This window comes from Pipistrellus hanaki (genome assembly GCF_964339955.1).
Source record: "Pipistrellus hanaki genome assembly, chromosome: 18".
NCBI classification, from domain to species: Eukaryota; Metazoa; Chordata; class Mammalia; order Chiroptera; family Vespertilionidae; genus Pipistrellus; species Pipistrellus hanaki.
This window is the reverse complement of record NC_140520.1, coordinates 27148017-27291236: the sequence shown is the minus strand read 5'-3', so window position 1 is coordinate 27291236 and position 143220 is coordinate 27148017. Positions and strand designations below refer to the sequence as shown.

The 143220-nt window shown below is 43.1% G+C and overlaps 4 protein-coding genes across 18 annotated transcripts; 3 read left to right on the top strand and 1 right to left on the bottom strand.

The window, feature by feature from the left end:
* Positions 1-24406: 24406 nt before the first annotated feature.
* Positions 24407-29056, bottom strand: LOC311612542 (uncharacterized protein). Of its 3 annotated transcripts, none has more exons than XM_084865564.1 (2): positions 29007-29056; positions 24407-25862 (listed from the first exon to the last, which is right to left on the bottom strand). In XM_084865564.1, the coding sequence occupies exons 1-2, from the start codon at positions 29013-29015 to the stop codon at positions 24684-24686; spliced, it is 1188 nt and encodes a 395-aa protein (XP_084721690.1). In that variant the 5' UTR covers positions 29016-29056; the 3' UTR covers positions 24407-24683. The 3 variants fall into 3 exon arrangements, with proteins under 3 accessions (XP_084721690.1, XP_084721691.1, XP_084721692.1); XM_084865565.1 differs by lacking the exon at positions 29007-29056 and adding an exon at positions 28341-29000; XM_084865566.1 differs by lacking the exon at positions 29007-29056 and adding an exon at positions 28236-28333.
* A 417-nt stretch (positions 29057-29473) lies between these two features.
* RCOR3 (REST corepressor 3) lies at positions 29474-71476 on the top strand. Of its 9 annotated transcripts, XR_014793303.1 has the most exons (13): positions 29474-29874; positions 30306-30362; positions 39562-39639; positions 42422-42474; positions 44084-44245; positions 45957-46081; positions 46962-47040; positions 49971-50189; positions 52366-52443; positions 59939-59996; positions 67796-67928; positions 68162-68403; positions 68885-71476. XR_014793303.1 is itself a non-coding variant. In XM_084865546.1 (12 exons), the coding sequence occupies exons 1-11, from the start codon at positions 29694-29696 to the stop codon at positions 61414-61416; spliced, it is 1104 nt and encodes a 367-aa protein (XP_084721672.1). In that variant the 5' UTR covers positions 29474-29693; the 3' UTR covers positions 61417-61453; positions 68162-68873. The 9 variants fall into 9 exon arrangements, 6 of the variants coding, with proteins under 6 accessions (XP_084721672.1, XP_084721671.1, XP_084721673.1 ...); XR_014793302.1 differs by lacking the exon at positions 59939-59996; XM_084865546.1 differs by lacking the exons at positions 67796-67928; positions 68885-71476 and adding an exon at positions 61403-61453 and having other exon boundaries at positions 68162-68873.
* Positions 71477-78370: 6894 nt separating this feature from the next.
* TRAF5 (TNF receptor associated factor 5) lies at positions 78371-117930 on the top strand. Of its 3 annotated transcripts, none has more exons than XM_084865537.1 (11): positions 78371-78491; positions 101267-101485; positions 102891-102948; positions 105306-105407; positions 107661-107825; positions 108707-108784; positions 109120-109194; positions 110525-110617; positions 112178-112318; positions 113859-114027; positions 115211-117930. In XM_084865537.1, the coding sequence occupies exons 2-11, from the start codon at positions 101268-101270 to the stop codon at positions 115786-115788; spliced, it is 1677 nt and encodes a 558-aa protein (XP_084721663.1). In that variant the 5' UTR covers positions 78371-78491; position 101267; the 3' UTR covers positions 115789-117930. The 3 variants fall into 3 exon arrangements, with proteins under 3 accessions (XP_084721663.1, XP_084721661.1, XP_084721662.1); XM_084865535.1 differs by lacking the exon at positions 78371-78491 and adding an exon at positions 82092-82123; XM_084865536.1 differs by lacking the exon at positions 78371-78491 and adding an exon at positions 88079-88213.
* Positions 117931-119174: 1244 nt separating this feature from the next.
* On the top strand, positions 119175-138575 carry LOC311612546 (uncharacterized protein). 3 transcript variants are annotated; one of them, XR_014793304.1, is made up of 7 exons: positions 119175-120180; positions 128043-128124; positions 128252-128386; positions 130387-130454; positions 134762-134835; positions 136189-136474; positions 137470-138575. XR_014793304.1 is itself a non-coding variant. In XM_084865576.1 (6 exons), exons 2-6 carry the CDS (start codon positions 128101-128103, stop codon positions 136215-136217), a joined length of 330 nt encoding a protein of 109 aa, XP_084721702.1. In that variant the 5' UTR covers positions 119175-120180; positions 128043-128100; the 3' UTR covers positions 136218-138575. The 3 variants fall into 3 exon arrangements, 2 of the variants coding, with proteins under 2 accessions (XP_084721702.1, XP_084721701.1); XM_084865576.1 differs by having other exon boundaries at positions 136189-138575; XM_084865575.1 differs by lacking the exon at positions 119175-120180 and having other exon boundaries at positions 126853-128124; positions 136189-138575.
* Positions 138576-143220: the final 4645 nt, after the last annotated feature.

Here is a 143220-nt window from a genome sequence, read left to right as displayed (position 1 = left end):
AACCAAACATAAAGAGCCTCTACTTGATCTTGGAAATGATAGAGAGCCACTGAGGTGGCTGTCTTGACAGGATAGCCCTGCTAGAGGTTAGGAAATGACATGAATAAAGGCCACCAAGTGCTCAGACAGGGTTGGGAAGGCAGCAGGAGAAGAGTTGCAAATTACAGAGCATCTTAGATGGTTTGTGAATGGGGAAAGTTATTTTCTATGGGACATTAAAAATAAACTCATAAAACCCAAGACAGAGAGTTATGCTGTGATTGACAAAGTAATGGGGGAAGGTCCGAGATTTATTCTGATCATCAATTCATTGTTTCATATTTCTAGATTCTAGCAGAGAGGGAAAAGCTAAAATTAGCTCCTCACATATTGTCAGGATTTAAGAAATCCTGTTAGCACTAGTGCAGGGGAAAATGGGAAATGATGTGTGACTTGAATCAGCATTTCCCAGAAATGGTTCATGGAAGGACTATCTTCCTTATCAACCACAAACACCTTTTGAGGATCAACGTACACCAGGACACTCCGAGGGATCCACTCGATTTAGAGATGGCTCAACAGTGAAGAGCAAAGGAGGCAGGGGTCAGGGAAGAGGAGGAATCTCCTATTGGAATCTTCATCAGGAACAGGGCCAGGAATAGTGCCTGCTCCTGTAACGCAGACTGGAAAAGCTCGTCATTCACAGGGCATTGGACAGGTGCTCAGAAAAGTCTCGTCTCGGTAGTGGGGGATAGTTAACTCTAGACTGCATGCGAAACCCAAAAAGGTCACTAGTCAGATCAAACCATTTACAAGTAAGTTGTCTCCCTCCTAGGACATCAGGCCATTAAGCACATGTGGCTATTGATCACATGAAAGGTTGCTAGTGCCCGACGGGGGAAAGAACCAGCCAAGATTGAGGATAGAGAAGTGTGTGGAGAGGTGTAGTGGTTTATGTCAGACCTTGCTGGCCCTCGTAAAGGTTTACTCTGTCAAGGAGCAATAGAAAGCCACTGAAGGGTTTTGAAAAAAGAAGTCATGGGATTCGATTTGCTTTTTAGAAAGGTCATTTCGGCTGCAACATAGAGAAAATATTGGAATGGCCTGCTCCTGGAGGCAGTGAGACTAGTTGGCAGTAACCTGCTGGCAGTAAAAAAATTCGAGAAGTTACGAGATATTTATACCTTCATAGTAAGTGGACTGAGAGCAGGTAAATCAGGCAGAAGTTTCACTTAGGCTATTGCAAAGTTACTGGATTATTTGGGATCCCAATTTTCTCATCTTGGAGAATGACATCATGCCTGGCCCTGCACAGTCCTCCTTCCCTTTTCACAGTGACTCGGAGCCTATTGTGTGCAAGGTACTTAGGAGAGAGTAAGCTTCCAGTATTCTGAAAAGAACTTAAATTCTTAAAAATATAGCCATTTCATTTTTGTGAAGCACCTCGTTTCTAAGGAACAGAAAGCACATTAGTAACATTGCCTTATGAGCCTATCCACTCGCTGTAAAGCTGGAATAATCAACAAGCACAGTTGGTTGACACAATACCAGGGCCAAGCATCCACTGACATACTGATACACTGTCCAAAGAGAGAGTGTGCTCGCTTATGAGGATTTTCCACTCCATCAACATTGATCAACCAAATGCATCCTCCAGGCCACCTCAAAAGGTTAAGATTCATATCTGAGAGCTCCAAGGATCCAGAAATCAAGAGGGCCAGTGAATAGCTATGACTTAGAGTTTATTTGTAAAATACTTTTATATGTCTTGTCAGCCTATTATTAGAATAATCACTATTGGTATCATAGCTGGTATATATGCTTTCCCTAGATCTTTAAAATTTGGAATAATTCAATCCCAACCCTCTTGCATTAATATTATTCATAATTATCTCATCTAAAAACATAAGGCAATAGATTCACTTGTTAAAACCATCTTTAGTGGTTCTACCTAAACAATTCTAACTTCTATGCACTCATAAAAAATGATTCTGTTTTGAGACAATTCATTGTCTTTATATTTTAATTAAATATCTGGAAAATTCATAAGGAAACACACACAAAAATGAGTATCTTTTGTACATGCACACACTTACCCTTGCATACACACGCACATGTGTGTGTGTATGTGTGTGTGTGTGTGGGTGTGTGTGTGTGTAAATACACAATTCTAGAAAAAGAAATTATCTTGGGTGGAATATTTGTAATTCTGCCCCTGAAAAAGATTAAAGTTATTTGAAACCTAGAATTCAGATCAGATAGATAAGCTTTTTGATGAAGGAAGGATAATACTAGTATACCAGAAGGGATGCCTTTGAAATTCAAAGCTGACCATAGGGCTGTGAACCCATGACCACTGGGATGATCAAACAGCCGAAATTCACTGCAGTGTAGTCCTGAGGAGAGGTGGGAGGTAGATATTAGAGGGAAGGTGCTCAAATCTTACGTTAACCCAAGAGGAGCCTAAATCATATTAGATAGGAAGGGGGGACCTCCCAGTAAATCAAGTGTTCTACTTCTCATTCATACTGCATGTAAGACCTACACTTAAAGTGCTCTCACAAAACTGAATGCTAAACACCTTCTTTCAGGGCCCAGGCTTAAGATCTATAGCTCTGTCCATGTGTCTGTTCAGCTGATACTGAGCCTCTCAGTGTGCCTGTGCCCTGTACTAAGGCCAGAGACAATAAGTTAAAAGACACTTGAGGCATCTTGCGCTGAAATGCGAGAAAGTGAAGAGAAAAAAAAATTAGGTGGTGCATTTGACCAGAATACCATGGAGCATGAAGGGGTGGGAGATAGCATAGAAACAGTAGTAAAAGTAGCTATATTTGATGAGTACTTACATGCCAGGCACTGCTCTTATTGGTGGGCTGGCACGGCCATGGCACACTCAGCCCCAGGGCGCCTTATGTGCCATGCCAGCTCAGCCAGGTTCAGTATCTCTGAGTGGGGGCAGTGAAGGATTGAGAAAAGACAGACAAGAGAATGAAAGCTGGGTTCCAGTGGGATGCTGCCCTCTCAGATGGAGAGAGAGAGCACCACAGACTATAAGCCGTGTCTTTATGTTATAGCAGATTCCACGAGGCAAAGTAAGGGCATGATCAAGATGTTTACAACATTCTTGTGAGTTTTGATCGTACTCAATTACATGCACCTGAACTCTATCAAGCCCGCATCACTCAGGCACGTGAGGCCACGTGGGGCCACGAGGTCGGACCACAGGTTCACGCTTACAGCTACAGCTGTTGGCTATCACTGTGCTGGGAGGGCTCTGCCCTCCAAGCTGGGACTTGCACGTGGCCATGGGAGGAGTGTGCCCTCTCATTAGTCCGAGGCTTGAACCTGTCCAACTGCTGTAGCCGCTCTCCACACTAAATCTTCTACATGCATCAATTTGTGAAATCTTCATAACAACCTAAGAAGTAGGTACAAGTATTATCCCATTTTATCATGGAGGAAATAAAGGTACAGAAAATTTATGTTATTTGCCTAAAGTCACACTAAATTCTTCATCCAAAGTACAGGTTGCTTCTGAACAAATGTCTGGAACACCTCTAGGAAGCAATAGAGTTTAATAATAGTAATAATAATAATAACAACAATAATAATAATAAAATATTTTTTAAATATATTTTATTGATTTTTTTACAGAGAGGAAGGGAAAGGGACAGAGAGTTAGAAACATTGATCAGCTGCCTCTTGCACACCTCATACTGGGGATGTGTCCACAACCAAGGTACATGCTCTTGACTGGAATTGAACCGGGCACCTTTCAGTCCGCAGGCCGACACTTTATCCACTAAGCAAACCGGTTAAGGCAATACTAAAACATTTATTCAGTATTTGCTATGCACCTGACATTTGTTCTAAGTATTTTACTTACATTCTCATCGACTCCTCAAACGGCCCTCTTTTTTTAAGACTTTATTTTTTGATTAGTATACTTTATTTTTTAGAGCAGTTTGAGGTTCACAGAAAAATTGTGTGGAAGATACAGAAACTTCCCATATACCCTCCTCCCCTCCACCTCCCCCCTAATGCCAATTATACCCATACTGTTCCTTATTATCTTTCATTAACTTAGTACTTTTGTTACAATTGATGAGACACTCTTAATACATTATTATTAACTAAAGTCCCTAGTTTACATTAGGGTTAACTTTTTGTGGTGTACAGTTCTGTGGGTTTTAACAAACGAGTAATAACATGTATTCACCATTACAATATCAAACAGGATAGTTTCACTACCCTGTCATTTCCCTGTACTCCACTATTCACCCTTCCCTCCCTAGCCCTGAACCCCTGAGCACAGCTATTTTACTTTCTTTAATTTGCCTTTTCCACAAAGTCACATGCTTGAGATCCTATGGTTCCTGTCACTGAGCAGACGCACTGAAGGTTCTAGTATGTCCTTCAGGGCTTGATAGAGTGTTCCTTTATATTGCTGAATAACATTCCATTGTATGGACATGCCAGTTTGTTTATCCTGTTAATGGACATCTTGGTTGCTTCCCAGTTTGGGCAATTAGAAATAAAGCTTCTATAAACAACCAAGTGCAAGATTTTGTGTGAATAGAAGTTTTCAACTCACTTGCGTAAACATCTAAGAGTAAGCGTACGTGCAGGTTTGTAAGAAACTGCCTGTCTCTCAAAGTGGCTGCACCATTTTGCATTCCCGCCAGCAATGAATGAGTTCCTGTTGCTCCACTCCCCCCCACCCCTCCACCCCCCTCCCACCCAGTGCTTGGTGTTGTCAATGTTTGGGATTTTTTGCTGTTCTAATAGGTGTGCAGTGGTATGTCACTGACGTTTTGATTTGCAATTCCCTAATGACAAATGATGTTGAGCATCTTCTTGTATTTTTTGCCGTCTGTACAGATCTTTGTCCCATTTATTAACTGGGTTAAGAACCCCGTTTTCAGATGAGAGCACTGAGGCACAGAGGGCTTCAACAAATTGTCCTGGGGTTGAGCCCAGGCAGGGGGGCCCAAAGTCCACACTTCTAATCGCTAGTCTGTAATGCCTTCAGGATACAGATTTTAGAGCCAAGACCAAAACACGAGTCTCAGTGCTGCCTGGGCAATATACATGGTGTCAAACCGTGGGTAAGTTATTTAATCTCTCCAAGCCTCAGGTTCTCTGTAATAAGAGGATAACAGCTCTCATATTGTCTGAAGGAATAAAAGAGATGAAGTAGAGAAAGTGCTGAACTTGTTCTCAGAACAGAGCGGCTGCCAATAAGTGATAGCTATTATTAGTCCAGTGCCACATGCAAGAGTGAGATGCCTGTAGTAGCCATAAGAATTAGCACCTGCCTTGAAACTGAAAAAGATCAGTCTGGAGCTTCAAACTCTACAGAAATTCAGACATTTCTTGGTGAGGTTCCCATAATCAGTTGTCAGCAGACACTTCAACCTTTACATTTAATGTGTATAAATGAATAAAAGAACAATAAGTTAATTATGCTTGAAAAAAATCAAGTATTAAAATTCCTTAAAGTGCTTTGATTGTATTGTTTTAAATTTTATTTTTTGATTTGCATTTACTCATTCAACAAACTTTTTTGAGTACTTCTACTAAGGTATACCACTAGTTTAGATGCTATTAAAATGAAAATGAGACCTAGTCAGTTTGGCTCCATGGATGGAGCATCAGCCTGCGGACTGAAGGGTCCAAGGTTTGATTCCTGTCAGGGGCACATGCTTGATTGTGGGCTTGATCCTCAGTGGGGTGCGTGCAGGAGACAACCAATCAATGACTCTCTTTCATCATTGATGTTTCTATCTCTCTCCCCCACTTCCTTCCTCTTTGAAATCAATAAAAATATATTGATTTTTTTAAAAAAAGAAAGAAAATGAGACCCTCCCTTCTCCCCCATATAAGCAAACAGAGATGGAAGGGTTGGGGAGCAGCTGGGTTGGGAGAAAAATAAACTAAGATTTTTAATGAGCACTTAGTACCAATCTCATTTATATACAGTAATCTATTTACTGCTCACAACAACCCCATGACATAATTTGATCACTGAGACCTGAAACTAACACATTTCCTAAACCTATGTTAAACAGTCTGGAAGTTAGACGTACCATCCTGACCCTGTGTTAGCTAGTACTGAAAGAAAAAAAGAAAGAAAAAAAGGCAGAAATGACCTAACTACTTGCTCCTGGAAAATATTATAAAACTGTAAACCAACTTAAATAGATTAACTCTAAAGCTAACTATATGCTCACCTCACTGGGCCCACCAATCCAAAGCTAGTATGTCTCAATTTCTGCCCAATCTCAACTAGTTCTTCCCTTTGGAAATTATCCAGCCAGCCCTAAATCCTAGACTATTCTCCCCTGACTTCTCCCTTCGGAGATATTACTCAGTCTCTGTCCAGATGGTGTTCGTGCTTCCTACAGTGAAACCAACACACACAGACTTGTTCGATCAGTGGGGGGTTTCTGGTGCTCTTTTGGGGGAGTCAACAGTCAATAGCCCCATTCCTTGGTGAAGAGGTGTGCCCAAACTCATAAACCTGTTATGAGCTACTTTCTTAGCAAGCCAATTGTCAACTGCAGCCGAGACTGACTCTGAAGTTCATATTCCATCCTCTGGTGTATGCATATACGCATATGTGCTAGAGGAGATAAAGGACACATAGGTTTTTGCTGTATATTCTCACATGTTCATGAGCAAGCAACTTTAAAAGAAATGGTCGCATTAAAAATGGCTATCTATAAATGCAAGGAAAATTCAAGTAAAAAACTATTGAATGCCATCTGTTCTTCACAGTGACACAGCAAAAAAAAAAAAAAAAAAAAAAAAGTGCATAAATAAATGACTCACAGGTCATAAAAGTGTTGCCTAAATGAGTTCCATAAATAGATGCAAATAACCAAGAATTGAAGTCTAACTACTGGTTGATCATTAAAGCTTAAAATTTTGCACATGATCCTAAGAAAATTACATGAATCTTCCTCCTCTGTCAGTGTTCAATGTGCTCATAATCATAGACATTTGGGGCCTAAGCGTTGAAGGGCTATGGAAAATATAAAACATCAAAAATGCAAAAGTATTTCAGTTTCAAATTCATTAAAGATCCTGGGTCAACTTCAAAATGGACCGAGGTGAGCAGACAAGCCTTGTGGGAAACACAGGAAGTGGGGTTTGGTCAATAGTCCCAGACATTGATTAGTTCTAAAAGGAGATAAAGAACAGGCTAACATCCTAAAGGTAGAATCGCATGAAGGAAAACAGTGAACTACTTTCCAGAAATAGAAGGGTCGTTCTAGATACATGGGCCAAGGGCAGCCAGCTCAGCCAGTGGAGCTCCACAGCCAGGATGGAAAGCTGGGGTCAAGCCAGGGTGGGTACTACTACCACTAAGGAAGGTCCAGCGGGACACGGACTTGGGGATAGTATAGGAAATGTCCACAGCAGGGAGAGTTCCTCTCTACTCCTGATGGGGAGATGCACCACGATCTCACCATTATTAACACTGAAGAACTCAAATTGTACTGTTGGTGACTAAGTTGGTAACCATGAGAACAGCAGCAATAGTTAACACTGTCTCATGTAGCACTGGTTTTTGTACCAGGCAGTGTTCTAAGCCCTATACCTATACTAACTCATTTAAAGTTCACCCACGAGTACCTATGGGCTAGGCACTGTAATTATTCTAATCCTATCTAATAAAGACAGAATATGCAAATTGACTGTAACTCTGCAACAAAGATGGTGGCACCCATAGCCAATAAGGAGGAAATATGCAAATTGATGTGACAAGGCGAGAAATGGAAGGTGGATCTGGCCAGAGTGAAGGTGGTGCCGGCAGCCAGAGGAAGGAAGAGCCTATTCTTGCACTAATCTTCCTGCATCGGGCCTCTAGTTTTACATGTGCGGAAATTGAAGCACAGAGAGATGAAGTGACTTGTCGATGTCTTACAGCTAGTAAATGGCATAGCCAGATGAATGAATGAATCAATTAATTAACAGTGCAGCCCCTTGTGATACTCTGTCTTAGCAGGCAGAAACTCCCACTATTTTCTACTCTAAAATGTAAAAACATACTCTACACTCAGCAGTCTACTTCAGCCTCTGGTACCGAGTACCCAGTGTTCATTGGGGATATCATGATCAATTTGGCACTCATCATTGATCCCATCATTCCCAAAACACTCTTAATTCTCTGGTTCAACAGGATGTCCTAAAAGGTTTGACTGAGCCCTGGAATCAGTCATCTCTGGGAAACCCTGATTCTTTTTAGTATACAAGGGCTTTTTGGCAACCTGGTGTGTTCATTGCATTTGGTGAGGAGGGGAAACAGGTGCTACTTCAAGGCCATCACACACACATTCATCACACACACTTCTGTACTTATTGATTTTATTAATTTAATTTACTATATTTATTGAAATCCAGGCGTTCATATAGATGCAACCAATTCCAATCTAACACCAGAGCGTTCGTACTAGTTTTGTTCTTTTCCTTTAAACAATAAAAACCCTGACTTCCATTTTTCTGCATATTTTTTACTTTTCCCTCAATCCCCATTTGTAATCCATCTCCCTTTATTGCCGCCATCTCTCCCCGGTGTAGACGCTCTTTTTATTCTGCACAGGCTCTGAAACCTCATGCCAGGCTGCCCTGCACATGGGTGCCCTTGTCACCATGCTTGGGCTCCAACACTCCACTCCGGGGCACCCCTCCACGTGAATGTCCTCCTTAGCCAGGTGGGCTCTAACACCCACGCCACGCTGTCCCTAAACATGACAGCCGCCTCTTTCCACTGGGGCTCTGCCTCTCGCCCTGGGTCCAGACTGCAGGATTCTCTCCATGCATGATGCCCACCTTGCTCTGACTACTCATGATGTCACATCTGAGCTTTTCAGAAGACAAAGGGAAACTAATTGACATTTTTTTCAAATGCTTTTTAAGAACATGGATATAGTTCAGAAGCAAAAGAAATCACCACAAACTTTCATTTAAAACTGCTAGAAAAAGGCTTTCAGCAAATCAAAGCACTACTTGTTTGGTTTTTTTTTTAATGAAAACCATCCTAACCATGAAGAAAAAGTTTATTTCCCATGAAGATCTTATATCAACCAATAAATAAAAATATATTCATAGTATACACCTTTATGGAACTTCTCCCTAATACTTGCATGGCCTGGGGGCAAGAGTACAAACGGAGACTCACATACCAATAGAAAAAATACTTGAAAGTTATAAATCGCAATAATAAACTTTCAAATAAAATATGCTCTCATAACAACACACAAAAAAATTAAATGTATAAAATTATGTTTGTAATATGGTCAGAAAGTCAGCTAAGTATCAAGGACAATTGAATTGAATTGCTACTCGCATGTCTGGGTGTTCTCCTGATGAGCAACAAAACAAAAGCATACGCAATTAATTAATCACACTCCGTGAAATTTATTTTTCTGGCTTTTAGTCTGATGCTCGACAGCACCCAGGGAGGTCAGGGGAGGCCTAATACTGGGGTTCAGGTTCTTGTTGCTGCACAAGAAAGGGTTCGAGAACTATCGGAAAGGTTGAGTAAAGCACAGTAAATTTAGTAAAGCAAATGTATGCACTCAAGAAGTGAGAATGGGCCGAAACTGGTTTGGCTCAGTGGATAGAGCATCGGCCTTCGAACTGAAAGGTTCCAGGTTCAATTCTGATCAAGGGCATGCACCTTGGTTGCGGGCACATCCCCAGTGGGGGGGGGGTGCTTGAGGCAGCTGATCGATGTTTCTCTCTCATTGATGTTTCTAATTCTCTATCCCTCTCTTCCTCTCTGTAAAAAAATCAATAAAATTAAAAAGTGAACATGGGCAACCTAGGAGAATGAGAACCCTCTCAGGGGTATGGATCAAAGGTTTTTATTAAATGTAGGCAAGTGGGGAAGAGGTTAAGGTGGTCCCCAGCTTTTGATGCGCATCCTTTCCCTTCCTTTCCAGATGGTGGATACTTTTTTGCTCCTCCCAGAACTGTCCTGGCTTTGGGGGTGGGGAGCGTAGGCCTGGAGATGCCGCTCATGTCTCCTCTTGACCCCCTGAGCTTCTGCCATTCTGTAAGAATAGCCTGCCTCAGTGCTTGCTCATCCCAGGAAGACGGTGAGAACCACATTTGAGCAAAGCCTTCTCTGCCAACCCAGCCAAGACGCAGGTGTAGAACACAAGCAAGTGCTTATTGCTCTGTGTCACTGAGTTTGCAATTCTTTGCTACACTGCCATTCACAGGCAATGAAAAGCACTTTTTAAAAAGAATAAATTACATAGTATCATGTATGCATGCACAAACACCATATTTTTTTCTGTATTTTTTGTTGATTTTTGTTTGCTTGCTTCCTACATCTCTCCCATTCTCCTCACTATTCCCCCTCCTCCAAGACCCAGGTAACCAATGTTACTAATCTAGATTGTATCTTCCTGTACATTTCTCCATTTGCATATCATGACACTCAGCTATATAAACATATACACTGAGTGGCCAGATTATGATGAGCTCTGAACTCCTAATAATCTGGCCATTCAGTGTATATCCTATATGGTCCTATATAATAAAAGGCCAATATGCAAACTGTCCCCTTGGCCAGGAGTTCAACCAGCAGGCTGTCCAGGCAGCCGCCTACGTCCCCTCCCCCTGACCAGGCTGGCCCAACCCCACCCATGCAAGAATTCATGCACTGGGCCTCTAAAATATATATACTGAGTGGCCAGGTTATTATGCGTTATGAGATCATAATAATCTGGCCCCTCAGTGTATACAAAAGGTGATCATCACTGTTTGTTTTACACAAATGGGATAATATTACAGCTATGAGATGACATGAAAGACAAGTGAGGAGATAGAGAGAGAGGGATGCAATCCTCCCTCTGGGTCAGGAAAGAAAAGGCTTCCCCGAGGAACTAGTATTTAAGCTGAGCCATAAGAATGGTATTATGGGCCGAGTTGTTTCCCACCACAAAATGTATATGTTGGAAGTCTTAACCCTCCATACCTTAGGGTGTAACTATAGTTGGAGACAGGATCTTTATTAAAAAGACTAGGGGCCCGGTGCATGAAATTCTTGCAGTGGGGGGAGGGAGGTCCCTCAGCCCAACCTGCCCCCTCTCACATACTGGGAGCCCTCAGGGGATGTCCTACTGATGGCTTAGGCCTGCTCCCCATGGAGCACCCTGGCCTTCCTTTATGGGAGTCAACCTGCTGATCAGGGGAAGGCCCCAGCCCTATCACCCCACTGCTGCAGCCACTGCCAGTCACCACAGCCACCAAGGTGTTTTCATCAACACGAACCCCAGTCCCTTCACCAAGAAAAAATGACAACTTTCTTTAGGCATTTTTAAGATGCGTCTTTCATAGGATATGCATTTCTTTCTTTTTTATTATTATTATTATTATTATTATTATTATTATTATTATTATTTTGCCCTCACCTGAGGATATGTTTCCATTGACTTTTAGAGAATGTGAAAAAGAAAGGGAAAGACAAAGAGCAACATCAAAATGAGAGGAACACTTTGATTGGTTGCTTCCTGCATGAGCCCTGATCTGGTTCCCAGCCAGGGAGAAGCCTGCAACTTAGGTACATGCCCTTGATCAGAATTGAACCCAGACCCTGCAGTTGGCAGGCCAAGGCATTATCCACTGAGTCAAACCGGCTAGGGCAGGATATTACATTTCTTATCCAGCAGTGGACCTTTTGTTTTTTTCTCCAGAAGGGTAGTGGAAAAACCCTAGATCACCTTTGACCTTTGTGGATTCTTTAGATTACCCAAGTTACTAAGAATATTACCAGTGGCATACAGGAAGCTTAGCCAATGTGCAGCCAGAAAAGGAGTTTCCTCAGCAGTTCACACCAATTGCAGGCTGGGCCCTGCCCAGGCCTAAAGCCTCTGGCCAAAGCTTTAGGCCTGAGCAGGAGCCTTCCAGCTCCCTCTGATCACCAGCTCCATCCCTGCCCAGGCCTGCCCAGGCTGAAAGCCTCTTGGGCAGGAGCAGAGAGCCCCAGTTCCCTGCATCCATCCCAGGGGGTCTGCTCTTGCCCAGGTCTTACCTCACAATGACCTGGGAGCCAGGATGTTCCTGGGGCACAGGCACTGGGTGCCTATGTATGCAAATTAACCACCATCTTGTTTGGGTTAATTTGCATAGTCACTCTGATTGGCTATGGGCCAATTTGCATATTTGTCTGTTATTAGGTAAGATAATTAGTTAAAATGAGGTTATTGGGATGGCCCCTTTTCCACTCTAACTGGCATCCTTACATGAGGAGGCAGTTTGGACACAAACACACAGGACAATCGTGGGAAGACTCAGAGAGAACATGGCCAACTACAAGCCAAGGAAAGAGGCTTAGAAAAAATCAACCCTGTCTACCTCTGATCTCAGATTTGTAACCTGCAGAACTGTGAGAAAATAAATTTTGATTATTAAGCCAGACGGTCTGTGGTACTTTGCTCTGCAGCCCTAGCAAACTATGATGGTTGGATAGAAGTCAATCACCACTGAGACAGAGGGAAAAGAGTCCGCATGCATTGCTGGTGGGAATCATCTTTTTGAAGAGCAATTTAGCATAGTTATTAAAAATTTGTTTCTGCCGAAACCAGTTTGGCTCAGTGGATAGAGCATCAGTCTGTGGACTGAAAGGTCCCGGGTTTGATTCCGGTCAAGAGCATATACTTGGTTTCGGGCACATCCCCTGTGGGGGATGTGCAGGAGGCAGCTGATTGATGATTCTCTCTTATCGATGTTTCTGATTCTCTGTCCCTCTCTCTTCCTCTCTGTAAAAAAATCAATAAAATATATTTTTTTTAAATTTTGTTTCTAGCCCGGATAATGTGGCTCAGTGGTTGAACATCGATCTATGAACCAGGAAGTCACAGTTTGATTTCCAGTTAGGGCACATGCCTGGATTGTGGGCTCTATCCCCAGTTGGGCATGCAGGAGGCAGACATCAATGGTTCTCTCTCATCTTTGATATTTCTATCTCTCCTCCTTTCCTCTCTAAAATTAATAAAAGCATATTTAAAAAAATTATTTCCAGTTCTTTTGTCACTACAACAATGCAATTAAACACACACACACACACACACACACACACACACACACATTTATCCTCACTTACTAAATAGGGCTTTTATTTCCATAGACAAATTCCCAAGAGTGAAGTTGCGGGAGCCAGATTGTAAAAATATGCTTTTCTCGTGGGTTCCCCAGAGTCCTATTGTTCCTGTGATTACACTATAAAATTGCTGCTTTCAAAATATTTCATTTCTGAGAACTCAAGTAGTATATTAAGTATGAAAATCAGTTTAGAAAAAAAATCACTGTCAACAAAATAAAAGGTAGCGAAATTCCGTAACAGTGCAGACTGTATTCATTTTCTATTGCTGCCTAACGGATTGCCACCAACGTAGTGGCTTAAAGCCCCACACATTTATCATTTCACCCTTTCCGTGGGTCAGCATCCAGGAATGGCTTAGCTGGGTCCTCTGCAAGACGGCAATCAGGGGTTACCTGGGCTGTGTTCTCATCTGGAAGTTCACTTGGGGGGGGGGGGGGTTACCTACTTCTAAGCTCATTTGAGGGTGTCAGCAGCATTCAATTCTTTTTTTTTTAATGTATTTTATTGATTTTGTACAGAGAGGAAGGGAGAGAGATATAGAGCTAGAAACATCGATGAGAGAGTCATGGATCAGCTGCCTCTTGCACACCCCCTACTGGGGATATGCCTGCAACCAAGGTACATGCCCTTGACTGGAATCGTCCCTTCAGTCCCTAAGCCAACGCTCTATCCATTGAGCCAAACCGGTTTCGGCCAATTCTTTGTGGTTGTAAGACTGAAGGCCCGGGCTTCTCACTGGCTGGAGGCTGGAGGTCACCTACAGTTCCTTGCTGTGTAGGTTTCCTCGATGTGGCTATTTATTGATACTTCATCAAGCCAGCAAGGAGAGCCTGGAAAGCGAGCATGCTAGCAAGGCTAAGTTACATAACATAGTCAGAGGAGTGGCATCCCATCCAGCCATTACAAGCAAGTCACCTGTCCCGTGTATACTCAAGGCGAGGGGATTGTGCGAAGGTGTGACAGAGATCATGGAAGTCACCTTACAATCTGTCTGCCATACAAATGTAAAACCTTCCTTGCCTCTGAGTGAAGACATATACTCCTCCTTCCTTAGTACTCTATGAATCAGATTAAACAGTGTGTCTGAGGTCCCAAAACAAACCAGTAAAGATACCTGGTATTTCTTGGTCCCTTCCTAGACTTTCTATGGCTTGTTGTTGCTTTCATTGGTTTTGGCAAGCTCATTAGTCAACAGAGCCAAAGATCAACAGTACAACGACTGATATTTCTTTGGAGAGCCAAATTTTTTAAACTTAAACTTCTTCTAACGCCACTTCTTCAAAATAGTCTTGCCCAGGCTGTGGTATTTTGTGGAAGAGCCTACCTTAAGGGGCCAAAGAGCCGCATGTGGCTCGTGAGCCGCAGTTTGCCGACCACAGAGTTGAGACAAGACTTGGAGGTGAGTTCCCAGTGAGAGCTGAGACAATGAGAGAGTTATATGGACCAGCAGTCCCTGAAGATGCAGGGAAATGATGTGTGGAGAGGTGGGAAATAAAGTTTAAGGTCAGGTCAAGGACGAGAGAGTTCAGCGTTGATGGATGAAGACAGGGACCAGCGGCAAGGTGCATTTGACCTTGACAGTCTCCTGGAGGATGACAGGCATCTGGCTCACCCTTGGGAGTGGCATCTGCAGGCCACTCTATAGCAGCCTAGACTTTGGGCTCACAGCGTGAGCTCCTGTCACTTCCACCAACACCTGTGTCTGTTTACTCACTCACTTTATGTTCATCTCTATGGCCTTAGTCTGCCCACTTCAGAAAAATAGATTTTGGACATATAACCCACAGCTTATTGTATTCTAGACTGCTTGTCTCTAAAAATTAGTCATGCATTCCTCATGGTGCTTAAATGCCCATATAAGTAGAGTTTCTCTGCAGAATAATTGGCACAGAGGTCACTGAAGGTGGTAGACTATAGATAATTTGTGTCTAAATGTGGTAGGGATCCTCTACAGAATTTCCTTTGCTGTTTGAAATGTAAATTTATTCTGTCTAAAAAGACAAATTCAATTTTCAGTGCAAAAATAGAATTGTTTTCTAGGTAAAATTTACCTTCTTTCTGATGCTCCCTACTGTGATAACCTTTTAACCTGAGAAATATATCAAAACCTGGAAGCAGCCGAAACCGGTTTGGCTCAATGGATAGAGCATAGGCTTGGGGACTGAAGGGTCCCGGGTTCGATTCCGGTCAAGGGCATGTGCCTTGGTTGTGGGCATATCCCCAGTAGGGGGTGTGCAGGAGGCAGCTGATCAATGACTCTCTCTCATCGGTGTTTCTAACTCTCTATCTCTCTCTCTTTCTCTCTGTACAAAATCAATAAAATATATTAAAAAACAAACAAACAAACAAACAAAACAAAAAAACCTGGAAGCAGTTGGCAAACTTTAAGTTTCTGGAAGAATGCTTTTCAAAGCCAGAGTCATTCTTCTAAAAACAACAACAACAACAACAAACACCGTACTTAATTGCCTGAGTTATAAAATGTTTTTGTGAAAATTCTGCAAAAGAATTTTAATTAAAAAAAAAAAGACCTTTTTTCTTTATTCTTAATGTACGGTGCATTAAAATGCATAAGACCAGGCAATAGGTAAAGCTTTGTTCTTGAACAAACCCCTGGATGCCTACTGATCTGACACTTCAAATTACCTTAGGTTCAAGGCTAGGAGACTCTTCTTGCTTCAAAGCCCTTCGGTATCAGTCTCTTACTGACGTGTCTTGAGATAATATGATAACAAATGCAATAGGAACTAAGAAGGGAGGGGGGGTGTTTCAAAAGCAATTTCTCTTTGTAAGGATCCTAATTTTTTAAAATAAAATATTGGTTAAGACAAATTGCCAGGGCCTCATAAAACACTTGTTATTGGCCAAGAAAGTTACTCTTAAAAAAAAAAAAAAAATTTTTTTTTTAATTTCAGAAAATCCTCTTCTGACCACATTTAAAATGTATTACTACCTTCTATACCCCCAATATATCAAGATTTTAATATAAATTTACTCATCCTGGCCATCTACTACTTGTTCTTCAGAAATCCTACAGGAAGTCCTACAGAAAATCCTACAGAATCCCCCTTCTGTGGGGCCATAGCTGTGGAGCCTCTGCCCTGTCAGCTGTAGTTAATGGCCTGTGGACTTACCAGACTGGCCTCACTAAATACCAGGACTAGTTAACCCTTGTAACCCCAGGAGGAGGTTGTTGCACAAATTAGTAGGTTCTCAAATAACGTTTGTGATAGATCCTCCCTTCCCCCAACTGATGGGCGAAGTCTGATGTAACCTGCAGCCTGGAAATACCCAAGTGCCTAACCAGGTACTGTACATGGACTAGACATTGAAGCACAAATCAGAACCTGCCAAATACCCCAAGCCCTTGTCCCCAAATACCTGAGTGCCTACCTTATATGGACCATACATTAAGCCACCAATCAGCGTGTGCCGAATACCCTAAGACCCCGTTCTTTCCCATTCCTCCCCTCAAAAAAGTGCTCACCTCAGCACAGGTCCCCTTGCGAGACAGCCCAGCAGGTCTCTTTCCCGTAAAGAAGCCTGTATTCCTGGTTTTTGGCTCCCGACTGGTCTTTCATTTTGCTGAATAAATAAATGCTTTAAAGGGAAGGAGAGCTGGAACTGGTTTGGCTCAGTGGTAGAGCGTTGGTTTACCGGGTTCAATTCCAGTCAAGGGCATGTATCTTGGTTGCGGGCACATCCCCAGTAGGGGGTATGCAAGAGGCAGCTGATCGATGATTCTCTCTCATGGATGTTTCTAACTCTCTATTCCTTTCTCTTCCTCTCTGTAAAGAATCAATAAAATATATTTTTTAAAAATTTAAAAAAATAAATAAAAGGGAGGAAGAGGTGGTCATGTAACCATAATGGGATGGACTCTTCTTTTTCTTGAAGGAAAATACTTTGAAAGTATCATTGTAGTGGTCTCACCTTAACTAAGGTAAGAACCCTTTATTACACCTGAAGGCCCAAAGAGAAAATATAAAAAGGAACTAAATACTCTACAATTTAAAATGATTGACTCCAAGGAGGGTGCGTTGTGGAAGGCAGCCCATTTCAAATCCCATTTAGTCATAAAATGCCCTTCATTATTATGGCTTCAGATTTACTGTCCCAGAGAATTAATGTTTCTTTGGGGCAATACATTTTCAAATATAACATGGATCAGGATTGCATGATGGGATACGAAAGTACTGAGCTGAATTAAGTCACAGAGAAAAATGCTTATCTTTCCTTCCAATATTTAATTTATTTACTATTTAAGTTAGAAATACTGCAAGGAGATCTTATAAACAGATCGAATATATGCCAGTGTGAAAATCAAGACTTAATTCTATTTATAAATACTACTATATTAGTAAGAATTTATTGCTAAAGTTGCAAGTGATAGAAATCTACCTTGAAATAGATTAATAAGAGGAATTATTAGAAGATAATGAATTAAAGAAAAAGCCACAGGAAACAGTCAATTTCAGGGACCTCAGGCTAAAAAAAAAAAAAAAATAGAAGCTTGTTGCTATTAAGTTTCTCTCCCCTGCCCCCCACACTTCATTTCACATCTCTTAGTTTTCTATTTATCTTCATTCTCTATTATCGCAAGTTCCTCTCTACTCCTTGAGGGGAACTTCCTTTAAACTATACTAAAAAATAAAGAATAACACAGACCAGTGATTAACTGATAGAGATTTTAACACAGAGGATAAAGAAGGGTAGGGACGAGGGTAGGCTTACTTGGTCTTGAACCGGAAGTAGAACACATCTTCTGAGACTGGGAAAAAGTAAGAAGGGGATACTTACAAATAATTTTGTAGAAAAGGATGTTTGGACAGTTAAGGTATTTCATACCTGCAAGCCCTAAAGCCACAAATGTGGCCTATGCTAAATAAAATGGCATTATTCCGATAACCCAAAGTAATGGGAATAGATCAGGAGAGCAAAGAGACTCTGTGTCCAAAGGGAAGGAGGGGCTAAACATAACACAGTAGGTAACAGTCCCTTTTTAAAAATTCTCTTTAGTCCCGGGTTCGATTCCGGTCAAGGCATGAACGTTGGTTGCGGGCATATCCCCAGTAGGGAGTGTGCAAGAGGCAGCTGATCGATGATTCTCTCTCATCGGTGTTTCTAACTCTCTATCTCTCTCCCTTCCTCTCTGTACAAAATCAATAAAAATATATTTAAAAAATAAAAATTAAAAATAATAAAAATCCTCTTTATATCCTAATAAGCTGAGATTCTCCAGGAAACCTGTTTCTTTGTATTGCTATTCCTAGAAATATTTCTATTTAAATAAAGAACCATTCAGGGTGCCATCTCCTTGGCCAGTCTGGAGAAGCTCTTTGATTTTTACTTCTAATCTATACATTTAATAATTATTATCATCTTGTTACAGAAGGCTGGAGAAAAACCAAGCAACGCCCAGAGAAATGGAGTTACACTGCTTATTATGACAGTGGGCTCAGAGAAAGATTTCAAATTCTGAGCAAAGCAACAAGCAGTTTTCTTTTTATTAAAGCTTAGTAGATATCTCTCTGGAAGCGTGTGGCCTTGAGCACAATATAGTTCTATTCAGTTAAAAAAAAAAATACATCTGGCATGAGAGTATGGGAGGATCAATCCCTAGCTTACAAGGTCAGACAACTAAGTTTATCTTCCCTGTTATTCAAGCAAGCTAAAAAGCAAAGTTAATTTACAGAATAAGGGACCATCTAAAAATAGAAGAGTTGACTCACAGAACAAGGGACTATCTAAAAAGCAGAAAATTTCAAATAGCAGTTTTACAAAATAGAGTTTACTAAGCTTTAGATTAGGGGTGTCGAACTCAATCAGAGAAGGGGCCAAAATCTAAAATCCAGCCTAAATTGCGGGCCGAATGGTTTACTGAACAGTCATAAACTGACAATGTCATAAACTGACAGCGGAGTGCAGTGATGACAGCGCGGTGCGGGCCACATTGCAAGGCCTGGCGGGCTGGATTTGGCCCGCGGGCCTTGTGTTTGACACATGTGCTTTAGATCAACAGTACAGTTATACAGTTTGGTTCTACTTCTCTAAGAAGGCTCTAAATGTTGGGAAAGTTTAACTTAAAGTGTTATAGGAAGGATTAGCCTTTCAGCCTTCTTAATCTGAATAGTTACTACCGTGTTTCCCGGAAAATAAGACATCCTCCGAAAATAAGACCTACTTACAGGTTTCCTTCTGAGTGAAATATAAGGCATCCCCCCAAAAATAAGCAAAACCTCCCCCCCCCCAAGGCTAAACATGAGAGATTTGGTCCACTGATTCTGGAATAAATGGAGTCACAAGAAATTCACCAGGAAATTCAGGAATTGGATTGTTATGATGATGTTCCAGAAGATGATGACATGATTGTCATTGAATAAATGAGTAAATTCTTGATATTGTAGTATTCAGTTTGTCTGGTTTGTGTTGACAACTACCGTACTACCGTACCGTATACAAGTAATAAATTTCCTTTTTTATTTTCATTTAACAATAAATGTGTACCGTATTCTTCTTCATGGAAAAATATCCCCTGAAAATAAGACCTAGCGCATCTTTGGGAGCAAAAATTAATATAAGACACTGTCTTATTTTTGGGGAAACAGGGTACGTGCCAGTGACTGTGTTCTTTTCATTATTTATACTTGATTTTGCTTATTTCATTTAGGTTACTATCTCCAATCTTCAAGAAAATATTTCTGGAGCCCCCTAATCTCATGAGCAGCATGTTTCTGAGACATTTTCATATTGCTTTCTAGGATTATTTTCACATATTGATGTAATGTCAGTTTGCTTCCACTTCAGAAGTAAATGCATCTAATCTTACCTTCAAATATTTAGATTACCTCATAATTTGGATCCTAGAGTTCCCTATAGACTGATTTTAATATATGATTTTAATATAATTCTTTAAACATCTTTTTTTAAATATATTTTTTATTGATTTTTTACAGAGAGGAAGGGAGAGAGATAGAGAGCTAGAAACGTCGATGAGAGAGAAACATCGACCAGCCACCTCTTGCACACCCCCTACCTGGGATGTGCCCGCAACCCATGTACATGCCCTTGACCAGAATCAAACATGGCACCTTTCAGTCCGCAGACCAACTCTCTACCACTGAGCCAAATCGGTTTCGGCTCTTTAATCATCTTTTTAAATAGGAAAAATTAATTCGTGAATTCTATTTTCTAATTTGTAAAACTAAGGGGAAAGAAGTGAAATCCCAGACAAGAAAAGCTGAAGGATTTCATCACAACCAAACCACTATTGCAAGAAATGTTAAAGGGACTTCTTTAAGAAGAAAAATAATTTAAAAAATGAATAAGAAAATATCACACACATACATAAAAAAACAACAAAATCTTACTAATAAAGGGAAACACATGATAAAAACAATACTTTTTTTAAAAAAAAGAAAATAAGTGAATGAGTAAGTCTCTGTATCAAGGGCAAAGTTAAATATAAACTTTAGACTTTTTACTACCTAGACTTAAAATAAATTTAGCCAAATAAATCATTATAAATTGTAATGTTGGAGCATACAGAGAAAGGGAGTTACCAGACCTCTAAAGTTCCTTTCATCTCTTAAGATTATGATTTTCCTTAAAGATCAGGGGCTCTAAAACAAAAACAAAAGGCTCTGTAAGTATGTTTGGGCTGTCCCTACCAGACTACACAAGTGGCTCAATGCTGGCAGTCTCCTGGCCATGCTGCACAGCATCACCTGACTCTGTTTCAGAGTTAAATTTATCCTGAGACAGGCACTTCTAAAGTATCATAAAGAAACTCCTTATGAGCCTGGGTAATATGAGTAAAACCGGATTCTGTTGAGATCCTTCCTGTGTGCCTAGTGTAGTTGGTGAATCAAAGTGTTGTCAACAGTTATTGCCCTGCTTACATGTGTTTCCTTTTGTAAAATGAGGGTGACACCCCATCTTCTTTCTATATTTCCTCTTCCATTCTACTTCCCAACTTCTATCAGCTTTTAACTTTAGCTGTAACTTTACTTCTACATTTTTAATATTATCTTTAACATCATTGTCTAACTTTTCAAACATTGTCTGTTAATTCTTTGCACTTTATTTTCTCAAAACCATAATACATACACATGACAAGAGGCCAGCTGTGTGAAGCTATACATAAAAAGATAAGTCTCCCTTCCATCCCAGACTGACACTCCTAGGAGGTAAACAACTTCCATGAACCCTCTTGGAAATAGTCTGAGCATGTGTGGCAGCTATTACATATATTTTATGTGTGTGAGTGTTAGAAAGGAGACGGAGACACACTGCTATGGTTTGAATATTTGTGTTCCACCCAAATTCATATATTGAAATCCTAACCCTCAAAGGTAATGGTATTTGTAGGTGGGCTTTTGGGAGGTACTTAGGACTTTCATGAATAGGATTAGTGCCTTCTAAGAGGCTCCAAGAGATACCTAACCCCTTCCACCAGGTGAAGTTATAGGAAAAGTCTGCAACCTGGAAGAGGGCTCTCACCCAATCAAGACCTTGGGCATCCAGCCTCCAGAACTGTGAACAATAAATTTCTGCTGCTAATAAGCTACCTCGTCTGTGGTACTTTGTCATAGCAGCCTGTGCAGACTCACACACTCTCACACACACACACACAACTATTATAGAGGAATACTGTATTAACTATTTGCACATCGATTTTTCCCCTTAAAATATAAAGACTGTTCTATATTGGCATAAATAGATATGCTTCAATCTTTTTCAAAGGTCACTTATAGTTTATTGTGTGGGAGTGTGTTGGTATTAAAGACTAAAAACTAATCGTAATAGTAATGTTTAAAAAAAGATAAAAAATATTTTGATACAGAATATTTTGTGAGCAGTTTGGTGTCACAAAATGAACTGATTGCACTGAATGTTACCTTCTTCAATGCATTTCAAATTGGGAATTCCTTTGGAATTGAGTTGATGCCAGCGACCTTTCCATTGACAATGCTTAATAACTATTTGAACAAAATTTCCCTACTTCTATATTTCAGTCCTTCATGGCAGGAAAACTTCTCTTACCAACATCATTCATGACTCTTACTTGCCTAAGCACCGTACGCACCTTATCTCATCAGACTTAGCTGCTTCCCTGGCCTTTGGATTTCTCTACACCTTTGGTTTTCAGGAAGTTTGTTACACCTCTCCTAGTTTTCTTATTTTTCTATTTTTTTCTCAGTCTCTTTCATGGATTCTTTTTCCTCTTTTGGCCCTTCAATGTTTGTGTCTCTGTGCTTTTCATTCTCAGCTCATGTCTCATTTTACCCAACTGAATACTATCTCCCCACGGAGAATATATCTAGAAACTAATTCATCTTCTGCATATCTCAAATGGTAAGTCTTCAGTATTTATCTCCTGTTGTTGATACAATCATCCTACCCAGAAGGCACCAGTCTAAGACTACCCCCTTCCCTTTTCTTGTCCATATTCAACCTATCCCCAAATTTTGGTAATTACCTACTAAATGTTTAGCTCTATCCCTGCTTCTATCCTTGCTACCACTGCCATAATTCAAGCCTTATCATTTCTAGACTACTTCAACAGCCTTCTAATTGATTTCTTTGCCAAATTCAATTTCCATCTAAAATATCATTTGAGCCAAATCATTGTCTTGCTTAGATCCCTCTGGTCCTTTTCCATTACCTAGAGAGGAAATTGCTTAACCCTATGACTGCTATAAAGGGCTTTCTGCGGGTTAGCCCTTGCCTACCTCTCGTCTCATCCTGAATTGACTTCATGCCCCAGGAATACAAAACTATTTGTAGTTTCCTGACATAATTCAAGGTTCTTTATATTTTTCACACTTTTCTGAAATATTTTGTTCAATATTTTCCCTTATAACTTGAGCTTTTTATGTCCTGTTTAAGAAATATTTGACTACCCAGTTAGAGATAACGAGTAGGCATCAAGGTTTCTTATTTTTCATCTACATGGATATTCAATTGACCCAACACCATCTATTGAAACGTCCATTTTTTCCCTCCACATTTGCACAGTATCAACTTTTCCATAAAATGTTCACATAAGGATTTGTTTGGGAACCCTATTCAGTTCTATTGGTTTACCTTTTTTAAAACTTATTTTAGAGAGAGGAGGAGGGGGGAAACACCAATGTGAAAGTGAAACATGGATCACTGTCTTCCCCATTCACCTTGACTGACAGGGGATCGAGCCCACAACCTGGGCATGTGCCCTGACTGGGAATGGCGACCTTTGGGTGCATGGATGAAACAATCAACTGAGCCACACCAGGGCTCCACTGGTCTACTTCCCAATATCTGATAGTATAAATCCTCCAACTTTGTTGTTCTTCCAGATTGTCTTGGCTATTCTTGGTCTTCTGAAATGGCTATATAAATTTGAGAATCAGCTTATCAATGTACATGCGTGCATACACATGTGTATACACAGACACACACACACATACAAAATCTGCTTTGATTCTGTTAGGGATTAGACTAAATCTACAGATCAATTCGGGGAGAACTGACATTTTTATATTAGAGTCTTCTGATCTATGACCAGTTACTTGTATCTTTGCTAATTTCTCTGAACAATGTAGTTTTTAAACTACATATCTTTCGTTTAAATTTAATCCTAGGTGCAAAGGGCTGGATGCTGCCCCAAAGATGTTAAGTCCTAATATCTGGAACCTGGAAATGTTACCTTATCTGGGAAAAGAAAAAAGGTCTTTGCAGATGTGATTAAATTATAGGTCTTGAAACAAGGGATAATCCTGGATTATCCAGGTGGGCCCTAAATGCCATTAGTGTCTTTGTATGACAGAGGAAGAGGGAAATTCAACACACACACAGAGAAGATAATGTGAAGATGGGGGCAGAGATTAGAGTGATGGGGCTTCAAGCTATGGAATACCTAGAAAGGGCAGGAAACAGATTATCTCCAGAGGCTCTGGGAGAAGGTGACCCTGACTCCTAGATTTTGGACTTCTGGTCTCCAGAACTTTTGAGAGAATAAATTTGTTTTAAGCAACTGTTTGTAGTAATTATAGCAGCCATGTGATACTAGTATGCAAGGTATTTCATATTTTTTATACTAGAGACCTGGTGCACAAAATTCCCTCCTCCGGCTGGTCGAAGGCACCCGGGACCCAGGTTTCCTTCCCTTGGCCAGCTGCAGCCACAGCTGACCATGTGTGGCTGGCTTTCCCCGGGCTGCAGCCACAGCTGACCATGTGTGGACGGCTTTCCCCGGGCTGCAGCCACAGGTGACCATGTGTGGACGGCTTTCCCCAGGCTGCAGCCACAGGTGACCATGTGTGGACGGCTTTCCCCGGGCTGCAGCCACGGGCACCCAAGACCGAGGGGCGGGCAGCTTGTCCCTCTCCAGGGCCTCAGCCTGGCTGGTCCCCATTCCTCTCTCGCAAGCTCATTTGTGCCTGGCTGGCCGATTCCTCTCTTGTGAGCTCCTGTGTGCCTGGCTGGTCCCCATTCCTCTCCTCAGTGTTGAGTGTCTGAGCATTTCTGACGCGAGGGTGTGACAACCATTTGCATATTAGCTCTTTATGATATAGGATTGCTTTAAAAAATTTATTTTCTAGTTGTTTAGTGCTTGTATCCTATATAATAAAAGGCCAGGGACCATGAACGTAACAACCGGAGCGGCCCCTTGACCAGTTGCCATGAGGTGCATTGACCACCTCTCAGTCCCTCCCCCAGGGCTCGCAAGTGGCAGTGGGCAGGTTGGCGAGTGGTGGAGGGAGGAGTGATGAATGGTGGTGGTCGAAGCAAGGAGCGCTGGTGGGCAGAGTGATGGGTGGGGCGGTGAGCGCCCAGCGGCTGCAGGTGGAGCCACGAGCAATGAGCAGCTGTGGGTGGAGTGCCGCGTGGGATGGTGAGCGATGAGCGGTGGCGGGCGGGGTGGCGAGTGATGAGTGGCAGCAGGCGGAGCGATGAGCAGCGGTGGGCAGGGAGGTGAGGGACCATCCTTGGCGGCCGGAGCTACGAGTGGCAGTGGGCGGGGCGGCGAGCGGCGAGCGGCGGTGGGCGAAGTGACCAGCGGTGGCGGCGGCTGGAGTGATGACTGGGGCGACGAGTGTGGAGTGGTGGTGGGTGGTGCATCGAGCAACGAATGGCTGCGGGTGGGGCGGCGAGCCACGAGCGGCTTTGGGCCGAGGGACGCGGGGGGAGGCAGAGTGATGAGCGGCTGTGGGCCAGCTGGCGGGCAACCAGTGGCGGCGGGCGGGGTGGTGAGCGATGGCCGGCTGCGGGCAGGGCAGCGAGCCATGAGCGGCTGCAGGTGGAGTGTTGAGCGCCGAGTGAGTGGCAGCGGGCGGAGCAAAGAGCGGCGGAGGGCGGAGCGACGAACTGTGGCAAGTGGAGTCATGAGTGGCTGCAGGCTGGACCGCTGACCGGCTGCAGGCGGGGCGGCGAGCAACTTGCGGCTGCAGGCAGGGCGGCGAGCGGGGCGGCGGGCGACGAGCGGCTGCAGGCTGGGCAGGCTGGGCCGGGAGCGACGAGCTGCAGGCTGGGCGGTGAGCAACGAGCGGCTGCGGGTGAGACGACGAGGGACCAGCGGCTGCGGGTCAGCCGTGAGCGGAGGGACCAGCGGCTGCGGGTCAGCCGTGAGCGGAGGGACCAGCGGCTGCGGGTCAGCGGTGAGCGGGGCCATGAGCGGCTGTGGGCAGGGCAGCGAGCGGCCAGCAGTAGCAGGCTGGGCGGTGAGCGGCAGCAAGCGGCGGCGAGCTACTCGTGCTTGATTTCGTACGCTGGGCCTCTAGCATAAAAACATAATTGAGCTTTACACGCTGACTAAATCCAGCAACTTGCTAAATTCACTTAGTAACACTAATAGCTTATGGGTTATAATTTTACATATAGACTGTCACGATTTCTCCAAATAAAACATTTATGTATTTCTTTCCAATCCTTATACGTTTTTTTCTATGCAAGTTTGCCATCACTGAGATGTCCAGTACAATATTGAAGTATATTTTCATATATTTTGATTTTGGAACTATGAGAATGTACCGGTATTGTTTGTTCCATATTTAAAAAAAAAAAATTAAATACAGTAAGAAAATAGCCAAACAAAATAACTAACACCCTTCTAATTGACAAATGAAAGCCCTTTTCTTAAGCCCTTAACATGACTTCATCACTGGACATTGTTTATTAATCCTTTCTTAACATTTTCTTCTTCCTCGTTCAGATTCTTTTATTCCTTTAACCCAATAGACATTCCCAATATTTCTCCTTAAGTCGTATCTTTTTCTAAATTGTCCTGTTAATTATTGGCAAATCTTTTTAATATATTTTATTGATTTTTTACAGAGAGAAAGAGAGATAGTTAGAAACATCAATGAGAATCATCGATCAGCTGCCTCTTTCACACGCCCTCCTGGGGATGTGCCCACAACCCAGGTACATGCCCTTGACTGGAATTGAACCTGGGACCTTTCAGTCTGCAGGCAAAACGCTCTATCCACTGAGCCAAACTGGTTTTGGCTGGCAAATCCTTTTAAGGCCCTTTATTATTCTTTATATATCAGGCCATGTTCCCATGTTCCTTTTCTTCAGGGGCAAAATACACTTGCTTTTCTTTTTAAAAATCCTATAACCTACCCACCTCCCTCCCTGAGGTCCTTCTCTTAAGAGTGGAATGCAGTCTACCTTGCTCAGCCTTCTTTGCTGTACTAAAAAGATAAAAATAAAGGTATAATCTTTTAAGAGTTTTATTAATAATATTTTAATTATTACCCCTAATCTTTAATGTTGTGCATATAACCGTATGCAGAAATTTTCTGTGGAAAAGTGGGTGTTACAAAGTTGGGTGTCAGAAAGCTGGCTGGCCGAGAGGCCTCAGTAATTCACTCAATTCAGAGACTGGCCTTTGTGTTACAGGACCCGAGATGCTGAATCATGTTCATCAGAAGCTTGTGTGTAAAACCAAAGTACCAATGTTTTATAATTTACAGTGAAAAATATAACTGTCAAGGAAAATGGCTATTCATTTCATTTGGTCAGGACATTCTCTTCTTTCAGAAAAATCCTATGGGAATTAAAATAATATTCAGAACCGTAGTTGTTAATAAAAGAAATAGAATTAAAAGGTTTAGTCCTGCCCTAACTGTAGAGGGTCCCCTGGGAATGCACATGGATGACCTTTAATTATCATCAGCTGAACTCAAGGCTAGGCAGAGCCACGCCCTGAAAACACGTTTCCCCAAAATGCTGAAGACTGTTAACAGATTTCTTATCTTTATCCAAGTGCTTGGAATGAGGAAGGAATAGGAGCTTGACTTACCCAGGTCTTGATATGCTAAATCCCAGGAATGAGGGATTGAATAGGACCTGGGCACACCCAAAACTCCTGATTCTAAGCTTTTCAGGGAAACCTCCCTTTATTCTTTTGGAAATAAACGCTGTGTCGTCTGTGGTGGGTGTTGACTGTCTCTCTATCCGAGTGACAGCCCAGCCCCCCACCCGGGTCCTAGCTTGATGAATCTATTTCTGCCTCTTGGTCTCTTAAGGGACAGCTGATCTTTCATGGGAGTTTCTCTCTACCCCTCCCCCGCCTCTCTGAAAAAAACCAATAAAATATATATATATATATATATATATATATATATATATATATATATATTTTTTTTTTTTAAAGGTTTAGTGCCCTGGCTGGTTTGGCTCAGTGGATAGAGCCTTGGCCTTCAGACGGAAAGGTCCCAGGTTGGATTCAGGTCAAGGACATGTACCTTGGTTGCCTGCACATCCCCAGTGGGGGGGTGTGTGTGTGTGTGTGTGTGTGCGCGCGCGCAAGAGGCAGCTGATCAACGTTTCTCTCTCATTCCCTTCCTCTCTGTAAAAAAGCAATAGCTGTATGATTTAAATATTAAATGGAATTATATCAAGCTTTGATAGAGATGTAACTATCTCCACTAACAGAACCAGACAGATTTTTGTCCTGCCCAGGAGATTTTGCTCTTTACACAAGGCCTCTCTGCCAAATATTTACTTCCCAGGCTTTTCTTGGCTCACTTCCTGATTTCTTTTGAGTGAAGGCTAGCTCCGGTTGGGGGGGGGGGGGGGGGAGGGGGGAGAGAAGAGAAAGGGGGACTGGACTTATTTCTGGTTTGATCCACTCTGCACTGACCTAAAATAGCACTCTTCCAGGGCAATCTTTTTAAGTGTTTGGGAAATACCTTCCCTATGGACCCCAAGCTACCACTTTGCCTACATCTGCATACTGAATACTCACAGTTCAAATACTCAATGAGGGAAGAAAAAAACACACACAAATAAAACCATCAACAGGCCCCAACACCAGGCCAGCCTGGCAGCAAAGCCAAGGTACTCAAATTTTGGTGACCAGGAAAAAAAAAAAAAAAAAGCAGTTCCCTCTTCCTTCTGCCTAACGCAATCCAGAAAAGCATTGCGGAGCTATCTCCTGCCAGGCTGCAAGCCCGGCCAGAAGGCGGCTCCGGCCTCACCTCGGCCTCGGGCTCCGCCCTCCACCGCGCGGCCCGAGCCCTGGCCCCGGGGCCGGGCAGCACCGCGGGGCCGGCGCCAACTAGGCGAGAACCCCGTCCTCCCGTCACCACGGACAGCCCCCACTCCCGAACGAATGCAATAGCAAGAAAGGAAAGGGGAAGAAGAAAAGGTCAAAAGAGGAAAACGGGGCCAAAGGCTTTAAAAAAAGAAAAAGAAAAAAAAAAAAAACTCTTAGCAAAAGTGAGCTGCATTGCTCAGCCCTTTTGCAACTCAGCTCGGAGGCACCATCGGCCTCTTTCGGGGAGCCAGGTCCCCGGTCAGAGATCCCGAAACAAGCAAACAAATAAAAACAAAAACCACTGCGGCGTTCGCGGCCTGGTCGTCTGCTGGGCCGGAGGGGCCCGGGGACGCGGAGGTCGCCGGCTCCACTAACCGGCTCCATGGCGGGCAGCGCGCCCCAGCGCCACGCCGGCCGCCGGGCCCGGCCCCCGAGGGCCGCCGCCGCCGCCGCCGCCGGGCCCGGGAGAAGGGCGGGCTCCAGCCTGCGCCCGCCCGGCCCCCCGCAAACTCCTGGGAAAGGGGGGGGCCGCTCCCCGGACCCGGGCGCCTCGGGTCGCGCCTCCTGCCGCGCTCCTTCCGCCCGGAGAGGGAGGCCAAAGAGTCCCCTGAGGAGGCGAGGCGGCCATGGCGCCCGGGGCCCCGAGGAGGGGCGGCGATCGCCATCTCGGGGGAGCTGGGCTTCCCCGGGGCCTCCCTCCCTTCTCCCCCCCCCAACACCCCGATCCCCTCCCCGCGGCCGGAACCTCCCTGCGGGGCGGAGGGATACCGGCGGCGGCCAGGAGCGCGGCGCGGCCGAGCCGAGACCCGGGAGCGCGGGGCGGGCGGGGAGGGCGGAGGGAGGAGGGGGAGGAGGAGGAGGGGGGGAGGCGGGGCCGGGGCGGGTGGTGGTGAGGCGACTGCGCTGCCGCCGGACCGGGGCGGTGATGGCGGCTCCCTATTAACACCCTCCTCCTCCTCCTCCTCTCCCTCCCGCCCTCGCTCCGAAGCGATCCCCCTCCCCCCGTCACCCCGCCGCCTCCCTCCCCACCCCCCCGCGCCGCGCCCCCTCCCCTCGTCTACCATGCCCGGCATGATGGAGAAAGGGCCCGAGCTGCTGGGGAAGAACCACCGGGCGGCCAACGGCAGCGCCAAGAGCCCCGCGGGCGGCGGCGGCGGCGCCTCGTCCACCAACGGCGGCGGCGGCGGCGGCGGGCTGCCCTCCTCGGAGCCCGAGAGCGGCTGCAGCAGCGACGACGAGCACGGTGGTAGCCCCGAACTCCTCCCCGCCAACCCGCCCGCCGCCCCCTCCCTCCTCCCTCCCTCCCTTCCCTCCCCTCCCCCAGCCCCCTCCCTCCGCCGCGCGCTCCCGCCCCTCGGAGCCCGGGCGCTGCGGTGGCCTCGAACTCCCGCCCGGAGCCGCGCCGCAGCGCCCGCGACCCCCGCCCCCGCCCCCCACACCCCGCCCCCAGCCTCCGCCACAGCCCCGAGCGCCTGCCCGGACTCCACATCTCCCTCCCGCCACCCGCCGCCGCAGCTTTCCACATCCCCTCCACGATTTTTATATTTGATTAAGTGTCTCTTCCTCTCTTCTTTCCTGTATCTTTCTCTCTCTCTCTCTCTCTCTCTCTCTCTCTCTCTCTCTCTCTCTCTCTCTCTCTCTCTCTCTCTCTCTCTCGTCGGCATTGCTTTGCAGATGTTGGGATGAGAGTCGGAGCTGAATACCAAGCCCGGATCCCTGAATTTGATCCAGGTAGATTATTTATTTTAAATTAATTTATTTTTTTTTTGCTTATGTCTCCCCTTTTTCCTGGGAGTGGGTTAGCGGGGGGCCGGGAGGGGTGGCGGTGTCGGGGTGAGCTCTGGCCAGGGGATGGATGCGGGGCTGGGCTGGGCTGGGCAGGCGGCTGTCAGGCGCGGCGGGGCCGTGACACGCGGGGCGTGCGGGCAGATGTGTGCATGGCAAGGTGAACATGGTTTCTCCGGAGGCTGCTTGCCCGCTGGTGGCATCGCCCCCCTCACCCTCCTGAGCTCAGGGCGAGGTCGGGGGGAGCTCAGGGAGGCGGCCCCGAGGCGGATCGGGGGTCCGCGGGGCCGCGGGCCGGGGGCCGGGGGGTGGGGGGGGGAAGCCTGTGTGTGAGCATCATGCCAATGTCACCGGCCGGTGCACCCGGCCTTGGGGCGAGGCGGCGGCGGCGCCCGGGCTGCTGCCCCCGGCCCTGCCCAGGGCGAGCCTGCCCCAACCCATACACTCCAGGGATTTTCTTTTTTCTTTATTTAAAAAAAGAAAAAAAATTTTTTTCCCCTTTGGCTGGGTGGTGCAGCTTTGCTCCAGGCAGCTCGCTCTGCAGAGTGCTGGGGCCAGGGGGAGAGAGGGGTGGGGGAAGGGGCGAGGAGAAGAGCAGGAGGCACACACACACCTCGCTCGCTGGAGAGCCAGCCCCACGAGTCAGACCACAGGACAGCGGCGGCCGCCGCCAAGGAGACATTTTCTCCTCCCGGAGCCGCAGCCAGGTTCCTGCGCCCTCTGCCAGCCCGGCTCGCGGGCTCCCTGTCTACTTTTCTACAAACAGGTTCTGGCGGTCACGGGATGGCAGCCGGGACGGGGATTGGGCGAGAGTTCCGCAGATGGAGGCACCCCCGCCGGAGCCTCCTTCCCTCCCTCGGTGGAGCGTGTCTCCTTCTCCCAACCCCACCCCAGACCCTCTGCAGTTGAGGCTTTGGAGGGGCTGGGTTTGGATCTCCCCCTCACCCCCACCCCTACCCCACCCCGGCTCATAATAACGCTGCATCTGTGTTAGATGTCAGCAGGGCTTAGTTGTATTTTCTTGGGGAAATGGCCTGTTTATTTGATTGTAGGGTATATAGCTGGCAGTGCAAAATGACTTTTACCAACCTTTCAAAGAGTTGTAGGTAGCAGCTCTTACTGTTCCAAGAGAGAGAGAGTAAAATAATGGGTGAAACAATTCAAAAGAATTGTCAGTGCGGGCTATTTTTTGCAAAAGGTAAAAAGCCATACAGGAGTGTTCAGCCAGATCTGGGTTGCCCTCTAAATGACACGGCTCGTTTTTAATACATTTTACTCAAAAGCTATCCATGTGCGTACTGGTGGGCTTCAAATAAATATGAAGGTTTTGTGAAACTAATTTTCTTTGATGTAGCTAGTAGGCGAGTGGCACTTTAATTCCCGTTACTGTTTGTCTCGGGTTTTAGCTACAGTTGAGAAGGCCATGCTTTGGCTTCAGGTAGGCTGAGTTCAGTTCCCACCCAGCTCTTCCTTTTATGCTCTGAGCCAGTCACTGGGCTTCCAGCCTGTTTCCCTAGTTATAAAATGGAAGGGAAAAAAAAAAATAGTCATGTGATTCTTGCCAGGATTATATGACTGGGCAATTATTCACTAAAGATTAAATTTCATCATTAGGAATGATTTTCATACATTTATACTTTTTTTTATTTAGGGTTTTTTATTGGGACTCTGCTTTTTTGGAAATTGATAAGCTTATCTCCAAATTAGAATTCAGGCGCCAGAATTATTTCACTTAACAAACATACCTAAATACTAGTTAGGTTTGTATTTCATAGACAACTATGCACATGTTGGTTCTGGGTCTTGTTTTTAAAAGAAAGATTTTATACTGGAATAAATTCATGCATCATGGATGGCCTGATCACTTTAAAGCATTCTTTTGTTTCATAATAGACTAACTACTAGAACAAACTTAAAAATTTGAAAAATAATTTTAAAATGCAAAAGACTTTTTAAGGTGGTTTTACATGGCCATTATTTGGATTATCAATTTATCATATTTTGCTTATTTTGAACCTATGAATATTTGTGAGGGGGGAAAATAACTGAGATATTACTTTTTAAAGTTATATTTTCAATTTACTTACTGAGACTACAATGATCTACAATGATACTCTTTATTAGAATAAGTATAAATGTCACATTCTTTAGATTCACTTAATCATTTTATCCTTAATCTCCTGTAGAAAAATACTTAACCAGAGGGCACAACTAAAACCAGTTACCATTTAAACTGACGTCATTTGACTCCTAATCACAAGATCCCTAATCAACCAGTGTATAGTTGTCTATAGATGTTATAGGCAAATCTTTTCAAGCAAATGTAGCTTATCAATTATTAGACAGTTTTTAAAAGGAGATAATCACTATGGCATTCAACATAATATCACTGCTTTATATATTATTCTAAGTGTTATACTATCGTGTGAAGTTTTTATTTCACATCAATTTAATGTAATTGGGTGAGAATTTAAACATTTCCTTAGAAAAGAGAATAAAAGATTTATTAAGGATAGAAATTGAGATATGGTAGCTCCTCTCTCCCTTTTTCATGTCATTATCTTTATCCTCATAAAACACTTACTAGTAGTCCATCTTCATAGAGATTATTCACCCATAACCATCAAAGACATTTAGAAGAATTCCTTAGGTGCCAAAATTATTATGATCAGAATGTAGGAACAGTAAGGGTTTGTGTGTGGGCGGGGATACTTTCATGGGAGGAGATGATGATGATGATGATGATAGAAATTAAACACAAAGAATAAATTATTAAATAACTTTAAGAAAATATGAGAAGAATTGAGATTTAAGTTAGAATTACTGAAGTTAGGAGATTAGGAATATAGGGTGCCCCCCAAAAATGTATACATGCACTTTGGATAATTATAAAGGTAGTGTTTATTAAAATATATTTTATTCTCAAAACTGAGTTATCAGCTGTTAAAATTTGTATACATTTTTTGGGGACACCCTTTAGTTGACATTAATTAATAGGCCATTGCGAAGAATGCCTTTATAAAAATTTACTAACTAGATTTCTGATTATTTCCTTGGGTTCCTTTTCTTTTGATTCTTTAGTACAGGGGTCCTCAAACTTTTTAAAGTGGGGGCCAGATCACGGTCCCTCAGAGAGCTGGAGGGCCGGACTATATGAACTACTAATTCCTACTGTAACACCTCGGCTGCGCTCACTGCCCAAAAAACCTGGCAGGCCTGATCAGACTCCTCTGCGGGCCGCATGTGGCCCTCGGGCTGTAGTTTGAAGACCCCTGCAAGTTTAGTAGGTCTTTGCCTACTGACTATGCTTATATCACAAGGAACAGTTTTGTGTAGAGATTAAGAGTTTCACCTCTTACCATATGCCTTTTAGCTAATATGACATAGTGACCTGGGACAAACTACCTGATGTTCCAGGCCTTAGTTTTCTTATTTGTAAAAGGGAAATGATGTTAACTATAACACAAGATTAAGTAAAAATTAATGTATATAAAGAAATGTTCTTCAAAATAATTTACCAGAGTACATACATATAAGAGAATTTTGAAAAAAGAGTCACTTAATTTCAAGTTGGAATCCATCATTTGTCACTTATTTTAAACTAGAGGGCCAGTGCACAAAATTTGGGCACAGGTAGAGTCCCTAGTAGCTGCTGGCAGCCGGGGTCTCCCTTTGTTCTGTACTGACTCCTGGTGGTCAGGGCAGGTCATAGTGAGCAATCAAACTCCCAGTCAGTCAAACGCCCAAGGGGACAACTTCCATATTAAGCTTTTATATATATAGATATATAGATAGTTGAGAAATGTAATCTTCAGTTTATTGAAAATACTAACAGTTTGAAATAAAGCTTTTATATTCTTATTTTAAATATATCCAATTAACTATAAATACTAGAGTAATGCAATGGTATCTACTCTATGGAATATATGAACAGGCTCCTGACAATCTGAAAGTTTATATTGTTCCTTTTTGCCTTTGAAATTATTTCCATCCATTTTTCCCCACAGATTTTTATAATGTGTTTTTGTGCTTGAAAATGCTTTTATTGACACCTAATTTCTCTACCACCATAATATGTATTCTTGTGGAAAGGTCTTAAGTGTTAAAACTCTTTTGGCTTGAATTATTATAATTAATACATAATTGATTAAAATTATAGTAGTCATGTTCCTTGAGTAAAGGAGGGCTTTGCCAATAGCCTTTGGCACTACAGAAATTTTAAATTTTTAGGCAGTGCATTCTTTTTTTTTTCTTCTTTTTTTTTAATCCTCATCCAAGGACATGTCTTTGTTGACTTTAGAGAAAAGAGGGGGTGGGGGGGGGGAAGGAGGGAGAGGGAGAGAGAAACACCAATGTGAGAGAGAAATATCAGTCATTTGCCACCTGTATTCACCCTGACCTGGGATTGAACCCACACCCTAAGTATGTGCCCAGATTGGGAATGAAACCTGCAACCTTTTGGCATACAGGACGATGCTCCAACCAACTGAGCCACCCTGGCAGTGTACTCTTAGGAGACTTGGGATGGGTGAGATGCCTTTTTATTTTAGTGAGAGAAGGACTGTTATCAAGAAAGAGTCCAGTGGTAGGATGAGCAGATAGCTTAGACTGCAAGTGAGTTCAGGCAGATTGTCTTGGGAAAGAACATTAGGGAAGTTGAATGTCTAAATTTGATTTCCATAAAACTTATTCATGCTTTTGTACCCCTTGGAAAGCCTTGGTTTAAACCCCAGAGTAAAGTTGGTGAATTAAGTATATAATTCAGAGCCTCGTATATAAATGGTAGAACTTTAAAAAATGTTTGGAGTATCTTACTATTTTAATATTAAATCCTTTATATAGAATATTTGTTTAATGGTATATTATATTAAAAGTCATAAAGGAAATTTAAAAAGAAATAGATTTTTATTTTTGTACTTAGCTTGAAATTTGCTGTTGGTGTGGAAATCCTAGCTTATCAAAGTTAATGCAGTCATCCCTTGGTATCCAGTGAGGATTTGTTGCAGGATCCCTGAGAATACTTATATTCTTGAATGTTCAAGTCTCCATATAAAATAGCATAGTATTTGTCTATAACCTACTCATCCTCCCGTGTACTTCAAATCATCTCTAAATTACTCATACCTAATACAATATAAATGCCATGTAAATAGTTATTATACTACTAGAGGCCTGGTGCAGATTCATGCACGGGGGGTAGAGGGGGTACCTCAGCCTGGCCTGCACCCCTCCCAATCTGGGACCCTTAAGGGGATGTCTGACTGCTGGTTTAGGCCCGATCCTGTAGCAGTGCTCGAAGTGGCATGCAGCTAGGGATGAGCCCAAGCTGGGCCGGGCACCACCAGACTCGGCACTAAGCGTGCTCTTGCCACTCTCACCACTCCTTAGCACTGCTGTAGAGGCAGGAGAGGCTTCTGCCACCACCATTGCACTTGCCAGCCGTGAGCCTGGCTTCTGGCTGAACAGCACTCTCACTGTGAGAGCACAATGACCACCAGGGGGCAGCTCCTGTATTGAGCATCTGCCCCCTGGTGGTCAGTGAGCGTCATAGCGACCAGTCTTTCTGGTGGTTCCGATCATTCCATTGTAATGAGCGCTGAGGCTTTTATATATATAGATGTAGAGTAGAGGCCCAGTGCACAAAACTCATGCACTGGAAGCGGGTCCCTCAGCTGGCCTGTGCCCTCACAGTCCGGGAGCCCCACGAATGAAAACCCCAAATAGGTAGACCCTGCCTACCCGACCAGGGCTCCACAATGGAATGCCCCCACAGAGGGAGGACCCACCTACCTGCTGCAGCGCCGCCACCACCGCTGGTAGCCTGGCCTCCCTCTTTGGGGCAATCAATCACGGGGCTCTGCCATCGATCACCCCAAGGAGGTAGGCCCTGCCCACCAGCCTCAGCCTGCTGGTCAGTGGCCTGGGCCTCCTTCTTTGGGGTGATTATGGAGTCCCACCCCAATTGATTGATTGGCCAGTGTCCTGGGCCTCCCTTTGCAGGGCAGTCATGGGGCTATGGGTGGCCGGGTCCCCGACCATCACACCTGCCTCATACCCGCCTTGGCTGGTCTGGCACCAGTGGGTGTCATAGTGCAATCATCCGGAAGGTCGTCTGGAAGGACATCCAGAAGGTCGTCCAGTTGTCTGGTCTAATTAGCATATTACTCTTTTATTATTATAGATATTGTTTAGGGAGTAATGATAAAGAACTGTGTGTTCAGTATAGACACAACCATCATTAGTGGGCCTAAATAGTACGTGTCCCCAACAGCATACCATTTTTCCCCCAAATATTTTGATCCCATGGTTGGTTGAATCTGTGAATAATGTGGTACCCATGGATACAGGGGCCAACTGTACTTTTGTTTGGTAGTTGTTGGTTTTCACCAACTGGTCTTTACCAACTGTAGTTAAGAAGATCTAAAAAATACGTTTTACCAACTGTGGTTAAGAAGATCTAAAAAAAATAATTTACCAACTGTAGTTAAGATCTAAAATATTATACTTTACCAACTGTAGTTAAGAAGATCTAAAAAATTTTCAAAAGGATTAAGCTTTTAAGGGTTTCATTTAACCTTTTAAAAAAAACTTGTTCAGTAATTTTATTTTCAGAACTAATCCTTTAGTTTTATAAAATTGTAACTTGCTACTGAGGTGTTGGTTGGTTGGTTGGTTGGTTGGTTTTTTAATCACTTCAAAAGTTAGGATGTTTCTAAGGCTTGGTTATTTTGTTTGAGTCAAATTTAATTCTCAGTACTATTCATGAATATCAGACAAGTTTTGACATATAATTTTCAATATTGTTATAGATAAAAGGGAAGGGAAGGGAAGTGTTAAAATATCTTCATTAAATATCTCTTAAACAAATTTAAACTTAAAAAAAAATTTCCCCGTGAAGAATAACAGTTAAGTTTTCCCCAAAATTCTTAGCATTGTAAGATCTGACAGCAACTGGCACCCAAGCTGTGAGCCCTAACCTTCCCTCCCTTCCCCTCCCCTTCCTCCCCTTCCCCTCCCCTCCCTTCCCCTCTCTTTCCCTCCCCTTTCCTCCCCTTCAAAAAAACATATTTAAATATTAAGCATAATACACTATTGAAACTTGCCCTCAAGGGCATGTACCTTGGTTGCAGGTTCCCTGGCCCTGGTTGGGGTGCATGCAGGAGGCGACCAATCAGTCTCTCTGTCTCTCCCTCTCCCTTTCACCCTCCCTAAAAATCAATGGGAAAATATCCTCAGCTGAGGATTAACAACAACAAAAAAGACTTGAGACTTAATGCAAACCTTTGTTGCAATCTATGCTTAACTAAGTAGGATTTAAATTATCTTATAATCTTTTGTGAAAGAATCGGTGCCATTTTAAAGGATTGAAGTTTAGGATACTCATTTGAAATAGCAATAGAGTTTAAGTAATAAAGGCTTCTGACCTACTTAGATAGGATGTCTGTATTATTTCCATTGAATGACTTGGCTCTTTGCTTTTGTGCTTTTATTTTATGTGGTTAAAATTCAATATATATTTTCTTTTTTAGCAAGAGAAGATAACAAAATTTAATACATAGTATGGAAACCTTGCATGCATGAGATCAGAGACCCACATGCAGAAGAGGGTCAGAGATAGACAGAAATTGTGGCCATGAGTTGCTGGTAGCTATCAACACCTTATAAAAATCAATTATGACATGTTTATAAACAAGTCTTCGTAAAGTAGGTGGCAACAATGCTTCATTTATTGGTAGTTTGAATTACCTTGAATGTACCTACGAATTAGGAAGAAGCCAAGAAAAGATCAGACCTCATAGGCATGTACTTTGCTCTAGGATAGCTATGTCAGGCGTTCATTCATCCTACTCTTAATTTGTCTGCTGTTTATCAGTAGAGCTTGATTTTTCTGACTTTTTAGATAACAAGTTAGAAGTAAAATTAGAAACAAGCAATAATATACTCCTAGATTAGAGGTGGACTCTCAAAATACTTTAAAAAGAAATAGTATTATTAACTTTTACATTGTTTTACTTTGTTTTCTTCTTACACAGAGCACATACTTTTATAAATGTAAAATGTAATAAATGAAGTCTAAAAAGAAATAGCTGGCAGATTTCTAGCAAGGAATAAGATTAAATAAAAACTATAAAAAGCAGATACAAGTACTTAAAAATTATAGTAATCTTGGCCCATTTAGATATAGTGCAAAATAATTAACCACCTGAGGTATTCTCTATGGTTTTAAACGAGTTTTTTTTATATATATATATATATATATTTTATTGATTTTTTTACAGAGAGGAGGAGAGAGGGATAAAGAGCTAGAAACGTCGATGAGAGAGAAACATCGACCAGCTGCCTTTGCACACCCCCTACTGGGGATGTGCCCGCTACCAATGTACATGCCCTTGACCAGAATCGAACCCAGGACCTTTCGGTCCACAGACCGACGCTCTACCACTGAGCCAAACCGGTTTCGGCTGGTTTTAAAAGTTTTTAATGACTCCTAAGTAATGTATACAAGGTTAAGTCAGTTATCCTATCTAATAAAAGAGTAATATGCAAATTGGCCATCACATCAACACAAGATGGCCAGCAAGAGAGGGCAGTTGGGAGGGACCAGGCCTGCAGGAGAGGGCAATTGGGGGGGGGGGGTGTCCCAGGCCTGTCGGGGAGGGCAGTTAGGGGCAATCAGGAAAGCAGACAGGCAAGCAGTTGGGAGCCAGCAGTCCTGGATTGTGAGAGGGATGTCCGACTACCCTTTTAGGCCCAATCCTACTGGACCTAAACGGGCAGTTGGACATCCCTCGAGGGGTCCCAGATTGGAGAAGGTGCAGGCTGGGCTGAGGGACACACCACTGTGCATGAATTTTGTGCACTGGGCCTCTAGTTATCTATAAAGAAGTAGGGATGTGTAATGTACTTAAAATCTTTCTTTTTAATTTAAAGGGAGTAAGCTTCAATTTTTATGAAATTTCCTTCATCTTTATTAATAAGATATTTAATGTAAATCTGTTTTCCTTCTCTTTATTGTTCTGTACTTTGTTTTTTTGCCCTCCTTTGCAGGTACTATAATAAAATAGAAACAAACTAACCTTCATTATACTCATTTTGAATGTAAATAAAAATCCATCATATTCAAAGTAATTACTTTTTCCCCCAGGTGCTACAAAGTACACAGATAAAGACAATGGAGGAATGCTTGTATGGTCTCCATATCACACTATTCCAGATGCCAAATGTAAGTTTTCTGAACTTGAACATTTATGTCAATGGGCATCTATTAACCAATTCAAAATGCAATTTTTATTTGTTTTTGGGTCTCTTAGATTCTCATAAGAAAAAACAGTTTGTCTTTGTTTTGTTTTGTTTTGTTTTGTTTGATGGAGGTTGTTAGAATGTTTTTCCTTTTGAAAGGCAATGGGTTGATCATTCCAAGTGTGTCAGGTCCAGGAAGACAGAGGAAACCTAGGATCTGATGGCATTTTGCTGCTTACTCCTCAAGCAGGGGAGGGAGTTACTATGTAGACATCTGCCCAGGTTTTTCCTCAGTGTATGGAGATGTAAAGAAATGCCTTCCAACTTCAAAGAGCCCACTATCAGTACCATGTTAAAGAGGAAAGGGGCAAGAACTGACTCCAGCAGCCATCAATCAGGTCATCTCCGTGCTCTCCATTTCTGGACGGAGGCCTTCGGATCATTGGCCATGCACTTCTTGAATCATGGTGTGGCTTTAGACTTCAATGTGATGTAGCGGACCTGATCCTTTGCGGCACATCAGATATAGGAAACGTGCAGGTAACAAAACTCAGATCCCCATCCTTCATTTAGTTACATTGAATTTACTAAAACAAAAGAACCACTGAGCAGCTACTTCAGCAGCTCTGAAATAAGCTGGTCTTTTAAAAACATTTACTAAATCTTATAGCTGTCCCATGATGGTCTCTTTAGAAAAGTAATGATTATGTAATGGTAAGTCTGATTATACTTATTGATGCAATAAGAGAACTAAAAGTTGAAAACTGAATAATATTCTGTATACCAGATCATTCTTTCTATTTAAGCACTTTAGAATACCAGCAAAGGCCTGACTGGAAATCTAGGAATTGAATGCTCTTTAGGCATTCTCAAACAAAAACATGAAATTACATTTGGCCTGGAGCTGTATGCTGAGAAACCTGAAAGTGACTGTTGCGTTTCTTTGGTTGACTCCTCATAGGCAAAGGTTTTCATTTGTAAATTGAGTATCAGGGTGTCATTGGTTTTTGCTTTTTTAGCACTGTTTTTATACAGAGGTGCCTTTCTGAGCAAAGTATAAACAAAATTCATAAAACCAACATTTCCTGATAGAATGGTGTTCATGTAGAATATCCAACTGAAGGTCTAGGGCTATGCACTGGAATCACTTGGGGGAACTTTAAAAAAAAAAACCCACTACCAATGTCTGGTCTCTTATCTCAAACCAATTCAGTCAGAATTTTCAGAGGAGGAGCCTGGACTTACTTTTTATTTATTTATTATTATTTTTAATCTTCACCTGAGGATATGTTTTTATTGATTTTTAGAGAGATGGGGAGAGGTAGAGAGAGAGAAACATTGATTGAGAGAGAAACATCAATCAGCTGCCACCCATATGTAACCTAAGTGAGGATCAAACCAGCAACCTGAGTATATGCCCTGACCAGGAATCAAACCTATGACCCTTTGATTTCTGGGACCGACACTAACCACTTAGCACACCAGCCAGGGCCAGACTTATTTTTTAAAAGCTCCTCCACTGATTCTAATGTAGAGCCTGCCTTAAGAACCATAAGTTGATTGTATTGTTTAACCTTCTATTTATAGGACTATATGACATTTTGTTAAATTTAATCAGCATATATTTAGACCTGTCATGTGTTTAAGTATTATGAGTTCTTATAACAACATATTTATAAATTAGTCTGTATTGTACTAACCAATAATGATAACACATTCTTATAAAGTAATTAAAATGTGCTATTCTAAACACTGTACACATATTAGCTCATTTAATCCTAGGAGGAAGGTATTATTTTTATCACTATTTAAAGTGAGGAGACTAAGGTACGAAAAGGTCAAGTTTAATTGCCTAAAGTTAAAAAACTAGTAACAAGGCTGAGAATCAAGTTCAGGTAGACTAGCAGTTCTAGAATCAGAATTCTTAACCACTGCTTCTCAAAAATGTGCTTAAAGAATATATGCATATATATATATGTGTGTGTATATTCACACACACACACACATTATAATACTATAATATTAATATATATGGATCAAGGACTATAGAGACTTCACATAAAACTGAGTCTTGCTGAATGTGAAGTGGCAGACTTCAATGAGGCCTTGAAATAGCCAGTGTATCATTATTGAAGCTATTCTTATCTAAATTCTAATTGCTTGATTACATATGGAGGATGAATGAAACTGCAATATTCAAACACCTTTTGTATAGCTAGCAGAAAATGCTGGAGGACATTTTAGGGATACTAAAGTATATTTAGATATGTTGTTAACTATATATAGCTGACAAAATAGGAAGGTAAAGGCTTTGGGCCTACTCTAAATAGGAAATGGAGTCGTAAGTAGCTAAGTGACTTCAAATAAAGACTGGCAGAAAAATTAAAAAAATTATCTAATATATTATACTGTAATTAGGTTCTGTTGGCTACCCACAGGTTGATTTTTTTTTTTTTTTTGCATAAAATAATTACAGTAATTGAATGTAATAAGTATGTACTGTATGGTCATATAAGTCATATTAAGTAAAATTTTAAACCAAGTGTACTTATGATCTTACTCATAGAACTAAAAGACTTTTTTGTAATATTTCATGAAAAATAACTTTAGCTTTTTTTTTTTTATCTCTGTAATATAAATTTTTAAATTCTCTTTGTTTTTAAAAAAAGACAAATACACACACACACACACACACACACACACAAAATGTAGACCTGGGCAAATGAAGTAAATATAATTAGTTATATACCATTTTTTCATTACAGTGGATGAATATATTGCAATTGCAAAGGAGAAACATGGCTACAATGTGGAACAGGTATGTAAAGAAACATTTTAATATTAAGGCTTGCTTCAACATTTATGAAATTCAAAGAATATCTCATCATTTCTGTCCTAAAAGTTCAGCAGTTCAACCAACTTTAGAGATACCAAAAGTCCTAGCAAATGTGACCTCTCAACATTAAGGATTTTGCTTTTATAAACATTATTTGTCTCAAAGGCTTGAACATTTTTCTCTATATACCTCTGTTTGTTGCTCTATTTGAGTTATAAAATTCTCTGAAAGCCTTCATGACTACTCTGATAAATGCTTACTAAAAAGGGAAAATTTTTTTGAGTATAGGTAATTCTCTTTCACTTTTTAATCTAAAAGAACTTAAAATTAAACTTTTAGAAATATTTTAAGATTTTTCAATTATGAATGAAATAATGCATAAGGGTTTTTTTTTTTTATTTAGATAACTTAAAGGAGATATATCTAGCTTATGATTTATTTATTCCTAGTAATGAGGAGATGAAGAGCATGGGAAAATAAAAATGAAATAGAGATTCTTAAATCTCATTTCAACTAAGTATGAGATCAACCTTTATTAGAATTACTAGTAAAATAAGTGAATTGCCTCTAACCTGGATTATTAAGAGCTAACTTTATGGTCAGTTACATGGTTACATAATAAAAAATCATTTTTGTGAAATTGAAACATTATCTAAATACAATAATCTTTTTTATGAGTTTTGAAGCCTTTGATTATGTATTTTTTTAAGCCTTGACTTTCTGTTTAATATTTAAGACAGTTAATCCTTTAAAATGTGACTGCATATAGGTTCATTTCCATGTTCATTTTAAAGGAATATTACCAAAGTATAGAAATTACCTTTAAAGCTCAATATTGAAAAAGTTGTTAAGTCTCTTTAGAAATAAAATGTTATCCCTTAAATGATATCCAGTACCTTATTGAAAGATAAAGGCTTACTATTTACCAACACTAGAAGAGAAAATTGTGGAACTGTTGAAAATCGTTCATTTCAGGCTTTCCTATGATTTGCTAATAAAGTCATTGAAGTTATTAACATGCCCATACTAATTCTTTGTGTACATTATGATAATAAAGAACTTTTAAATGTATATATGATAAAAGATTGTTATAGTTGAGGTTCTCTTCTTAGAATTGTTTAGCCCATGATATATTTTTAAAAAGTTAAAACAAGTATTTCTCAAAGTATCAACTGAGCACTTCCAGTTTTACGTTAGAATCCATAGTTTTCATTCCATTACTGGTTTTTTGGATTTTTTTCAGCATAATTTTCTCTCCACATTGACAGATGAATAAATGTGGGTAAAAGTCTTGATATGAGCCTTCAAGCCTGCTTTAGTAATCATAGTCACTCTCCTCAGCTAACTGTGTTTCCTAGATTCTGCAGCAGACATGGTATGCCAGAACATTCACTGTTCTGAGGCATTGATTTAAAAGGAATAATAAGTTACGTCTGCTACTTGGGCAGCCCTGTTTAAAATCCCAAACTGTGAGTGTATCTTTAGTTGAAGTCATAGGCTTAAGATTTTAACATAATTTGTATTTAATTTTCTTAAGTGTGATGGAACGTAAGCCCATTAAAAACCAAAGGGGATTGATTTCTCTTCAAAGGCACTTGGCATGTTGTTCTGGCATAAACATAACATTGAGAAGTCCCTTGCTGATCTCCCTAATTTTACTCCCTTTCCGGATGAGTGGACAGTGGAAGATAAAGTCCTATTTGAACAAGCCTTTAGTTTTCATGGGAAGAGCTTTCACAGGATTCAACAAATGGTATGGTAATTTTGGTCTTACTGTGATTCATACCTGCATGCTATTTTATACTGATATTAAACTTCCTAATTATTAAATAGAAAACAAGTTTTCCAATCATGCTAATTTTTATCAATATTTTGAAATAGGTATATTTGCAGAGAGTCCTATTGTCTACAACCATTTTAAGACATGACAGTTATTTGCTATTTCATTGTAATAAATTAATTTTTATTATGACCTAAATATATGTGTAATGGTATTGTTTAAAAAGTTTCATTCCAGGGAAAAAAATCATTTTATTTTTAAATGTTTTATTTTTTAACATAAATATTTTATTTTCTAATTTTTTTATATGTGAACATCAATTTTTAAATATTCTGTAATTCATTGTTGTCCAAGTGCTGTTGCTTTTTTTTTTTTTTCCAAAAAAAATCACTTTTTACTTCTAGCTCTTAAGTTTTTAGTATTGTGTCAAAATAATATAAACCTGAGAAGTGCTGCATTAAACATTTTTAACCTTAGTAGATAAAAACTAGATAATGGCCGAAACCGGTTTGGCTCAGTGGATAGAGCGTCAGCCTGTGGACTGAAAGGTCCCGGGTTCGATTCCGGTCAAAGGCATGTACCTTGGTTGCGGGCACATCCCCAGTAGGGGGTGTGCAGGAGGCAGCTGATCGATGATTCTCTCTCATCGATGTTTCTAACTCTCTCTCCCTCTCTCTTCCTCTCTGTAAAAAATCAATAAAATATACTTAAAAACAACAACAACAACAAAAAAACTACTAAAAAAAAACAAAAAACTAGATAATGTTTGTAAATATATCTAAGTGTCTTCCATAATCGAAAAGAACATTTTCGATTGGGAATGTGCATTCTTGTTTGCCTGGGTGACAAATCAGTACATGATCATTTGTCAGGTTTTGCTCCAATACTTTATTTGGTAGCTAAAATCTATCTGCATTATTTTTCATTTTAAAACCTGGATTTAAAACAAAATGATTCCAAAAAATAATTGTTAGGAATTGAATAGCTTTTCTGGGACATATGCTAACTGAAAGAAGCATATTATAAAATTGTTCTACAGATCCACTAAAAAAAAAAAAAAAGACTCTTTTTTTTCTTCATATTAAGCCATCAAAGGTCACATATTGTATGGTTTCATTTATATGAAATGTTCAGAATAGGCAAATCCTTTAAGACTAGGTTAAAGAGAGAATAAGGATGACTGCTAAAGGGTATAGGATTTCTTTTCAAAGTTATGAAAATGTCATAATTTAGTGATGATTACACATACTAGCAAATATACTTAAAAACCACTGACTTGTCTACTTTGGATTGGAGATTTTTATGATATGTGAATTACATATCAATAAAAAATTCTAATTTACAGAGGGAAAAAAGAATTGAGTAATTACTTAAGGAAAACAGATATTAAATACTATCACATTGACTGTGTTGAGGACTTCTGGAGCCATTCTCACTGTGTTTGTGTCTTTCTCCTTTCCCTTAGAACAATAGGCAGGTTTATTCAACACTGTCGGTGTCATAGGTGTGGGTGGAGTACTATGACTACAACACAGTTTTTATCTTTATAATTTATAAAGATAGTCTGAAAATGTTTTATCTATGCCTTTGTTTGCTAAGTATCAAAGAATAATATCAGAAATATTCTTTTCATTGGAGTTTATGAATTAAACTTGGTGATATTAATATGATTTTTTTTTTTAAGCTTCCAGATAAGACCATTGCTAGTCTTGTAAAATATTACTATTCCTGGAAAAAAACTCGATCTAGGACAAGCTTGATGGATCGCCAGGCTCGGAAACTAGCTAATAGACATAATCAGGGTGACAGGTAGGTTGGATGCCCTTATATAGTTAATTACATTGATAGGAACACTGTATTGAATTGATTACATTTCCTAAGGCAGAAAAATTATCACAAATATTGTAAATACTTCTTACTCTTACATTCATGTTTCTGCTCTGATGGGAAGGGCTGAATGATCAAAAATCTTAGTACCGTGTTTCTCCGAAAATAAGACCTAGCGTATGGAAAGATAAAATATCCCCTGAAAATAAGACCTAGCACAACTTTGGGAGAAAAAATTAATATAAGACACTGTCTTATTTTCAGGGAAACAGGGTAGTAAGAACTCTCTTCAACTCTGAACTGTTATTCATAGCCAGTGAACATTGCAACTGAGTTATATTTGAGCTGTGTTGACTGTAATCACAAGTGCTTCTTTTAGTAGTAATATATTTAATACATATATTTAGGATCTAATAAATACATTCTCTAGAAGATGCTCTTTCCACAGTTACTTGAGTGACTCTGAAGTCCATGTTACTGTAGCTGTTTCTTTATGGCAGTATAAAATAATTTTGCTTACTGGGTTTTGTCTGTCTTCCTTATCCAACTGGAGAACTGAAATAATAAGTATTACATCAAGTTAATATGTGTTCTTTTTCCCAATATTTCTTTCTAAATATCTTCCTTATTTATTTAGGAAAGATATTTAGCTGGATATGTTAGCTAAATGATTCTGTATGCCTTAAATATTTCTAAACACTACAGAAATCTAAATTTTAAAAGCTTATCTCCTCAGGGACAACTTTTATTCTATTGGGGAATATTTAGTAAAATTATTCGCAAGTATATTACCATTTGATAAGAGCACTGGGATAGAATAAAAAGAAATAAATTAAGTTTACTAATCTCTGTCTCTTCCCAGTGATGATGATGTGGAAGAAACACATCCAATGGATGGAAATGATAGTGATTATGATCCCAAAAAAGAAGCCAAGAAAGAGGTAATGGTGATCATCAGAGTGCTTGTAAAATTATTCTACAGATGATTTAAGTAATTTTTGGTTATCATGTCTATTCAGAAGTATCAAAAACCCTGTCATGATCCCTACTCTAATCCATAGAAAGGAAATAAAATATCCTCATGTATTTTGTGTACAATTAAGCTTTTTGGTTGTTAGCACTTTTTCTTTATTTTTTTAATTTTTATTTTATTGATTTTAGGAATCAATGGTTGATTCCTCTCTGTGCCCTGACCAGAGATCCAGCCTGCAACCTTAGCCTATCAGAATGATACTCTAGTCAACTTAGCTACCCAGCCAGGACCTACCCAGTTTTTCTTGAAAACATTTCTTTGTTTTATATTATACCAACTTAGAAATGAGTAGCAGGTATACTGACAGCAGAGAAAATTGAAAGCTGCCTCAATGGAAAAGATGGAAGAATCCCTAACTAGCAAAGCACACATATTCCTCAATGTGATGATAATAATGATGAAAATCATTAAGAACAGGCTTAATTTTTATACATGCACATTTATTAAGGCAACGAATTGTATAATTGTAAAAAAAAAAGTCCTAATGTTGATGGGTCAAGGCTTATGAGGTATTAGCAGCTATGGAATAGTGAAAGTAACATTGTGTGTCCATCTATGCGAGGTGATGCATACAAATTTTGTCTTTGTTTGCCTGTGAGTTCATTCTATCTACACTAATAAAAGAGAAAGATGCAAATCGACCATACCTTCATGATGCCCACCAGCCAATCGGGAGTGTGTATGCAACTTAACCCAACAAATATGGCAAGTTAATTTGCATACACCAGCCCTGAGCAGCCGGGGACAGGACACTTGTGTTGTCGCGACAACACAGGCATTCTGCACTGCCCTGGGCCTCTGGGCAGCATGGGAAGGCAGAAAGGCAGCTCTGGGCCAGAGCGAAGGTGGTGCCAGCAGCCAGGGGAAGGAAGGCCCATTCTTGCATGAATCTTTGTGCATTGGGCCACTAGTTAGTAAATAATGTGAGAGGAGAATAAGTTAAAAAGTAAGAATACTGCAGGGTTGTAGTCCAGGACTGACAGTGCATGTCAGCAGCTTCATTCATTTCTCTGCTCTTTCACAGATGGTAGGGACATCCAGTAGGGAATGATACCGTATTATTGTCTTTAACACAGATCTGACTTTTAAAATCATACAGTATAAAGAATAATAATAAAATAAACATCAATGTGTCCATCACTGAACTTAAACAGAAGTCCTGTGCGTGTTTCCTTAATTTCACTCTCCCCTCCCTTCTCTCCAGAGGGAACCCCTATCCTGGAAAGAGAACCCTGTCCTGAAATTTATCAGTTATTCACTTCCCTATTTTAATGATTTTATCACATATGTATGTATCTCTGAGCAACTCTCATTTAGTTTTGTCCATTTCATACTTAATTTAAATAGAATCATGTTGTATGTATTCCAACTAATTACTAGCAGTGTTTTGTTGTTGTTGTTGCCCAATATGTTTTTGCAGTTCTTTTTATTGTTGAATTATAGTGTTTACTAGAGGCCTGGTGCATAGATTCATGCACCAGTGGGGTTCCTCGGCCTGGCCTGCACCCCCCTTGGGGCATGTCAGACTGCCGGTTTCGACCCAATCCCCACAGGCCAGAGGGCTCCTGTGCACTGGGTCTCTAGTGTTATTCTGTTTTAGGATACAGTAGTTTTCCCCCTTATGTACCAAGGATATGTTCTAACACCCCAGGAGATACCTGAAATCATGGCTATTACTATACCTTATATATGGTATATTTTCGCCTATGAATGCATGCCTTTTTCCTTAGTTTACTTAACTGTTGTAACTGTGGCAACAGCTCTTCCTCAGCAGTAATTCTTATATTTTTCAATCCAAACCTCTTCCTGAATCTGTGTAACCATCCTTTACTTGCAGTAAATGGCTTAGTGTCACTCCTTTTAGGGATCCCCTGCTGAAGTATTGATAAAGGTTCAGTGCTTTTGGATCAACACACCGTCAATTGGAACATAAGCTTTCTGTTTATCTTCCACCCACAAATTTAATGCCTTTTCTCTCTTAACTGAGTAGTTACCACCCATGGTGGCCATAACTTTTGCAGTTTGAGGTATTTTAGCAAAACTAGCACAAATTTCTTCTTTTTTCACAATTTCATGGATAGAAGATTGTTCCTTTTTTTTTTTTTTTTTTTTTAATATTTTGTATTGATTTCAGAGAGGTAGGGAGAAAGAGATAGAAAAAGGTTACCTTTTTTATGAGCTGTCTAATCTGCCACTTATCATAATTCCTAATTTATCCCTTTTCTTACTTTCATTTTTTATACATATACATTTTTATTGATTTCAGAGAGCAAGGAAGAAATAGAAACATCAGTGATGAGAGAGTACCACTATCGGCTGCCTCCCGCATGCCCCACCCTGGGGATTGAGCCCACAACAGAGTCATGTGCCCTGACCAAGGATCAAACCGTGACCTCCTGGTTCATAGGTTGACATCAACCACTGAGCCACACCAGCTAGGCCACTTACTTTCTTATAAAAACTTTGTACTTAATGTTAATAGCACTGTTTTTGTTTTGCCCTTTACTGCTTAGCGAAAATAAATCCCCTTTTGAACAAACAGGAATAGTTTAGAATTCAACTATTTTTTCTTTTGTTCCAAGTCCTCTGGGTGTAGAAATCAAACATTTATGTAGAAATCAAGACTACATTATGTTGCATACTCTTCCCCCCCCCCCCCCCCCAACTGGTGAGCTCTGTGTATGCGTGTGTGTGTTTGGACTCATACATAGTCATCTAATTGGTTAGAAGTGTTTTTCTAGATGTACTTATTGCATTAGATACTTCTACTAGTAACAGACAGTTTTCACCTTAGGTTCAAAATGAAACGACCTGATATTTCTATCTTTGTTCTTCTAGGGTAATACTGAACAACCTGTCCAAACTAGCAAGATTGGACTTGGAAGGAGAGAGTATCAGAGCTTACAACACCGCCATCATTCTCAGCGTTCTAAGTGCCGTCCCCCTAAGGGCATGTATTTAACCCAGGAAGATGTGGTAGCTGTTTCCTGTAGTCCCAATGCAGCCAACACTATCCTCAGGCAACTGGACATGGAGTTGATTTCTTTAAAACGCCAGGTATTTTATAAAAGTCATAGTTGTAATGATTCTGTCCATTTTGCTTATCCACTTTACCTCAGTAAACTCAAAATTCTTCATATTTTTTTTGTGACCCATTTACATAAGCTTTGTTCTTTAAAATTTACCTTGTTTCCAAATTGTAAGATACCTCTGTCTTGTCTAGGTTTGAATCCCAGAATTGCTATCTGTTAGCTTTGTGATCTTAGGAAATCTTAGAATCTCTATGCTTCAATATTTTATCTATGAAATTAGGGACAATAATCATACTTTTCCTACAGGTTGTTGGGAATGATTTGAGATGATGCATGTAGATTTTTAGCAGGGTTTGGCACATTTGAAGGAATAGTGGCTATTCTCTTCATCATCATCATCATCATCACCAGTAGTAGTAGTAGTAGTACCCCGTTTCCCCGGAAATAAGACAGTGTCTTATATTAATTTTTGCTCCCAAAGATGCGCTAGGTCTTATCTTCAGGGGATGTCTTATTTTTCCATGAAGAAGAATACGGTACACATTTATTGTTAAATGAAAATAAAGGAAATTTATTACCTGTATACGGTACGGTTAGTACGGTAGTTGTCAACACAAACCAGACAGACTGTGAATCCTACAGTATCAAGAATTTACTCATTTATTCAATGACAATCATGTCGTCATCTTCTGGAACATCATCATAACAATCCAATTCCTGAATTTCCTGGTGAATTTCTTGTGACTCCATTTCTTTCAGACCAAATCTCTCATGTTTAGCCGGGGGGGGGCGGGGCTTATTTTTGGGGGGTTGCCTTATATTTCACTCAGAAGGAAACCTGTAAGAAGGTCTTATTTTCAGAGGATGTCTTATTTTCGGGGAAACACGGTAGTGGTGGTGGTGGTGGTGGTGGTGGTGGTGGTGGTGGTGGTGGTAGTAGTAGTAGTAATAGTAGTAGTAGTAGTAGTAGTAGTACAAAAGTATCATCATCATCAGGTAGTGGTTAAGAGTCAGCATCTAGAGTCAGTGAACCTAGGTTCTAGCCCTGGTTGCACTATCTACTTCCCATGTAACTTAGGGAAGCTGCTCTACTTCTCTTAACTTCCATTTCTTCATCTTAAAATGTGGATAATAATGTGATGGTTGGGAGAAATTAAACAAGGTAATACATCATAAGTGCCTAAAACAGTGCCTAGCACATAGTAAGTACTAAGTGAATGGCTCTTTTTGGTCTCTGGACTTTCTCAGTCATCTTTTCCCTTTTTTGTTTGCTTCTGTTGTTTATCCCTTAAATCTAGTTACTTTTCTAAAGCTACTTTCTTGGTCTATACCAGCCAACCTTACATTATATGCCAGTGACTTCTGAATCTACTTCTCAAGCTGTGGCTTTCTCCCAAGCTCTGTAGCTGTATTTCCAGCTACCTGCTGTATATTTCATCTAACTCCCAAATGTTCTCTGTTGAAACATCAGAATCCTCTTTGATTCATCCCTTGTCAGTGTCACTGCCCCAACACACACAAACCAAGTGGTAACCAAATTATGTGAGTTTTATCTCTGAAATTCCCTTTCAAACATATCCCTCATTTTTAATCCCATATCTGCTGCCCTGTGCCCTTTACCCCTCTTGCATGACAATAACTGTCTTGTTGATGACTCTTAGTTTTTGATCAAAATATTAATGGTGCCCAGCCATCATGCCTCAGTGGTTGAGCGTCAACCTATGAACCAAGAGGGCATGATTTGATTTCTTGTCAGGGCACATGCTCAGGTTGCGGGCTCAATCCCCAGGTGAGGGCGTGTAGGAGGCAGCTGATCAATGATTCTCTCTCATCATTGATGTTTCTATCTCTCCCTCTCTTTCCTCTCTGAAATCAATAAAAATAAAATACATTATGGTAATGAAAAATATTGATGGATTTTAATTCCTGTATGTCAGTTATATTTGGTTAGAAGATATATTGTTAAAAGACATTCAAATACTATGATTTGTGCTCTATGTCTATTAATCTGTTAGATAGATTATGCGTATATAAGTTGATGTGTATATTAGTTGAATGAGTGGAATATTGCACCCTAAGTGTGATAAGTGTCTATCCTCCTGAAATAAAATTTAAGAGGGTTTGGTACATATCCTTTTCATTTAGTGAGTACTCACCTAAGTACATATTCTGACTTACATTTTGGGTTATTTTTATTGAAGGTTCAGAATGCTAAGCAAGTAAACAGTGCGCTTAAACAGAAAATGGAAGGGGGAATTGAAGAATTCAAACCTCCTGAGGTACGTCATTGAAGAATATATGTGACTAACCTTGTTCTTTGAGTTATCCAGTGTTCGGCTACTATTTTGGTCACATGTATTGTTAATACTTTGAAGGTTTAGGGTTTTATAATATGGATAATTTATTATGTCTATTTTGTCATAGCCTTGTGAGACTTGGCTAATAATTTAAGTTGAATAATTTTTCCTTTCTGCCTTTAGCAGTTCCTGTCAAGCAAAGTAATTAGGAAACACAGCTATACAAGTAGGCCCAGTGTGCACTAAACTAGAAGGTCATTGATGAGCAAGCCAGGCCATTTCTGGGTCTGCAGCAGTGTTTGCTCAAAGCCCTTTTCTGCTGTTGGTAGCACAGCAAGAAAAAGATCACCAAATACAGAGCTAATTTTAACAGATTTCAATTTTAATTTAAGGTATTTATCCTTTAGCCAAGATGCCCAGTTAAGAGTTTAGTATGTGAACTTACATTCTTGTACTTAATATTCCTGAGAATATGAAATGTAAAAACAATAAATAGATTGACCATTTTCTCAAATCTTGCTTGTATTTCAACTGAAATTTAATGTTTTTGCTATTTGTGATAATTATAGGCATTAAATGCCCATAAGGTTCAATCAAGTCTTTTTACAGAGCTTCTATTATAAATTCTTTTTTCTCTCTATGTTTTTTAAAGATTACTATGTCATGCTTCATATTCTGGACTTGCCTTTCTGTTTATGTACTAACCAAATAACTTTATTTGGTGCTAATGGGACATTTTCCCACTCCCCAACTAAATCACAGGTTGAAATATCTGCAGATGAGTGTGTGTGAAGGGCTGGGGAGGGGCAAAGCAAAAATGCTTCAGAACCAATGCACCCTCTGCCATCTTATTCAGTATAGCCTTTCAGAAAACAGAATCAGGAAGAAAGTTGTATTTGTTTTGAATAATCTCTTTCAAGGTTGGGAAATGGAAAAGAATGAAATATACATAGACTAATATCATTCTAAACTCAGGTAAACTGACAAACATTCTGGTGAAATTTATTTATTTAAAGATAATGTGATAGCAAAGATACTACTATAATTTTTATATTATTGCAGCAAAAATGCATATAATATAAAAATATAACTTAATAATTAAATGTAAAATTGCAACAGGTATTGAAAACATGATGGGATACCATGAAGAACTTTATGCCAATGTGTTTGAAAATATAAACAAAACTTAGAAATTCCAAAGAAAATATGTCTTACCAAAATTATCTTGAAAAGGAAGAAAACCTGAATAATTTATAAGCATTAAATAAAAAGAAAGAAAAATTTAACTTTTTTTTCTCAGAGAAAATACCAGGCCCAAACACTTTTACAGAAAAAGTCTACCAAATTTTCAAGGAAATGATCATTCTAATCTCAAACTTTCCAGGAAAGTGCAGGACCATCACGCTCATTAACATCATATAAAGTAAGATGTACAAGAGAAATAGCAGTTACAACTTTCCTATGTGCTACCTAATTTGATGCTCCCAGAAATCCAAAGAAGGAGATGAAGCAAATTCTATTCTTTTACATGAGGAAACTGGGCCTCAGAGAGGTTAACTGACTTGGTCAAGGTCACATGTCTTATAAATAGTGAACCTCTGGCTATATATCAGATTCTTAGATTCCAGTTGGAGTCTTAGATTAATAAGCTGACTCTTAGTTTTGGAGGTTTTCATGTAACAGCAAAATCATATAATAAATTCTCCCATTTAAATCCATTTATTAGGCTAGAAGTTACTAAACATTACATTTTTTTTGGTTTATTGTAAAAATAAATAAAATGAAACAACTACAGTCTTAACTCTCTACCGTTTGTACATTGAAGTTTGAATATTACTTTGAGCTTGATTTATTGAACTCATATGACTTGAAAATGCATGTATGTTTTATCATCTATAAAGTGTCCAGCATATTTATTATTCCTTTTTTTCAGGGGAGAGCAAATTGAATAGATATACATATTTCACAATACTAGATTTACAGTCATAGCAAAGACCTTGAAAAATCATTTAATCTATCACCTTAGCATTTCTAACCTAAAGAAGTTCACTAACTTTTGGAACAATAGGCTACTAAACGATGTAACTCAACTAGAAGTAAACAGTTACTAAAATGCTTTACTTATTCATTTGGTTGTATTTGTTATTTTCATCTAGGGAAAATTTTGATGAAGAACATCCATATTTCAATAAATATATATCGATCACTTATTTCATGTAAAGCACTGTGTAAGGCAATGTGGGTAGTGTGTGTTTGGGAAAAGGGGGACCCATAAAAATGAGGAAGAGATGGATTTTCTTTTTTTTCTCCTTTTCTCCATCTGTTTTAAAAAAAAACTTGCAGTCTAGAAACTGATTAGAGTTGTATGATAGATTTATAAGAGAAGTGTTAACAAGGAAAACAAGTGGTCATTATGCATTCTACCTGGGATCATCAGGGAATTCTTCCTAAAGGGGGATGTTTCAACTGAGGTTTGAAGGATAAGTAGGATTTTGTTACAAACGAAAAGGTCAGGCACAGGTACTCATAACAGTGGTTTGGTGTTGAGCAGTACATTCCAAATATACATCCAGTGGAAGAAAATAAATGCATTTTTAAAAACCAATCAACAGGTATTCTCTGAACACTTCTTATGTGCTCATTATTGTGCTAATAACTATTGAGAATTCACCAGTCCATGTAAATCAGTCTTTTCTCAAGTAATATATTGTCTACTTAGGAAGGTCCACTTGGATTCAGAGGACCAATTACCACCAGGTATGAGAGAGATAATAACAGGGGAGAGCTGAACAGGGACTTCTTTATGGTAGAGATCAGTGGGTAATGACCAGAGAATAAAAGTCCTTGTGAGAGAAGTCTACCTTTTAAATTAAGTCAGATGGAAACACCTTCTAATTTCTTCAATATAGGAAGGAAATAATGAAAATTTTTAATTTTAGGGAAGTTATCCTGTCAGGTTAACTGACAAGGTAATTTAAAACTTTGCAGCTATTAAAATCCCAAACATATGAGTGATAAAGTAAATGGTAAAGGGGCACCGGGTAAGGCCAGATATTAGTTATAGAAATGGACAGCAAGTGATAAATCCAAAGAACACTGCAAGTAGAAAGTCATGTATTTCCTTGAATGAGAGTGTTGGGGGTGATGGCATGTTTGGTTTTGTTTTGGGTGGAAGTAGGTGGAGGCAAGGAGGTTAATTAATCCAGGAAGCAAGAAATTGAGTAATGCTTTTTAAAGCTAGGAGTTCCCCCATCTGTGTATGTTTTCCTGCATGGGTTGGTGACATTCTTCCATGTGGATGTTCTATGGAATTTTTGGCCTTGCGTGGAAGGTTTGACTTGGTGACTTTTTCTAATTCTTCCCATTCAGAGATGTTACAAATCCACTTCTGACAAAAATGGGGCAGATATAAAGACAAAGTAAGTTAGCAGGGAAAGAATGCAGTAAAGATGCTGACTATAGGACTAAACTATTGTGTATTCACAACTGTAAACCTACTTTCACCCACCCTGTATTAGATTTTTTTGTTTTAATTAACATTTTATTATTTTTAAAACAATGGTATTTCAGACTTGGGTTGTGGTAGAATGTTCTCAGTGGTACCATCCAGCTAACCACAACTATCACACAGTTTCAGATTCCTAGATATCTAAATTAATCTCTACCGAAGTTTCTTGGGTTTAAAAGAGAATATAAAAATCAGTGACTTCAAAGAATCCTATGTATTTAAAAATTTTTACTCCTTTTCTCATTCAGTCTGACCCCTCTTCCATCGCTTCCATTTTGTCACACCTAGACTGTTTAATTCCTTAACAATTTCAACTCCTCCTCCCCCGCCCTGGGCCTGCATTTTTCTACTGAGGTTTCTGCTAATGACCAGTTTCCACAACTCCTTGTTTCCTTCGCGTTTTTCTGAGCCCTGGACATAGATGTCAACCTCTCTTTTTCCTTTAACTTTTGAGATGCTGTGTTCTCTTTTATTACTATCACTAGAGGCCCGGTGCACAAAATTCGTGCGTGGGGGTGTGGGGGAGTATCTCTCAGCCCAGCCTGCACCCTCTCCAATCTGGGACATCCCTCTTAGAATCCAGGACTGCTGGCTCCCAACTGCTTGCCTGCCTGATTGCCCCTAACCGCTTCTGCCTGCCAGCATGATCACCCCCTAACCACTCCCCTGCCAACCTGATCGACGCCTAACTGCTCCCCTGCTGGCTCGATTGCCCCCAAATGCCCTCCCTTGCTGGCCTGGTCACCCCTATTGCCCTCCCCTGCCAGCCTGGTCACCTCTAACTCTCCTACCCTGCAGGCCTGGTCACCCCCATCTGCCCACCCCTGCTGGCCCAGTCACCCTTAACTGCCCTCCCTTGCCAGCCTAGTTGCCCCCAACTGTCCTCCCCTGCAGGTCTGGTTCCCCCCAGCTGCCCTCTCCTGCAGGGCTGGTTCCCCCAAACTGCCCTTCCCTGTAGGCTTGGGTCCCCCCAACTGTCCTCTCCTGCCAGCCATATGTCCACATGGGGGTGGCCATCTTGTGTGTTGGAGTGATGGTCAATTTGCATATTACCTCTTTATTATATAGATGTCTCAGTTGTATTTTCCTTTCTATACATAAATACAGACATTTTCCAAGTTTTTTATCCTCAGAATTCATTTCTCTTCTCATTTGAAAATACCAATCTTATCACTCGATAATGTACATTTAAATGGCACAAATTGAAGGACAGATATTCTGCAAATAAAACATTTAGTCATAGCAAACGCAGTAAAACTGCCATTCTGCCTGAACTCCATTTATCAAGTGTATGCCCCTGAGTGAGCAGCTACGAGGCTGGGAGGTGTGAGCCCACTGTCCCGTTAGTCATTGTAACTTCCACATGCCGCCTTGGTGAATATATTCTTGAACTTAGTGAGATTGTAGTATTTAAATATGTGTTCGTATTTTTCACTCAATAATACCCTAAATTTGAGCCAAAGGCTTCATCTGGGATTTAAGTTAAAGATGAGTGGCCCAGCTCAGTGCTGGAAGAATACCTACTCTTTGGGTCGATGTGCCCATCTCCATGGCTGCTTTGTGAGAATATTTCAAAAGTAAATTTGACAAAACTTTTTAAAACTCATACACTGGCCGAAACCAGTTTGGCTCAGTGGATAGAGCGTCAGCCTGTGGACTGAAAGGTCCCAGGTTCGATTCCGGTCAAGGGCATGTACCTTGGTTGTGGGCACATCCCCAGTAGGAGGTGTGCAAGAGGCAGCTGATCGATGATTCTTTTCATCGATGTTTCTAACTCTCTATCCCTCTCTCTTCCTCTCTGTAAAAAATCAATAAAATATATTTAAAAAAAACCTCACGCTGATTTTAGAACCTCACATCTGAGTAAGAGTTGACCCCATTATTTTCCCTCATGAACATTTGAATAGATGGATCTCTGTTAGCCTCGAGTGGAACCAGAGCTCCACCTGAATATCATTTTCAGTGTATCTTAGTTAAATTCATCACCTTAGCCTTCTTCCCCGCATTTCCCAGACCAGTGTTTCTCACGACCTCTCCTGAATTCACTCCCGTTATCATCTATCCCATCCATCAACATACCGCTTGATTACTCTCTTGTTCATACAGTGCAAATGCAGAACAAAACAAAATGAAATTATAAATCTTGCAAAAGATGCAAAACTTCATGAAATCTATGAAAATAGAAGAGAATGGCTCTCATCACTTGCAACATTGTTGACAGATTGGGTAGCTAACAAAATTAAAAATTGGAGGAAAAAAAGGATGATCACCAATAGAAAAGCATTTCAAAAAAGGATAATTAGATTACCAAAAATCGAGAGCCCCTTAAAAAATTCTTGAAGTCTTCTAAGCAAAGATAACTCATTCCATGCTCATATTATGAATTTCAAAGCTGGGGGTGTTACCATTATATAGTCAGAGAAGATATGCCACAAAAAAAAAAATGAACACATAAGTTAAGGTCATTATTATATTTTTAATTTTTGTAAGATTTCATTTCATATTCACATTAAATTGCAATCAACCCTTTATTATTTTAGCCATTTACTTTGAAATATTTGGGCCTGTTTTAAATAGGTTCTAGAATCAATTATCCTTGGGTCCCAAGGACCTCCCTTATCTACCTTTGTAACATTAGATTGCATGGGGAGCATATGTTTAAATTTTCTAGTTTTTCCTCTATCATCTTTTTTATTTATTTATTTTCACTTCTTCAGCCTTAGTTAACCTTTTTCTTATCACTGCCTCTGTATGCCCTATTCCCTCTCTTTCTCTTTACCTTTTACTGTTCTTTGCTTCATTGCCAGTATCCTAACGTCGAGCACTGCCCATTGTCTGCCTGGCTTGCTTGCTCTTCCGTTTTAGCCTCATCATCTGGAATTCAGTGTTTTCTTTAGGTTTTTCCCTCCCTTTCTCTAAGTCCTGTCTTACTTTTTCTTCTCTAATAATTTTTTTTAATTTTGAATTTTTGTTTTCTTCTTTCTTCTGAGTGCTTACTGATACCACTTCACACATAGTGAGGGAGTTTGTGTGCTCTGTAGAAACTCTTATTGCGAAGACCATGAGTAAGATAAGACCTAATCACCCCTTCTCAAAGGAAGCCTTTCTGTTTTGCCCACAATGTCCCTGTATCACATGAGGGCACTATTTCTGGGTAGTATCTACTGCCAACCTCGTAGATCGGTGTACTTACTTCTGTTCTCCATTTACTGCCAGTGGTCCTTGAGAACTAACCGTGGTATACACCAGTGGAATTCGATCGGTTGTTTAATATTGCCATAATAAAAATCCTAAACTTAGGATGTTTTTTGAAATAAAAATATTGAGAGGAATACGGGAGGCCTTGGGGGAGATATTCTTAGAGTGGGTCACTTTCTGCTGCAGAAATGGTTTAGGGCTTAAGCCTGATCTCCAGTTCTGTGTTAATTTATACAACATTACTGTTTTGAGATTGTCACAGGAGAGTGCCCACAGGATAATGGCAACCTTCTCTTTAGCCTCTAAAGCACCACACAGTCATTTCATAAACAAAAATACTAAGTTATAGGTAATATCTTCTAAATGTGAAGAGAAGAAATTTTAGAAAAGGTCACAGATTCAATATAAAGACAAAGTTTCTTGAATGTTTAAAATGAGGCTAAAATTGACGTGTGCAGTGAGTGATGGGAACATTGTAGTTGGAAAATGAATAATTATTTTGGCCTGTTTATATAGGTTTTCTGACTAGAGTCTAAATGTGAATGTTGTTCATTCTCCCAAACGTGTACATTTCTCTTTCATTATCTTTTTGTGTGGGTAAAGGGTAACTCAGAATATATTTTAATTATAAAAATTAAATCTTCCAAAATCAGAGTTTTAGTAATCTGATGTCTATGATTTGGTGAAAAATTTTTTTAAAAAGTAAGTAAGCACTTTGGAAAAATGTCTATCTTCATATCCTCATTAGGAAACTTTTCTTTAATTTTGTAGTCAAATCAGAAAATTAATGCCCGTTGGACCACAGAGGAGCAGCTTCTAGCAGTGCAAGGTATATTAAAGATAAGCAGTTCTTGTTGTTAATAATTATTGAACTTGGCATGAAAGGTGACCACCGTAGTTCTTCCTTACCTTTAGAAATGGGTCGAGAAAGGGCTCTTGTGTTCACCACGAAGTCCTGGTGAACAGCGATTCCGTTTTGTCCTTGTGAATATGACATACTGAGCCTCTGTGCATTTTGAGTCCTGAACGGTGTGTAACTCATTCTCAGAACTCTAAGAAAGTGATGGTCTGATAAGCTCGCACAGTCTGTGGTCTTTGCCTCTGCTTTGGTATTCCTCAGTTGGGTTCATTCTTACCATATCAGTCATTGACAACTCGTGGTTAAGAGTTTGAATAAACTAGTATGGGTTTCTGGTTTCTTTGTATAGTAGTGTATCTATTTGATAAATATCGGGCATTGAAAATATTAATAGTGTACTTTATTGTCAGCGTATAACACTTAAGAGATGTGCCACTGAATGCTTAGAAACCTGACTTTAAAAATGTATAGATATTACAAAAGTGATATGTCAAAAAATATACATTTAGCATGTTTAATGCACTACAGTATTTATAAGAATGTTTTGTTGAATTCTATGGCAGAACATTTTTTGTATGAGAAATACTGTTGGGCACATTGGAAGCATTATAAACTTGGATTTTCTCGTGTTTGAATTACTTACAGAAGGGCAAATTCCATATTTTTGTTCAATGTTGTAGTTGATTTTTTTTTTTTTTTTCTCCCTTCAAAATAAACTATCTGGAGAACTGATAGTGTGATTTTAAGTTTGGCCTGCAATCTGTTCCTTCGTAGTTGATCCCTCTTTTGTTGAGCAGCCTAGCTATTTTATCTAGGTTCACTACTGTAAGAGAATTGAGCTCAGTGAAACATACAAGTGTGCCTTTAAAAATATTTCCAAATATTCAAACATAGAGAATATATTTAACTCAAAAATACTATGCAAGCACCATTCGGATGTGAGAATAATGTAATCAAAGATGGATTAATAGATGGCTCTGCAGTTTGGATGAGAATGAATAAGAACTACCAAGCCAGTGTGGTTTGAAATTGTCACAAGAGAGTGCCCGCAGGATAATGGCGGCCTTCTCTTTGGCCTCTAAAGCACCACACGGTCATTTCACAAATAAAATGCCTGGCCTGTGGAAGCAAGATACTGGATATGCACTGAGCAATCTGTATGGTAGAACTATGTTTCTGAATGAGTCAGAACAAAATTTAATTGATTTATAATGTTCAGTAATTGTTGTTTTAAAATTACAAACTAGCGATTTTAAAATTAGTATTTTTAATGGCTTCTTCAGATTCATTTAGAACTATGACTTGTAGCTCTAATATAGTTATTTGAGTAGGCATTGCTTTTATTGACACAAAGCCTGTGTTTCCCTCCATCGCAGTATGTAGCCTATAGAATTTAACCCTGGTTTCCAGAATTCAGTTGCTTAAAGGTTAGTATATTAATCCTATTCTCTAGTGCACATGTGTCAAACACAAGGCCCGCGGGCCAAATCCAGCCCGCCAGGCCTTGCAATGTGGCCCGCACCGCGCTGTCATCACTGCACTCCGCTGTCAGTTTATGACATTGTCAGTTTATGACTGTTCAGTAAACCATTCGGCCCGCGATTTAGGCTGGATTTTAGATTTTGGCCCCTTCTCTGATTGAGTTCGACACCCCTACTCTAGTGTAAGAAATTATCCCGGTGAGAGAATTTTCTGAAGAGAATCACTGAGAAAAATCTGGGCTAATGTTTCTCTATACTGCCCTCAGGATTTAGAACTGTTCTTACAGCACTAAGGGATAGAGTCTGTTGAATCTTATGGCTGGGTTGGATATTATGCAAAGCTGCATTCCAGGGAAGGGACAATCCGAAGATTTGCATGTATAGTGTGAACTACATGTGTGGTCATTACCTCAGCTTATAAATATTAAAGAGTAGAGCATTTCTAGATATAATCAAATATTTCCTCTCCACTGAGATATATTCATTAATATATTATTATGCATATCTAAAAAGTAACCCTAAATAAATTACACTAGTGCAGCAATTTATACAGAAATATGCATGTTCTTGGGATTTTGAAAGTACTTCATTTATATGTTAATGTCTTTTTTTATTTATTTGACTCTGGAATTTTTGTTTCCATTTTTTGTTATTGTTGTCAGTTTTGTTGTTATTATTGTTACATAAAATAAGACAATATAAAGCTATTTTCCAAGATAGTTATTTGAGGGAGAATTAAAAAGTGCCATTTTGCCTCATGTGTTCACACGTTTATATAATGTATCTTATAAACAATATAATTATATAGCAATGTCACCTGTACCTGAGTTTCAGTGTGGTTGAGGTACATAATTGCAGTTTTTATTTTAACATGGACAGTTTGCTATCAAGAAATATTTTATCTTAGCAGGCAATTGTTTTTTTTGTCTTTTTCTTTTTAATCCTTATTTCTGATAAACCTTTATATGATGTTATTATGTGGCTATTTCAAATTTACAAAGAAATCATTTATTTTTTGTTAGTAACATGTTTTAATTTACATAGGATTTGTATTTATGCATAGGTATTCGGATTTGATGCTCATTTGTTAAGTGCATTATTTTACCTTGCTCCTAGTTGACTATTACAGTGGCCTGGAGAGAGAAATACTGACTCACTGTAGTGTCATAGTGAGATTTGTCACTCTACTATTAAGTAAACTTTTGTTGTAACTTCTTTAAAGCCAACTAACTGTATTAAGATAATTTCCTAGAGCCTAAATATATATTTTCCACTTTATTTGCCATTTGTAATCTAAATACTAATGACTTAAAATACTAAATATTTGAATATATTAATATTATTTTAATATTTAAGTAAATAATAAATCTTGTACCCTTTTTTCTCCCTTATTTAGAAGAAAAAATCATGCTCAGACAAAATAGTAATGTGTGTTTATCCTTGTGTAATCTATCACTTTATTACGTTAGTTTTAGTTCTAGCTATGTTATAACATTAATACGTTCTTCAAGAGTCCTCAAGTGGGAATTTATAAATGCTGATGATTAAATCCTCTTAAATACTTGCCAAGAATGCTATATCTTCAATTTCTGTAATCTGTTTCAGCCTTAAGTATCTAAAATTTCTATTATAACAAATTAGTTAACTGTGAAGCAATTATAGTCTTCACGTATTTGTTAAAGATGAGATATCCCTGTTTTTAGTTTGTGTCATATAAATATTTTTTCTAATTTATAATGCCTTAAGAAATTAACCTAAAATCAATTTCGATATTCATATGATGGGCATTTCTTATTTAGCAATAATTAGGAAAGGCTGGTGTAGGATGAAGAGAGACAATGGGGGGAAAAGGGAGCATCTATAATGCTTTCAAGTGAAAATAAATTTTAAAAAGAATTAGGAAAGAAAATAGATTCTAGGTGTGTGATTTTTTTTCATGTAAATGGAACAATTATTAACTCTGTTAAAAAATAACAACTTATAAAGTGTAATAACATTTACTCTTTAGAGTACATAGAGGCAGAAGCATGGTATACAATATTTGCCATTTTTATTTTAGATTTCCTCTTAAATGTGCAATATTTATTTTGTAGTCATTAATGTTAAAAAAAAAATGCTCCTCAACTAGATATTTGTGCTTTTTAAAATAAACTACAAAAACTTTTCCCAGTTTTATCAAGATGTCAATTTTAATTTTTAGTTAATTTTTTTAATTGTAAGTCTTCCCTTATAGAACAAAAAATAACAGAACTATGTTCAAGAGGATTATGCTTACAGTTCAATGTTACCTTCTCTCCCTGTAGTTCATACATTCATTTTGTTTTAGGAGATATGAAGTTTAAAATCTAGAACTTGTCTTCTTTCTCATCTTATCTCCTACTTTTTATAAAAGCTAGACTCATGCCTAAAGAAGGGGCAAAAAGATGTCACTTGGTTAACACATAAGGATTCTTGTGACCTACCTAGCACATGAACAATCAAAAGGAAGTGGAAATAGAGATTCCTGCCTTTCTATCTAAAAGGCAAGCAGTGCGTTAGAGAGTTTGTTCTATTATAACAGGTATCATAAGAATCAAGATTAAAAAAAAAGTATTAATTGTCAGCCCTCTGCTGCACTTGCTTCAAATAACTAGTGATTCAAAACTCTGAACATTTTTATGGTGGATTTTAATGTGCAACTATGGAAGATGGGGATGTAAAATCAGAAGAGAAGAGCTAGACATTAGACAAGAGAATGTATGATATTGACTTTCAGTTCTGGCCCAGATACACCAGTCACTGTCCCATTGCAGTTGGTAGTTTTTCTATCATTCTTTAATACAAAGCCTTGAAGGGATTTTTAGGAGGTAGAAAGGAATGCATATTTTCAAATAGTTTGAGTTTTAAAATCTCTAACTGATAGGAAAGAACCACACCCTTGGAGTTTCTAGGTGTTACTGTGTTTTTTATTTCAAGATAACATTTTTTTAAATTGAGATTTCCTAATTATACCAAGTACATGCTCACTTTGAGAAATTTTGCTATAAGAAGCAGGAAAAAATATCCCCCAAATTCCACTACTTAGAAGTAGTTTGCCTCTGTAATGTTTTTGCTTTTCTTCGTTGTAGTCCACAAATTTTTAAATAACTTTTTAAGTATACCAAAAACAGGTTCCTGGTATACTTTCTATATAAGAAAAAAAGTCTATAATTCCATGTCCAGAATTGGGAAACACCATATTACAGCTGTTCCTGAAGTTACTATCTTACTAGCCAAAGCTCAAAAAAATATGAATGTATTTTCTTGGATAACATAGAATACCGATTGAAAAATGTGAGCTCTCATAAAATTTAATGATAAAATAGTATCCTAATGAGTTTTATTTTTATGTTAATTCCCCAAACAAAACTTTAAAAGTATTTATTAAAGTTTATAAGGTATCATCTGCAGGATAGAAGTCCAAGCTGTTTCATTTTAACTTTCAAATGGAATTTAGAAATTTGATTGAAAACAAATTTTTTTTTTTCTCTCCCTGAGAAATTTATAATTTACTTCTTCCAGGAGTCTCTCAAGTTTTATTCCACTAATCTTTGAAAACTGGCCCCTTGCCCTAAAGGTGAGAAGTTTTATTTAAAACCATGGTTCCAGTGGACCTAAGCCTTTTACATCTTCAGGGAGAGAGAGGTTTAATCACTGTATTTAATTACCTTGCTGATAAAGCAGGCAGGTGACCTTGTTAATTGCAAACTGAAGAAAGAATGGACCACCTTACCTAAGTACAAATTGGAACTAAGGGAGGTCTGATGTCATATGTGGTTAGAGTCAGTTGCTCGGCACTGCTGCTCCGGCCAGATCATCCAGGAGCCTCGCTCGGGATTTTTCTAAAGGAGCAATTAAGTCTTTAATTGGCATTTTACTAGAGTTTGCTAGTTATCAGCCACTGCCTAGAACTTAAGAATTCCACATTATAGCCATCAGCCACTGTATAGAGCTTAAGAATTCCTCCTTATAGCCAAAATAGGCTGTTGAACAGTTGGGAGTGTGAAGGTGGCAAAGAAGTCAGCTATATGTGACTCTAGTGGTTTGGGGAGGAAAAGTATTAATAGAATGAAGCCTCATCAGGAAGAGAAATTAGTCATGGTTCCTGAGCATGTCCTGTGGTGATGCTGGGGCTGGTGTGTATTCCATAGGACCATACTTCCCAACCTTTCCCATTGCGGCAAACAGAAAATTAGGAAATTTGTCACAGCACACGGGACAAACAGACAAGGCTGCAAACAGAGGACACTGTCAAGGAACTGTAGCTCACGCCCAGACCCTGTGCAGGCATCCTGCAGTCTGAGGGCCTTAATATCTGGCCCATTTGTTCTCAGGACATGATTGGGGTCCTTAGCTAGATTACAGCAGTCTGCAGTGTGGTCTGAGCCTTAACATTTTGCAAAAAATAGGTAATATAAGGCTGTCATACACGAGTTAATAATAAACACACCAAGGTGACTTGGGAAAAGTTCTTGACATTGAAAATGTCTGGGAAAACTAAAGTTCCCATAGGAAGCAGCTTTGGTTTGGTGGTCTGTAATTCTGGAAATGCAGCAATATTGTGACAAGGTAAAGTCCATTGATCAAGAGAAAATAAAGTAGAAGATCAAAAAGAATAGAGTCAGAAGAAGCAGGGACAGTTATATAAAGGCATCTATCTGGAAACAGCTTAATGGTGGGTTTTGGAATGTGTGTTGCTCAGCAAATAGGTGTTCTGAGGGCTGTAATGTCTTCAGACTTGGAGTCCTAGTTTGTCTTAATGTGATTTCTTGCTAGGAATACAGAAGACATAATCCAGATTTATTTGAGGTTTTGTTTCTAAGCTCATGTATTCAGTAAGGTTCAGGCATTTCTAGAATGTAAGTTAAATGTCTTTTATGAAATTAAGAGACTGCATTGTATTTCTGATTTGTAGTTATTTTTCAGTGCAGTGATCTCAAATGACTTGCTGTTTTCCAAAGTATATGCAATAGAGAAGTAATTCCTAATATGAAATTAGCCTTGAATTTTTATTGCCATATAAACCCTCAGTAGAACCTAGTCACCATTAGAATTTATACTCAGTATGAATTTCCAATTGGAAATTAGCTCGTGAATTTTAAGAGAATATAAATTAATTTATATTGCTAAAATATTGAGTATCATTACTACTGTGTTGTCATGCATGTGTTATCTGTCCTATTCCTTTGAGAATGGAACAAATAAGCATAATTTACATACATCAAGTTCTATATTAAAAATGGGATATGGTTATAGCTTAATAATGTCAGACTTCCCCCCAAATGCTCTAAGAGTCAAGCCTAGCTAGGTGAGTGCAGCAAGAGATACATATTTCCAAATTCTTAGTTTAAAATAAGGGCAGAGTTTAAAAATAAAAATCATGTTCCATCATGTTGGTGCTTTAAGGTCATTGGGTAATGCCAATAGGTATCAGTAAGAATATGTCTACTGTTTCTGCTGGGGTCTTAACATATCCTTATTCTCTCATCTGTGATTGTATACATATTGCTTACTTCAGTCCCCATATCTTTGGCTGCTTTCAGACTATATCATAAGCATCAGTATTTTTTCCCCCTCCATTCTCATTTCTATGATTAATGAGTTAGTATTTTTTGGTACTTTAAAAAGCCATTTTCAAATTATAAAATAAAAATTTTTGACAAGTTTATATTTTGAGCTAAGTGCATCTGTTTCAAGAATAAGTCAGTGAATTTCCTTAAGAGCAAATTATTAGCCATCTGATTATATAAAGTCATTTTTAAATTCCATAACATAATTGACTATCTCAAGTTCATAAATATTATCCTTCATAATGTAATTTAATAAAATGTCCATAATGAAAAGTTAGGTTCTCAAATGATTGAATGTACAGTCCTTAAATTGGAGGTAGTAGTGATGAGAAGCACAAGTGCTCTACCAGTATTCACTGCTGTAACCTTATCCTTACATCTAGAAGGCATAGCTAAGACCCCTTCATTGACACAGTCTTCAGAACTATTACATGAGTTGACATTCAACTAACTGAAAAAGACCTCCCCTTTTTTTGTTTATCAGATTGTGATGATTTTCTTGCTTGTTAATTCTTATCTCATTTCTACTTGTTGGTACCCTAGTGAGATAGCAAGTAATGATTAAATTTGGTATTAAGACCAAAATTATGCTTTTCTTAATGGGGGAACCCTATGACTACTCACTCATTCCATTGAGGGGATAAAAGAGATGGCTCATTACCATCCTGTCTTGTTTACAAACGGTGTTGCTCAAATTTAGGTGACTGGCTACTAGGGAAATAAATGAATATGGAATTGAGGATGGAACAAAGAATTCAATGCTTTACAATAAATGGACTGTATTTGAGAGTTCAAGAGAGGATTGGAGAAAATAACTGAGTATGTAAAAAATGGTAAGTCTCTGATTGTTCAGTTGAAGGCAAGTGGCTGGCTCGATGAAATGACATAATTGATTGTTTTCATCTGGGACCCTGATATCTTAGCCTCTATCGTAGAACTAAGAAATGAGCAGAGTTTATCAGAAAGGATTTTCATTGCTGGTATCTTGTGTGTGTGCATGATGTATAGTACACACAGCTCTCCTTATTGATCCTTCACCAGGTGTATTATTTACTTTGCCTTCCAGGTGTCCGCAAATATGGTAAAGATTTTCAAGCTATTGCAGATGTAATTGGCAACAAGACTGTTGGCCAAGTGAAGAACTTCTTTGTAAACTACAGGCGTCGGTTTAACTTAGAGGAGGTATTGCAGGAGTGGGAAGCAGAACAAGGAACCCAGGCTTCTAATGGTGATGCTTCTGCTTTAGGGGAGGAGACAAAAAGTGCTTCTAATGTGCCATCAGGGAAGAGCACTGATGAAGAAGAGGAGGTGTGTTTGTGTATGGAATTTGAGCTAATATGAGTCGAGGAATCACCATTTTGTGTGGTGGTCTGTAAGGTTAATTGGTCAGAGGACAAGCTAAATGAGCATGAAAGGTTGACAATACACTTACTCAGTGGTGCATCTCTTGTGACTCTTAAGTCATAATGACTTGCTAAGATCTGATCCTAGAAGAATGGAGAGTGTATTGTTCTTTCATAGTCATATTTTTATTCCTAGTGTTAAGCTGTTTACTAATAAAGATGCCTGTTTGGTAGCTTCATTGCTTTTTCAGTTTTTGTTTTTTTTTGTTTTGTTTTGTTTTGTTCTGTTTAAAATAAAAGAAGCTTGTGCTTCCAAAAAAAACTGGTGTTATGTTTTTGTTTTGTTTTGATTTGTTTTGTTTTTCCTGTGACAGCCCAAACTATATTGTATTAAGCTCCTTAGGAACTGTCATCTCTTACATGTATTTTTGTTTCCTCACCTCTAGGCACAGACCCCACAGGCTCCTCGGACTCTGGGTCCATCACCTCCTGCCCCACCATCCACTCCAACACCAACAGCCCCCATTGCCACTCTGAACCAGCCGCCACCACTTCTTCGCCCAACACTGCCTGCTGCCCCCGCTCTTCACCGGCAGCCTCCTCCGCTCCAGCAGCAGGCTCGGTTCATCCAGCCTCGGCCAACTCTAAATCAGCCTCCTCCGCCTCTCATTCGCCCTGCTAACTCTATGCCGCCCCGTCTAAACCCAAGACCAGTGTTGTCCACAGTCGGTGGTCAGCAACCACCCTCACTTATCGGAATTCAGACAGACTCACAATCCTCACTGCACTAAAATTAAATTGGACAGAGCTGCAGTAACTTTTCACCCACCATGTACCCATGCTCATCTGACCAACAAGAACGAGGAAAGACTAATCCTTCCTAGATCCTGAGGCTGCGGACTAAGGCAGTGGGCTAGCGTAGTGGATGTCTAGGAAATCCAAGACATTTTTTAGTTCACCAACTGAGACGTATAAGAAAAAGCCTACAGTTAGGCTCCTTTCTAGAGTGTATGTTCAGCAACATGCTCTCATAAAAGAAAAAAGAAAAAGATTATTCTATATACCAAGGGGTTTTGTTTTTGTTTTTACTGTATTTATTTTATTGAGATTTCTTTATATTCCTGCCTCTTCATAGTCAAGGCTCTTAGTATAAGAATATTGACTTAGGAATTGTGAAAACTCCTCAAGTTTCTTAAGATAAGGATGTTTGACATTTCTTTCTTTAATTTAATTTTAACATTTTCCTATGTTAGGAGTGTAAGAATGAGTAGCCTGCATTTCATATTTTGGCATATGTTCATTTAATGCATATTTAAGAAATTATAGCCACATATCCCTTTTAAAAAAAAAAAATCTTGCTTTCTTTTCTAAAGGAATATTAATATGTTCCTTTCAAAGAAAGCAATTAAATCAATTGCAAAGCAATTATATGAAATCATAAAGAATGTACTGAACCTACTAACATTTAAAATAGAGCTTGGGGTCCTAGTGCAAAGTTCTTGCTTAAAGGTCTTTGACCTGTCATCTATCAGTAATGGAATCAGAATAATAATAAATAGGAATGAGGACTTAATTTGTTAAAGTATAATGTCTTTAAGTTCCTTGAAAATGAAGTTCATTTTGATTTTTGTTTTAATGTTTCTAAATACTGTCTGCTTTTTAACTAGTAGTTGCCTACACCTAGAGATGTTAGAAGCGAATTATATTTTGTCAGTTATGTGGAGATAGTGATAATGGAAGCATTTATTACAATACCCTTTCTGCATTTAGGTTCTGAACTTAAAACTGCCCTCATACTTAATATGGTCTGCATTTAATATAAATGATGGTTTCTTGATAAATCTCTATTGTACTATTTGGATACATTTGTGTATTTCTTGCAGCCAATGTGTATGACTGGGTTTGGTTTAGGGTTAAATCATCAACATTATTTTATGAAATAAATTTAAGGATTTGTTCTGTGTTATCTAAAGATATATCCGTATATTGTCACAATTGTGCTGTTAACTTAAAATGCTGAGACCCCTTTTTATAGAGACAAAAAAAACAAACATTTCAGGTCTTCTTAATTCAACACATAATCATTACAAAGAATATTTTAAAAGTGATAGTATTTCAACAATATGTTACTAATATTTTTGATATGATGATTTCATATTGGAATCATGACTGTGCAAAGGGACAGATTGCTCAGATTGCTGTACTAGTGGAATACAAGGCTAAGTGTTTGCACATTCACATTCTCATCATATTCAGAACTACTTCACAAAGTGGTCAACCTTCAAGAGCCTAATTTATTATTTGAGGGGTCATATATTCCCAAATTATTGGGAAGATAGACCCTATCATTGGCTCTAAAGCCTTAAAGAGCTCTAGACTCAGTCCATTGATTTAGTTTTAATTTTGACATTTAGACCACTTCTTTCCATTAAGGACTAAAGTTCTGGCATAATCAAAAAGTTTTTCCAGGATGTGTGTCTGTCATTCTCATTGGATCATCTTAAGTAGTTTTGGCCCTGGACTGTAAACAGATAGAATCTAATTTAAAATACTTAATAGTCAAGAATTTATACTTATTTTTACTTTAAGAGCCATGGGACAAAAGATATCTAAAGCCTAAAGTATTTAGATTGTCTTGCATATGTGCATACTATACAGCTTTTATTGTCTTGTCTTGTCAGTAGGCCTTCAGTATGCAATATGTGGCTTATGTCAGTCAAGTTGGTCAGCACCAGCATCTGTCCAGCTGTTAAGTATATTGTGATTCATTTAAAATCTGTTTTATCCCAGCCACAGGCCAAAGTGCTGTATCTGAGGGATGTGCTGTGATTTGATTTATGTACACTAGAGCACACAGTAGAAAAATCTTAGCTTCATTAGTAATATGACACATGTATATAGTGAGATGTCTTTATTGTGTGCTTTGCATATTTTGTAAATATTTTGCACGTCATTATTTTTCTTTTTGTTTAAGCAGTGTTTGGCCTGGAAGAGTGATATGCTTGCTGCTTAATCAAAGGATTAAAGAGTTAAAGATGTCTATGTCTTCTATTTTTATATAATTTCATGTTGTATGAGGAATTTAGGACCTCTTCACTGTGAAATTCTAAATATTTTATAAAATTGCGAAATCTAGAAATCTTTAATGACCATGTTATTAATTTCAGGGTTATCATTTTTGAAAAATCACCCAAGTATTTTCTTCATTACAGAACTAAAAATAAATCACACTATTGATGCATCTGGTAATATTAATGAAAGAATATTTTTTCTATAATTCTAATTCAGTATGGATAGAGGTAAAGGTAAGTTATGATCAAAACTTTTTCTTAATCCTACAATTAAGTGAGTAGAATAAAGATGAAAGAATATAAAATTCTATCAATAGGAATAGGTGTAGGGAACAAGCAAAAAATAATTTTAAGTTAGAAATCTGTTATAAGAAGGTATCTATAAATGAATACAGAAAGAATTCAATAATGAAGTTTGAGGAACCATGCTATATAGTAAAATGTCTTTAAGAAACTACTTCATTTTCTAACAGCATTTATGGGAATACATAGACAGCTTTCTGTTAGGAAAAATAGGTCACATGTAACTCCTCCCAACTTACATTTTTGTCATAACTTTAATTGCCTTAGTGAAGGAATACCCTGCAGCAATAAATTTTAGCAACAAAAGAGTTTGGGAATAAAACAAATTGGATTCCTGCTTCCTGGTATTCAACCCTTGTGTGTGAGCAGGACTTAGTGACTTGAGTCTGACCCATGGAATACAGCCAAGGTGATGGATGTCTGTAGTTAGGTTAAAAGATTATGACTTTGGACTTGATAGATTCTCCATTGTCTTTGCTTGCGTGCCTGATGAAGCAAGCTGCAATGTTAGGTTCATGCGGCAAGGATAGGAGGCCAGCCCCTTACCAGTAACCAGCAAGGAACTCCGCGTAACAACCTGGCAGGAACTGAATCCTGCCAACAACTTCGCGCTTAGAAAACGGGGCCTTCCCCATTTGGGCCCTAAGATGACTAGAGAGCCAACACCTCAATTGCAGCCTCTGAGAGACTATGAAGCAGAGAATTCGGCTAAGCTGTGCTCAGATTTCTTAACACCACAGAAACTATGAAGTAACGAGTGTTTGAGTTAGTTTGGGGGTAATTTGTTATGCAGCAATAAAAAACTAACATACTGCCAAAACCTGTTTGGCTCAGTGGTAGAGTGTCAGTCTGCGGACTGAAAGGTCCCAGGTTCAATTCCGGTCAAGGGCATGTACATTGGTGCGGGCACATCCCTGGTAGGGGGTGTGCAAGAGACAGCTGGTCGATGTTTCTCTCTCATCGATGTTTCTAACTCTCTATCTCTCTCCCTTCCTCTCTGTAAGAAATCAATAAAATAAAATAAAACAAAAAAAAATAACATACTGTTGCTCTGGCAGGGTAGCTCAGTTGGTTAGAGTGTTGTCCCAATATGCCTGGTCAGGGCACATAACAAGAATCCAGCAATGAGTACATAAATGGAACAACAAATGGATGTTGTTCTCTTTCTCCCCTTCTCTAAATAACATATCCTCGGGGGCTGATTTTTTTTTTTTAAGCTGGAGAAACTATATTAAAGTCAGATAAAGATTTCAAAGCAAAGAATGTTATCAAGGATAAACATGGTCACTTAATAATGATAAAGGTGGCAGTTCACAAGAGAAAACCTGATAGAAGTGCAAGAAAAAACAAACAGGCCAATCTGCTATTAAAGGCTGTAATTTCAATAACCCATCTCTCAACAGCTGCCCTGACTGGTCTGGCTCAGTTGGTCGGAGCATCATCCAGGACCCCAAAAGGTCAAGGTTCAATAATAAGTTTAAATGTAAGTGGCTTTAAATGATCTAATCAGCTGAGACCGGTTTGGCTCAGTGGTAGAGTGTCAGTCTGCGGACTGAAAGGTCCCAGGTTTGATTCTGGTCAAGGGCATGTACCTTGGTTGCGGGCACATCCCCAGTGGGGGTAGTGCAGGAGGCAGCTGATCGATGATTCTCTCTCATCAATGTTTCTAACTATCCCTCTTCTTCTCTGTGAAAAATCAATAAAATATATTTAAAAAATAAATAAATGATCTAATCAATAGGCTTAGAGTAGCTGAATGGATAAGATACAAGACACTTATACATGCTGTCTTAGGGGACCCACGTCAGAAGGAAAGATACACGCAGACTAAAAGAGATATTCCATACAAATGAAAGAGAAACAAAAAAGCTGGGATAGCAACATTTATATCTGACAAAATAGACTTTGTGAGAGATAAAGAAGGACATTGCATAGAGATAAAGGAAGCAGTCCAACAAGAGGTTATAATCCTTTGCAAAGTTGGCATCTAAATATGTAAAGCAAATCTTTTTTTTTCTCATTTTTAAAAAATATATTTTATTGATTTTTTACAGAGAGGGATAGAGTTAGAAACATTGATGAGAGAGAATCATCGATTAGCTGCCTCTTGCACACCTCCTACTGGAGATGTGCCCACAACCAAGGCACATGCCCTTGACCAGAATCGAACCTGGGACCTTTCAGTCCACAGGCTGATGCTCTATCCACTGAGCCAAACTGGTTTCGGCTTTTTCTCATTTTTTTTTTTTATTAAGGTATTATATGTGTACATATCTTACCATTGCTCCCCCACACTCCCAAACACGCCCTCCCTCCCCAGAGTTTTTCGTCCATTGGTTTTGCTTATATGCATGCATACAAGTCCTTCGGTTGATCTCTTATCTCCCTTGTAAAGCAAATCTTGATGGACATAAAGGGAGAGACTGAGTAATACAGTCATAGTAGGGGATTTTCACACCCCATTGACCTCAGTGGATAGATCTTCCCGTGAGCAAGTGCGTGTGTGCATTGTGTGAGGAACCCCCTGGAACAAATACAGGGACAGCCTAGGCCTTTTCAAATGGGTGCTGGGCCCACACATAATAGATAAGAATAGAGTGACGCAAGTAGGGAAAAAAAACCACACAAAACAAACAAAAACCCACACACAGTTTTTCTTGAGCTCTTAAGCTATAAGAGCAGCTGCTGGGTGCACAGATACAGGGGATATATGTCCACACCAAAACCCGCACACCAATGTGTGCTTTCTTTATCATTGCAACATACGGAAGCAACCAAGATGTCCTTCAGTAGATGAATGAATGAATGGGTGAGTGAACTGTGGTACGTTCACAGATGTATCCTTGGAAAAAGAGTCCTTGAAAAGGAAGCCTTTTATTTAAAAAATTCCATCAGTCCTCGGGGAAGCTCACCCCGTCCCTACTCAGCACTCCCTGCCTCTCTTCTTGTGGTGCGATCAGCACACTGACACCTGGGAAAAGGTCGTTTGATGAAAGCAAAGGTGCCACATATCACTGGGTGAAGAAATTAAGTACAGAGAATCCACAGGCATTCCTTCATTCATTCATTGCTCAGTATAGGACTGTTGGTGAGCAAGTGAGCATTCTATGTCCTCGGGACCCTGAGTCTTTGCTTTTTTGCCTGACAGTGGTTTCTGCTCTATCATATTTTCCATTACATGCAAAGACTTTCCATTATCACTCGCAGTGGAAGTTAGAGGTGCAATCTAAGACCCAAGGAGAGGATACTTCCTCCTTGTCTGATCTCACTCATCTCTGAACGGCGAAGATAGGACCGTTTACCCCGCGTTACCTAGCCACTAACTGCGTGTTGATCAGTCTTGTCACGGAAGGGCGGCCTGAGGAAGAGGATGCATCCATCTGCTATTCCAGTAGGTGGCTCCCTGCTCCCTCCCTCTGCACCACTTCTTTGCCAGCCAGCGCTGCAATCTTTTACCCTCTTGATCTATCCAGCCATACAGCTGGAAGCTATGTCTTTCTGAAGTCAGGATAATCTTAGGGTGTTTAGAAGGAACATATAAATATTTAGCCCTTTTCTTCTGTGTAAAAAGTTAGTGTATAGTTCAATCCTGCCCTCATTTTAGTAGATGAATCCAGATTCAACACTGATTCTGTTTATTGCAAATAGTTGAAAAAACACAAACTGCTAACGTTTATTTCCTTCTCATTGTTATTTTATTTGAATCCACACCAACCATTTCTTTGAGGGGCAGGGTGGCATAGTGGCTAAGAGCATTAAAATCAAACTGCACGGGTTCGAATCCCACCTCTCCCAGACTGAAAAACTGGCAATTTTGAGCAAGTGGTTCCAGAGATGAGTTTTCTCATCTATAACGTAGACCTGATGATTCAATGGGTTAATATGAATAAAGCACTGAGAGCATTGCCTGGTGCATAATAAGACAATAAATCGTAGCTATAATGCGAGTATGTAATGTTTGTATTGTATGTCCTGTTCCTCTTCTTCCCATCCATCTTCGAGATCCTTCAGCAAAGGGACCATGTCTTCCCCATCGGGTTGGGCTAGGTCCCAGGGTTGGTTTTCTCTGTTCTTCCGGACACCCCGCCTAGGATTCTGCGATTTACAAGGGGACCTGGGAAGATATTCTTGACTTCCTACTATCAGCCATCTAAAATCCCTCTACTGCCGAAACTGGTTTGGCTCAGTGGATAGAGCATCAGCCTGTGGACTGAAGGGTCCGGGTTCAATTCTGGTCAAGGGCATGTACCTTGGTTGCGGGCACGTCCCCAGTAAGGGTGTGCAGGAGGCAGCTGATCGATGTTTCTCTCTCATTGATGTTTCTAGCTCTCTATCCCTCTCCCTTCCTCTCTGTAAAAAATCAATAAAAATATATTAATAAAATAAAATAAAATCCCTCTACCTTGCTACTTAGGCCCCTAGCCCTGGGGTCATGTGGTCTGTACTTACCACCTTGGTGATTCACTTTCTACTCCAGCATCTGATCCCCATCACATTTAAAGCTTAGATATTCTTCTTAAAACATATTGACTGCTTTATTCAGTTGATGGAGAAGAGGGGCAGGGAGAAACAGATGAATCACAGTCAGTGCTGGTACCGAGGGCCTTGAGCATACCTGCATATATGCATACTAGACACTCCTGTTTCTAGCCAGTGAAAGGAGATACACCTTCACCAAACACATCGCTTACAGTGTCGGGAATGGGGAGTGGGTAATGAGAAAGGAGGAGGAAGGTATACTGTGTGGGGAACAGAGAGAAATACTAAGGTTCATAGAACACCTGCTCTGTGTCAGGAGAGCAGGAATGTCATCACCTCATTTCATTCTCACAACAAGATGGTGAGGTGGCTCTGGGGTCCCGGAGCCATGCCGGCAGGCCCCACTTTGGGATGGAGTCATTAGTCTGGCTCACCAACCAAAAGGTTTGCATCTGAATGTCTGGCTCTTGTTGAAAGATAAAGACAGGCTGGCACTGAGCCTGGCTGCTCCCTGAGACCCCATAAGTGCTCTTACATGCACCAATGTTCCTTCCCTTCCCCAACATTAAAAAATAATAATATTTTTTGAAAAAAATGCAACACAAAACAATAACCTCCCTGCTGTATGTTTCCCGCCTGACTCCTCTGCGCATCAGAGCTGGCTATGTCATTGTTTCCCCCTTTTACTGACCAGTCCTGGAAGCCCAGGGCAGCTAAGTAACTTTCCCATGGCTGCCACACTGAAACCGAAGAAGCTAGCATTGAAACTGTTCCATTTCCATCCAAAGTCCATGCTCTTTATGGGCCATCCATTTCCACAGGAGGTTTATGTAAACGGCATGCATCCTTCAGAACCTCTGCTCACAAAGACATGGTGGAAAGGAGCCCTAGATCTGGGACTCTAGAGCCACCTCACTGCATTCGACTTGTGGCTCTAGCACTTGCTGAGCGCCTCACTCAGGACCTATCATACAAGCATGAAATACTTGCAGTGATAGCTATGATGTATTGTCTTGACATCATTTCATGCCACTTCTCTGGGCCTCAGAGGGCTCCTCTGTAAAATGGGATGGCCTTCACAAGGCTGACTTTGGGATCAAAAGAGGTGTTGGGAAGCTCTTGGTACGTGGCAAGCTCTCCACCGCTGAGGGGCTGCCAGGCCAGCAGCGAGGAGGAGGGCAGGCGGATACTCTCTGTGACGGTGTGGTATTTGTAGAACTGTGTGCAGTACTATTTTCACCCTGAAGGAAGGTGGGGCAGGACAACCTGAGCCAGACCTCAGACCTTGGCTAAAGGGTCAAGTGTGATTGGATTGGCCGAGCCTGGTTACCCCTGGCAGGAGGTGCCCCTGGTGTACAGCTCAAACCCACTTGAGAGAAGTCAGAGAGGCTTTTTATTTGTGGGTATTAATGGTTCTAGAGACGGTGGGTGAAAGTTCCATCTGCCCGCCCAGCCAGCGTGGTTCAGTGGCGGAGCGTTGACCTATATGAAGCTGGAGGTCAAGTTTGGATTCCGCCATGGGGCATACTCCCGGGGTTCCAGGCTCAATCCCCAGGGTGAACCAACCAATGATTCTCTCTCATCATTGATGTTCCTATCTCCCTCTCCCTCTCCCTTCCTCTCTGAAATCAATTATATATATATATTGGCCAAAACCGGTTTGGCTCAGTGGATAGAGCGTCGGCCTGCGGACTGAAAGGTCCCAGGTTCGATTCCGATCAAGGGCATGTACCTTGGTTGTGGGCACCTCCCCAGTAGGGGGTGTGCAGGAGGCAGCTGATGGATGATTCTCTCTCATCGATGTTTCTAGCTCTCTATCCCTCTCCCTTCCTCTCTGTAAAAAATCAATTAAAAAAAATATATATATATATATAATTTTAAAAGTTCTATCTGCTCTGGGTAACTCAGTGCCTCCTGCCCATCACCTTCCAGTCCAGTGCATCTGAAGGTCTGGATCCTGCACCCACCTCGCCAACTGCTCCCTGGGGCCCCGCCCTGGGCCCCGCCCCCCGTCGCCGGCCCGCCCCTCCTCCTCTTTCTCACCCTCCTCCTCCTCCTCCTCCTCCTCCTCCTCGGGGGCGGGCCCTGCGCTGGGCTTGGGGACTGAGAGCGCCCCGCCTCGCCGGCCTGGCCGGTGCCCGCTGCCCGGAGGAGCCAGCGCCTGCGGACGGCGCCGCGGAGCCCAGCGCGCCAGCCACACGTGAGTCCGGCCGGCAGGCCCGCCCGGGGCAGCTGTGGGCTGTGGGGCTTGGGTGGGGGGACTCGGGAGCGCTTTGGGCTTGTCCCGTCTACTCTGAAACCGAAAGTTTCATGCCCCCGCGCCCCGCGCCCCGCTGCTAGGGCCCCAGCGGGTCCCCGCCTGGCGCAGGGAGGCCGGCGGGTGCGGGTGCGGGTGCGGGTGCGGGTGCGGCGCGGAGGAGGGGTGTGGCGAGGACGGACACGGGTCCCGGGCAGGGGAGCTGCTCTAGAGCGCGGCTGTGGGCTGGAGGGCAAGGTTCGAGTTGGGGTGCACCCGCACCCCCGCACCCCACCCCCCTGGATCCTTCTCTGTCCCTTTAGGCGTCCCCTCCACTTTTGCACGGCTTTCCAACCTGCGCACTCCAGGGTGAAATGAAACTTTATGTTGGAATGAATGGAAACCTCGCACTTAGACAGGCACCCCTCAAAGGAAGGTGCCTGGGAGGGAAACCAGGACTCAGAAGTGCATGAGTTTCCCAGGGGCAGGCAGAGAATTGGTGCCATCCGGGTTTCCACACCACGGTGCCTCCCCCGTGCCATGGTCTGCGGGTTTTTGGCAATTCTGAGAATGTTCAATGAATAGTGGGCCCATGTTCTTTTTTATAAAGTCCTCACCTGAGGATCATTTTTCCCATTGATTTCCTTTTTCTTGCTTTTTTTTTTTTTTTTTTTTTTTTTAAATATTTGCTATTGATTTTTTAGAGAGGAAGGGAGAGGGATAGAGAGCTAGAAACATCGATGAGAGAGAAACATCGACCAGCTGCCTCCTGCACACCCCACACTGGGGATGTGCCTGCAACCAAGGTACAAGCCCTTGACCAGAATCGAACCTGGGACCTTTCAGTCCACAGGCTGACGCTCTATCCACTGACTAGGGGTGTCGAACTCAATCAGAGAAGGGGCCAAAATCTAAAATCCAGCCTAAATCGCGGGCCGAATGGTTTACTGAACAGTCATAAATTGTCAATGTCATAAACTGACAGCGGAGTGCAGTGATGACAGCGCGGTGCGGGCCACATTGCAAGGCCTGGCGGGCTGGATTTGGCCCGCGGGCCTTGTGTTTGACACATGTGCTGGTTTGGGCTCTTTTTTCTTTCTTTTTTTTTTTTTTTTTAAGAGAAAATGGAAGGGAGGAGAGGAGAGGGGAGAGAGAGTGAGAGAGAGAAGTTGCCTTCCACACACGCCAGACCGGGGCCAGGGATCCACGCTGCAACCACCGTGGTAGGTGCCCTTGACCAGAAATGTAAGCCGCCCCGCGGTTCCCAGGCCCACGCTCGCACCCAGCCGCCGGGGCTGGGACCGCGTTCCTGAGGGCTCCCGCCGCGGCAGACTTTCTCAGCTGGTTCTGCACCTCCTGCAGAGTTTCCTTATTTGGCGATTTCAGATTTACTTTCATCGCAACTCGAGTTCTCTCGCGGTGGCAGGCAGGCCTGCCCCCGGCCCGTCTGAGGTTGGTGACAGGAGGCCTGGCTCCGCGCCCCGGCCGCCCCTCTGCACCCCTGGGCTCTGACCCGTGCCTGTGAGGACAGGCATCCAGGAGCCGGCTTAATTCCGTACATAGTTGTTGTGTGGGAACTGGGGTTGGGCCAGTGGAAGAAGCTTCCTTCCGTCAGAGACATTTGCATTTTAAAAGGGCCGAGGAAGACATCACACGCCAAAAAAAAAAAAAAAGGGTTGAAGTCCTCCTGGGAACAGAACCGTGCTGGGTTTGTGTGAAAAATAATGTCAGGCCTTAGACACACTGCCAGGGCCAGGGCTGTTGGCGCAGCTGACGGTTTGGGTGAGAACCTCCCAAGGGTACTCTTAATTTGAATGCAAGAGACAGCAGTTGCTGCAGGAAATGGCTGTGAGGTAGAAGCAGAGGATGCCTCCCCTCTGTACACACGTTTTTGTTCTTGTTTGTTTTGAGCTCAGAGGGATGGTTTGGGTCTCGGATCCTGGAGGCCCTTCTCGGGCTCTCGGACCTAGGCAGGCCGGAGGCAGTCTGCCGTCTGAGCCAGCGTCCGGGAGTCCTGCTGGGGAGGGGAGGGGATGGAGGAGGCGGCTCTCAGGTCCTCTGGGCCCAGGCCTGGGGCAGTGGGGATAGGATGGTCTGTGGTTTAGTCTGTCAGCAAGCCTCACCCGGGGCACCTGGCTGGGGGAGGCAGGGCAGTGGGAAGAGTATGGCAAGGAGACGGGGTCCCCTCCACTGGGAGGACTGGCTGGCGGCTTGGGTAGTCCAGTGGCGATGGTGTGCAGAGCGATGCAGCTGGAACGGAAGCCTCTCAGTCGGTCCTGATGGGCCAGCCAGGGGCAGGGCTTGGTGACGACCTCAGCTTGTCTGGGGAGGACCCTGAAGGAAAAATGTTAATCCCTTGCTGGTGAAGCCCTTTCCTTCTTAAAGCACTTTCTCACTGCTCTTGCCCTTTTGTCCTCATTTGCCCTCCACTCGTATGAGTCAGGCCAGCGCGGGCCTCTTGTCCACTTCTTCCAGATGGAGACGGAGAGCACAGGGTGTGAGAGGCTGTTCGGCTCCCCCTGGGCCGGGCCGGGCTCTGAAAGGCGCCTGGCTCCTGTGCTCCGGGCCCCCACCCTGGTTTCTCAGGGAGCCAAGTCTGCCCACCGCTCCTCCGTCCCAGGGGGTCAGCAAGGGCTCCCTGACTCTGGCAATGCCTGTGAGGTCTGTCTCTTCACCATGGAGCAGATTCTCCTGCAGATGCCCTGGCCACCCCATGAACAGACAGCCGCACTCCGTGGTCGGCAAACTGCGGCTCTTTGGCCCCTTGAGCGTGGCTCTTCCACAAAATACCATGGCCTGGGCGAGTCTGTTTTGAAGAAGCGGCGTTAGGAGAAGCTGAAGTTTAAAAAACGTGGCTCTCCAAAGAAATCTCGGCCGCTGTACTGTTGATCGTTGGCTCCGTGGACGAACGAGTTTGCCTTCCAGCAGGGCTTGCTGGGGGCGGCTCTGTGTCCGTTCCCGTGGGTGTTCTGGAGCCAGGCGCAGAGTGGGCCTACGCTGATGTTTGCATGGTGTTCATCTGAGATGGTCTCCCCCGGGCTCCGAGCTGCCGGGCCCGGTGGCCCAGAGCATGTGCTGGGAGGGGCTCTGCGGCGGGAGGTGGAGCCGCCAGCAGGACCGGCTCAGATCCCAGAGCTCAGAACAGCACCAAGCCATTTCCAAACAACCTGTCCCACCTGCGCCCCTCACCGCCTTCCTGAAGGAGGGAGATGCGCTGCCTGCTGGGTCTTCCCTGGCTGCCAGCTGGCGCCCAGAAGCGACGTGAAAGAGGTCCTGGCATGCAGGGACCGGCCAGAGCCCTGCCCACGCCTGCTGACTCCAACCCCTGTGCGTTCCTCACAGCACGGGGGCTGCAGGAAGGCCGGATGGTGGGCAGGAGGGGTGTGTGAGGGAGCCAGAGCAGCGTCCAGAAAAGGCTGCCTGATGGTTTGTCACGGGCTGGCGGGCGGGCTCTCTGAGAGCCAGCAGCCCAGGGGGAGGGCGAGCAGCGGTAGCCCAGCCTCTAGCCCAGCCTCCGAGGAGCTTTTCCGGCCCAGGTGGCGGCTTTTCTGCGGTTTCTCTGGGGCAGGAGCTGTCCCCCCAGCAGCGTGTAGCAGGTGCGTCTGTGTGTGTGTGTGTGTGTGTTTGTGTGTGTGTGTGTGTCGGGGCCGGCGGGGAACATGCATGGGGCAGAAGCCACCCCCCCTCCCGGGGCTGGTGGGCTCCTGCCGCTGCAGAGGCCTAGGTCGGACCCGGGAGTTTGCGGCTTTGCCCAGAGGACAGATCGATTCGGAGGGTCAGGCAGTGTTTGACTCACAGGGCCCCCACAAGCTCTGTCTTGTGAGGAAGTGGCTGGACGACCGGGGGGAAAATAGAGTGAAATGACTCCTCATTCCTGACGGACGATGTCCAGTCCACGGAGCACACGCCGCGTGTGGCTGTCCGGGGCGGGCGGTGGCGCGTGGATGGCGCTGCAGCGAGAAGGGGTTCACCCGCCTACGGCTGTGGGGTCTGTGGGCCCAGGGCTTTGCACGGTTTTGTTTCTTGAACTCCTCGGGGGCGGCTGGTTAATAAGATTACGTGGGTTCCAGGTGTACAATTCTGGAATACATCGTCCGTATGTTGTATTGTGTCCACCGTCCCGAGTCAAGGCTCCTCCCCCCACCATGTACCTCCCCTTTTCATTTCAACCTCCTCCCTGCTCCTTCCCGGCCCCGTGTTCAATGACATCCCTCCTGGGTCGTGTGGGGAGGGAGCCCATCTTACTTTCTGCAGATCCTCAGCCTCGATTTTTTAAAAAATATATATTTTATTGATTTTTCACAGAGAGGAAGAGAGAGAGGATAGAGAGCCAGAAACATCGATGAGAGAGCCAAACCGGTCTCGGCCTCAGCCTCAATTTTTGTCATGTGCTCCATCAGCGTCCCCTCTCAACCATTCAGAGCATCCCTGAGTGTACCCCATAGCTTTAAAAAAAAAAAATATATATATATATATATATATATATATATATATATATATATATATATATTATTGATTTTCTACAGAGAGGAAGGGAGAGGGATAGAGAGTTAAAAACATCAATGAGAGAGAAATAATCGATCAGCTGTCTTTTGCACACCCCCTACTGGGGATGTGTCCGCAACCAAGGTACATGCCCTTGACCGGAATCGAACCCGGGACCCTTCAGTCCGCAGGCCGACGCTCTATCCACTGAGCCAAACCAGTGAGGGCCCCCTTTTTTATCTCCTGTCCTGAGCACCCACCAAGAGACAGCCCCTTCTCCACGTGGAGGCCTGACTCAGCACTCTCCTCCCTCTGACACAAGACAGTTCCTGCCATTGCGCTCTTAAAACTGACACCCACCCCCACCACCACCACACACACACACACACACGCTCTGTTAAGCATAAGGCCCCCTGTGTCCCCAGCCCCGTCCTCTCCCTCACCGACAGCTTCTGGAGTTGCAGCCAGCCTTGCACCTGTGAGTGCACCTGCCGCGCGGCTGGGGTCTGGCTTCCAGGCCGGGTAATCCTCCGCCGCCAGCCTGCTCCGCAGCTGCTGCCCATCTCCCTGGAGGGTGCCACGCTGTCCCCACCACCATGCCCTTCCGTGACCTCGAGCTTCTCCTCCTCCTCCTCCCGCCCCTGCAAGTGCCCACGGGGGGGCTGGGTCCTCCGCTGGCTCGCTTTCCCCTGGGCTCCTCTCCCCGGAGCTCCCTCTGCTCTGAAGGAAAGCAAAGGAGGAGCAAGCCCCTCACCCAGCTCCTTCTGGGCCACTCTGATGTGTGAGACACAGAGTCTTTCCCGGGATGGTTGAGGACCCTGTAGGTTCTTGTCCCAAGCCACCACGTCCCCTGTGTTCTCCCTGGCCAGAGATGGCGCTGCCCTCACTCACCCCAGCCTGTTCCCCTCGGCCCATCCTGATCCGTCTATCCCCAGGGCCGCTCCCCGAGCTCAGGTTCGCCCCACTTCTTCCCTGAGCTGCCTTCATTGTGCATTCACCCCCCTTCCTGCCCCTCCAGGTTCTCTCCCACGGCTGCAGAGGGGCCTCCTTCAGGCACAGCCTAATCGAGGCCTACTGCCTTCATGCCTGGCATCCTGGAAATAGCGTGGACTTCAGACTCTGGCAGGCCTGGGCTCGGTTCTGGGTTTGTGACTTGCTGGTTGTAGTTGTATGGTCTGAGCAAGCTGCCCAACCTTGGTGAACTTCTGTATTCCCACTGCTAAACAGAGGTGGTAATGCCACCCACGGGGGGTTGCTGGAAGGATGAAATGAGTACACACACACACACACACACACACTCTCTCTCTCTCTCTCTCTCTCTCACACACACACACACACACACACACACTCTCTCTCTCTCTCTCTCTCTCTCTCTCACACACACACACACACACACACACACACTCTCTCTCTCTCTCTCTCTCTCTCACACACACACACACACACACACACTCTCTCTCTCTCTCTCTCTCACACACACACACACACACACACACACACACTCTCTCTCTCTCTCTCTCTCTCTCTCTCTCACACACACACACACACACACACACACACACACACAGTCTCGTGTCTGGAGGCTATTTGGCAAAGTTGGCTTTCTTCTTCCTTGTGTGTGATAGCAATAGGGGATCATGGGGCCTCTGGGGAGGTGGAAAATGTATGTCTAGCCTAAAGGCATTCACATTTAAGTTAAAAACAGACAAGCCAGAGAACTGCCCCCTGCCAGGGTAGACCATCCTGTCACTAGCCTATTGTTGCCACTTGGCAATCTCTGGAGCAGCCCAGCCGCAGGAGCCAGGGTCGGTGAGCTTATAGCATTTGGCCGGGCCCTGCCAAGGCATTCGGGTTGAGTTCATTAAAACCTGTTAACCGGGGAGTTCCCTTTTTAAATGTCTGACCAAATATAGCAGGCTAATTTTTAAGATGATGACCTTTGCCCTCAAATGATGTTATAGATAACAAATGGCCCTTGGGCGGGAAAAAAGCTTCTCCACCCCAGCTTTAGTGGGATCCAACTGTGAAGTCAGAGCAGGATAAGGAGTGAGGCTGACTGGATGCGAGGCTGCTGGCCAGCACCCTTTCTGTTCCCTCTTACTAAGGGGCTGTTCTCCGAGGGCCCTTTGATGCTGGAGGATGGAGGCAGGGGGCGGGCAGAGCTAAGCAGGCCACAGAAGCCCCTCTCCTGCCTTTATGATATTGGGAATCTGAGGAAGAGGCTGGGCAGAGGCCTGTGGTGCGACCTCGGAAAACTTACCAGGCTTCCCCAGGTTAAAGGAAAGATAACTGGAGCTTATGTCTAAGCAGCTGCAGAATAAAAGAGGCGATTAAACAGGTGTGTGGGGTTGTTCCTAAGGCGTGAAGAGGGGTGGACAGGAGGGATAGGATGGGGATATGGGACTGTGGGCAAAGGCATTTCAAAAAGATAAAGGATAAGTCAAGTAATGGCCTTCAACAAAAGGAAAGTGGATTATTGTGGAGCAGATTAGTTTCCTTCTGTTGAGGAATACTGTGGGATGCTACTTCAACCTTCAAATGGCACTCCCCCGACCTTTCTTGGAAGTGCAATGCCAGAGATTAGCTGTGGACAGCCAGATAGACGCTAAATGCTTTCAGTCCTTCCTTGGTACTAGCAGTTCCGTGGGTGTGGCTTCACATCACTGACTCTCGCTCTTTCTCACAAGTGTGACCTCTCCAGCTCCCATCTCTGCCGTGCCATCACCGTGGTGGTCAGTGTGCTCAGCACCCACTCTGTTCAGGTCTCATTGCAAAGCGGTGGGGCCTCCACCGCTGGCTTATCTGCTCTGAGCTTTCTCCACATCATTTCTTCTGCCCAGAATGCCTCCTGATTTAATTTCCAAATTAAAAAAAAAAAAACAAAAACAAAATAAACCCTCAAAACTCATGTCTTCTTAAGAAAGCTTCTGTGTTGGGGGTCCCCAAGACCATGCTCTGGTTTGATGATTGGCCGGGAGGACTCGCAGGGTTCAGCATCTGGTCCTACCACGATGATTTATTCCAGTGAAAAGATTCAAAGCTCTCTAGGCAAAGGGAAAAGGCACACGAGGCAAAGGCTAGAGGGAACGGGGCAGGAACGTCCAAGAATGTCCCCAGGGAAGTCACACAGGACATGCTGAACTCCTCCAGCCATGGGCTGTGACAACCTGTGTGACCGTGTGGTCAACCTGGGAAGCTCATTAGAGACTCAGTGCCCAGGGTGCTTATCGAGGACTGATCGTGTAGGCACTCTCTGCCCAATTCCCAGACTTCCAAAAGAAAGCCTGGTGCTCAGCATAAACCACATTGTTTGCAGACAGTGTAGGTACAGGGAGCCCCCGTATCCGTTAGGAAAACCTTCCCCAAATCCCCCTCCTCAGACATCAGCCAGGGGCCATCCTTGTGAGAAGACACCTCTCAGGCTAGCAGTCTTGGGCCTGCTGTGTCAACTACTGCACCATCCCACCTGTCAGAGCCTGGCTGTGGTTGTGTTGTAGAGAGCATCACCCCAGAGAAGGAGCCAGAAGACATGGGGTCCAGCTCAGCATGGTTACCTACGGTCAGGCGAACCCCTCCAATTCCATTCTCCTCCGTCACTTAGGAAGGCATCGTCACTTGTTTGTAGACCTTAAGGGTGTTTGTAGACTATGAGGACCAAGAAAGATGATGACATGGTGCCCGCCCTCTTGGTTGAGCACCCCCTGAGTCCAAGGTGAGTGTGTGAGCCCCGTGGGGGGGGGGGGGGGCAGAGGGGACATGCAATGTAGTGGTTTTGATGGGACACAAGCCTGAGATTGCGTCCTTACCAGCACTTACCAGCCCTGTTACCTCAAACACATTATATAATTCCCCCGAGCTTCAGGACCTGGTGCGTAAAGCATGAATGGGAATAATGAAACTAGTGCCCATGCCTCATTGGTTTGCTGTGCAGAGTGAGGGGAACAACCCATGTAAAGCTCCTAGCACGTGGTAGGCGGTTATTAATTCACTGAGATATCTGAGTGCTTGCTCTGTGCCAGCACCTGGAAAAAGAGAGACACAGTTCCCTCCTATTTGCTGGCGCAGACTAAGATGGAAACGGTCGTTACATAAAAAATGAATTGTAGGCTGGCTGGTGTGGCTTGGTGGTTGAGCATCAACCCATGAACCAGGAGGTCACAGTTCGATTCCTGGTCAGGGCCCATGCCCGGGTTCTAGGCTCAGTCCCCAGTGTGGGGCATGCAGGAGGCAGCCAATGGATGGTTCTCTCTCATCATCGATGTTTCTATCTCTCCCTCCCTCTCCTTTCCTCTCTCTGAAATCAATTAAAATTATTTTTAGCCGAAACCGGTTTGGCTCAGTGGATAGAGTGTTGGCCTGGGTACTGAAAGGTCCCAGGTTCGATTCTGGTCGAGGGCATGTACCTTGGTTGCGGGCACATCCCCAGTAGGGGGTGTGCAAGAAGCAGCTGATCGATGATTCTCTCTCATCAATGTTTCTAACTCTCTATCCCTTTCTCTTCCTCTCTGTAAAAAAACAATAAAATATCTTTAAAAAATATTTTTTAAAAATTAGTTGTAGATACACAAACACACACACACACACACACACACTCACCAGAGTTGGAGGAAAACCTCTTTATCCACGCAATCACCCATCTCATTAAAAAAAAAAAAAAAGTAAAAATAAAAATAAAATTTAAAAAAATGAGTTGTAATCATAAGTGCTACAAAGAAGTTCAAGGTGACAAAGGGCACGTGATGAGGGAAATGGACCTGAGGGGCACAAGAGGCTTAGCCGAGTACATGTGCTTCAGCTGCGCTTGGATGAGTCTAGCTCAGCGCGAAGGGGGAAGACGGAGGAGAGGAAGTTTGCAGCCGAGACAGCAGCTGGAGCAAAGGGAGACCAGCCTGAGGACGCAGGCTGTGAGGAGGGAAGTATCTGCACTCATTTGAGGAACAGCAGCCAGACCAGAGAGGCGGGGGAGCTAGGGGTGGGCGGGAGACAGCTCACGGATGACGCTGGCGATGTGGGCAGGTTAGGGAATTGGAACTGTAAGAGCAATGGGAGACTGCGCGCGTGACAATAGCTCGGCATTTTCAAAAGCTAAATCAAGCTGCTGTGTGGAGAATGCCACGGAGGAGCACATGGGGGCAGGAAGAGGAGGAGGGATCCACCATAGGAAGAGAGACCAGTTACAGAAGGCTGTTGCCGTGGCCCAGGTGAGAGGGGATGTGGCTTGAATTGAAGGGGGAGGGGGGCGATGTGGAGAAGTCGGTGAGATGTGTCCATCGGGTACCTTCAGGGGAGCTCTGACTGATTGATGGGATGTGGGGGGAGAAGAGGGAAGGCATCACCGAGAACGATGCTCATTGTCTGAGGACAAAGCAAGACAAAGGGTTGGTCTTCAAGAGCAAGCTCTGGAGAGACAGCAACTGAGGAGAGGCAATGGGTTCCGTGTTGGTATGTTGGCTTGGGAGTCAGAGGGAGACACCGGTGGGCAGTAGGTCTAGATGCAGAGGAGGGAAACAACTGGGAGTTGCTGGTTCATGCGTGGTCTTTCCTGCCAGGACACTGTGGTTCCAGGAAGCTAGAGGGAGAGAGAATATTAAAGTGTGTTTTGTGGGGGGGGGTTGGGAGACCGAAGGAAAGGGGGGTGTCTGCAATGACAGATGTTGCGCAGAAGCCAGGGAGAAGTGACCCTGGATGGCATTAGGGACCCAGGAGTCACTGGGACCTGGGTGAGAGCAGTTTGGGTGCCTGGATGGGTGTCAGCCAGGCCAGAGCGGGCTGAGGATTGGATAGAAGAAGGGCCTGTGGAGATGGCCGCCCCGCTATGTGAGAGCGAGGATGAGTCAAGAAGCGTGGCTGTGAACGGGAAGAATGCTCGAGAAATGGGAGAATTGTCTTGTGTTGCTCTAATCTTAGGGAGCTGGGTATCATTTGAGGGCTGGTGGGAGGACCCTGCTGGAAGGGAGAGCTGGATGATGAAGCAGGTGGGCTGGGTGATAACTGACATAAAAGACCCCTGAAGCGGACCGGACCGTCTAGCCCAGGGGTCTGCAACCTTTAAGACATAAAGAGCCACTTGGACCCGTTTCCAAAGGAAAAAAAAACCTGGGAGCCGCAAAACCATTACGACATTTAAAACAAATATAACACTGCATATATTGTTTCTTACCTTAATGCTATATACCGGATCGTGCAGTTAGCTGTCAACCTGAAGAAAAAAAGGACTTTTTCACTTAACAATGTAAAATATATTCTTGCAAATTATTAGCTAATTAAAATATTTAATTTACCTGGTTAATGGGAATTTTGCTCCTGAACCTCAGTGCATAGTGTCAGCACATCAGGGCTGTAAGACGTTACCTTCATTTTCACACAGGCTTGCAAGTTGCCGGAGCCGCGGTAAAGCTTCAAAAGAGCCGCATGCGGCTCTGGAGCCACAGGTTGCCGACACCTGGTCCAGCCTGATGCAGAGGTGACCTCTCCCGTGGCCCTGGGGGTGAGGGGGGCAGAGCAGGGGCCCTGAGCAGGGAGACACGGAGGTCTGGCGGCAGGAAATGGAGGTGGTTCTGGTCTGAAGACTTCTATTCTTTTTTCATTTTTTTTTTCTAAGCAGTAGGAAGTGAAGTTTCGTGGTAAGCCTGGAGGGAGGGGTCAAGGTTTGTGGAGACAAGAAACATCTGAAGTAGACATTAAAAACAAGAGAGTGAGCGGACAGGGGAAACCTGGCCCCACCCTCTCTTACCCATCTCCAGGAAAAGACCCAGTAGATGTGATTTGAGATCTCTTGTATCTGTGGGCACCGAGGTAAGGACCCCATACACGCTTATGGAGTTGAGGTGTTGGCCTGTCTACCTTTGAGTCCTCCTCAGGTACCCCCGGCCTCCCAGGTACCTGACTCCCCACAGATGCACCTCAGGAGCTAGTTCACAGGAACAAAGACACTGGTCAAGCCCTACTCTCCAGCCCCAGAGGCTGGGCCCTTCCCCTCCTGCCACTCCCCGCCCTCCCCACGTCAGCCATCATCCCCCGCTTTGCTTTCTGACCTGTCACTGGTGGGATTTCAGGACTTTTCAAAGAGTGGAGGTGGAAAGTGTGAGCGCTGGGAGGCACGCTCCGTGGGAGTCTGTCCAGCTCTCTGCAGAACGCCGTTAGGCAGCCATTCGGACCGTCCGTACGTACCTACCCAGCACCTGTCAGGTGCGCTGGTCTAAGCGTTGGGACCTCATACACAGAAGAAACACCTCTCACCTCGTGGAGCTTGGTTCTGGCAGGGAAGACAGGCAGTAACCAAGGAAACACACAAGATGCCAGATGGCATGAAGTGCTTTGGAGGAAAATGCAGCAGGCTGAGGGCGGCCAGGGATGCTGAGTTTCCATGTGGGTCAGCGAAGGCCTCACGTGCGAGGTAACCTCTGAGCAGATGCCTGACGTGAGGGGAAAGCCAGCCAGGTGTCAGGGCAGCAAACAGAGGCTCTTCTGCTTGTCAAGAGAAAGCTAGGCCAGTGTGGCCGGAGCGTGTGAATGAGGAAGGTGCTGGGGAATGAGGACAGAGAGGGTGGGGGCCAGATTACTTGTGGCTCTCAGGACACTGACATTCACTCTGAATGAGCAGAGGAGTGGGACGTCCCATTTTCTAAGTGAGGGGGAGGTGACACAGATAGATGAATGGCAGAAGGGGCGGGACCCCAGAGGTCCAGTTCCCTGAGCTGGTCTCCAAGCTGTGCTGCCTCTCAGGAAGACCCCCTTTGGTGCTGGTTGGGATGGAGTTCATTTCCCCCTGGCCATGTCCCAGACCAAAGAGTGCTGGCCTTGGAGTCGGAAGGCCTAGATCCGAGCTCCTGCCCTGCCATGGGCCAGCCATGTGGTAGGGGGCAAGTGGCTTAACAATTTAGAAAACACTCTTCTGCGGAAGGCTAAGGAAAAGGAAAAGAAGAGAACACTGCCAGCTTCTGCCCTGGAGACACCAAAGCCAGCTGTGCCGTGGACTGGGCCGTGGGTTGGTGGGCTGCTGTCACCTGTTGGGTGGCTGTGGTGGTGTCCCCCAGTCCCTGCGTGGTCCCCTGGCCACGTTAGCCCTGATGGAAAGAGGGCTCAGTGCCTCGTTGGAAATACAATGATGGAAATATCGCCTCCGGATTCGTTGGAGGACTGGGGATGATCTTGTATGGGAAAATACCAAGGCAAAGGACTGATATGTGTAAGGTGGTGTCACTGTCATCATTCTCATCATCAGCGTCCCGGTATCAGCAGCATCTTGGAAGATCAGGTCGTGGAAGCCCTGAGATTGCCTGGAGAGCTGCCCCAGGGGCGGTAGAGCTGAGGAAACCCAACAGGCCTCGCGTCGGCCAGGCCCTCTGCACACTCTTTTTTTCTGCGTGAGATTTGGTTTAATGAGTTTCACTGTTTTGAAGAAGCTGTGAAACGCTTGGCTAGTGGATCCCTTCAGTCTTTCCACGGTTGACCGTGTCGGTTATGAGGGAATGTCAGCCTTTCACAGTTTCTGCTTCTCTGTGGTTTCCTCTGTGGGCTGCCCTCCTGCTCCCCCTCTTCCTTTGTCCTGACCACGCCTGCCAGTCCCAGGCATCCAGCCCTACACCGTTCTGTGAGCAGGACTCCAGGAGGGCTGCCCATGCCTGGGTAGGGCATTGGGGTGTGCCTGGGGCGACGGGGTTCTGGAAGCTTCTCCGCTCAGGCCTGGGGGAGGAGGGGATTGCCCGTCGGTCTCCCCGGGAACACCGACTCATGCCCCAGCCACCCACGGACTCTCCCAGCTCCGGGCAGCTGGCAGGGACAGCATGTCACATGTCTGTGGTCAGCTCGGAGGGTAGGGTAGCATGAGCGTCTGGGGAAGGATGAAGCACGGCCAGAGTGACGCTGGCCTCGGGGAGCTAGATTCACCGAAAGGTCAAGCCACGGTTGCTGAGGCCTCCGGGACTCGTCTGTTCTGTGGGTGGTCTCAGATCTCTCCCCTTTCCTCAGAGCACCCTGAGGCCATGGAGAGTGGGGCCAAGCAAAGGCCCTGCCTAGTCCTCCTTAGAAGTGCTCCCGAATTCCAAACTAAATCCCAATGGGGGTCTGTGGGCGAGTATCCGAGCTCCCGGTCCCCTCTGCTTGCGGGGCCACTGGGGTCTCCATCACCTGCCAAGCTGTCCACCTGTCTGTGTGAGAGCAGTGGGTGGTTAGGAAGGAAGTGGGGGGAACTGTGAGTGTGAGGTGATGACGGTGATGGAGGGGGACGCACTGCATTCAGAAACAGGGCGGCAGTGAGGGAGCCTCTCACACGCGAACAGGTGGGTGTGTTGGCAGGAATGAAGGGTAGCGGGCTGACCCAGCCTCAGGGGAACCCCGCAGAGAGCCTCTTACAGGGAAGGTCAGGGGTGAGAGGAGGACCCAAAAGGGCAGCGTCCCCAGGGCCAAAGGACTAGGGAGTTTCTAGAAGGAAGTACCAAATGCCATAGGAAGGGCATGCGGGCAGCAGTTGAGGGAAAGCTAGTTGACAAGTCTGATTACATGATTACAATTATGACGGCCGAACTAATGTTAATATGATTTTCCAAACCACATAGGGCCTCACACACAAACCCCAGCACTCAGGTGATCCGGGTGCCCCAGCTTGTCCAAAGGCAGGGCACAGATGAACTTGGGAGAGGTGAGAAGGCTGCCGGGAGGAGCCTGTGGTGTTTGACGAGGGGCACAAGTGTGCAGGCCCAGCTCTGGAGCCGGGGAGGAGGGAGGTGAGGGAGAGAGTGGCCGGCCGGTGGGGATGGTGAGGAACCCCGCCCACAGTGTTAGGTTTCCGTTTCCCCATCGGTGTCTGCACGTGGTGGGTTCTCAGCAAAGGAATTAGTGAGTAACCGAAGGAATAAATGTCTAGTGGGAGGTAGTCCGGTATAACCATGACCTCTGGGGCAAATGCTATTCATAATAATGCCCCCCCCCCCCAGCACGTATTATTTACCACCGTTATAAACTCTTCGTGTGCGCACGCGTGCGTGTGTGTGTGTGTGTGTGTGTGTGTGTATGGTGGGGGAGGGGTGTCAGCAGTCTATTTCTGTAGAAAACCAGATAATTAATAGTTGAGGCTTTACGGGCCATATGGTCATCTCTCCTAGGGTAGTCAAAAATAGCCGTAGACCCATTTACAGCCGGGACCGGTTTGGCTCAGTGGATAGAGCGTCGGCCTGGGGACTGAAAGGTCCCGGGTTCGAATCCAGTCAAGGGCATGTACCTTGGTTGCGGGCGCATCCCCAGAAGGGGGTGTGCAAGAGGCGGCTGATCGATGATTCTCTCTCATCGATGTTTCTAACTCTCTATCCCTCTCTCTTCCTCTCTGTGAAAAATCAATAAAATATATTTTAAAAAAAACAACAAAAAAACCCAAAAAACCAAACAGCCGTAGACCATTTACAAACAAATGCACGTGGCTGCATTCTGATAAAACTTGATGTACAGTATTCACTTGCTTAATCTTCAAAAGTGATACCATCGTCACATTTTCAGGTGACGAAACTGAGGACACATGGAGAGTAGGTAGCGTGCCTGAGGTCCCATGGCTACTTCAGCAATAGAACCGGGATCGGTGCCCACACAGTCCACTCCGCAGTCACGGGGGTGACTACCACACGCACGGCGCTTGGCAGACCGCAGGAGGCAGGGAGGATACCAGTTTCTCCTTATCCCCACGGCCTCCACTGCCTCCTGGCCGGAGGGCCTGTCCCACCTCACTCAGTTGCTGTCAGAACGCAGATGAGCCAAAGCCTGAGAATTAGCTGGTGCCGAGCCCGGACAGAGACTTGGTAACGGTAATCCGGGCCCGGATCCTGTTCCAGCCCTTAGGGTTCACTCACACCTTTTTATATCAAAGCCCCCAGCCCTCTGTCTTACTTGGATTTGTCCTGCGCTGTTTTCATGGCCCTGCTTCCAACAGCCCTTTGCCACGAAGGCCTCACGTTAATTCCGAATTCCCTCCTGAGCTGCCACTCACTGGCTGAGAGTGCTGTGCCAGGCAGAGGCTGGCTCTGAGGGCCTGGGGGCGCGTGAGGACAGCCCCTCCCGCGAGGAGCCCGCTGAGCGGGCCCTGGCAGGCAGTGGGGACTGGGGTAGAGTTGGGGCTGAAGGTGGAGGCTGCGAGTCCGGGAGTCAGAGCTTCCTGAAGGGGGAAGGAGCCCCTGTGTGGGAAGATCAGTAGCAGTTTATTGTGTCATCTTGGTCTAAATTCTGGAAGCAAACCTGAAGGGTCTCCTGCAGCCTTGCTGGGAGCCAGGCAGACTCTGGCTGGTCTGAGCAAGAGAGTGAGTCCAGCCGAAACCGGTTTGGCTCAGTGGATAGAGCGTCGGTCGGTCCCAGGTTTGATTCCGGTCAAGGGCATGTACATTGGCCGCGGGCACATCCCCGGTAGGGGGTGTGTGTGCAAGAGGCAGCTGGTCGATGTTTCTCTCTCATCAATGTTTCTAGCTCTCTATCTCTCGTCATTTCTCTCTGTAAAAAATCAATAAAATATATATTTTTTTAAAAAGAGGGCGAGTCCATCCAAGGCTTCCCTCCGAGGGCAGTTAGTGTTAGGGTCAGGGTTAGGGTTAGGGCTAGGGCAGCAGCAGGCCCCCGGGGGGGGGGGGGCGGGGAAGCCCTGCAGCCCTTGAGCCCCGCGCCTTCACCCGCTGCGCTTAGCTGCCCTCTCGCTAAAAGAGGAACCAGAGGTTTCCTGACAACTTGGGGAGAAATCACACTTCTCTTCAAAGGAATCAAGCGCACAGCCACACCATGCTCTGTCCTGTGTCCAAGAAACGCTCTTCCGCGGAAGTCTAAGGAAGAGGAGAGAGAACGCAGCCAGCGGCTGGACAGGACCGTGGGCTGGTGGCTCCTGTCACATCTGGCCAGCTGCGGTGGTGTCCCCAGTCCCTGCGTGGCCGCTTGGCCATGTTAGCCCTGAGGGAAGTTTCTCCGAGGCTGCTCTGTGGCTGTGTCGGGGCTGTGGTGGTCAGCTCTGTTGTGAGCGGAGAGGAGGAGCAGGGCAGGGTCGGGGCAGAGGCCCAGCTGCTGCCTGAGCGGTTTCTCCTTCAGAGGACCGGCCTTTCGGGGCCGGGGTCGGTGCAGACAGAGGCTGTGTAAGGGCTTCCAGCCCCTCTGTTCTCCTTGGTGCCACCCCGCTGTGCTCTTCTCCTTTCCTGGTCCTAAGGGTTCTCCCTGAAGAGCAGGATCTGGGAGCTCAAGGGCCAGAGCAGCCCGAGGGAGGCAGGTGAGCGCCTGGTACCCAAGAGGTGCTGCCCGGGGCGTGGATGCCAGGGTCTCCCTGGGCCGCTGCATCTTGGGACTGGCATCTTCCTCATCCCTAACCACCATCTCTCCCCCTTTAACCTAAGCCCGGGCTCCTTCCGTGGGTCTCCGCGGCTCCGGGGAATACCGGGTTTGTGCCCAGCCCCGTTATCCCAGGGAGCATCCGGGCGTCGGCTTCCTATGCTCCTGGCGAGGCCTGAGCAGAGCTGAAGGGGCCGCATCCTCGAGCTCCTCCTCTGGCCTGGGTGCGGGGGGGGGGGGGGGGGGGACGACGGTTAACACAGGCTGAATTGGGATTACTTGTGGGAAGCAGCACCGCCCGGAGTAATTTCCAAACAGGGGGTCACACGGGCCAGGGCCCCAGGGCTGTGCTGCAGTGGCGGGGTGAGTGGGAGGAGAAGAAGGTGGCTGCGGTCCTGCCTTCGAGATTCATTCTCTCTCTCTCTCTCTCTCTCTCTCTCTCTCTCTCTCTCTCTCTCTCTCTCTCTCTCTCTCTCTCCTCTCTCTCTTAGATGTCTTATCTCTCCAGGCCTTACTTTCCTGACATATAGAACTAACCCAATTAAGTCAAATGCCACCGAAACAACCACCTAATGATTTGTACAGTGAAAAGCATTGTAGTGTCCCGGGCGGTTTTAGAGTAACCGTGGAGACCACAGGGAAATGAGGTCGTTCCTGGGAAACGTGTGGTTTATTCTGGGAGCGCTCTCAGATGTCAGCTGCTCTGACTCTCTCTCTCTCTCTCTCTCTCTCTCTCACACACACACACACACACACACACACACACACACACCCGCTCCCCTGGGCTGTCCCGAAGGCACCCGCCTGGGTAGTCTCCGGCCCACACCCTTCGCTGCCCTGCGTCTCGCCCGCAGCCTCTCCATCCACGCCTGTGCCAGTCTCCCGGACGGGAACCTGGGGGTCCTGCTCCACGCCCCCTCCCGCAGCCCTCCCGCCAAAGCCATTTCCAAACCTCTCCTGGCCGCTGCCTTAGGGCAGCTCCCTCCCCTAAACTCCCTGCCCGGTCCTCTCCGTGTACCACCCCAAAAAGATAAGGACCGTGGGAAACGCTGGAATTCCCGGCTGTGGCCCTCGTTCAGGACTCCTCGGCTGTGCTCCGCCCTCTCTCACCGCACCTGCGTCTCACAGAAGCCCTCGAAGGTGCTTCTGACGATGGCGTGGGGTTTTGTCTGGTGGTCCTCAGCCGAGCACGTGGCCTGTTCCATCCGCGGCAGGAATGGGCAGTAAGGAGGTAACAAGCGCTATTAGTAATTATGATAGCAGTTGTTTTTTTTTCCCTTTCTTTTTCTTTTTCTTCTTTTTTTCTTTTCTTCTTCTTTTTTTTTTTCAAAACCCGAGCTCTTGCTGTTCCTGTTATATAAGCTATTATCCCCCAAAGAAGAACTATTTTATTTTAATTTTATTTTTTCAGTATATTTTATTAATTTTTTTTTTTTTCAAAGAGCAAGGGAGAGAGAGAGATAGAGAGCCAGAAACATTGATCAACCGCCTCCTGCACACTCCCCTGGGGATGTGCCCGCAACCATGGTACATGCCCTTGACCCGAATCGAACCCGGGACCCTTCAGTCTGCAAGCTGACACTCTATCCACTGAGCCAAACCGGTTTCGGCTTGAACACCATTTTAATAAGGAAAGGGTATATGTGTGTGTGTAGACCTTCTGGGGGAGAGCTAATGATTTTTAGGAAAAATGAATGGGCCCTTGAAAGAATACATGGCAGATGAGAGTTTGTAACAAAGTTGGTCGGGGTGTCAACTTCTGGTTTTTTCTTCTGTGATGAGTCAGTCTTCCCTGGCTGATGAAACCCTCAGAAAGGAGGTCGGAGATAACTGAGCTCCTTTTCTTTGGAGGACCAGTCTTTAGGCAGGTAAGGTATTCAGAGAAAGCTGCGTCCTGTATTTGCTGTTATCTTCGGTAAGATGCATTTTGGATAACATGTCTTTATCCTATATATCCTTTGCGAACATTTCCTCCCATTCTCTGGCATATCTTGTCTTCTCATTTCCTTGGTGGTATCTTTCACAGAGCAGAGATGTTTAATTTTAATGAAGTCCAACTTATTAATCATTTCATAGATTGTGCCTTCTTTGGTGCTGTATCTAAGAAGTCATTGCCAAACTCAAGTTTTATCTAGAGGTGTTTGTTTTCTTTTGGTGTTATTTTCTAGGAGTTTAATAGTTTTGCATTTTACATGTAGGTCCTTGATCCATTTTGAGTTAATTTTTGTGAATGGTATAAAGTCTGTGTCTAGCTCATTTTTCCGTGAACTTGCAGTTGTTCCAGCGCCGTTTTGAAAGGACTGTCTTTGCGTATTGTATTGCCCCTGCTCCCAGACGTCAGGTGACTATATTTACACGGGTCTATTTCTGGGCTCTCTCTTCTCCTTTATGGACCTACTCGTCTGTTCTTTGACCAGCGCACACCGCCTTGATTATCGTGGTTTTGTAGAAAGTCTTGAATTCAGGGAGTGTCCATCCTCCAATTTTGTCCTACTTCTTTTTCTTGAGCTGGTGTTTCTGGGTCTTTGGCTCCTTCATTATTAAAAGTCTAAAGGGGGGAGGTCCCGAGACAAATGTCAGAAAAATTGCTGTGTGGAGAAAGATGGACAGACGCACAGATGAGTGCATTAAATTCTTACGATTTGAAAGAGGAGAGTGTGTGTGTGTGTGGGGGGGGGACCCCGAACTGAGCTCTGTGCATCCCACTGCCTCACTCTGGGGGCCGGACACTGCTGCCGCCGGGTGCATCTCTGAGTCCTAATGTAGAGGCCGTGTGACCCAGACGAGCCTGCTCTCAGGAGAGTCTCTGAGAGAGGTACAGGGGGTGAATTGTCAACCTCCCTCGGACTAGAGAGCACGGGGCAGTGGGGCCGTTGGGAACTGGTCTTGCACTTTCTCTGAGAAGAAGGCGGGTCTTGGTTGTTAGGGCTCTGCCTGCTGGCCTTCATCACGAACATGTTCAGTCTCAAGAGTAAACCATGGCAAAAAGGGGAACCATCACCTCTTGTGCCACCTGCCACCCTCTGCGTTCTGCAGGAAACACACGCAGAGACAGAAAAGGAGGGGCTTCAGCCTCAAACCCCGGAGCAAAAACAATGATGACCCCAGGCCTGTCGGACTCCTCCGGAGAGAAAGTGTCATTTGCGGGCAGAGGCCAGTTGCTTCCTCTGCTCCCCGCACCTGGGCCGCACCCCAGACTCAGCCCCCTCCGCAGTGCGAGAGGCCAGCAGCTGGCTGGAGCAGAGCTGAGGGGGGAATGGGGGCCGCCTTCCGATCAGGCCGCACAGCTGCTCCCCGACCCGCTGACCTCATCAGCTGCAGGAGCTCCTGAGGAGTCCCGGGATGGAGCCAAAGGAAGCGAGGTGGGCGCCAAGCCTTCCTGTATGTACCCCAGGCTTGTGGAAGTGCATTGCCCCCGGGACCGCCCCAGGTGGCTTCCCGTTCATTAGCCATTTGCCAGGCACCCCCCAGGCCCCGCTCCTGGCCCTGTGCCGAAGGAACAGTACGTCTGGGGGGCACGGGTGGGTGCAGAGGGCCCCTCAAGGTCCAGACACCAGGCGTGTGTGCTGTTGCGCAGGGAGAAGGCCTAGGGTTTTTAGCGAATGTTTGAAGGCAAGGGGAAATGCTTTCTCAAAGGTTAAGAATCACCATGCCAGAGGTCAACAGTCACTACAGCGGCTCTGTTGAGGATTTTCAAAATGTTCCTTTAATAACATCAATTCAAAGAAATAGCTCGGGTGTTCTCCGAGCCTGGCTCAGTGCTAAGAGCTGGAGAGGCAACAATGAGCAAGAAAGACCAGATGCCATCTGTGAGCCATTGAGGAACACGGGTACAAATCAAACAATCACACACACACACACACACACACACACACGTATGCCAGATTTCAAATCATGTCTTGCTGTGAAGGAAAGAAACCTGGTTTTATGACAGATATAACAGTGGATGTGTAGTTTTTTGTTTTATTATTATTATTATTAATATATTTTATTGATTTTCCACAGAGAGGAAGGGAGAGGGATAGAGAGCTAGAAACATCGATGAGAGAGATGTGACAGATGTGACCAGCTGCCTCCTGCACACCTCGTACCGGGGATGAGCCCGCAACCAATGCCTTGACCGGAATCGAACCTGGGACCCTTCAGTCTGCAGACTGACGCTCTATCCACTGAGCCAAACCGGTTTTGGCTAGTTTTTGTTTTTATATGTTTGGGTTTTTTTGAATAGGTAATGCACTCGTGTTAAAAAAATTTTTCATAAAAATTACAGTGACATCCCCCACCCCACCCACGCTAGCCCCCAGCCCCTCCCTGGGGGCCATGCATGTTCTCCAGACTGGTGAGGGGCCTCTAGCTGTTAGACAAGGGGAAAAGAGCAAGCTGGCTTGAGAATATGAAGCTTGAAATGAAACTTGAAGCACGAATGTGAGTTAACTCAGTGAAGGGGACTAGAAAGAAATGCAGAAGATACTCATGACAGAGGCACGAGCTTGTGCAAAGACCCTGTGGCAAGAGACAGCATGGTGTAATAGAAGAGCTAAAAGAACGCCCGTGGCTAGAATGCAGAAAGCAGGGGGGCAGAAGCCCAGGATGCTGGCGGGTGGGGAGGGCTCAGCATGAAGGTTTTCCCCCTGGAGACCCACTGAACTAGGAGGGGAGCCATAACCGAGATAACCGGCAATCACACTCGCATTTTGAAACTATCACCCTGGCTTTTGTATGGAGAAGGGATTGGAGGGGGAAGCAGTTAATGGGTTCTTACTCAGTTCAGGTGAGAAATGATGTGGGTTGGTGGTAGTGTTTTATCTACTTACTAGAGTCCCGGTGCACGAAATTCGTGCATGGGGGTTGTGTCCCTCAGCCCAGCCTGCACTCTCTCCAATCTGGGGCATCCCTCTCATAACCCAGGACTGCTGGCTCCCAACTGCTTGCCAGCCTGCCTTCCTGACTGGTCCTAACTGCTTCTGCCTGCCAGCCTGATCACTCCCTAACCACTCCTTTGCCAGCCTGATTGATGCCTAACTGCTCCCTGCCAGCCTGATTGCCCCTAACTATCCTCCCCTGCAGGCTTGGTCACCCCTAACTGCCCTCCCCTGCAGGCCTGGTCACCCCTAAATGCCCTCCCCTGGAGGCCTGGGTCCTCCCCAACTGCCCTTCCCTGAAGGCCCAGTTGCCTCCATCTTCCCTCCTCTGCCAGCCTGGTCACCTCTAACTGCCCTCCCTTGCAGGCCTGGTCCCTCCCAACCAGCCTCCCCTGCTGGCCATCTAGTGGTGGCCATCTTGTGTCCACATGGGGCAGTCATCTTTGACCACGTGGGGGCAGCCATCTTGTGTATTGGAGTGACTGTCAATCTGCATATTATTCTTTTATTAGATAGGCTAGCAGGTCCTTAAATAACAACATCACTTTTTTTATATGTTGATGAGATGCTGTAAGAACTTAACTCTTGTTTATATCAGCTGCTCTAGGGCAAACTTGGTTTTGTGATCCGTTGTTTTGCGGCAGTTCTGAGAGGCATTCCCTTACGTTACGTGACTTATGGTGCACTGCAAGCAATGGGTTGGGGTGTGTGGTTCTTGCTTCTAAAAAAAACGTTAACAAAACATTTGTTTCAATTCTCCCAGTTGAGTAGAAGAGAATTCGTAACAAGAGTTTGCTTAGAATGTAGTTAACCCATGACTAGATTTTGTGTAAGCGTGTGGCCAAACTGACAGGATAATTTAGCGGTCCTGTGACAAGGAGGATGGGCAAAGGGCTGAATCTCCTGGCATTCTGCGGGAAGACCCCTGGTCCAGCCTCCCACCTGCTCACCCTCTGCAGGAGCCCCCCAGTGGCAGGAGGCTGTCACTGCGGCCACAAGGTCATAGCCGAGTGACCATGTGGGGGATGCTCAGTACGTAAAGCTCCTGGGGCTGAAGTTATGGAGTATGGGCACGCTCAGTTTTCCTTCTGTCCCCCTGACCCCCAGAATGGCTTATCCTGAGGAGCAAGGAGGCAGCCCCGGTGGGTTCATCCGCCAGAACTCCGGCAGCTCCGTTTCCTTGGACTTCGAGCACCACACTGAATACCGGTTTGTGGAGCAGCTGGAAGAGCGGTACAAGTGTGCCTTCTGCCACTCGGTGCTCCACAACCCCCATCAGACAGGCTGCGGACACCGCTTCTGCCAGCACTGCATCCTGGCCCTGAGGTGAGTGGGCAGGGCAGCTCCGGCCACAGCAGGCCAGACCGGAGGCGGGGATGTCCTGGGCTCTCGATGTCAAGTGTGGCCTCTCAGCTGTCATCGTGGTTGTGGGATGGCTGTGGTCGGCCACAGAGCCATGAATCTGAGGAAGGGCTTTCCCAGGCTCCTCCTGTGAGACCATAGGAGCCATCTTCATTTTTTGCCACTCGCTGGCCCGTGTTCACCTTTGGTTAAAAATGCAGACCACCCCTGCTCTGCATGTGTTTCCCCAAGTCACCTGGCCCTTCCTTGCCTAAGGCAGCGGTGGCATTGCATTCAGAAGGAATCTCTTTCTTCTTTTCTTTTTAAAAAAATATATTTTATTGATTTTTTACAGAGCAGAAGGGAGAGACAGAGTTAGAAACATTGATCAGCTGCCTCCTGCACACCCCCTACTGGGGATGTGCCCACAACAAAGGTACATGGCCTTTGACCGGAATTGAACCTGGGACCTTTCATTCCGAAGGCTGTATCTCTATCCACTGAGCCAAACTGGTATCTCGCTGGCATGGGGGCTGTTCATGCCTGGGCGGCTGTAAAGCCTGGTTCATGCCCTGTGAGGGAGCAGACCAGGAGAGACGTAAAAGTGGGCATTTAGCTGAAACCAGTTTGGCTCAGTGGATAGAGCATCAGCATGCAGACTGAAGGGTCCCAGGTTCGGTTCCGGTCAAGGGCATGCACCTTGGTTGCGGGCACATCCCCAGAAGGGGGTGTGCAAGAGGCAGCTGATCGATGATTCTCTCTCATCGAAGTTTCTAACTCTCTATCCCTCTATCTTCCTCTCTGTGAAAAATCAATGAAATATATGAAGAAAGAAAAAAAAAAAAGCGGGTATTTAGGACTTTTATCGAGGGGCAGGAAGGAAGTTGTATCCTGCCCCAGCTGAGAAAGGGGGTTATGGCAGCACACGCCTGTTCCTTCGTTCATGGGCTCATTCATTCAGTGCCCGTGGGTGCCAGGCACCTTGCTAAACTAAGCTCAAGTGTCCAGAGTTAGAGAGCGGGAGGTCCAGGGTGGAACAGGACCGAGGCTCTGCCTTCTAGAATGTTCCAGTCCAGTGATGCAGACCGGTGGCGGTGTAGTGTGGTAAGCAAAGGGATGGAGAGGGCATTGAACGCTGTCTGGGGGACTCACTATTTGACTTGTGTCCTGGGAATGAAGGGGAGTGTTTTAGGCTGGAGAGGTGGTGGAGGTGGGGTGCTGGGGGCCTTCTGGGAGAGGGAATAGTGTGAGTAAAGGCAGGGCCTGGGCTGCTGGGGGGCGGGGGGGTGGGGTGGTGTGAGACACATCAGGGGGCCAAGCATGGCAGGAGTGCTGAAGAGCTGTCAAGGTCAACTCTTAATTCTGGTTCTATTTTTATTTTCCTCCCCAGAGAAGTAAATGCAGTGCCGCTCTGCCCTGTAGATAAGGAAGTTATTAAATCCCATGAGGTAAGAAAATCACGGCTTTGGGTTAGCAAGTCTCTAGTTGATGAGAAGCCAGTGCCCTGATTGGACATCAAGGTTGGAGCAGGAGAGGGGGAGGGGGGAGGGGAGAGCGGGGGGAGGGGAGAGCAGTGGGCGGGGAGAGCAGGGGGCAGCCTCCCTGGGGCCCATATACCTCTGCTGAGGAGTCAGGTCAGACCCCACTCTTGACGCTGTCTGAGAGGCCTGTTTGGGTCTTTATTGACTCCCCACGTTTCTTCTCCTGCTTCTTCCTTCCGCCCCTGCCTAGCCCGGCTCCAGCTATCCTGAGTCACTTGGAGAAATGGAACATCCTGTTTCCTGGAATTCTCTTTCTCATCTGGTTAATCGCGAATACTTCCTTTGGCTATTATGTCCAACAGCAGCCTTACTGAGCTAGAATTCACACGTCTTAAAGTTTACTCGTAAACTGTACATGTTTCTTGGGTGGATACCTAGCGGTGGAGTAATTGGGTCAGATGGTAACTATGTTTAACACTCTGAGGACCTGCCAGGTTAGGTATTTTCCAAAGCAGCTGCACCGTTTTTGCATTCCTGCCAGCAATATCTGAGAGTCCTCATTCCTCCTGATCCTTGCCAGGATTTGTTATCGTCCATCTTCTTTATTATGGCCCTCCTTGTGGGTATGAAGATAGGTCTTGTGGTTTTGATTTGCATTTCTCTAATGGCTAATGATGTTGAACGTCTTTTCCTACGGTTGGCCATTTGTATATGTCTTTTGTAAAATTGCCCATTCAATTCCCTTGCTCATTTTCTCAGTGGGTTATTTGTCTTTTACTGTTGAGTTCTAAGAGTTCTTCATATATTCTGGATCCAAGTCTCTTATCAGATATACCATTTGCAAATATTTTTCTCCCATTCTGTGGGTCATCTTTTCACTTTCTTGATGGCTTCCTTTGTAGCACAAGTTTTTTATTTTGACGAAGCCTTCTTTATATGTTGTTTGTTTGGTTGCCTGTTCTTTTAGTTGTATCTAAGCTATGGTCATGCTCAGTTTTCTTCCTTTAATTTTTTTTAAATTTGTTTTTATTGACTTTAGAGAGAGGAAGTGAGAGGGCTAGAGAGACTGAAACATCAATGAGAGAGAAATATCAACCAGCTGCCTCCTGTACACATCTGGCTGGGGACCAAACCCGCAACCTGGGCATATGCCCTGACTGAGAATTGAAATGGTGGCCTCTTGGTTCATGGGCTAACACTCAACCATTGAGCCACACTGGCCGGGCAGTTTTCTGAACACTCTCCTTCTCTATGCTCTTATTATACCTTCTGAAAGGCTGAGCATAGGGCAGTGCTGTATTTGTGCCTGCCTCGACACTGGCCAGGGGGTGGCATATGGCAGCTCAGGACTTGTTGGAACAAATCCAGCCACCTGTTTTTGTATGGCCTGTAAGCTAATAACAGTTTTTATATTTTTAAATCATTGTGTGTGTGTGTGGTGGGGGGGCGGGGGGGGATCAGAAGAAGTGCACACAGGAACTCTGTGCTATTTTTGAAACTTTTTGTAAGTCTTAAACTATTTCAAAATAAAAGTTTTAATAAAAGTAAGGATAATGTTATGGTCCTAGCTGGTTTGGCTCAGTGGATAGAGCATTGGCCTACAGGCTGAAGGGCCTCAGGTTCCATTCCAGTCAAAGGTACATGGCCTGAGTTGCGGGCTGTATCTCCAGCGATTCTCTCATCATTGATGTTTCTATCTCTCTCTCTCTCCCTCTCTGAAATTAATTAAAAAAATATTTTTTTAAAAAGAATAATTTTATGCATCGTGTGAAAATTGTATTTCATTGTTCATACATCATGTTTCATTAGAACACAGCTATGCCCTTTTGTTTAAGTATTGTACATGGTGGAGTTGAATAGTTGCAACTGAGACCATTGCAACGTGGCCCGCCAAGCTGAAAATACTGCTCTCTCACCCTTTATGGAGAAAGTTTGCCGACCCCTGGCTCGTGCTGAAATAGCAAGTCCGCACAGCTTCAGGGACGCTACCTGCTGACTAATACAAACCCATCTGCTGGGACAGGAAGCTGGAGGCATCACTCTCAGCCGCAGCCCCGCCTCCTGACCTTTGAGCATGCGGGGTCACATTCACAGGGAGCTTCTCTGGACATCGATTTTCTGCCTTGCATGTGTAGTGGCCTGTCAGAAGTATGTATCTGAGACAGCTTTTCCCTTTATGATGCTGAATCTGACATTTATTTCCATTCCAACCCCACTGTCTGGAAGTTTCCACCCGACTTCTGAGATGTACCTGAAGACCAAGTTCATGATAACTCATGCTGCTCTAGAGCTTCAGTGTGAGACCTATCATGTTTATCTTTCAGGTGTTTAAGGACAATTGCTGCAAAAGGGAAGTCCTCAACTTATATGTGTATTGCAAAAATGCTCCCGGGTGTAACGCCAAGATTACTCTGGGACGATACCAGGTTGGTATTGCACACAACATTTGCCTTTGCCCATTTCCAGTGACGGGCATTGAACACCTTTTTTGTGACGGTTACTGGGCCAAGCATGGGGGGTGGGAGGGTGACCATTGGGCTGCCCTCAGAGAATTCCTACCTAGAAATTCTGCAGCACAGCACGCGAAGGGCTGAGCTGTGAGTGAGGAGGTTTGCTCTCCCTGGAAGGCATAGAGGACATGCCACCTGAAGGAGGCCTCACATTGTGGGTGTGGGGCATTGGTCCAAAAGGAACACTTAAGCAAGGGCATGTCCTTTGGAAAGGGGGAGAGGGGACGGGACTGTGAAGGATTTGGGGTCCTCAGTGTGGGAGCCAGGGTATGACTGCCCGGAGGCATTTGCAGATGCCAGAGTGGTTGCTTCCGGGCAGCTGTGGGCCCTGGCCTCTTAGAGTTTATGATCTAAGGCAGAAAGCAGATCAGAACTGAGACAGGATGGAGTGTAAAGGTGAAGCATTGTTAGGAGATGCAAACAAAAGGTACAGGGGAGGTGAAGGGGCGTGAGCTTCCTATCCAATGAAACTGTCCTACCCTGTCCTGCCCAGCTCTGCCAGCCAGCGGGAAGCTTGTGAAATTCAGGGGTGAGATGTGGCCCCGCCAGGGCGGGCCCCTGTCAGGTTTGATCACACGCCGCCGAGTGAATAAGGCGCAGGCATCCCAAGCTTCCAGGGAATTGCTCGGAGGCTGCTGAGATTTTCCACTCCCGCCCACAGCCCACACGTTTTGGAACATAGCCCTTCAGACCCTGCAGGCACAGAGCTTATACATGTGCAAATGATTTCCTTGTTAGCACAGGGAGTTCTTTAAAAATTCAGGGAACTTTGGCTGTGTTTTCCTATGACAGCCCCTGGCCACTGGCTCCGATGGTCAGAGAGTCAGGCCCTCAAGCAGGGCCTCTTTCCAGCTTTGGGTTGTCGCTAAGCATGAAGGGGACACGAGGCTCACATGGACCAGGGGTCAGCTTTAGTGACCAGATCACGAGCTTCTGGAGAACAGTGGCTGCTTTCTTTTCACCTCTTTCTTTCGGGTTTCCCCTCATTCCCTGTCCTCCCCACCTTGTATGACAGGGTGGGGGGATCTCACAGATAGCAGAGTCCTGATGGACGCTGACTGTTTTGATGAGTTGAGGGTAACGTCAGTGAATTTTGGATAAGATGTGGATTTCAGTTGTCATCACCGTTTGTTTCTTGCCAGCAGAGGCAGAGGAAAAATAGGTGTATTTATTTATCTCCCATAGAAAAACTCCTTGCTCTTTTTTTTTTTTTTTTTTTTTTTTTTTTTTTTCCTTCAGAGAAGGAGTCAGCAAACTGTGGCTGCCAAGAGCCAGACAGTAAATAGTTTAGGCTTTGCAGTGTCTGTCACCAGTGCTCAGCTTCCCAGTTTTAGAGGCTAGATCACCCGAGAACAAATAGATAGGCATGTGGCTATTCTCCAATAAAACTTTATTTACAAACACAAGTAGCGGGCCAGGTTGGCCCAAGGGCCGTAGCTTTCCAACCCTGTTTTAAAGGATTTTTTTTTTTCAGGCAGACAAACCTTATTAGGATTTTGATCACTTGTCAGAATCACAGTAACTTACAGTCATTCAAACGTTCTATTAAACTATGCCTGTTTTCATACATCTCTAATGTGAAGACAGCTAGAATGAATTCTGATAATGGCATTAGTCTCCTATATTCCAGTTGAAAATATTTCCTGACCTTGTAAGATTGGCCACTCCCAGCTCCTCGTGGGCCTGTGGGTCCTATATGTCCCCTACCTCCTTTTCTGGACCAGCTTCCTCTCCCTCCCTTTTCTTCCTGTAACCCCTTCTTTTCTTCCCCCTTTCCCCCTCTGTGCTGGCTTTTACCATCTGCAAATTAGTGCCTGGTGCTAGGGGAGGGGATAAAGCGTGCACAAAGGAAATAAAAAATATTCTTGAGGTCTGGTCAATTCATTGGCACACCTCAAGGAAATATTCAAGAACTAACCTGAGAATATGAGCCTGTTCCTGAGTAATCTAAAATAAACTCGTTATACCTCCTCCTTCTTCTCCCATCTTTCCCCATCCTCCCAACTTCCACCTCTCAAGACTGGCTTTCACAGTCTGGGTCCAAGCAGCCCCTCTCTTCAGCGCTCAGAGCCAGCAGGCATGGCCGTCCTTCCTCCCAGCGCCCCCTGGCGGCTCTCCCTAGGCCTTTCAGCGCCTCCTTCCCACCGCCCTGTTATGTGTTTGTCGCAGGATCACCTTCTGCAGTGCTTATTTCAAGCTGTGCAGTGTTCCAATGAGAGCTGTCAGCAGTCAGTCCTCCGGAAAGATCTGAAAGAGCATCTGAGCGCCGACTGCCAGTTTCGAGAGGAAAAATGCATTTATTGCAAAAAGGAGGTGGTCGTCATCAATCTACAGGTAAAAAATAAAAATAATAAAAAAGATTCCTCACCTTTATGGGGCTGAATTGTGCTTGAGTGATCACAGGGCATCCGATGGGCTACCAGAAGCCCACCATTCTGGATTTATGTTTGTACAGAGGCACTAGGTCTAAAGAGGAACTTGATGTGAGAGAAGTTCTGTAAGGAACAAAAGCCTTCTGGGTGGCAGTCGTTGATCATTGGCAAACGTGTGTTTGTTTGGGCACCTGCTGAGGAGAGTGTGCAAGAAGTGACGCCAGAGACGGGTCACCAGGAGGTGGCGGTGCTGTCTGTCCTCGGATGCTGTGGTCTGACCGGGGAGGTTGGCTGTAGGCATAAGACAAGAGCATGGCTGCCTTTCACCTGGGCCAGAGGAGCCACGCTGCTCACTCCCACAGCCTGCCCTCTCGGCGTCCTGTGCCCTCTGACTTCCTTTCGGAATAACTGGGAACCTTAATGGAGTTGAATTCCTTTATACCAAGAAGGCGGCCATCTACATGCAATCCTTTCTGGAAGTAGACCATACCTTCTTTTTTTTTTTTTTTTTTTATTTAATTTTATTGATTTTTCACAGAGAGGAAGAGAGAGGGATAGAGAGCTAGAAACATCGATGAGAGAGAAACACCGATCAGTTGCCTCTTGCACACCCCCTACTGGGGATGTGCCTGCAACCAAGGTACATGCCCTTGACCGGAATCAAACCTGGGACCTTTCAGTCCTCAGGCCAACGCTCTATCCATTGAGCCAAACCAGTTTCGGCAGGCCATACCTTTCTGACGGTAAGCCACATACATAGGTTCCCCGAGAGACATCTGTATAAACTCTCCAGGGGCATAAAAGCAAAGGGGGCTTTGTCTCATCACACTTTTTCTGTTTCAGAATCATGAAGAAAACTTGTGTCCCGAGTACCCAGTGCCTTGTCCCAACAAGTGTTCGCATGTTATTCCCAGATCTGAGGTAACTGTAAATAATTCTCTCGGTAGATTTCATGTAAGATAAAGTCTTAGCAGTCATGACGGGGTGTGTCTGAAAAAATCGCCTAGGCGAAGGCCCAAGGCTTCGGCGATACACACCCAGGATAACCATGTCTCTGTCTGCCCCTCCCGTTTCCAGAGAATTCTCCCCCGTTGTCAGCATAGCACTCCCTCCACCAAGCCTTAGCATCGCCTTTTCCTCCCCCTGTTCCCGCCCTTCTCCCCAAGCCTCCCTGGGCTCCCTGCTTGCTGCAGTTACACCAGACAGTTGGAGGATGGCCGATGAGTGTCTGTAGCGTGAGGCTGTCCGTTTCGTAGGTGGATAAACACCTGGCTGTGTGTCCTGAGGCGGAGCAAGACTGTCCTTTCAAGCACTATGGCTGTCGTGTAAAGGTATGGCGTGCCTTTTGGTTTCTGCCTCTACAATCTACTGTGTAATTCACTGGGTGAGTTCCTGGTACTCTTCGATTCTATCCGGGATGCAAAAGGACATTCACTTCTGAGAACTTGAAGACTGGGAATTGTATTTGTCAGGGTTCTCCAGAGAAATAGAACCAACAGGAGATATGTATTATAGTATATACTTAAATATATATAATATGTACTTAAATACATAATATATGTAAATATACATTTATATTTGCGTGTATATATATATATATATATATATATATCCTTCCAGTGCATGAAATACAGAATTGCTTTCCAGCTCTGAAAGAAATCGTCTTTATAGTTCGACCCAAACTTCCAATTGGATTGTATTCTGGAATTTACCTCCGTACCAAAGCTGGGGAAGGGATTTATTCTCTGGCCAAGGGGCCAACCCTAAACTGAAGGGCAATCGCTAACAAATGTTTGCTTCGAATCCATGGGCCACCCAGAATCCCTAAGATCTGCTTCTATTGGTAACATAGGCACTTTGCAATGATTGTGAGGGCACTACATTTGCTTGGGCTGGAAATATAATTAGGTTGCACACCTTCAGCCTGTGATAGCAGGATGGTGATAGAAGGATGGAAATGTGCTTCGCAGGAGGGAGAACTAACCTAGCTTAGAACTGATCGGGAACTAATTCACCTAGGAGATAGGTTTTATGTGGGAAGAGTTGAAAGATGACAATAATTACATTTAGCCCACAGTCATACACAGGGTGGGGCAAAAGTAGGATTACAGTTGTTTGTATGGCAAAGAAGATAATAATAAATAGTAATATAAGAATAGCACACTTATGCATTCCCCACCTCTTTCACCACCACCCCCTCTCTCCGGCACATTTTCCTTACCTCTCTCTTTCTCCTAAGTTCAAAGGGCCCCCATTAATACTCCTGCAGATATACAATGAACAGGAAGCCTTTAGCAATCGTGATCGCTAAAACTCTATCTTACATAATACAAGAATAAACTCTGTGTTTCACGTACTCACTACTGTAAACCTACTGGGCCCCACCCTTTATTCTCAGGACAAGGAAGAAAATTAGCACTGAGAATTTTGATAATGGCCTGATTCTCCGCCCCTGTAAGTTTAAGATTGTCTCATGGGTACTGTAGAATCTTACACTGGAAAGGGGACTGGAGGGCCATCCCCCACCCCCCCACCCCCGGCAACCCACCTTGAAACAAATAAGCAAAGTTGTTCAAGTTCTGTTTTAGCAAAGTATCCCATCACCATCCTCGTTTGGGGACCCTTTCCACCTCCTGCTCATTTTTTCTCTTCCTGTTGAAGGGTAAACGGTTAAACCTGAAGGAGCATGAGAACTCAGCCTTACGGGACCACATGCTTCTCGTTTTAGAAAAGAACTTGAAATTAGAAGAACAGGTAAATGAATAGTCAAGGGTTCAAATATACAAGGGGGGGGGGCGGGCAGCAGACTTGCTGGGGTTTGCCATTCTTGGTATTCTTTTTTCTTTTTCTTTTTTTTTTTTTTAATATATTTTATTGATTTTTTTACAGAGAGGAAGGGAGAGAGATAGAGAGCTACAATAGAAACGTCGATGAGAGAGAAACATCGACCAGCTGCCTCTTGCACACCCCCTACTGGGTATGTGCCCGCAAGCAACGTACATGCCCTTGACCGGAATCGAACCTGGGACCTTTCAGTCCGCAGACCAACGCTCTATCCACTGAGCCAAACCGGTTTCGGCCATTCTTGGTATTCTTATATTCTGTTTCTGTGTACGTCGACTGGAGGTAGGCCTTTCTCTATCAAGTGGCCAGACAGAGTCCTAGGATTGTAGAATATTAGAAGTGGAAGATGCCTTGAAGTTCCTCGTTCAACAGAGGAAGGAACTCAACTCAAAAGAAAGTTTGATGTGTTTGTAACTTGTGTCGGGATTTGATCTCAAACCCATGTCCCATAGTCCTGTCTGGAGCCTCTCCACACTCCTTTTAGTTAATGATACCTGGCACCTAGGAGGTGCCTAGGAGGTGTCTGATGTTTTAAAAGAAGCCTATGTTACCGTGAAATAACAGTTGGCAATCTCTTCTAGGCACTATGGGTTTATGTGTTTTGTAGTAAGTCCTAACTCCTGCATTTGAGAAGCTTTGCTGAGAGAAGAGTTGTCTAGGTCACGCTTAGATGTTTGGTTATTTCTTTCCAACAAATTACAAATTCTGAGAGAGTAGTGCGTTTTGCCTACCACTGGCTAGCTCTGTGCTGGGCAGATTACTCAAACTCTCTGTTCCTCTGTTTTGTCATCTGTAAAATGGGAGTGATATTCATACCTGACACTCAGAGTTCTTTGAGGATAAAAGAGCTCATGAATTATAAAAGCTACTAGAGGCCCGATGCACGTAATTGATACAAGGGGCTCTGCCCTCGCTTACCTCGGCCCTCACAGCCCTGGCTTCGTCTGGAAGGTTGTCCAGAAGGACATCGGAAAGATGTCTGGAAGGTCATTTGGCTATCTGGTCTAATTAGCATATTATACTTGTATTATTACAGATGATAGATTAAGCAGATTTCAGCTATTATTTGATACTATGCACATGGCCTCTAACATGGCATGGTGATCAGCACACTGTGGTTCTGTAGTAAGTGCATCCTGAGTGAATGAAAAGAACCAGTTGGGTAAATTCAGCCACGTGATGTCACTGTCATTAGATGAACCATCATAGTGGGTTAGGCATAGGAAAAGCTGATGAGAAATCTGTGAATCAAGCCTTTTTCAAAGCACCTGCAAATATTTTCCTAGAATTATATAGGAATTTACCTGTAAATGTTTTCCTAGAAATACACACACACACACACACACACACACACACACACACACTTTCTCAAAACACTTTCTTACCTGCAATATTTGCCTAGAACTATATATATTAATTTTAATTTGTATGCATGCATTTAAATGACCTCATTCGCATTCCTGTTATTAGATTTCTGATTTACATAAGAGCCTAGAACAGAAAGAAAGTAAAATCCAGCAGCTCGCAGAAACCGTAAAGAAATTCGAAAAGGAGTTCAAGCAGTTCACACAGCTGTTTGGCAAAAACGGAAACTTCCTCTCAAACATCCAGGTGAGAATGACCTTGCTGTTCATAGCCAAGAAGTAGTCTCCAATTAATTGGCAGTGAGGGTTTCTCTTATAAGGGTTTTTTGTTGTTACTCCTCACCCAAGGATATATTTTCCATTGATTTTTAGAGAGAGTGAAAGAGGGGGAGGAAGGGGGAGAAAAAGAGAGAGAGAGAGAGAGAGAGAGAGAGAGAGAGAGAGAGAGAGAGAGAGAGAGAAACTTTGATGTGAGAGAGACACATCGAATAGTTGCCTCCTGTAAGCTCCCTGAAGGGGGCCAGAGATCAAACCTGCAACCCAGGTATGTGCCCTTTACCAAAAATCGAACCTGTGACCCTTTGGTCTGCAGAACGATGCTCAACCACTGTGAACACCAGTCAGGCTTCTCCCTTCGTTCCTTTTGAACCAGTTGAGAATAAGCTGCATATATTGTGGCATTTCACCCCTCTATGCTTAAGTATGTATTTTGTAAGAATCAAGATCTTTTACAGAACCCTAGTACATTTAGCAAATTTAACATTAGTTCTTTTATATCATTTATGGCATTTAGGGTTATAATTAATGTTGGGCCGATATTAGTCACTTGGTTCATTGAGAATATCTATAGTTCTGCATTTTATAGTCAACACAGTGAAACTATTAATTCTCTTGGGATGAAAATGCTTTAAATACTATTAAGATATAGCAAAATTATTTGTAAATCATGAATGTGAAATAACCATAAACAAATTCCTAATGGATAATGTCTTTATTGTGATTATAAAATTATAGTTTATAGTGAAAAAGATTTCAAGACATGTGGTATGGGCAATAGTTTTGAAATTTGGATCCAAGAAGATGCAGGCCTTATAGTTTGCATAGTTTGTCCATACACTGTGTGTGTGTGTGTGTGTGTGTGTGTGTGTGTGTGTGGAGAGAGAGAAAAGGAAATGCATCATATGTTACCATTTAAATTCTTTTTCTGATAAAGTGAGAAGTCAGAATTAAAGCATGGGAGAGGGGAACTATAGTTTTAGCCGTACTTAACCTCTTCCATGTAAACGGAGCGATCAGAAGTTCAGGCCTCATCTCGGGGCACTGTGTACCCCTGTAGTGCTCAGGCCAGAACAGCTGGGCTGACTTCCAGCTCCTTCTCTGCCTTCTCACAGAAGTGAGTCAGGAGGATAACTTCTAAGAAGGCAGTGATAGGTAAGAGGAGAGACAACATGAAACCAGAGGCCTAAAGAGAGGTTAGCTAACTAAGTGAAGAGAAATTGAGAGAGGATTAAAAATCAGGTAAAGAGAAATTTAAAGATTTGGAACAGGAGCTGGGTTAGAGAGGAAGAAGAAAAGGAGAAGGAGAAGAAAGAGGAGGAGGAGGAAGAGAAGAGATATAGGTGGTTAATCTCTCTGCATCCTCATTGAATTTTCTGTTCTGGACTATATAGTTTTCATTTCATTGATTGATTAATTAAATGTGAAATGTTTGAATTGAAAATTGCATCTTGATGAATTACTAAGATATTAATTGACTAAGGTATGAATGCCCATTTTGTAACTGAAAGGTTCTTGCCAGTCACATTGACAAGTCGGCTTGGCTAGAAGCTCAAGTGCGTCAGTTATTACAGATGGCAAACCAGCAACAAAATAGACTTGATCTGAGGCCTTTGGTGGAAGCGATTGATACAGTGAAAGAGAAGATCACCCTGCTGGAAAGCAATGATCAAAGATTAGGTATGTCTCATATTTTCTACTTCCCTTTCGAGGACTCTTTTGTCTGCAGGTGTTCACGCAACAAGCTAACATCTGGCCAAATGGAGTCACAGCTGTCCAGGACAAACTGGTTGAATCTGGTATTTTCGAAACAGCATGATAGTCTGGCTACTGAGACAAAAATTATGAAGAGCCTTAGCGGGGGCTGGAAGAGGCAAAGGGTAGAAAAGGGCCAGGAAATAGCAAGAACAAGGGAACGATGGTTTTTAATTGGGAGTGGAAAATCATGAGAAAGCTAAGAGAAACGTGGTTGGAACATTGTTCTTAGTGGAAGCAGACTTTGGAGATACTGAGTCTTTGATCTCAGGCCACTGGAATAAAGCAGATATTGCAATGAAGTGGGTCACAGGTTTTTTGGTTTCCTGGTACATATAAAAGTTATATTTACACTATACTGTAGTCTATTAAGTGTGCAATAGAGTTGCCTAAAAAAAATAATATACTTGCCTTAATAATACTTTATCACCAAGGAATGCTGTCATCTGAGGTTTCAGAGAGTCGTAATCGGTTTGCTGGCTGACAGCTCTTACCCTCGTAACATCAGAGATCCCTGATCACAGATCACCATAACAAATGTAATGAAAAATTTTGATATATTGCCACAATTCCCAGAATGTGACACAGAGACAGGAAGTGAGCACATGCTGCTGAAAAATTGGTGCCATGCCGATAGACTTGCTCGAGGCAGGGTTGTACAGGGAGATATAAGAGGGCTTGGTTGTTTAAAAGCATCCCGGCTTGAAAACTAGGGGCTCAAGTGCTCACACACGTTAGTTGAATGCTGAGTGTCTTCTCTACACGTCGGTGGGTTTCAGTTCAAGAGGACACATTCTTTTTTTCTTTTTTTTAATAAATCTTTATTGTTCATGTTATTACAATTCTTTCTCCTTTTTCCCTCCTCCCTCCCCTCAAGAGGACACATTCAAGTTTGCTTGGTGCCTTTCTTGCCAAGACATGAGATTCACTGAGTTGCTCTTAGTAATTCTAGTGGCCCATTGGTGGACATCGAATCCACTTCATCTTTAGGATGTCAGAGTTTTATCAGTTCTTCTCAGAGAGCAAAATTCCACTTTGGGCAAATTCTAAACACAGCTCAGGCCTACAGCATCTGTGTGCTCACGTGTGTGTTTGCTTCTCTTTGCAGTTGTCCTGGAAGGGGAGACGAGCAGACACGACGCCCACATCAATATTCACAAAGCACAGCTGAACAAGAACGAAGAGCGGTTCAAGCTGCTGGAAGGTGCCTGCTACAACGGCAAGCTCATCTGGAAGGTGACGGACTACGCGGCGAAGAAGAGGGAGGCGCTGAACGGGCACACGGTGTCCATCTTCAGCCAGCCCTTCTACACCAGCCGGTGTGGCTACCGCCTCTGCGCCAGAGCCTACCTCAACGGGGACGGCTCCGGGAAGGGCACGCACCTGTCGCTGTACTTTGTGGTGATGCGAGGGGAGTTCGACTCCCTGCTGCAGTGGCCGTTCCGGCAGAGGGTCACCCTGATGCTGCTGGACCAGAGTGGCAAAAAGAACCACATCGTGGAGACCTTCAAGGCCGACCCCAACAGCAGCAGCTTTAAGCGTCCCGATGGGGAGATGAACATTGCCTCCGGCTGCCCGCGCTTCGTGGCGCACTCCGTTCTGGAGAACGCCAAGAGCACCTACATCAAAGATGACACCGTCTTCTTGAAAGTGACAGTGGATTTAACTGACCTGGAGGAGCTCTAGTCCCTCTTTCTGGGAGGATAAAAGGACTTCTTGGCTCCAGGACCGTGGAGGAAACCTTTGGTTAGCACAGCGACTGAATTTCAACTCAGTCCACATTTGTGTTTGGCTTCTGCCCTTAGCCTTGGAAGTCACTTTAAAAGCTTCCTAAGTGCTGCCTTCTTTCCCAGTTTGAAACTTAAAACACTTAGGATATCCTCTTATTTATATTTTTCTGTCTCTCCAAAGATGGTAAGTTCCTTGAAAGCAAGGGCCGGGACAGCTCTTTTTTGCTGGTGCTTAGCATGGGGTCTCAGGGCAGGCTCTCTATGTTAAATGTCACGGAGGACGCAGGTGTGGAATTCCCAGTTGAAAATGTTCGGTATTTGGTCTGCGCGTTCTAGACTTGACCGTATGCCTATGAAAGCCGTACTCTAGGGTGGATTGTTCCAGATCAGTAGATGGATGGTGTAATTACAAGACAGTATGTCCAGTTGGAACAGACGTTTTTGAGTCAGATACTGAGCGACTGAATATTTTCATGAAAGTCACCAGTAGTCAACAGACACAATTTTTGAAGGCTGCATAAGTGGTGACAAGAATAGGCATCTTCATTCTCCCTGCATAAATACAGAAAAAAGTACCACATAGCATATAAAAAAAGGAGATATAAACATCCAACTAAAGTCCAGATTTTATTAAGGTCAACCATATGTAAAACTGTTTTTATAGATCAAATATTAAGAGTTTAATAAGGTTCAACTTAATATATATGTATATATATATATATATACAAATAATTTAAAGATATTTTGGTATTAACAGTAAATTAATATGAGGATGGGCAGAAGTTAGTATACGAGGGAGGAAATGTCATAAATGAATGAGGGATTTAAAACCGAGGGAAGACATCATTACAGTTTCCCATGGGTGTCAGAAGTACTCCCATCCAAAACTGACTGCTAAAAATAGTTCGATTCTTCTTGAGAAAATTTTTATTTCATAAATTGATATGAAAATGGGTATTTATATAAACTCTTGACTTTCCTTGTTGAAAACCTAAGTACTCTGTGAAGAAATGATTATGTTCTTACACATTTTTTCTGTATAGGTCTGAAGGTGTATATTCAAGTCAAGATTGAGTCCTTCTGACTTTTGATAGACCTGAGGTTAACAAAAAAATACCCAGTTTACCCGAGTCCTAATTCATTCTCATGCAACTGAGCACCGCCCCCTCCCCTCCTGGCCTGGCTCCCTTGATCCTGCAAGGACAAGTGTCACCGGTTGAAGGCCACTCAGCGCAGCTCACTGAGGCAATGACCACACACCTTACAACTTCTAAACAGTTAACCTGAAGAAGAAGCATGATTTATACCAGTGGCTTCAGGAATAACTGAAATTTTCAAGATGCTAAAGCACTATGGTGCAGAAATCATCTCAAAGGGGTTAAATTCAAAGAAATAAGTTCACAATAGAAACACACTCAAGAACTACACTGTAGCTGCCGGTGAACCCTGGTACAGTCAGTGGTCAACATGTCAGGTCAGACTAACTCAGGAAGCCTTCCTCTAGACCACACAGGTGATTCTCTGTGTTCGTTTTCGGTGTTTCTAATCAGGTTCAAGATCACCCGTCCTCCTGGGGAGCGGGAGATCATATCGTTGTAACTCGTTTTAAGTAGATGATGTGAAAACCATTTTAAAGTGAATTTATTAAAATACTAGTTTTGTGTTTTATCCAATTTTTCCACATAAAAAGTACAAGCGATGGCATGGTTTGCTTACAGGTTCGGAATCCCTTCATCATTGAAACTGATCACACAAAAAAAGGTATCCTAGAGTAAAAAGCCCTCCTTTCCTACAAAATAAGAGTTACAATTTTTGTTTTAAAGAGGCAGATCCATGTAAAACATTTTTCCTCTTTTACAATATGAAATCATTTTTATCTATGTCAATAAGATTTCAATTTTATTTCCATTTTTATTTTATATCAATTCCTGGTGAAGAAAAAAACAATATACTGGGCATAAAAGGGGCATTAACGTTGAGAAATATATGTGCAGGATTAAAGAAGGGTGTGGAGGTGGGGTCATATTAATGAATAATAACAGATCTGACTTGCAAACGCTGACTTCCAAATTTGACGTGTTCAGAGAAACAAGAAATAGTCACAGCCAAGTTCAACTCATACGGCTGGCCTTGAATGCAAGTAAACAGGAGATACCAAGCCTTTGTGTGGTCCCTCAGACAATCCACTGACACCGCCAATGCCGACTGCCTCTTTTCTTCTAGGAAATGGTTGGACACATGGGTCTTAATCTTACCAAGAACTCTGGGCTGGAGATCAAGTTTTGCTAGATACACAGCAGGGAAATCAGGTGGTGAAATCACCTGAGATCCCTACTGTTTAGGGAAGGAGTGAGAGGAGCCTCCAAAGCATTTGGAGAAGGAACGTTCAGAGGTAAGGGAAGTACAGGGGAGATGGGAAAGGGATGTCCGTAGGACCAAATGCCACGCTGAGAACAGTAGTTGTTCCGGTGCACCCACAGCTGACTCTTGAACTCATTATCCACCCTATGCTGCTCCCTCCTCTGACTCTCTGACCCTGGTCTTTAAGCGGCAGATTGCTATATCCCTGTGGTTCATGTGACGTCTTCCAGTTTTCGTGCTGTTCTGCACATTTCCTTTTAGGTTTTTACCTACCGATCATCTAAACGTAGAAGTCCTACCGGGCCTTTAAAGTCAGCTTTAGTATAACTCACATGTGTCAAACACAAGGCCCGCGGGCCAAATCCAGCCCGCCAGGCCTTGCAATGTGGCCCGCACCGCGCTGTCATCACTGCACTCCGCTGTCAGTTTATGACATTGTCAGTTTATGACTGTTCAGTAAACCATTCGGCCCGCGATTTAGGCTGGATTTTAGATTTTGGCCCCTTCTCTGATTGAGTTCGACACCCCTAGTATAACTGAACCGGAAATCTGCCCACTCTCTCCACGCGAATCCTCTGTGCATTCTACCCCAGATAATGACTTCACCATCCGAATGAGAAGTTTGGACACTGATCTAGATTCCTTCCTCACTGTCTCCATCTAATCTCCCACCCAGTTCTGCCAATATGACCCCCAGATAACTTTTTAAAAATATATATATATTATTGATTTTGTACAGAGAGGAAGGGAGAGAGCTAGAAACATCTATGAGAGAGAGTCATCGACCAGCTGCCACCTGCACACCCCCCACTGGGGATATGCCCGCAACCAAGGTACATGTCCCTGACCAGAATCGAACCTGAGACCTTTCAGTCCACAGGCTGATGCTCTATCCACTGAGCCAAACCGGTCTCGGCTCATGTTATGTCTCTAAACCAGGTGTTTTTAACACGTAGGCTTTGGAGGGGAGGGTAGGACCAGAATCGAACCTGGGTCCCCTAAGTCCCCAAGCCGACGCTCTATCCATTGAGCCACACCGGTCTCGGCGACCCCCAGATAACTTTTAAAAATTATTCCTAACTACTTACCCCCTACTGTCTACATTTTTAAAAAAGGTTATCTACCAGAAACCTTCAAGAAACATGAACAACACATAATAGGCAATCCAAATAACTTCTGGAAAGAACTACCCCTGATGCTACTATACAATGTTGTACTGAAATTCTTTTTTTTTTTTTTTTTTGGGGGGGGGGGGGATCCAAAATTGATATTTACAGATAGATTCTTACCTATAAAATCCAAAAGAATACAAAGGTTCAGCTGAATGAGCAGACGGATCAAATACAAAAAAAAACAAATTATCCTAGGACCCATTATGAAAAATAAACTAAAACGGCAACAAAAGCTGGTAGGTTAAATGTAAAAGGACATGTGCAGAACAGCACGAAGACTGGAAGACTTCACAGGAACCACAGGGAAGACTCCAATTCATGGAGCAAAAACCACATTACCAGACGGTCTCAATATCTTATTAGTATCAAATCTAGGCAAATTAATCTACACAAAAAAAACACACACAAATCCCGGAAAACTTGGCCACGTGGCCACAATCTTGTAACAGAACCTGAAATGAAATCTCTAACAAATTCCGGGGGGTAAATGCTGCCATTTGTTGACACTCTGTTATAGAATTTGGCCCCGCGATTTGAGATTCCGGGCAACATTAAGCCAACCCCTGGCCCACAGGCCTGGCTGCAGGCCCGGCTGCAGGCCCTGCGCCGGAAGAGCCACGTGGGCCCCGCCCCTATCTGTGTCGTGGACAGAACGTTTCCGGCGGCTGGCGTGTGCACGCATGCGTGGAGGCCCCGCCCCGCCCACCCCGCTCAGTAGCTCGTGGTCCAGCGTCGGGCATCAGCTCCCCTCTTTCCTCTGCACCCTCGGCCCGGCTGGAGCCGGCCCAGGACGGTCGTTTCCCCTGCAGTTTTCAGTAAGTGTGGCCGGGCAGAGGCCGCGCGGGCATTTTCTTTCTCCCTTTCCCCTACCTCCCTCTCCAGCAGGCCTCTAAGGTCAAAGCCATGATGGTGGGCCTCTCATTCCCAAGTCAGGCTGCGCCCAGCACTCAGGGTTCCCCCCCAGGAGATGAGCCCTTTCTGGTAAGCGTTTCTTACTCATAGTCATTGGCTTGTCATATCTATAGTAGTAAATCCTCAATATTGTGGGTGGTTTCTGCGACTTGAAGCAAAACTAGTATCAGGAAAGTCATTGTAGCATAGGCTGATATTAACCAGCACCATTCCCAGGGCATCTCGTCAACCAAACCAGGTTGAGTAACACCACGTTATCGGAGGTCCTGCTGAACTCGGCAAGGTGTGACCTTGGTCTGACCCTGTTCTCAGGTCTTGCTCTGCCTCCCATTTTGAGGGCCCGCAGACACCCCCACCTCCGCCCCCCGGAAATGTTCTTTCCTCCAACTCCCTTTGGGAACCTACTCTTTGTGGCTGCTTCTGAATCTTTCCACTTTGCATGAAAATCTCTCCCAAGGACCACCCATCTCGGTGCAGGGTCCCTTCCTAATCTCTCCTCTTATTAAATAAACAATTAAGGAAAGAGTCCCTTAAGAATAAGACATTGACCTAAGCGTTTTACACGTATTTTATTTCATCACCGCACCACTCCATAATGAGATACCGATGAGAATACCGAGGCACAGAGAATTGACGTAATTTGCTTGCAGTGACAGCTGGGTGTGATGGAGTTGAAATGTGAATCTCCTGGGCAGCTAACCCAAAACTGATGCTGTTACCACTTTCTCTTTCCCATACACCTGGGCATCTCCCTTCTAGCTGTTTTTCATGAGGAATTCTTTTTTTTCCAGATGCTCTCTAGAAAGTTCCTGTTTCTGAAAAGTTAGCCATTGTCTACACACTTTTTCAGAGCTGTCCACACTGGCCCTTGAGCGTTCCATTTTTATCAGGTATCTAAGCTCTGAGTTCAGTAATACAGATTTCACACCCTCAAAATGTACTTGATGCTTCGTTAGGTACTTCTCACCCAGTCCTCATTCATCAACCTTCTTCCCCTGCATGTCATTATTGTTATCACCGGCTACCGCTGGCGTGCGCGCATGTTTGTTCTCAGCAAACACTTGAGCAGTTTGTATAAGACAGAATGATTGCAGCCCTCTCCTCCGAAGCCTACGTGTTAAAAACACCTGATTTAGAGACATAGCATGAGCCGAAACTGGTGTGGCTCAGTGGATAGAGCGTCGGCCTGCGGACTGAAAGGTCTCAGGTTCCATTCCAGTCAAAGGCATGTACCTTGGTTGCGGGCACATCCCCAGTGGGGGGCGTGCAAGAGGCAGCTGATCAATGATTCTCTCTCATCGATGTTTCTAACTCTATCACTCTCTCTTCCTCGCTGTAAAAAAAAAAAAAAATCAATAAAATATATTTAAAAAAGAGTTATCTAGAGACATAAGATGAACTGCAATTCAAAAGGCAAGACTAAGCCAGATGTGAAGGGTCTTTATCTTGTAGGCAGTGTGGAAACATTGGAGTATAAGAAGATAAGTCTGGCCGAAACCGGTTTGGCTCAGTGGTAGAGCGTCGGTCTGCGGACTGGGGGGTCCCGGGTTCGATTCGGTCAAGGGCATGTATGTTGGTTGCAGGCACATCCCCGGTGGGGGTTGTGCAAGAGGCAGCCGGTCGATGTTTCTCTCTCATCGGCGTTTCTAGCTCTCTATCTCTCTCCCTTCCTCTCTGTAAAAAAAAAATCAATAAAATATATTTAAAAAGAAGAAGAAGAAGAAGAAGAAGAAGAAGAAGAAGAAGAAGAAGAAGAAGAAGATGATAAGTCTGGCAGCAATGTGAAGGATGTGGAGAAAGGCAGTGAGACTCAGTAGGTGACAGGTGGAATATTTTAGGTAGGTAGATGAGGGGTCTTAAAGGGCTGTGCCAAGCAGTATTGGGCTTAGGAGGAATTTGCAAGGACAAACCAAAAGGACTCGGTATCTGACTGAATATGGAATTGAAAGTCAGTGGTAACAAGGCTTGAGGCTAGTACTGCTGCAGGTACGTCCTTTCTCTGCTTTGTCTTGTATTTGATTGTACTAAGTCTGTGGACCGCAAACCGCGGCTCGCGAGCCACATGTGGTTCTTTGGTCCCTTGCGTGTGGCTCTTCCACAAAATACCATGGCCTGGGCGAGTCTATTTTGAAGAAGTGGCGTTAGAAGAAGTTTAAGTTTAAAAAATGTGGTTCTCAAAGAAATGTCAATCGTTGTGCTGTTGATAGTTGGCTCTGTTGATCAATGAGTTTGCCGACCATTGTACTTGGTCATTTCTATAACATACATGCTCTAACAGGAGGTGTCTTTACTGATCATGTTGGACATTAAAAGCACAATAAGAGGATTCTACAAACAACTTTATACTTAGATGAAATGGATCGCCATCAAAACTACCAAAATTCACCCAAGAAGCAAGAGATAAGCTGAGTAGTTCTATACCAAAAAGAAAAACTCTCCAGTGCCATGTAGTTTCACTGGCAAACTTAACCAAACATTTGGTTAAATTCACCAGTGAAATTAATTACTATTTCTAAGACAAAGTAATAGTCATTCTACGCAAGCTATTCAGAGAATAGAAGAGGAAGGGAAACTTCCCAATTCATTTTAGTAACCTAACGTTTCCTGATACCAAACGTTTTTGGTATACCAAAACCAGATTTTAAAAAACCAGATTTAAAAAAACCAAAGCCAGATTTAAAAAAAAAACTGAAAACCAAATCAGTGTCCCTCATAAACAAAGATGCAAAAAAAATTCTAAAAAAATAAAATAAAATTAGCAAATTGAATCCAGCAGTGTGTCAAAGAAAAACACTTTGTGACTAACATTTAACCCAGGAATTCAAGGCAGGTTCAACAATTGAAAATAATATATCTTACCATATTAACAGACTACATAAGAAAAACTACATGTTTCTATTAATAGCTGCAAAAAAAACAAACACTTGGCAAAATTCAATATTGATGATTTTAAAAACTCAGCACCATGAACACAACAGATTCAGCTGTGTTCTTTAAAAAAAAAAAAAAAGAAAAAAAAAAAAAAGAAACTCAACCAACTTGAGGAAAATCATATTTGGAGTCCCAAACAGAGTCTAATCCATCTAGAAGTGGTTGGTTCTTTAAAAGCTGTAGAAATGACTACTGTTTGTAATCCAGAGAACTAGCAGTGTCACTTGCTTCATAAAGGACTCAGTAGCTGGAGCTTCTGGCCTGGCTTGTGCTTCCCAAATAAGTTTCTTTGCACCTGCAATTCAGCACCCCTGCTCCCATCTCCATCAAAGAGGCTACATTGCTAAAATGGTAGTGAGATGGTGAAGAGTGAGGAGAGGTGGTGGTAACATTTGATATGGTCTTGATAGTCTCTCCAGGAGATGGCATTCACTACGTGTGTGTGTCTCTGTGTGTGTGTGTGTGTGTGTGTGTGTGTGTGTGTGTGTGATTTTAGAAAGGGAGAGATAGAAACATCAAGAATAAGAGAGTGCAGCCATTTTGCTTAAGAAGAAGGAAAAAAAAAGAATGAGAATCATTGATTGGCTGCCTCCTGCATGCCCCCTAGTGGGGATGGGGCCTGCAACCCGACCATGTGTCCTTGGCTGGAATCAAATCCAGGACCCTTCCATCCACAGGTCAGTGCTCTAGCCACTGAACCAAACCAGCTAGGGCTCTTTACTTTGCTTTCTGTCTTAAAAATTATCTCTGTTTATAGAGAGCAAACAAATAGAATGTGTACTTAAGTTACATAAAATATGTACCTGTGTTCATATCAGTGTTCCAAAAACAAACAAATGAATAAATAACAAACTAGGAACTCTGATAAAAGGAATCTACAAAACCTAGAGCTAACATGCTTAATGGTGAAAGGCTGAATGTCCCCTACTCATGATATAATATTGTATGTCAATTATAATTCAATTAAAGTTGTTATTTTTTCTTTTATCTTTATTGCTGAAAATATTACAGATGTCCCCCTTTCCATCGTCCCCATTAATCTCCTCAGCCCCGTACCTGCCCCCCACCCAGGCCTTCACCACACTATTGTCTGTGTCCATGGGTTACGCATGTATGCATGTAAATTCTTCAGTTAATCTCTTCCCAAAACCGCCACTGCCCCCCTCGCCTTCCCTCTGAGATTTGTCAGTCTGTTCCATGCTTCTGTGTCTCTGGATCTATTTTGTTCATCAGTTTGTAAAATTGTTTTTAAAAGATCATATAGCTGTGCTTTGTGGAAGAGAGACTGAATAAAAGTAAAATCAGGAGACCCAGTTATTGGCTGTTAACAGTACTTCAAGTAAGAGATTTTGGCAGTTTGGGCTAGAACAGACTTTCTCAATTTTGTCATTGGGGCTGGATTATTTTATTTTTTTTAACATATTTTATTGATTTTATTTATTTATTTATTTATTTACAGAGAGGAAGGAAGAGGGATAGAGAGTTAGAAACATCGATCAGCTGCCTCCTTACACACCCCCTACCAGGGTTGTACCCACAACCATGATAAATGCCCTTGACTGGAATCGAACCTGGGAACCTTCAGTCCACAGACCGACACTCTATCCACTGAACCAAACCAGTCAGGGCGGGACTGGATTATTTTAATTGTGAAGAACTTTCCTGTGCATTTTAGGATATTTAGCTATATCCCTAGCCTCTTAACTACTAGATTCCAAGTAGCAACTTAAATTGTGACAAGATTCCAAGTTGTGATAACCAAAAATTGTTCCAGACATTAAAAAACAAACAACAAAAAAAAACATAGGCCAATAAAACAGAATAGAGTGCCCAGAAATAAACTCATACATATATAGTCAACATATCCTTGACGAGGGTACCAAAATCACAATGGGGAAGGAAGTACTTCTTCAGTAAATGGGAATGGGAAAACTGGACAGACACAAAAATCGATTAAAGCTTAAATATAAGACCTGAAACTATAAGACTTTAAGAAAATATATGGAGCCAAAACGAGTTTGCCTCAGTGGATAGAGCGTCGGCCTACGGACTGAAAGGTTCCGGGTTCAGTTCCGGTCAAGGGCATGTACCTTGGTTGTGGGCACATTGCCCAGTAGTGGGTGTGCAAGAAACAGCTAATCAATGTTTCTCTCTCATCAATGTTTCTAATTCTCTATCCCTCTCTCTTCCTCTCTGTAAAAAATCAATAAAATATATTTTTTTTAAAAAGAAAAGAAAACATAGGGTATAAGCTCCTTGACATCTGTTTTGGTAGTGATTTTTAAAATTTGGTTTGTGTTTTTAATCATATGACTGTGTTTTGTTATATGTCATATCTTGACACTCCCCTGCTTAAAAGCCTCTAGTCGCTTCCCACTATCTATATTAATCTATACTAATAAAAGGGTAATATGCTAATTAGACCAGATAGACCAGATGTCTTCTTCCCTGATGTCCTTCCTGACAGAGCTGGGACCCGGATGGCACTGCCATGGGTTCCGGGTGCCTGTGGCCGGCAAGAGGGAGGGAAGCCTGGGTCCTGGGTACAGGGGCTGAGGCAGAGTGGTTAGGGGCAATCAGGCAGGCAGGTGAGTGGTTAGGAGCCAGAGGTCCCGAATCATGCACTGGGCCTCTAGTATAATACTTAGGATGAAATCTCAACTCCTTAACATAAAGTTGATTTTATTTATATAATTTTTTTTTTTTTTTTTTTGCTTCCCCCTGTGCAACCTGCTTCAATGCCAGCAGCCTATGGGAAGAGGCTGGGCAATGGTTGGAGGCCACAGTTTGCTCTGGCACAGGGCATATGAGAGACCCAGGGGGACAGGCCTGCCATCCATCCAAACCCGTGCCCGGTTTTATACTTTTACATTGCCTGGTCCATGTCTACCTCTTAGCTCAGTGCATACCATTCCCCTTTGAAGACAGTGCTTGAGACTGACTTTCCATCTTTCTGAATATCAAAAAAATGCTAAACTTGTTCCACCTCAAGGCCTTTGAACTTATCTTCCATCTGATCAAAAGTTTTTTTCCTACAAGTTTTTTCTTTCACATGGTTGGATGGTTCTCATCTTTCAAATCTCAGGTCAAATCTCAGGTCACCTATTTAGAAGCAGACATTCCTGCCCAGCAGGGCACTTCCATTATAGCACCTCTTTACTTTCTTCCTAACAATTACCCGTAGAAATCATTTGGCTTCTCCTCCTGAAGCTAGAATATAAGCTCTGTGGATGTAGAAATCTGGTCTGTTTTGTTCACCACTATATTTCTAGTACTGGATTGGGGGCTTAGTAAATAAATTAGGTGTATGAATGCATGTATTAGGAAAAAGTCTCCAAAGAGCTTAGTTTTACTTTAAAGAGCAGAGTGATAATAGATGTCCCAAGGAAAGTGTTTATTAGAGATGAGGGATTGAAGAGCTGGACAAATAAAGTAATATATTCATTGAAATAGTGTGACTAGGTGAGATTTCTAAGAGAGCACTGCTTCTCAAAGTGTGGTGTCACGGCTTCTTGAATTGCTCGAGGTCTCCCTCCAGATGTTCTAGTGAAGATCTCTGGGTGTGGAGCACAGGAATTGCCTTTTTAAAGCTTCTTTGTCTTTTTTATGTGTATTAAAGTTTAGGAATAGTGATAGAGAGGAACATCAAAAGCTTCATCCTAAGATGGCCTGGGTTAAGGGTGGGAGGGAAACATGAAGCCTGAGGAGATCGGAATGGTGGGCTGCAGGTGCCAGGGAGAACACCGGGTTCTGAAGGGCAGCCACAATCGCAGCCGTCCTTCCTCAGTCTGTTAGTCTGCTTGTGCTGCCACAATGCTACAGTTCCACAGGCTGCACGGCTTTCAAACAGCAGGAATTTATTTTCTCACAGCTCTGGAGGTTGGAAAGTCCAAGATCAAGTTCCAGCAGAGTTGGTTTCTGGAGAGAACTCTTCCTGGCTTACAGAGAACTCTTCCTGGCCTCCTTTTTGTGCATCCTCACATGGCCTTTTCTACTTGTGTTGCTCCTGTGTGTGTGTGGGGGGGGGGGGGGGGGGGGGGAGGGTGTATCTCTTTTCTCTTAGAAAGCCATCAGTCCTATCAATTAAGGGTGCACTGCTATGACCTTATTTAACTTCACCTCCTGAAAACTCTCTCTAAATTCAGTCATATTGGGTTTAGAGCTTCAATAGTAAATGACTTTTGCACGAATTAACTGGAAAAGTTCAGTCTGTAACAGTTGGTGTTTCCTTTCATTAATGAAGAAAACCAGTTTGACTAATGTAATCCATAGTATCACCACAGCAATACTACATTCTTGTTCTTGTAGATTACAAAGCAAAATTCAACTAAAACAGGGTCCTGCCGGGACCGGTTTGGCTCAGTGGATAGAGCGTCGGCCTGCGGACTGAAAGGTCCCGGGTTCAATTCCAAGGGCATGTACCTTGGTTGCAGGCACATCCCCAGTGGGGGGTGTGCAGGAGGCAGCTGATCGATTATTCTCTCTCATCAATGTTTCTGACTCTCTGTCCCTCTCAATTCCTCTCTGTGTAAAATCAATAAAATATATTTTTCTAAAAATAAAACAGGGTCCTTATTTTGATAAAATCTGTATGAGATTTTTGCCAAGGTTATGGAAATACATACTTGACTTTTGTTTTGATGGCAGATATGCAAATTAGGGATATGAATGGTTATCATTTAATAGAAATATAAAACTACTTTATGAATGACTAACACCTGACCCTCTTTCCATTCAGAAAGAATTTAAAATGTGGTTTCTATTTTCTTTGTTCCAAAAGCCATTATTTTGCTTTTACATTCTCTAATGACTTGTCAATATTTTGGTGTTACAGCCATGGCAGGCAGGCTCTGTAGACATGAGTAAGAAGTCCCCACACACCAGTCCTGAAGATGCCAGGACCAGCAGAAATGAAGGTAGGAGCTTTTCTCACTTTAATGACTTTCCAGCAATTTCACATACGTTCTATAAATTATTTGTTTCTCTTTCATTTGTTGCTAATATGTGAGAGACTAATTGTGTCATATTTGATATCAATCTAAGGCAAACACAAACAAACGGGGGAAAAAGAGCAAAGCCAGAAACACCAACATAGATCAACATCTTACTCTTCAGATGACCGTGTGTTTCCCTCTTCTTCTTCGTCTTCTGAAAGCGAGACAGATTCAAGTATTAACGGTGTGTTTATCACCCTGTTAGGGTTTTTTGTTTATAAGTTAAATTATTTAGAGAAAAAGTATTAAAATCCTTTATAACTTCTGTTTATTCAACAAACGTTTATTGAGAATACTTCACTGTGCTCCAGGCATAATGGTCAACAGGCCATGACCCCATCAGCCAAGAAACTTTTATTTTGTTGGACAATAAAGACCAATAGTTCATTACAATATAGGTGAGAGCTGTGACTTGGTTTACATGAGTTAAGGAGACCAGGAAAGACTTTAAGAGGAAATTCTATCTAAATTGAGAATTGGAGGGAGAGGGGGTATTTTCTAGACAAAAGCCAGGGGAGTAGTATTCAGGAAGGTTTATTATAAGCTAAAGGAATTGAATGTGCTAAATAACCACTGTTGACATTTGGGTTTCTTATTCTTAAGTAACATGCTTTCACTTCTATTTCTCGATTTATCAGTTGGCTAGTAGGAGTTCTTGGTTGTAAGTAAGGGAAACAGCTCTGGCTGGTTTAAATGGGGAAAGCATGAGAGGACATTGAGTAACCACAGAATTGCCAAGAAGTTAGAGAATTAATCTCTGACTCTGGATAGGAACAAAGTGAAACTTTGCAGCTAAAACCACAGGCAAAGTGGTTTAGCTGCACAGAGCTCAGTCTGCCAAGGAGACACTGTGACCACTGCCATTCCTATACCTGGATCCCTCAGCCTGCAGGGCCATGGGCACCAAATGCCGCCACTGGCATCCCTGCCACTGCAGCCACTAGACACTGGGTATTTCTGCCATCACTACAAAGTTCATTCTTTTTTTTCTTTTTTAAAAATATATTTTATTGATTTTTTACAGAGAGGAAGAGAGAGGGATAGAGAGTTAGAAACATCAATGAGAGAGAATCATCGATCAGCTGCCTCTTGCACACCCCCTACTGGGGATGTGCCCACAACCAAGGTACATGCCCTTGACCGGAATCGAACTCGGGACCTTTCAGTCTGCAGGCCGATGCTCTATCCATTGAGCCAAACCGGTTTCGGCAAAGTTCATTCTTAAGTATCTCTGCTTCTTGTGTCACCAGCTCCTAGGCAGTGATTGACTGAGCCTGATCACATGCCCATGTCCCAGCTGCATAGGAAACTGGAAAAGCTAGTATTGGCCTTTTCAGCACTGACAGTGGGAGGCACACAGAAGAACCTTCACCAAACATAGAAAGGAGAATCAGATACCAGGCAATCAAATTATAGCAAATGTTCTCCACATTCAGCTTTATGTAATATCCATGATTAGTTCACATTAAATTACTCCTTTGTCTCACCTATTCTTTCCTCTCAGTGTGGGCTAGTCGTAGTATAATTAGTTCTTCCATTAGTTAATTTGGCATCAATATTATACTTGTAATTCTATTTTCTGTTCCATCAACTTTAGTTAGTTATTTTACTCTCTTTTATATAGGTACTCCCACCCTTTCTTTACTCCATCTTTTCTCCCTGCTGTATATATATTTTTTATTTTCAGTTGTTAATATTTATAGTATGATCTACAACCAAAAGTAACTCATTTATTTTTTTGTTCGTGTTCTCACTTTAAAGGTTCAAAACTAATCAGCATTTAAATTACTATCGCACTATAAATATTGTTAGTGCAGTGTCAAATTGTGTGGTAGGGTTATATTCCCTTTCGTGGACCTAATGTCCTGGTTTCTGGGACTCAAAGGAGAATGTTTCCAGTCATGATATCAAGTGCATTGATAGTTCATCACTTGCTTAAAACCATGCCATGTGTTAGTATTACTTCATATTGGAACTGACTTTCTTGTATAGTTTGGTTTTTCTTAGGGTTTCTAGTTCTAACATTTGTTTTTTATTGTTGACAGGAAGTTAATGTAACGTTACTATAACAAAAAGATTTCCCATCCTTTGATCATGAAGTTTATTTCTTTTCCCTAGAGATGTTCTTGCTTGCCTATTATAAATTAGACCATTTCTAATTCTTTTAAAATCTAATTCTTTTAGATTCTACCACCAGAGAAGTTAATACTAAAAGAGGACCAAAAAGGAATAAAAAGAGAAAAGAAAGAAAAGTAGGTAACTGAATAATTTAATATAAAATTTGGTTATAGGATTCTGTACCTTATTAATTAAAACAAAATCAAGGAAATTTTAAAAAATATATTTTTATTGATTCCAGAGGGAAAGGGAGAGAATTGATTCGCTGCCTCCTGCATACTCCACACTGGGGATTGAGCTCACAACCCGGGCATATGCCCTGACTGGGGATCAGACCATGACTTCCTGGTTCATAGGTCAGTGTCCAGCCACTGAGACACACCATGTGAGCTCTACATGGAATTTTAATGAGATACAAGGGAGGAAGTGTTTAACAGCATAGTTAACATGGAGCTAACCCAATACTGTCCTTTTTCTTAAAAAAAAAAAAAAAAACTCAGAAAACTACAGACAGATTAAAAACTTACTTCCCAGTTTTGAGTTCAGTTTCAGGGGTGAAGTGAAGTGGTGAGGAGGCGGGGGGCAGTCTGTATGTTTCCAAGGCGTGGATGGGGAGAAGATACTCTCAGTGTTGTCTGCTCATACAGGTATATTCTGGGATGTCTATCATTCTGTCTGGCACCGACATGTCTTTACTCCTCTCTGCCTGTCCCTTCGGGTATAGTGGCTCTCTCTGTTACTTCCATGTCACATGCAAGGACCTGGCATAATTCTGCTTCCTCACTGCCATTCAGATACTAAATGCAAGGCCGTTTAAAGCCTGGTCAGCATAACCTCCTCTCCCAGTCATGGTTAGATCCCAAGCCTCCTTCCCCCACCCCCCACCTTCGATTTCTGTGGGATTTTACTGCTTCCCCAGTGCTCTGTAAGTCAGGACACAGGGCCCTTCGTTTTAGAATCTATCAGTGTCTGTACTCTCAGCACTTCCCCACAATATCTTCTTCCCCTTAGTCTGGAGAAATTTCTGTTTTTATTGCAACTTGGACTCAGGTTGTTGGGAGGGGAAACAAATTCTTGTTCTCACCAGTTGTATTTTTTCCTAACGTGTTATCTACATGTGGAAGCTTCTCTAGTCCCCTAATGGCTTACTTACATTTTTAGAAATCAAGTTCAGGAAGACTTTTTTTTTTCCCTTCCATTTACTACCCTGGTTTATTTCTTCCTAAATCAATGAGCTCACAGCTGCCTAGCTACTTAAAAGGAGTATAGGAAGAGGAATAAGGAAAAAATGAACTAATAGAGAAAAAAGTATTTCAAAACTGTTATCCTGTGCTAGAAAAATTATTGAAATGACAAATTTAGGGAATAATATTTGCTAATATTTACCAATATTTACTATGTACCAGAGATGTTCTAAGAACTTTACATGTGTCAGGTAATCTTATTTAATCAGTAATTAAATAAGTACTAGTACTATTCTGATTTTACAGATAAGAAAACATACAGAGGAGTCAAGTAATTGTACTAGGTGTCTGTCTCTTTTTCAATGTCTCAGAACCTGTATTCAAACCCAAGAAATCTGGCTCTGTAGTTTACTTTTCCCCCCAGCAACCAGAAGCTTTATTGTTTCTATTTGATTTTTCTCTCTAAAAAAGCAGCCCATGAAATCTGAAATAAATAATAGCATGGGAGTCTCGCACGGGGCCCTTTCCCCTTCCTCTCTTCATTTCAGATAGTACTTCACTTAGCCACTCAGAAAGAATTTATTTTCTTAATATCCACTGGGTTCAGAATCATTGTCCCTTTTTGAATTTTCCAACCTGTCCAATCTGTCCACTTGACAGAATACTGGGACTGATCTCTTTTTTTTTTCGGATTTCCTGTCTTCCTGCCCTTTCCTCTTTTTTGAAAAAAATATCTGTGTCCTGGGCCATTCTTCTTCCTTTGCTGCCTTTTTTTTTCTCTTTGATCTGCTCCTGCAAAACCCTGTAGTTCATATAACTCTTTTTGGCAGGCTGCACACCCAGCATAGCCTCGAGTCCAGAGGAGAGGGAGCTGCAGCAGGAGGGGCCGGCCTGCAGGGGCTCCGGTGGGTTCACAGGAGGGCACATTGCAGCTCTTCTCTGAGCTCCGGGCAGAAGCTCGGGGCCTCTTTCTCTGGCCTCGAACAGGAGGACCAGCTGGGGGAGCGGGCTCTGTCCCCAGCACCACTGGAGTCCCCACATCTCCCTTCTTGTTTTCCCTTTTCTTTGATTCTTTTCTGTTCTGCTTCATCTTCTGTCTCCCCAGAGTCGTAGAGGTTCTGGAGCACAGGGGCCAGAACAGACAGGAGGGCCCCAGCCCCTGCTGGTGTCGGGCTCCGTGGCACGAGATGCTAAGCACACGCCCTCGCTTCCCTGTAGTTCACCTTAACTACTATGACATTGGTCCTCAAGTGATCCCCCCCCCTTTCCAAGGGACACTTGGAAATGCAGAGAGGGTATGAATCGGATTTTCATGAAGACTGGCATGGCTCAGTGGTTGAGCGTCAACTGTGAACCAGGAGGGGGCAGTTCCATTCCCTGTGGGGCATGCAGGAGGTGGTCGGTAGGTGGTTCTCTCTCATCATTGAAGTTTCAATTTCTCTCCCTCTCCCTTCCTTTCTAAAATCAATACATATATATACTTTTTTTTTTTAATATTGGAAAGAGTTAGTGGATAGGGGCCCAGAATGTTAAATGTTCTATCGTGTGAGGAATGGTTATGAACAATAAAGAATTGATTCCTCTAGAATCTACATAGAACACTTGTTGAGAAACCACACATTACAATGGTATAGGCTCTAAACTGCCGAGATTGACTCAAAAAGTTTTTTTAAAAAACATAGACTACTCTTTATGGAAAACATTGCAAATGTTACCTGAAAATAAATTGATAGGCAGTGGAAACCTAGTTCTTTTAAGATTTTTTTCAGGGAATAGGGAAGTCCGATATTATATATAACTAGAGGCCCAGTGCATGAAATTTGTGCTTGGGGGGGATGGGGTGTCCCTCAGCCCAGCCTGCACCCTCTCCAATCTGGGGCCCTCAAGTGATGTCTGACTGCCCGTTTAGGCCCAATCCCAGCTCTAAACGGGCAGTCAGACATCCCTCTCACAATCCAGGACTGCAGGCTCCCAAGTGCTTGCCTGCCTGCCTGTCTTCCCACTTGCCCCTAACTGCTTCTGCCTGCTAGCCTGATCACCCCCTAACCACTCCCTGCCAGCCTGATTGATGCTTAACTGCTCCCCTGCCAGCCTGTTTTCCCCTAACTGCCCTCCCCTGCAGGCCTGGTCACCACTAACTGCCGTCCCCTGCAGGCCTGGTACTGGCCAACTGCCCTTCCCTGCAGGCCTGGTCACCCCCAACTTTCCTCTTCTGCTGGCCTGGTGACCCCTAACTGCCCTCCCCTGCAGGCTTTATTGCCCCCAACTGCCCTCCCTTGCAGGCCTGGTCCCTCCCAACTGCCCTCTCCTGCTGGCCATCTTGTGGTGGCCATCTTGTGTGTTGGAGTGATGGTTAATTTGCATATTACTCTTAGATACGCTATTCTCTTCTGGAATATGAAAAGAAATAGATTGCCTTTTAATTAATTTTATGAAATTAACAAAGTAGGACAATTAGATTTTGAAAAATATTAGAGACAATGAGGAAATTTTATTATGATAAAAGGGGAAGATACAACAAGTATAAATGTATTCATGCTGTTGTGAGTTGAATGGTATCCTCTCCCAAATTCATGTTCACCCAGAACTTAAGAATGTGACCTTATTTGGAAATAGTCTTTGCAGCTGTAATTAGTTAATATAAGGTCATGCTGGAAAGGGGGACTGAGTGTTCTAAATTCCATGACTGGCATTGTTATAAGAGGAAAGGGCACACAGACATGAGTTCAGGAATAAACCCTTACATTTATGGCAGTTGACAAAAGTGCCAAGGTATTATAATTCAGCGGAGAATGATAGTCCTCCTAACAGATGGTTCTGGGACAATAAACTCTCCAAATACATACAAATGTTTTTGAAATATACATAAGAAATCTGTAGTCTTTGTTGTAGACTTCGGGAAGAATTAGGTAGCTGGATGACCAGAGTGAAAGGGGGACTTTTTATCTTTTAAATTTCAAACCATGTGACTATAATCACTACTGAAAAAATAAAGTCTATGCATTAGCCAATTTGGCTCAGAGGATGGAGTGTCAGCCGGCAGACTGAAGGGTCCCAGGTTCAATTCTGGTCTGAGGCACATTCCCAGGTTGCAGGCTCAATCCCCAGTAGAGGGTGTGCAGGAGGCAGCCGATCAGTGATTCTCATCCTTGATGTTTCTCCCTTTCCTTTCCTCTCTGAAATCAATAAAAACATGAAAGGAAGTCCTTGTATCTCTGACTTATTGAAGCAATCATTAATAGATTTTTGTTTTCTAGGACAAAAGATGAAACATCAAGAAAAAGAACAAGAAGGAAAAAAGGAGGAAACAACCACATATCACCTTCCCAAGGTCTCATGAACTTCCTGTTTAAGTTTATTTTATGATACTTTGGGTTTACATTTTTTCTGGTTTGACAAGAGCACAGCAGTTACAGTGTGCAATATGTTAAAGAAAAAAATAATTTTGTTTGTTGGTGACATACATTGTAAATATAATTCAAAAATTAGATTTTTGTCATCTCTTAAATATCTTGATCAAGATTAGTAGAGCAACCCACATGCTTCAAAACATCAAAAATGGCCAGTTAGATTATTGTAATCTTTTAAAAAGTACACACTGACATATTTTATAAAGCTTGTTAGAGTACTTTAGTATAATTAAAATACAGAATTTCAAGTTCTTAGAAAAGGAATCTGTTAAAAAGAAAAATATCCAAAGATTCTTAAATATCAAAATGACCGAGTTGGTTTTCATCTTCTGTCTTGTGTTGGAATAGTTAGGATACAATCTGCTCTTCTAAATCATCAGGTGCTTAGAAATTAAGTTGCTAAACATGATATCTAAACTTGAATATTTTATATCTGTATTTGTCATTACTCTTCTTTTTGTAGTTGTCCATGTTTTTATGGGCTTTAAGAAGGCAGAGACTTCTAGAAAAAGAAATACTGCCCATACAAATTGGATGGGTATCCAGAGCAGTGATTAATCTGTTTCAGATTAGCAGGTCATGCATGCCTCCCCAAAGGAGATCATAGTATTTGACTTGAACCTTGAAGGACACATAAGGTTCATTAGGTAGAAACTTTAGAATTTCACCTGGTAGTTGGCATTGGATTTTATTGTTATGGAATTAGAAATTTACTGATAAGCTTTACTTCTCTCAAAATTAATGCAATATTGATATTAAATACTTGACTGACTTGAAATAATTTGAGGTTAGAAGTGGCTGAAACATTCTAACATTCAAAGTAACTATCTCTGATTTGCAAATACAAGAAATTTATTACCTGTTACTTCCTTTGCTATTCTTTCTGTTCATTCTTTCCAATCCTTGTTTGTGGGTTTTCCCCAACAGGGCAACCTCTTAATTGAAATGTAGATTTTCATAGGTGTACTTTATTTTTCTCCCATTTTTTTAGGTCACAGAAAAGGGGGTTGCTGAAAGCCACTGTATATAAAATGTTTGTTTAATCTGATGGTAAACCTTGATGATTAATAGTATTAAAGTTTAATGACTATTTATTGAGTTTGAAGTAAAGCTCCACTGTTAATTTAACTTTGTTTTCAAGGTTTAATGTGCTCTCATCTTAACATAATGTTATCCAAAGTTTGTTTTCTATACTAAGTATCAAGAAAAGTGTAAGTATATATAATATAGCATGTTGTGAATTTATTCTAATCAGTTTTAATTTTTGTCTGCAGAGGGTCTGAAGCCAGACTCAACTTCTTGATTTCCAGAACCCAGCCTTTTGGTTTAAGTGGCCAATGAGGATGCAGAGCCCAAACTGAAACCACAGAAACACTGCGGAGCTGGGGAAGGCGTCTTGCACACCACGTCTAGACTCCGGAGAACAGTCTTCGCATCCTCTGTAGCAGGCAATAAAGGGTTGGGACGTCACATTTTGCTTGCAAAGGTCCGCACCCAACACGTGAGAGCCTGAAGCTCAAGGCGGTGGTGGCAATGGTAGGATGCTTACGCTGTCTTCAGGTACTGGGGAAAGAAACAGTCTGCTCTGGGGAATATGCCTAATAACTGCATCTACACTTACACCCAGTCCTACACAAAGCAGAAGACTTGCGGATGGCATGGGAAAGACAAAGGCTTACCCATGTGCTTCTTACTTAGAAGCATAAAACTCAGGAAGACTATTTTTAGTAATGTCCCCTTCTTTCAAGTAGTATCTGTTTTCATAATCTCAGTGTTGTGTGGAGCACGAGGTAGAGTTCTTTAACTCTTGTTGCTCTGTCCTGGTTACACATTGCCGCCAAAGTTTTCATCTCAAAGGTGATCAGTGTTTCATGAAATGAGGAGGAAGCAGTTCCCCGGGTCAGCCTTTCTGCTGCCTCTTGGGTTTCACACATCGGGCCCTTTGGGTTTGTGGGTGAAGGCATATCCAGTCTAACCATGTATTTGATAGTTGCCTTTAAAAGAAGGCCTTGTTAGAAGTGAGAGGGGGCTAAGTTTATATTTTTAATTGGAAGTTGAGGTATTATGTTGTTATTCAGGCAAAATACCTTTAAAAAATCTTAAATGCCATTTGCTGAGTTTAAGATTTTATCCATATTGCTATACTGTAGTGTCACTGAGTGCAATTCCTTGAAGGGTCCCCTTCCCCCCGGTAATAGCAACTCAAAACAAAAAACAATATTATAATTTTGTACTTAAAAATAATCTTTATCTTTGATTACAGAGGTTTAACATAATTATCCCCCTCCCCCCCGATATTGTCTTGGGCTCATAGTACTTATGTGTTGTTACTTCCTTATAGTTGAAATGGTGACTTTCTGGCATGTGTTATCAGAGGACTCAGGTGGGTTTTTTTTAATGTTTTTTTAACTGAAGAAATAAAGATATTTTAGTTTATGAATAGACTCCCCCCGCCCCCGGAAAACTAATATTCATAATTATGGGATGAGCATGAAGAAGAGTAAAATAAAATGTAGGCACGAGACATTATTTCAAAACTATTTTTTAATTTGTAGGCTAATTGAAATAGAGCACGTGCTTTCTGGAGGCGAGACTGACAGCACTGACGGAGGTCTGGACAGCACCCTTCTCTCCTAGCCTGCATTACCCAAGTGAATGGTGTTATAGCGGGTCACATTACTTATAAACCTCACTTTGGAGAACTGTAATGCTTTCCAAGATAGAAGTTAAATTGGCTGAATTGTAAACAATTTCAGACAAGCATGAGGTAGTTTTTATAAGTTTTTCATTATAGTTGACATGCAATATGTTAGTTTCAGGTGTACAAGATAGTGATTTGACATTTACAGAACTTATGAAGTGATCACCCCGATAAATCTAGTACCCACCTGATAGCAGAGAGGGTTTTAATGAAGAAAACCTGAAAAGAGGCTTGTAAAGTACGTTCTAGTAGAAAAACCTGGGGGCTGTGTGTGACCAGGAGCCGTGAGCCCCATGCTGATTGTCCCTCCTGAACTTTTCCTCTCCATTTCCTCCTCAGCAGGGGCTGGGGTTCCAGGAAGCTGATGAAGCATCAGGGCCCTGCCAAGGCCAGCGAGGTCCTTAGCACTGTGTCACATGGTCTTGAGCTTTCGTAGCACCAGGTACAGGGCGTCTTCCTGCAATATGGAGCCAGAGAGTAGGTTATGGAAAATGTCCAATAATTAGATATGTGAAGCTGTAAGAAATTTATTTTGATAGATATTGATGAAAAATATAAAGATTCGGTCCACAACTTGATACACTTGATAATGGAGCCTATAGAGTTACAAAGGCACTGTGCTTGTTGTTTATGGGAATCCTACAGAATAGAATTAATCTGAATTCTGCTTTATGTAGGGCATATACTTATAGCCGTACTACAGCTCATGTACCTGTGGGTGAGGACACTTTATTTTGCATCCTTTCATTTAAAAATGATTTTGATCAACCCTGAAAGAGGAAAAGCTGAATCTTTCAGTTCTCTATGTATAAAAAAAAGATACAAAATCATTACAAAGACATTTACACTCCTCTCTCCCCAAATAAGTAAATAAAGCAATATAGAGATAATGTCAAACAGTTAATAAAACTAGAATGTTTTTCTGGAAATTGTCAAGTTATAAAATTTGTAATTTCTGTTCTAAATAAATATTCACATCTGTAGTGCCTAATTGTGTATTCTTTTTCTTAGTGGGCCCTCCAAATTGCATATGCTTTATGTCCCATAAAACCTAGCTTGCCCTGGCCAGTGGTTAAGGCATCTGCCTGCACACAGAAGGGTCTTAGGTTCAATGCCCTGTCAAGGGCACGTGCCTGAGTTACAAGTTTGATTCTCAGCCCCAGGGACGCATGTGGTAGGCAATCAATGTGTGTGGGCAATCAATGTGTGTGACCCACATTGATGTTTCTCTCTCCCTCCCTCTACTCTCTCTAAAAACAAAAACAATGATACATCTACACAGTGGAATACTCTGCTGTAGTTTAAAAAAAAAAAAAAGTTCTTACCATTTGCAACAGCACGGATGAAGCTGGAGACCATTATGCTAAGTGAAATAAGCCAGAAAGATAAATATCACATGATCTCATTTATGGAATATAATGAACATAAACTGATGAACAAAAACAGATCCAGAGCCGAAACTGGTTTGGCTCAATAGATAGAGCGTTGGCTTGGGGACTGAAGGGACCCGGGTTCGATTCCAGTCAAGGGCATGTACCTTGGTTGCGGGCATATATCCCCAGTAGGGGCTGTGCAAGAGGCAGCTGATCGATGACTCTCATCGATATTTCTATCTATCTCTCTCCCTCTCTGTACAAAATCAATAAAATATACTTTTAAAAAAAAAAAAAGGAAGTGATATTTGAAAAAACAAAACAAAAAAAAACCAGATCCAGAGACAGAAGAATCGATCAGACGATCAAACCTCAGAGGGAAGATAGGGGAGGGTGGGGGTATGGGGAAGAGACCAATCAGAGGACTTGTATGCATGCATATAAGCCTAACCAATGGACACAGACAACGGGGGGTGGGGGGGGGGGTGAGGGCATGAGTAGGGGGACTGGGGGATAATGGGGAAATAAGGACACATATATAACACCTTAGTCGATAAAGAAATTTCTTTTTAAAAAGCCTAGCTCTGTCCCTGCTCAGTGTACAATGGAGGAGCTAAATTACATTGCTTTAGGAAGTTTTTATGGGCCAAGCCTGAAGTAGCCTTTCACATTCTGAAACGACAATCCCGGCTGCCTGTCACTACTTGAGCCAATTAAGCAGAGACAGGGTTGAATCATATATGAGTGTTTCTTCCAATACCGCGGGCAGGATGGGAGAGCAGCAGGTCATCCATAAAAATCTGCTCTCCACCCCACCATAAGCCAGTTGCTTATATTGAGCAGGACAAAAATTACATGGGGAAGTAGGCAAAAGGAATAAAAATGGGTATAATGGTTACAGATTACATGCAATTTGGGCTGGGGTACCCCTCTGGGACTCAATTGCTTGTGGACAACAAGGTGGTTCATCTTTCCATGATCACAGATGAGAATGTACCACATTCCAAGGTTGACTTCCAGGTGGTGGTGTATGGGAGGGGGTGAGGAGGAGAGATGTGTACAACTCCCAGCCAGGTTAGAATGCTTTCTTTAATCAGAACAAAACAATCACCGTTAACAGAGCATGATTAGTATTTCTCATAATAGCTAGTCTCCAATATTCTATTTCTGCCCCTAACACTCGGGAAAACCTGCCTCTTCCAGGAAGCCTTCCAGAGTGACTCAGAAGAGCTGAAAGCTCAGCTGAGTGTTCTCTGTCTGAAACGCTTAGAGATAGCCACACCCCTGCCCATCCTCTTATGGTGACTACACACAGAGGCACTCAGTAAATATTTGATGAGTGAATGAATGAAAGCATGAATTCCTAAGAAGTGTACTGATCACTTACTATGTATCAGTTACATCTTGGGGAATACCAACTGAAATAGGACCTGGCTTCATTGAACTTACAATGTAATGTTTGAAACAGATCGATACATGCCTCTATGTTCACTCATAGCTTCGCTCTGTCCCTGCCCTGTGCAAGTTGCAACTTGGTGTCCATATGCATCCATCTGACTGTACATTTGGAAAGTACCTACTGTGTGCCCAGAAGGGATCTCTAAAAAGCACCCATTTTAACCTGACTCGGAGGGTCAGTCTAAGAATTTCACAGGAGTGCAGGTTGCTTAGTCTTGCGCGCAGACCCACTGTCCGCACACTTGGGCTTTTTCCAATTCTGATTACTAAGCCAAATACATAGGATCACCCAGTTGGGGATACCCTGAGAGACTGAAGGGGGAAGTTGTTTTTCTGGAACCTGGGGATCAGAGCTGGGAGTGACTATAGGAGAGCCAGCTCTGAGGCAGCCCATCTCCACAAACCGGCATTGAGTGCCACAGAAAAGAAGGCTGGAGAGACCCGGAAGTCAATCCAGAAACACTGCCACCAGGAGCTGAATAAAATTAACTCTGTGTAATCAAAAATAAAGTAATACAAGAAATTAAGACACCACCTGCTTAAAAATCTGGACTGGCTTACAACACTGAGGAGCAGTGGAATGCAGGGAAGTGCAATACTATCCGGACTGGGAAACAGGCCTGCCAAACAGAACGATAGAGGAAGTGAATGACCTTCACTACTGCACATTTTTTATTTTTACTTATTTTCCTTATTTGCATCTTTTACTTAAACTAATTTTTCTTTTTTCCTCACTTGATTTTACCTTTTTAATTATTATTTTCAATCAGTATTACTACTACTAGTACTATTTTACCTTTTTTTTTTTTTTATATAAAGTGTCATTTTATTTTCTCTATTTTACTTTGGGATCAGTGTTCTACATCCTATTTTCATCTTTCCTTTAGCATCGTTTTACCCTATCTCAATTCTACCTTTATGCCATCACTCTCTTCCTAACCTTTTCCCTTTTGGTGTCCTATTTAAACACTTTCCTGCTTCAGATTTTCCCTATTCTTTCTGTTTATCCCCTGCTAAAATTTCACCCTACTTACATACCTAATTTCCAATCCCTTGCCCCAAGTCCATACACAACTCTCTTTGCTGTCATAACTGTTCAACAATTGTTTTTCTCTCTGTCCTTTGGTTGTTTGCTTGAATGTTGATCATATCAAATTCTTATGAGATTGTTTTTGCCTATTCTTTTTTTGTTTGGTTTGGTGTTTTTTTTGGGTTTTTTTTTTTTTTACTTCTGTTTTCCCTTGCCTCATTTAATATTAGTTGGTGGTATAGTCTGTATTAATATCCAGGTACTTGTTGCTCGAATTTGCTAGGATTAGTGGTTGTTCTACTGGAGTTTTCTCCTCATTTATATAATTGGTTCCCCTTTTCTCTCTCAGTCTTGTTCTTGTCTCTCTTACTTCTTTTTTCTTTTTCTTTTCCCAATTTCATTTTGACACTCCTCTTTTTCTTTTTCTTTTTACTCTTCTTCTTTCTCTCCTATTGCCTAATTTGCCTTTCTCTGGTGGTCACCGTTATTGGAGGTCATTAATATCATGAATACATTTCTGTTCAGTGCCTTGTGTTTTACCTGGATGTGTTGTATTTTGAACCTTTAAATCAATGCAGGGGAGAAAGAACTACATAACCAGACATCCTGAGAAGAGAGACCATGAAGAGACAAAGAAATAGCCTGCACATAAAAGAAAAGTAGGCATCACCAGAAAGAGAAATAAACAATATAGAGGCAAGCAACCTGTCAGAAAGAATTCAGAGAAATGGTCATAAGTGGCTGAAAATAATGGAAGACTAATTTGACAATATGAGTAAGAACCAAGAGGAAATGAAGAAGAACCAAAAAAAAAAACCCTCCTAGAGGATATCAAGGGATAGATTAACAGCAATACAATCATAGTAAGAGACTTTAATACCCCACAATCTCCATTGGACAAATCCTCTAACAAAAAATCAGTGAAGAAACATCAATCCTAGATGACTCAATAGACCAGATGGAATTAATTGACATCTTCAGAACATTTCACCTCAAAGCCACAGAATATACATTCTTCTCAAGAGGGCATGGGTCATTTTCAAAGATAGACCATATGTTGGACATAGGCGAAGTCTCTTCAAATTCAAGAAAATAGAAATCATACCAAGCATCTTCTCAGATCACAGTGGCATAAAACTGAAAATCAACTACAAAAAAAAACAATCCAAGGAAATCAAACACATGGAGACTAAACAGCATGCTATTAAACAATGACTGGGTTACCAGAGAGATCAAGGAAGAAATAAAAACATCATGGCAACAAATGACAATGATAACACAATAATCCAAAATTTATGGGACACAGTGAAAGCAGTTTTGAGAGGGAAGTTCATAGCTCTACAAGCCTACTGCAAAAAAACAAGTAATAATGGTAATAAATTACCTAACCCTACAACTCAAAGAATTAGAAAAAGAGCAACTAGAAAAGCCCAGTGTAAGCAGAAGGAAGAAAATAATAAAGATCAGAGTGGAGATAAATGACATAGAGACCTAAGAAACAATACAAAAGATCAACAAAACCAAGAGTTGGTTCTTTGAAAGGATAAACAAGATTGATGAACCTCTAGCCAGGCTCACCAAGAAGCAAAGAGAGAGGACCCAAATAAACAAAATCAGAAATGAAAGAGGTGAAATAACAACAAACCCCACCGAAATACAAAGGATTGTTAAAAAATACTATGAACAACTCTATTCCAACAAACTGGACAACCTGGAGGAAATGGACATATTCCTAGGAAAATAT

Excerpts from the sequence above, each read along its gene's own strand:
- RCOR3 (XM_084865542.1), top strand. The coding sequence starts at position 29,694 with ATGCCCGGCATGATGGAGAAAGGGCCCGAGCTGCTGGGGAAGAACCAC. Across the intron at positions 50,190-52,365 it reads TGATTTCTTTAAAACGCCAG|GTTCAGAATGCTAAGCAAGT; the intron begins GTATTTTATAAA and ends TTTTTATTGAAG. Across the intron at positions 59,997-68,161 it reads GCAGCTTCTAGCAGTGCAAG|GTGTCCGCAAATATGGTAAA; the intron begins GTATATTAAAGA and ends TTTGCCTTCCAG.
- TRAF5 (XM_084865536.1), top strand. The coding sequence starts at position 88,122 with ATGCCACGGAGGAGCACATGGGGGCAGGAAGAGGAGGAGGGATCCACC. Across the intron at positions 88,214-101,266 it reads AGGCTGTTGCCGTGGCCCAG|AATGGCTTATCCTGAGGAGC; the intron begins GTGAGAGGGGAT and ends CCTGACCCCCAG. Across the intron at positions 101,486-102,890 it reads CACTGCATCCTGGCCCTGAG|AGAAGTAAATGCAGTGCCGC; the intron begins GTGAGTGGGCAG and ends TTTCCTCCCCAG.
- LOC311612546 (XM_084865576.1), top strand. The coding sequence starts at position 128,101 with ATGCCAGGACCAGCAGAAATGAAG. Across the intron at positions 130,455-134,761 it reads AAAAGAGAAAAGAAAGAAAA|GACAAAAGATGAAACATCAA; the intron begins GTAGGTAACTGA and ends TTTGTTTTCTAG. Across the intron at positions 134,836-136,188 it reads CCACATATCACCTTCCCAAG|AGGGTCTGAAGCCAGACTCA; the intron begins GTCTCATGAACT and ends TTTTGTCTGCAG.